We start from the raw sequence: 144,179 nt of genomic DNA, 5'->3' as shown, positions 1-144,179 counted from the left end.
TATTTTTTAGGACCTGATAAAAATATCATTTCAAAAAGTGTTATTTATCAGGACATAAGCATGTGATCAGAATGTATTTAAAAGTGGTTCTTTAAATGATGCATTATATTAATTAATGTTTTACTATCAACTCAATACTGTATTCTTCGTAGAAGAAACACTTGATCATATTTGGTTTTTAAGGAATTTTGTTTTTGATTAATATATGATTATATTAGTCCCCTTCTTTTTGTCCCTCCAACATCTTAAATTAGTGGCTTTTTTATAACATTTTCCCCACTTTTATTAAACATGGATTCTTTTCTGATCAGTATAATATGAATGCACTTCCCCTCCCTCTATTCCTCTCAGTTCTGTCCACCTCTGCTCTCATCTGGATTCCCTCCATTTCCATCTTTCATTATCAAGGAATAGGCTTCTAGGTGATAGCAAAACATAGTGAAACAAAACATAAGAAAATAAAGCAGTCCCATGTAATTTGGATAAACCAAGGCAACAGAAAATGTAATGAGCCACATGTGATTATTTAAGAATTCTTAGCCCAGAATCATTCCTGTCTAAAAGAAATACAGGGACAAAAATGTAGCAGAAACAGAAGGAAAGGCCAGCCATAGACTGGCCCAATTTGGGATCCATCCCATGTGCAGGACCAAACCCCAACACTTACAGATGCCATGTTGTGCTTACAGACAGGACCCTAGCATGGCTGTCCTCTGAGAGGCTCTACCAGTACCTGACTGAGAGAGATGCAGATATTCACAGCCAAAGATTGGGAAAGTTAGTGGAAGGACTGAAAGAGTATCAACTAACCTGTACCCCTCAGAGCTCCCAGAGGCTAAGTCACCAACCAAATTGTATACATGGGTTGGTCTGTGCCCCCCTGCTACATATGTAGCAGAGGAATTCCTTTTCAGGACTCAGTGGGAAATTATACTTTTAGTCTTGTAGAAATTTGATGGCTCAGGAAACAGTGATGCTAGTGGGGTGAGGTAGGAGTGGATGGGTGGGGGGGAGCACTGTCTCAGATTCGAAGGAAAGGGGGAACAGGATAAAGAACTCATGGAGGGGTGACCAGGAAGGAAGGTAACATTTGGAATATATACAAACATCATCATCATCATCATAAATTAGAAACCTACTTGTTCATATATTTAGGAATCTCAAAAAAGCACTAAACTGAAAGCTATAATATATATACTGAGGATCTAATACAGAACTTTGTAGGCCTTGTTTATGCTCCTCCGGTTCATGTGAATTCAACTTAGCTTTTCCTGCTTGTTTTAGAGGTCATTGTTACTTTGTTGTTGGTATTGACACTGTGTCTGCGTTTATGTGTTTGCTTGCCTTTCTTTGATTATTGATGGTCTAAATGTATTATTACATGTATTTTCATGGTCATTAAACCTCCTTAGGTTGCAGTTTTCTTTCTAGCACTGTCTATAGGGTGGTATTTGAGGATAAAATGTATTTAAATTTGGTTTTATTGTGAAATGACTTACTTTCTGCATGTATGGTGATTGAAAGTTTTGCTGGGTTGTTACCTGTGCTCTCCTATAGTCTGAAACACATCTGTTCAGGCATTTGTGTTTTAAGGTCTCCATTGTGAAGTCAGGCATAATTCTAATAGGTCTGCCTTTATATGCTACTTGGTCTTTTTTCCCTTGTAGCATGTAATATTCTTTCTTTGTTCAATACATTTAGTGTGTTGTTATTCTGTACTGAGGGAACTCTCTTTTCTGGTTTATCTATTTGGTTTTTTGGATGTTTCTTGTTTCTTTATAGGCATCTTCTCTTTTAGATTACAATTTTACTATGATGTTGTTGAAAATACTGACTGGAACTTTGAGTATAGTTTCTTCCCCTTTCTTTATTTCTTTTATTTGTATACTTGGTCCTTTCATAATCTCCTTGATTTCCTGGATGTTTTATGTTAAAATTTTTTTTTAATTACGGATTTTCCTCAATTACATTTCCAATGCTATCCCAAAAGTCCCCCACACCCCCCCCCACTCCCCTACCCACCCATTCCCATTTTTTGGCCCTGGCGTTCCCGTGTACTAGGGCATATAAAGTTTGCCTGACCAATGGGCCTCTCTTTCCAGTGATGGCCGACTAGGACATCTTTTGATACATATGCAGCTAGAGACACGAGCTCTGGGGTACTGGTTAGTTCATAATGTTGTTCCACCGATGATAGGGTTGCAGATCTCTTTAGCTCCTTGGATACTTTCTCTAGCTCCTCCATTGGGGGACCTGTGATCCATCCAATAGTTGACTGTGAGCATCCACTTCTGTGTTTGCTAGGCCCCGGCCTAGTCTCACAAGGGACAGCTATATCACGGTCCTTGCAACAAAGGCTTGCTAGTGTATGCAATGGTGTCATCGTTTGGAGGCTAATTATGGGATGGATCCCTGGATATGGCAGTCTCTAGATAGTCCATCCTTTTGTCTCAGCTCCAAACTTTGTCTCTGTAACTCCTTCCGTGGGTGATTGTTTCCAATTCTAAGAAGGAGCAAAGTGTCCACACTTTGGTCTTCGTTCTTCTTCAGTTTCATGTTTTGCATCTTGTACCTTATATCTCGCTATACTAAGTTTCTGGGCTAATATCCACTTCTCTGCTGAATGTGCACAGCTTTTTTTTTTATTTAAATTTAAATGCCTAAGATTCTTATACCTCTTGTATTCTGTAGGTGAAGCTTGCCTTTATAGGTCCTCTTTGCATTTCTAAATTTTTCATTTTCAAATTTTCTCAGCCTGTGTTTCCTTATTACTTCTATTGCCATTTTCTGGTCTTGAAGAGTTTTATTTATTTCCTACTATTGTGATTTTTTTCTTCATTTCCTCTTAAAGGGCCTCTATCATGTTCATATGAGCTACTTTAAGATCCTTTTCTTGGGCTCCCCTATGTTGGAATATACAATGCTTGCTCTGATAAGGTTGCTTGGCTCCAGTTGATATTTAATATCCTGGCTGTTATTGATCATAATTTTACACTGATGTCTGGGATTGAGATGTTTAAAGGTCTGAGTGATGTTATCTGTTTTCACCTGTATTGGGTGAGTGTTTTGCTCCTTGATTTTGCTTCCTCCCTAGACTGTAAGAGAGTTTAGTGACTGTGTGCTTCATAGTAGGTAATTCTCTGTGGACCTGTATCCTTTCTTTTCTCAGATGGTATGTTCCCAGTGTTAGAGGCTGGGATAATGGAATGACTCGTGGGAAGGGAGGTTTGAGAAGATTTTTTGTGATCCATTGAGGAAGATGTCTGAGAAGAAAGGGGGACCACAGCAGATTTTCTGCTTCAGACCTTAGGATGAGACTCAGAGAATTGGATCTAGAAGGGCAGAAGAAGTAGAGATCTGCAGTCAGTCTACCTGGTAGGAGCAGACCTTGGGTTACCAGGGAATATCTGCCTGGATTGTTTGAGAGTTAAAGTTGTGTCAATTGAAGTAACAATTCTCCTTCCCAAAATTCTTTCTCTCTCTATCTAACAAATAATTCAGTGCCATGTAAACATGGGAGATCTCCTTTTAAGTTATGGGTCAGCAGGTTAAAAGAGACCTCTAAAAGAGTGTGCAGCATTCCTTTTGTTCTTGGTGCCTTTTAGAAAAATAAAGTAGGAACCATTGAAAAGGTACCACATTCTTCAGACACATAGGATTTGGAAGAGTTATTCTGGATTCCTGAACTGGAAGCCTCTTCACTGAGGACTATATCTCATAGTTTCTAAAGGTTTCCTGCAACCTAACATTGGAGAAAAACAATAGTCCTCTCCAGCTGTAATGGATAAAAACAATGACAAGCATAGCAAGATATTCAGAAAAGTTCAATAGCAGTACTCAAACTCCACTTAGTTATACTTAAGGCCAAGTCAACATTGACGGCTTCATGCGTAACACTTTACGTTTAGCCGACTACTTCAGTTTGATGAGGTGATAAAAAGCTTAGAACTTGCTAATGACATTTTTCTAAACAAGAATAATCTCTAACTATATTCTAAATATTTATTCTTAAGTGTTGGTCTTACCATCATCCAAGAAGCTTCTTCATGAAGTAGACAGAGATCATTATTGAAATGCACAACTTGCCAAATTGCAGAGATGAACTCTTCTTGAGATATCTGCTCCCACTTACTACAATTACAATACAGGCTCTTTATCCAAGGCTCTAGGAACCTCATGGAAGATCAGTCAGAAAGGTTGAAAGAGGCTGAGGGCCAAGATGACTGCTGCAGTATTGTTTAAAAACAAATCTAAAAGGAAGATACCAAGAGGTGGGTAGATTTGTGAGAAATTAGAGGTGAGTATGATCAAGACATGTTGTACAAAATGAGATGGAAACTGATATTCAAAGTAAACATATACAACAACATTCATAGCATTTTAGATTTGTATGTAGAAATGAGTGCAATCAGCTTATCAAGGAATAAGTAAGAAGAATATACAGAAACATCCAAGGAATTGAGGGCTCTAACTTGAGGGTAAGGAAGTAAAGCCATCCTTTGTTGTGGCATATTCTAGAGACTATCCCATAAGTAGTATTCTTTTAATCTAAATATCCTGGCATCTCTCTCACTATATTTGCTCAGGTCAAATCCTACAGATTTTGTCTTTGTTTCCTCTTTAGAAAGTCCAAATTTTGCTGCTGAATAGAATTATATAATAGTTTTTTTCTGACATGCTAGTATTAAAATTCAAGCAGAAACGGTGAAATATTTATCAAAGAAGTGAGAGCTTTTTTGAAATTCTTATATTGACACATCTCTCCACACCCTTAAAAAAATTGGACACTATCCATTCTTTATTTGATGCTTTCTTGATTCAAATTCCAGAAAAATGAGTTCAGAAACTTTAACTAGTGAGTTTATAGTATCCTAACATTGTATAACTTAAGCTATATGAATTTCAGGTTAATTTTAATCCAACAGTGGTGGTTCTTAATAATAGAAGTCATAAACTGCAACTGGAATGAAAGGAGCTTAGAAACATGTGAGTTTCTTACAACACCAGCTATGTATAACTCTGAGTTTCCTCCTGATTTATGGCGCCAAGTGTTGAAGATTCATGGCCATTTGCATACTACCTTTTACAGAAACTTTGCTCTTCTGTACCTTTAAGGTGAAATTAAATAAATCAGCATCAATCATTTGATGGTGTGATTATACATCTCGCATTCAGTTAGGGGATGCCATGGAAAACTACAATAAAATAAAATCTGCTGATCACTTTTAATTCAAGCCATGTTAATCAATATATAAACTCATATTCTTTTCAGATCATAAAATTATATATTTTGACTTTTCCATATCCTTAATGAAAATTTGATTGTAAACTAAACTAGGACAATCTGCAACTACTACTACTACTACTACTACTACTACTACTACTAATAATAATAATAATAATAATAATAATAGAAAGAAAAATATTAGAAATAGCACTACATTTGTATAGGAAGAAAAAAATCTTCATATTTAACCTATACAAGACAGGATGCTCTTGACAAGCAATAAGGATGACATTCTAGCATTGTTGGTGAATATGTCTTATTTTGTCTTAAACATTGCTACTATATGCTTCTGTACTAATATGTAAAGTTTACCTGGCAAGACTGCAACTGGAAAACATTTCTCAAGTGATCCAAACTACTAAGGTTTTGAGCATCCTCTACAGTATTTTTCTCAATGCCTGCTCTAATCGATATTCCCAGCAACAATGCTCAAGAGCTTTTTTGTTTGTTTTTATGTTGTTGCCTATTTGCTTTGTTTGTTCATTTATTTTTCTGGAGCTGGGGATATAGCTAATTTTAAATCTTTGAATTGTAGTTTGTGCCTTAAGCAGCTCCAGATTCAGCTGTGCATAAGTGCTGCATTATAGTTTTCTTCATGCAGAGGCAGTCAAGAGCTTTCCTGAAATACAGCTTGTGTTCACAGGGATGCCAGTCTTAGTCCACCAGTGATTCATTACTAGCTGACAGAGTTTGTATATGTTCATGGTTGGTTATGTGAGGTAGACTATATAATTCTATTGACTATATCAAACATAGAAGCAACAATCTCTTCATCTAAAATATTTTAATTATCTTTGTTACTATACTTTTTGTGAAATTATAATAACAATATGATTGAGATATATAATTTTGAAACATTTCACTATAATACAGACTTGTATTGTTATCCAACATTAGTTATGACAATTATCAACCATCAGAATCTCTTTATAGAAACTGTTCGTCAAATTTACAATGATGCTTTATAATTATAATAATTATTTTAAGCTATAAAATTTTCTACATTGTGACTAGTCATATTTTATACCCTATTTTATTGTTCATACAGTGACTTGTGTGATTTGATCCTTGCTGTCATTCAGCCTATTATAAAATGTATGCAATTGTCTTATGCAAAGCAACTCAATTATAAACCAATGCTTTCAATGTAAAAAGATAAAAGTGAATTATCACTAATGGCAACTATGACAGTCACCATTTACAGTGAGGGCTTGAATGTTAAGAGGTATCTGGCTGGAAACGATTATTCTGGACTGGTGTTGTCCACTGTTATAGTGTATTTGAAGCTTAGACCTCACTGCTTAATATATTATTACAAGCAAAGATGTAGCAAGGACTCCCAGTAATGGAGGAGAGAAAGCTTTAACTGGCCACCTTCTGTAACCAAGCTAGGATTCCAATGACGGGCTGGGACATCAACCCAGCCATAACACCTTTGACCGACAACCTGTCCTGCCTGCAAGATGTGCTGGAACAATGGTGGCTCAGAGCTTGTGGAAGTGACCAAACAATAGAGGTTGTCTGAGTTGGAGAATCCCTAGGTGGCCAGGAACTGGAATCTGGATAACCCTGAGTACTAGGATAGATTCAAATATGACTAACTAAAAAGAAAAAAAAAATCAGTGAAATGATTTCTAGTAATACATACTCTGCTCTACTCATAGATTGGTGCTCAGCAAATCATTATCAGAAAGGCTTTCTCTGGCTGATGCTGAGAGTAGATTCAAAGACTCACAGACAAAGATAGGGCAGAGCTCAGGAACCATGGAAGAGGGAGAGGAGGGATTGTAGGAGGGTATGAGTTAAGGACACCAGGAGAACATAGCACACAGAATCAACTAAGCAGGTGCCATAAAACTGAAGAGGCAACCACATTGCCTGCATTGGTCTGCTCTAGGTCCTGTGCATGCATGATGTGGTTGTTTAGTATGTTTTTGTTGGTGTTGTTGCACTCCTAAGAATGAGAGTGGGGGTGTTGTTGACTCTTTTAACTGTTCTTGGGATCATTTCCTCCTATCTGTTTGTCTTACTCATCTTTGCAATGAGTGTCTTATTGCATACTCTAATGACATGTCTTATAGATATCTTTGGAAAGTCTGGTCTTTTCTAAAGGAAAACAGAAGAGCAGTGGATGTGAGAGGAGCTGGGAGCTGCTGGGAGGCGTGAAGGGAGGAGAGGCTATGGTAAAGATATATTGCATGAGAGAAGAACCTATAGTAAGAAAAGATCTATTAAAATACTAATGGTAAAGAAAGAATTTACTTCAATCACCCTGCTATTTGAGACTTGGACTAGCAAAATGTTATAGTTATGTAAGCTTCAAAGTTAAAAGGTTTGACAGCAGCTTTGAATTTTTTCATCCACAGATTTTGAGCATGGTTTAAGTATAAATAAACTAATCATAATGTAAACCATCAATACCCTTGATACCAGACCATCTGTCTTATTACTCATTGCAAACTGAATCAATGTCAACCTTGAAGACTGTCCATGAGTCCATAGAAAATAAGGTTAATTATATTTAAAATTAACTCTGGGCTTTGGACAAACTAATTCCTATTCTCTGACTGACTGAATTACGCATGCCAATGTTGTACTTGTCCTTATCTCCATCCATGTACTATTATTCATATTCAAAATTAGTCTTCTGATGCATTTATCATTACTAAATACTTTTTAGCATCACCCTCTACCCTTTTCTTGATATTTGCTAAAAATTCAAAAATTTAGATTTAGAAGGAAAAGTAATATGTGTGTGTGTAAATAAAACAAATCCCAGACTAAGTTGCCAGAAGAATAAGAAGGAACACGAATGGAAATGATTTAAAATATATAGCATGAGCCTGTCAAAACATTCTAAAACAGATTTCCCATAGAATCCTGCATGTTTAATGAGAACTAAATCTGTTCATTTATACATGAGAATCTTTATAATCATCTTAATAACCACCCTCATCATCTTACTTATGACTTATGAATCATAATATACTCATAATTGTGAGGCATTACCATGGCCTAGGAAATGCTCTGAGTACTTTACTATTAGTTTCTAGGGGATGAATAAAAGTTTAATCATCAACTCTCTGATTTAAAGCAGTAAGAATTGACTTTCTTTGATCTTTGTTCCATATGGTATCAGCAGTGTTACACTCCTTTTGGAGAATCTAGAGAAGATTGGGTGCTTTGCACTTTCCAGTTGGTGATTGGCAGCGTTGTGGGATTTATGTCATATCTTGTCATTTCCATCTGTCTTATTTGTGTCTCAGAACAGTTGTCATTAAATTTGAGACACACCTCAGTAATTTAAGTTAATATATCTTCAAGACTTAGAATTACATATGCAAAACATTTTTCTCTCAGTAAAGGGGCAATAATAAGTTTTTGAAATTAGGAACACATGGATTTGAACATCAGTATATAATTTAGTACACTGGCAATATCACAATAGCAATAAATATAAGGTAACAAGAGAATAAGTGAGGTCAGAAATTTTCCTAAATTGCCAGAGTATGCACAGTGAGGTGAGTCTCTTAAATATGAAAGCTCCTTTCATTGGTTTTATTTTTTTTTCAATGTAGTGAGGGAACTTAAACATGGAATATTGTGCACGTGGTAGGCAAAGTCTTAGACCCTATATCTAGTTACGTAGACCATCACTGAGTTTTAAATATTTGTTTACTCATCTTTATCTTACTTAGAGGTACATGTTACCTTGGAAGCTCATTTGAATTCTATAGCATGTTCCAGTGTCATATTTTAAAATTTGACTCACACTAGGCACATCAAATATTCACATATTAAATGAACAAATTCTTACTATCAAATCATGGACTGTTCTTTGCCATGGCTACCATCTATATCAAAGTTTTAATCCTATTTTTTATGTGTTTTACATTAAACCATTAAAATTCAATTGCAAATATTCATCTCTCTAGTAAAATTTAAGAAAGGAACTGCAATATTTGCTCAAGAATAATCATTGAGATACTACTAAAGAAATAAGAATTTACTGTTTCCTAACTCCTTGCTATCTCTTAGGTTAAAAATAAATAAGAGAAAATATAGCTAAATTGTGAACCTATTTTATGTTGAAGCAGAGCTCTGGTCACACATTTGATAATGTGCAACTTGTAGTGAGAACTTAGATGTGATTCATTGCCTAGCTATTGTTCGTACTCTATGTAAAGCCCTACATACTTACAGAGAAATTAATAATTAAGGATGGCCAAACACTGCACAAGAATCTGTCATCACCATAACAGCAATTACATTGTAAATAAACTCTTCAGCTCTCTTTTATCTCCTCATAGAAATTTACATCCATATCATCAATGTTGACTAAGTATTTGCTAATGTATTTAATTCTAAAGCTGAGGCTTATATGATAATATCAGGGCTTATTAATTTATTCTTTAAACACTGTAAAGATTGGCATGGAAACTTCTGGGATAACAAGGGAGATCAATCATAAATCAGTAGAAAAAAGTAGGTGAAAACTCCTATTTAAGGATGCCTTTGTTTAAAGAGGCAGAATAAAAAGATACTGAAGTAGTCAAATGAAGTGAACTAAAATGACAACATTGATGAGACTGTAAAATGTGTATATCAACCCACAATATATTTCTAATTTGTCTACTGTTTGTTTTCTTAGTTTATAATGTGGGTATAATGAGGGTATCAAAACTAACCTTTCAGCTAAGACTCATATAAAGCTTAAATAAGTAAGACTATTTTAGCATCTTACATAAAGCCAATGAGGTGCGCAAATATTAAATAAAATAAGTGGAGGTAGGATACACAATTTTGGGAAGATTTTCCTTTTTTGATGGAAATTTTATGATGTAGTTATTAATTAAACTTGTGTGAGCTGTCCAATTGCAACAATTTCTCTATAAACTAAACTTTGCAGATAAGTTTCTTATGGCAAAGTTGTACTAAACAAATATATATCACTGAAGTGGAAAATCAGAGTTCAAGTTTTCAAATTTAGTATCTGACACATAATTGTTAATCAGTATTTAAGATGTGAGATTTCATTATTTTGTCTCTTGAAAAACCACATAATCATTATAGTGCTATATGGATCTGAACAGGAATGAGAGATGAATGGAATTTTAATTACCCTCATGTTCATGTAGTTCAACAATGTGGATGGTGTTCTTATGAATGATGAGATATTTAAATTCCTCCATCTAACTTCCTTTTCTAAGGATGGTGGTTGAAATGATATCTTGCTAAGTTTCTAATATTGCTAATGTTGTATAACCAACTTCTAAGCATACTTATTTCTTTTGTTTATATGATTCCTTTTCTTTGTTTTTCTACATCACAGTATTGTTATGTATGCCTGTCTAGTCTGGCAACTACTAAATAGTTCAGATTGGCCTTAAATGTGAAATTACTCTATCTCAACCTCACAAATGCTATGATTCTAGACATGCAACATGATGCCTATTTCCTTCCTCAAACTTGATATTTTTATTGGAGTGGTTTCTTCCCATAGGGAATTTGCCCCAGTGTAAATCTCTATATTTAGTTCCCACAAATTGAAATAATATCTCATAAAGAAAAAGCAAAATAGAAAAAATAAGGAAATTGACACTTGAAACACCCCTTACAATACATACTTGTATCTTAGCTCTCATTCTGTTGATTTTAATGTAAGAAAGGTCAAAAGATAAATTCACTTCAATATTCCCACAATCCTTGGGTCACCTCTATAGGAGTTACTTTGACATGTCTGTAACCAACAGTGACATTTAAAGGGAAAACATCTATTTCAGGTAATCTTTCCAAAGATGTCAAACCTTCCTGGAAGGAGGAATCACAGCAGGGGGAACCTGGTTTGGGTTATATTTGAACATAGTAAAACAAAAAGGTGACTGCTGGGTTAGGAGATGGGGCTAGGTAAAATACTTAAAGACAATCTGTGGTGACCTACTTTCTTCAGCCAAACACCATTTTCTAAAGTGTCAGCAGCCTCCCAAACACAGCAAAAGAATCAGCATTCTCAGAACAGTAACCTGTGAGGTACACTTCGGCTTAAATCATAGCCACCTCCAGCAGAGGAAGGGACTTCATCTTGGACCTCATATTCATCGTTTAAAGATGGAGATAACACTGTCTTTCTATTTGGAAGGCAATAGTATTCTTTAGAGTCCTAACCATTTAACTGCGTAAGACATATGTAGTTAATGATTTTTAATAGCTACAATTTGCCAACATTTAGTACTAGTTTTCTATAATGATTAATAGAGAACTCTATCACAGCAAGAATTTTGTAATGGATACAAAGCATTCTATATATTGAATAAGACATACACAATCAAGGGTGTGGTGAAAGTCACCTTCAGTATGACCATCTCAAAAGGTTGATTAGTAATTTCTGTCCTGTATTTTGTTATGATACCTGAGGTTGGAGCATTAGATGTATATTTTGAAGAGGTATCAGGCTGACTATGATCACTTGTATTATTTGTCAACTTGACAGCATGTAGACCAGTGGATCTCAACCTTCCAGTTCCTCATGTTATGGTGACCACTAACCACAAACTTATGTTGCAAATATCTGTGTGTTCTTATGGTCTGAGGTGACCACTGTGAAAGGGTCATTCAACTTCCAAACCGTCGCAACCCACAGGTTAAGAATCACTGCTCTAGAGAATAACCTTGGTGGAAAATCTCTAGTCATGTCAGAGGAATTTTCTAGTTAGAGTTAATTGATGTGTGAAAATAAACTCTAAATGTAGGGAGTATCATTCCAGAAGTTGGAATAATGAACTGCATAAAGTGGAGAAAGCTAAGTAGGTGGGGATGGATATTCATCATTCTATGCTTCCTGATTATGAATGTAATATAAACAGTTGATCTCCCATGTTTGTTGCTATACCAACATTTCTTCCCTGTCATGGTGGACTATGTCCTCTTCATTCATTAACCAAAATAAGCCTTCCTTCCCTTAAGTCATTTCTTCTCAGTCACTGTGTCTCAGTGGGAAAAATACTCATAACATATAGGATAATGTTTATAAAAGATAGATTAAGATATATAATCCACTGGTTATAAATGGAATAATTATTATTTGTTTAGGGGGAATATTATAGCTTTCTAGAACACAGGGATTCTGAATAAGTCACACTGAGGCCTTTTGTTGCTTATGAAGGGATACATTCCATAGACTTTCATGTAGTCTCTCAGAGGATAAAAGTCTTGAGTGATTATTGCTTCTGCAGCAATGAAATTATCACAAGGCAATCTCACAACACAAGAAGACAGAGTGATCTGGTTGCTAATGCCTTAGGTGACATCTCTTGAAAAAGGATCTCCCTACAGAGATTAGAAAATGCCTTGTTCTTGCCTTACTATTTTCATATGCAGCAATAAGAAACTATAGACCAATGAATCAACAAGTTACTTACATAATCTCCTCTCAGGAGTGTTGCTTTAAATAATATCTTAGTTGAATTATTCAATAATTCCATTAGAACCAAGCAAAAATTATTAGGCAATCTTTCTTATACAAAGCCTATTTGGAAGGCTTAGTAGTTTAACTTAAAAATATTTCTTAGTTACGTAAATGCTTATGGTGAGCCATTTGTTTATGACATGCATCATGACATAGGAGAGGCCAAAACAAGACATGAGTTTAAAACAAGAAACTATTTATTATGAGAAGTAAGCAGCTATGGCTTTGTCAGTAGAGAGCTACCAGGGAAGTTAGTAAGATTCAAATAGAGAGGAAAGTGAAGAGCACGTGGAAAACTATAGAAAGCCATGCACTTCAGCCTATGTCTCAGCAGAAGTTCAAAGCAAAATATTTACCAGTTTTTGTTTTTTTTAATAATCTACTCTTAATGGACAGTTCTTATGTAGAAAATGAACACTCACTCATAGATCTTGAGAGTCTGTGATGGTAATGGCTATGTATTAGCCAGAAGATAAAATGTCACGGCCAACCAAACTGGTGATAATACATAGAATGGTTCATAGGAGAAAATCAAGAGTCAGGTATCTGGGAAAGGGACAGGATAGACAGTATGCCAGTGTGCTTATTTGTGTATCAAAAATGTAAATGAGAAAACAACTATTCAGACTTGGAAGAATGTGCTTCCAGCTCTCAATGCCAGTCTCAGTAGGTTTTTTTCAGGTCAGATATGCCATGCTTAGGGGCATTGTTGCCAGACAGGCATTCCCTCATTCTGGGCCTCTTAGCAAAGAAAACTAAAAATAAGAATTCACACAAAGACTATCAAAAGAAGCAAGATAATTTTATCAGAAGCAGAGATAATAGTGATTAAATACCAATACACTTAACACAGATAGTTGGCCCAGGGAGGGAAGCCACATTCAGATTTCTTTATACAGTCACAGAGAAAGAGAGTGTGTGTTGACTAATGAGCATAATTTAGTTGACTATCTATTTTGATTGATAGATTAAGTTGTGTAATTATTCCTTTATTTTGCATATGTCTTCTCATAACACATTTAATTTTAATAATATGCACGCCCAATTACATGCTGGCATGGAATTAAGTAGAAAGGAATCCTTAAAGAATTACTAGAGAACAAAGTTTTGTTTACTGATCATGCACCCAAACCTCATTCATGACAGATTGGCAATTCAATTCTTCATACCAGATACAAGATGAATATACATAAATAGAAACCATCTAAATCCCATTGCTATTAGATGCAGAGAAACTCATGCGTCTCTTCAAAGATAGGGATGTGGATAGCCTGATGCAGGAAGAGGTGGTGAGATTAATAGAAGCATTGTTTGAAGATGTGTGTGTGTGTGTGTGTGTGTGTGTGTGTGTGTGTGATGTATATGGGTCAAAGTACAAGGCTATCAATTCCCTTTCTATAATCGAGGGAGGGTATGGAGGAACCAAGTTACTAAACTCTTCTGATTTTCAAACTAAGTATCACTGGCAGAATTGCTTTGATCTAGACCTCAATCTTAAGTTACAGTGATCATCAACTACTTAATGTTGCTGATAGTATCGGGGTGGGCCAGAGCAAATGTTAGCAATTTATTTCTTCAAAGATTGAACTCTGTATTTTTCTCTGCTTTACAGCTTTAGTTGCTGTGAGTCATCTGGAGAGCTGATCTTTGTTATAATGGAATGATATCCCTCTGTTTCATTCAGACACAATATATCATGACCCTACAGTACAAGAAAGCAATCTTCATCTGCTTTCAGGTTAAAATGGTGAAAGAATAGGCAAAACATAGAAGTACTTACCAGATAATTGTGTGCAAGGTTAAAAAAAAAACCCAACAATTGAACTTCTTCTTAAGAGTATGCATTGTGTTTTACTGTAGAGTTTATTTCTAAGAAAATATTTACTAATCACCACAAAGAGGAACACTAGTAGACATCTGTAAAATATCCTCCAAAGCTGTTAAAGCATACTATATTGCTGTCAGGGGCTCAGTTAACTCTGCTAAGTATGGTTAAATTGAATAGCACAGTGGCATCTTATTTAACACCTTGCCTCATGCAGTATATAGACTAGGGGTTTACAACCTCGCTTATGATGAAATCCAAATAACAGGGGTCAGCTGCTTCTGTCCATTGGTTGGGTGAAAATATCTGTTTCTGACTCTTTCAGCTGCTTATTGAGTCTTCTGGAGTACGGTCATGCTAGGTCCCTTTTGGTGAGCTCTCGATAGCCTCAGTAATAGTGTCAGGCCTTCAGACATTCCCTTGAGCTGTATCTCACTTTGGGCCTGTCGTGGACCTTCTTTTCCCCAGGTTCCTCTCCATTTCCATACAATGAACCCACTAAGTGGCTCTGTAAAGAAATTAGAAAGTTCTCATACCAACAATTTAAAAGCATGCTTGAAAACTCTAGGAAGGAGGAGGAGCAAGAGGAGGAGGAGGAGGAAGAGGAGAAGCAGCAACAGCAACAGCAACAGCAGGCATAACAAAGCACAGTAGAATTCAGGACATAATCAAACTCAGGCTGATATCAATCAATTAGAAACAAAGAAAACAATACAAAGAATCAAAAAAATCAAGAGCTGGATTTTTTGAGGAAATCAACAAGAAAGACAAACCATTAGCCAAACTAAACAAAAGATGGAGAGAGAATATCTAAATACACAAAATCAGAAGTGAAAGGGATACATAATAACTGGCACTGAAGAAATTCAAAGAATTATTATGTCTTACTTCAAAAGAATGTACTTCACAGAATTGGAAACTCTTAAATTAATGTCATTCCCAATTTTCTAGACAGATACCATTTATGAAAATTAAATGAAGATTGAAGATCAAGTAAACCATTCAAACAGCCCTAAATAACCACAAAAAAAAAAAAGAAGCAATCATTAAAAGTCTCTCCCCAAAACCAAACCAAACCAAAAAACAATAACAAATAAACACACAAACAAAAACCCAAAAAACAAAGAAAACATTAGGGTCAGATGGTTTTAGTGCAGAATTCTACCAGGCATTTAAGTAAGATCTCATTGCAATATTTCTCAAACTATTCCACAAAATAGAAACAGAGGAAACACTGTCAAACTCATTCTATGAATCATAGCCACCCTGATAACTAAACTACACAAAGACTCAACAAAGAAAGAGACCTTCAGACCAATTTTGCTGACTAACATCAATGCAAACTCACTCAATAAAATAAATACTCACAAACTGCATCCAGGATCACAAAATCATCATCCATCATGATCAAGTAGGCTTCATCTCAGGGATCTAAGGATGGTCCAATATAATAAAATGCATGAATATAAAAAATAAACCTTATTTAAAAACTGAAAGGAAAATATCACATGATCATCTCATTAGATGCTGAAAAAGCCTTTGCAAAAATATAACACCCCTGCATGTTGAAAGTAATAAGAGAGAACAGTGACACAAGGCTCATACCTAAACATAAGCAAGGCAATACACAGCAAGCATATAGCCAATACCAAGCTAAATGTAGTGAAACTTAAGGCAATTACACTAAAATCAATGTGTCTAGTCAATATAGTATTTTAAGTTCTAGCCAGAGCAATAAAACTGATGAAGATCAAGAAGATACAAATTGGAAAAGAAGAATTCAAAGTATTGCTATTTGTAAATGATATGGTAGTATCTATAAGCAACCCCAAAATTAAAACAGAGAACACTCACAGCTGATAAACAGTTTCAGCAAAGTGGCAGGATACAAAATTAACTCAATGAAATCAGTAGCTCTCTTTTCCACAAATGATAAATTGGCCTGGAAAGAAATTAGGGAAACAACACCCTTTACAATAGTTATGAATACTATAAAATATCTTGTTGTAACTCTACCCAAGGAAGTGAAAGATCTGTATGACAATAATTTCAAGTCTCTGTGGAAAGAAATTGAAGAAGATATCAGAAAATGGAAAGATTTCCCCATGGTCATGAATAGACAAAATTAACATAGTAAAAATGACCATCTTGCCAAAATCAATCTACAGATTCAGTGTAATCCCCAGCAAAATTACAACACAATTTGTTACATACCATGAAAGAGCAATTCTCAACTTCATGTGGAAAAACAAAAATTCAGGATAGCCAAAACAATTCTGAACAATTAAAAAAGCTCAGGAGGAATCGCCATCCCTGATCTCAAGGTGTACTTCAGAGCAAGAACATCTCATTGATATCGAAACAGAAAGGATGATTAATGGAAACAAATCAAACACCCAGAAATAAACCCACATACCTAGGGACACCTGTTTTTTGATAAAGAATCAAAAACCATACAATGGAAAAAGGAAAGCATTTTCAACAAATGGAGTTTGTCTAACTGGATGTCTACAGTAAAAGAATGCAATTTGATCCTTATATATGACCCTGCACCAAAGTCAACTCTAAGTAGATCAAGGACCTCAGCATAAAACCCAGGTACACTAAATCTTATAGAAGAAAAAGTGGGAAATACCCTTGAACACATTGGTACAGGAGACAATTTCCTGGACAAAACACCAATGGCTCGGGCTCTAAGATCAACAATTGATAAATGGCACTGCAAACTTCTATAAGACAAAGGACACAGTAAGTAGGACAAAATGATAGTGTATAGATTGGGAAAAGATCTTCATCAACCCTACATCTGACAGAGCTCTAATATCCAAAATTCATAAAGAATTCTAGAAGTGAAATGCCAACAACCCAAACAACCCAATTAAATATGGGGTACAAAGTTAAACAGAGAACTCTCAACAGAGAAATCTTGAATGGCCAAGAAGCACTTAAAGAAATATTCATAGTCCTTAGTCATAAGGGAAATGCAATTTTAAACAATTCTGAGCATTTGTCTAACATGTGTCAGAATGGCTAAGTTCAAAAACTCAAATGGTGGCACATGTTGGTGATAATATCAAGCAAGGGTCCTCCATTGCTAGTGGAAGTGGAAATTTGTCCAACCACCTTGGAAATTAATTTGGAGGTTTCTCAGAAAAGTGGGAAGAGTTCTACCACAAGACCCAGCTATACCACTCCTGGGCATATACCCAAAAGATGGTACCATATCTCACAAAGACACTTGCTGAACTATGTTCACAGTAGCTTTATTAGTAATAGCCAGAAACTGGAAACAACCTAGATATCCCTCAGCTGACAAATGGATAAGGAAGGTGTAGTACATCTACATGATGGAATACTATTCAGCTATTAAAAACAGAGACATCACGCATTTTGCAGGTAAATGAGTAGATCTTGAGAATATCATCCTGAATGAGGTAGCCCAGTCCCAAATGTGTGGTATGTATTCGTTTATAAGTGGACATTAACCATAAAATACAGGATACCAGAGACTGCCCCACCCAGGGGTCCATCCCATAATCAACCACCAAATTCAGACACTATTGCATATGCCAGCAAGATTTTGCTGAAAGGACCCTGATATATCTGTCTCTTGTGAGGCTATGCCAGCACCTGGCAAATACAGAAGTGGATGCTCACAATCATCTATAGGATGGAACACAGGACCCCCAATGGAGGAGCTAGAGAAAGTACCCAAGGAGCTGAAGGGGTCGGCAACCTTATAGGAGGAACAAAAATATAAACTAACCAGCACCTCCAGAGCTTGTGTCTCTAGCTGCATATGTAGCAGAGGATGGCCTAGTCGGCCATCAATGGGAGGAGAGGCTCTGTGGTCTTGCAAACTTTTTATGTCCCAAGTCAGGGGAACGCCAGGGCCAAGAAATGAGAGTGGGTGGGTAGGGGAGCAGGGCGGGGGGGGGTGGTATAGGGAATTTTTGGGATAGCATTTGAAATGTAAATGAAGAAAATATCTAATAAAAAATTTAAAAAATACAGGATACTCATGCTACAATCCACAGACTCAGAGGCGTCCAGGAATGAAGACACAGCAATGATGATAGAGTCTCGCTTGAAAGAAAAATGGAATGGTCTTGGTAAGCAGATGAAATGTGGGAACTGGATGGAGGAGGGGATCAGGAGGGTAATTGGGAGGGAGTTGGGGTCAGATGTGGGGAAAGATGGTGAGATGGCTGCATGGTTATGAATAAATAGAAATTTGCTATGCAGGGGATGGGGAGTTAGAAGGCATCTCCAGGATCAGACAGAGACTTGGAATAAGGGTGGCACCCAAGAATGGGAGGTGTCCTTAGCTGTAACTCACAGCACTGGAGATATGGAACCTAAAGAACCCACCTCCTGTAGTCTCAGAGGAACTCCAACAAAGCTATAGGAACCCACTCACAAAACTTTTGACTCAAAATTTATCCTGTTTACAAGAAATGCAGGTACAGGGGGTGAAGCAGAGACTGAAAGAAGGGACAAACAATAACCAGTTCTACTTTGACCCATCCCAAGGGTAAGCACCAATCCATGACACCATTAATGATACTCTGTTTTGCTTGCAGACATGAGTATAGCATACTGTTCTCTGAGAGGATCCACCCAGCAGCTGACTCATACAGATGCAGAGACCAATAGCCAAACAGTGGATGGAGCTTGAGGACTCAAGGAAGAATAGGAGGAAATATTGTGGCCTCTAGGGAAGTAGGAACTCCATAGGAAGACCAACAGTATCAGCTGACCTGGACCCTTTTGCCTCTCAGATACTGAACCACCAACGGAAGAACATACACGGGCTGAACCTATGCCTCCCTGCTCATTCATAGCAAATTGGCAGCTTGGTTTTCATGTGGGTCCCAAACAACTGGAGCAAGGCCTAATCCAAATGCTCTTGTATGTCTGTAGAATACGTTTTTCTAGCTGGACTGCCTTGTTTAGCCTCTGTGGAGAAAATGCTTCTAGCTTCATGGAGACTTGAAGTGTGAGGTAGGGAATTACCTGGGGGTGGGGTGGGTAGGGGCTCCCACCTTCTCAGAGCAGAAGGTGAATAAGGATTGGGGGGAGGATTTTGGAAGGGAGTGACCAGAAATGGATGAGTGAGCAGGATGTAAAGTGAATATGTAAAAACAACAATAACAACAACAATAATAATGGAATTATAATACTTTAATTTAATACATATGCATGCATCTATTTGCTATGTTTCTTATGTTAAAACACAAGTTTGTTTCCTCAAAATAAAGTTTGTATGTATGTGTTTTTCTGCCTCTGTGCCTTTTTTCAAATCAACTGAGTTCTTTCAATAAAATCAATGAAAAAAATCTATGAGAGGTTCATTAGAACAGGTTCCCCATTTTCTGACTTTAAATGTCAGTTAGCTTTGTGATTGATTCTTGGGCATATTTTCTCTTTTTGAAACTACTATTTGACTGCTTACAAACTATAATAAAATTGTACCTATGTTAAGTGGCTGTTTTAAAGATTAAAGTTCTATATTTGAAATATAGAAATTACTTCCCAAGTTTGTTATTGTCTTAAACACATGTTAAAAGTAATAAATCTGATGTCATTATTTTGGTTTGGAAAGATTATTAAAATATATTAAGAAAAATAAGCTGTGAGGAAAAAGAGAATTAGCGTCTCCTAAGAATGGGACCTCTTATTGGTGGTTCAAGGCAGTGCTCAGCTGTTCAGCCTTGAAATCATATCCACAGCACCAACAAAAATGGACCCAGGAGGATATATGTTTAAATATAGCAGGATATATGTTCATATATCCTATCAATTTGAGAGTAGAGACATAGGAAGGGTTGTAAGGTGGACAGCTGGGAAGAATGAGGAGAAGAAAAGGGACAGGGGAATGAAAATATATTTAATGACTCATATCACATGCAATCTCAGTTAAATAAAAAGTCAATAATTTTGGTAAATACTGAAGATCTCTGAAAGACTATACCAGAAGTATGTAAGCTGCACTTGGTCAAATTATCTGTAAGAAATGCTAGTATAGTCTGATGAAGCAAAGAAAGAACTTAATGTATGTGTCATCACCATATTCCAGAACTCAGATATTTTTAAATTAATATACAGTAATAGTTTTATATTTATTTATAGTTTTTTATTTATTTATGTTTATTTATCAAAACAATCCTGAGAATCCACCTTACATCAATCAGAATAGCTAAGATAAAAAACTCAATTGACAGCGCATGCTGACAAGGTTTAGAGAAAGGGGAACACTCCTCCATTACTGGTGGGATTGCAAACTTGTACAACCTCTCTGGAAATCAATCTGATAGTTCCTTAGAAAATTGGAAATAGTTCTACCTGAAGAACTTGGGCTTATACCCCATCACAGGGACACATGCTCCACTATATTCACAGTGGCCTTATTCACACTAGCTAGATAGAAACTGAAGCTACCCAGATGTCCCTCAATTGAAGAACTGATACAGAAAACAAGGTTCACTTATACAATGAAATACTATTCAGGCTTTAAAAACAAAGACATCATGAATTTTTTCAGGCTAATGAGTGGACCTAGAAAATATCATCCTGAGTTAATTAACCCAGATCCAAAAGCACATGCATGACAGGATTTTAGCATGGCTGTCCTCTGAGAAGCTCTACTAGCAGGTGACTAAGACACATGCAGATACTCACAGCCAAACACTGGACAGAGATTGGGGATTGCTATGGAGAGTTAGGGAAGGACAAAAGAACTGAAGGGGAGGTAAGCCCAGAGAAGCACCAACAGTGTCAACTAACCTGGACCTCTGGGAGCTCTTAAAGACTGAGCCAGGACTCAGACCTTAACACTGGGCTCCAGTAGTGGCACAAACTTATGGATTTTCCCAGAACCTCTCCTGCCAGCAACATCCTAAACTTCTAGGCAAAGCTCCAGTGCCTAAGCCCCTGAATTGACTGGGCCTGATGAAAACACCACAAGATCTTGGCCAGTTCAGATTACTAGTACTAGCTAGAGCACACAGCTTCTGCATTTGCTCAACACAAGGCAAGCTAGAATCTCACATCAAATATAACCAATATAAGACTTCTACATGCCAAATTACATAGCCAAATATAAACAATATAAAAGGGAAGAAAAAATACCCCACAAAATTTCATGTCTTATGGAAATTTTCTCCAAGTGATAGTCCTAGGTGTTTACCCCAAACATAGAATTAAAAAAAAGAACATAAATCTGAGCAAATAACTCAAGAATGTTAAAGGAGACATAATCAAAAATCTTGACAAAGTTAAAGAGAATAAATACTCACAGACAACCATTGTACTGAGCTCAGGGACCCCACCAGAAGAGTTAGGGGTAGGGCTGAAAGAGCTGAAGGGGATTGGAACCCTACAGGAAGAACTACAGTATCAACTAATTGGACCCTTCAAGGCTCCAAATGACTAAACCACCAACCAAAAAGTATACATGGGCTGGTCCCTGGCTTTCAGTACATATGTAGAAGAGAATGGGGATAAACTCATGAATAAAGTCCAAGAAAAGATAAGTCTTAACAGAATTATAAAGACAATTTAGGATTTGAAAAGCTAAATTTAACGAAGAGATAAAAACACTAAAGAAAATTCTAGCTGAAATAAAAAATGTAACTGAAAACCACAATAAACTCATTAGAAAACTCAGTGTAAAGCTTACTAATAGAATGGGTCAGATAGAGCACAGAACATCAAGACTAAAATAGAGGAATCGAATCACTCAATTGGAGAATATGAAAATATTTCAAAAACACACAAAATGGACATGCAATAATTTTGGGATAGCATGGAAAGACCAAATGCATAAATTACAGGCAATCTATATGGAAATTTTAAAAAATGGTTTTCTGTACATGTTTTAGGATATTCGCTACCCCCTATAAAGCACCTGGAACATTGCAGAAGAGGGGTCAGGAAGGATAGGATATACAAACCAGAAGCTAGGATATAAGAGGCAAAATGTCATCTTCTAGATGTCATGCAGCCCCTGAAATCATGTACTCACAACTGTGTTTGCCTACACTGGACCCACATAACCCTTTCTGCAGCCAGTCCAGGAGGGGAATGTTCAGTTGTTTCAGTACCATGAGGAGTTGACTTTAATGTAGTTCTTTCTCTCTTGCTTTAGCTTTCATTGTTTGTCATTTGTAATTCTCAGGAATGAAATTTAACTCATTGAAAAACGAACTGTTTATTAGCTTCTATTTTCTATGTAATGACAACAAATATTATAATTTTCTAATGATAGCATTTATTTCTAGAAAGTTGTGGTTTAGTGGATAGAAACAAAGTTTGAAATGGTGGACATTGCCATTGATTTTCATTATAGCAATTATATTATGGCATTTTGGTGGAAATTAAATTTGGATAAAAAATAAATCAAAGGGCATTTATATTTTGGAGCAGAGGCTATCCACAGGTTCTGTCTTGATGTTTTTGTGATGTTGAATTATGCTGAATACAGAATTCATTAAATGCTCCCTTAAAAGTTGTCTTAAAGCAATAGCCATGAGACAAAAATCACAGTGTCTAAACGTGTTGCTTCATTTCCATTCCCATTATGCACATTGGTGATTTTCATCAATAGTTGAGAACAATCCAATGTCTTGATCATCAAATCATCAAATATGAAAGGGTCTCAGAAAACATTCACAAGCCATATGTTGATGACACACCTCTATTACTGTACTAAATAATTTTAACATGCCTCTTTCCCCTCCTTCTTCCATCTTCTTAGGTTGGATTTCAAATCAATCAGACATTGGTTCACTCTAAATTACTGGCTCTAACTTGTTTTACACAGTAAATTTTCTAATTGAATAGGATGCAGATCTGTGGTAATATGATTAAAGTGATCTTTAGTACAATGTTGCTATTCTGAACTGGAAAATAAGAAACTGAGATCACTGTTCTATTATATATATATATAATACACATATATGTGTGTGTGTGTGTGTGTGTGTGTGTGTGTATGTATGTATGTACATATATGTGTATATATATATGTGCATTTAAAACTCTTATTAGATCCTGTTGAAGTTTTAATTCTTGTTTATCAGAAAGTAGGTTTTAAAGGTGGTCTTTTAGTGACCCCTGTTAGTTTCCTGTTGCTCTCAGCACCAAAAGGAGCTTGTTTTATTTGCTTTAACTTATTTTTCAAATTTTAGTTTTTCTTCATCACACACAGCATATATATGCCTTTTACTCTGTGATATATTAGGCTTTAGTAAATCATCCAAATTTCTCTCTTGCCACACAACTACCACACAAGGTACAACAGCTTTCTGAGGAGCAGAGCCAGAGTCAAGAACAGAGACTAACACGGTAAAGACATCTAGACAAGAAACATAAATATTGCAATTTTTAAATCTTGGTTATGCACTGAAGAAAACAGAGAAATGGTCTCTGAAAGGACTATTTACACATAAGCAATGTTCTAAAGCTTGTTTATTTTATCAGTACAATAATTTGTTTTAAAGTTTATATTTGTAATTCAAAGTTATGGGTCTCTTTTAAATTCAAAATAAAGAACCAGTTTTTAAATATACTTCATTCAAGATTTATAAAGGTGAGTGAAAAGGAAAATCAAACATATGAGAAAAGATCCAAATTAAAGGGATTCATAGTTGTCAAGTGAAGAAAAACAGAAAGTTCTAATGTAGCTCAGCACAGAGAAGCAAGTTTTCAAACACATGAGCATTAATTCACTGAGAACAGTAAGATTTAGAGAATAATTTCTTTCCACTGACCTTTGAAATGTCAATTTTTCAAATATCAACAGTTCATCATAAGAATTAACCCTGAAAGTTTGAAGGGGGGATCTTTGCTTAGAAAACACAATACAACAAAGGAGAAAAAAAATCTGTCTTCTAGAGAGAATGTGTCTAGGAAATTTCAGTTGGTTCATCACATACTTCAAAACATTATATCTATTATATATGTATGCTGGTTAATATATGATATACATAAAGATGATAAACTCATACTATCAGGAGCAATTAACAAGCATCTTCCAAAGAACATTGAAAGTATGTAGGTTGCAAGAACGTAGAAGATCGGGTTATCTGTGTCTTTAAGTCAAGATGATAAAAGAATCTCTAGTTGTTGGACATGGGATGGTAAGAGTCATGTTTGCCTGACTGAATTTTAATATTTAATTGCATCCTTCCTTGTTATGCCTCTATTCTTTTTGGAAACATAGTTGTTTACTCTGTCATTTCATATTGTAAATTTACTACAGTTAAAAGGTTACATTGTGTCAGATTACAGCTGGATTTGGGGTTTTCAAACAATATTGAAATTTCTAAAGAGTATAAATACTTTTTTGTTTGTTTGTTTGTTTTGTTTGTTTGTTTGTTTGTTTGTTTGTTTGTTTGTTTTTTGAGACAGGGTTTCTCTGTATAGCCCTGGCTGTCCTGGAACTCACTTTGTAGAGCAGGCTGGCCTGGAACTCAGAAATCTGCCTGCCTCTGCCTCCTGAGTGCTGGGATTAAAGGCATGTGCCACCACGCCCAGCATGAATACTTTTTAAGTAACACTCAAAGTTATGAGATGACCATGAGTCTATACCAACAAGGAATATTTGGCTATGGCTTGTAAACGATGTGTTTTGGAGTCTAATAATTATTAGGTAGACATTATTGTGGATCATATGACAAAATAGGTAGATGGTTAAATGGAAATATATGTAGGTAGGTAGGTAGGTAGGTAGGTAGGTAGATAGTAGATAGATAGATAGATAGATAGATAGATAGATAGATAGATAGATAGATAGATGGTCTTATGGTATGTTGGTGATAGGTGATAGTTGTTGATAAATTAGTAAATATTTAGTTGATATTTATGTCTATATTTAATTGATTGATGTGGACAGTATTATTCATGTGAAGTAAGATCCTCATGTGTATATAAATAACTTGTTCATCAAACATATCTATAACTGTTGATAAGAGTTTTAAATGAAATAAAGATATCCAAGAATAAAAGAGGTGAATGAAGATAAACTCTGTCAATAAAATGAAAAGAAGTACTTACCTGTTTTGATAGTTAACAAGGTAGGTTTCAAACAAAAATGACATTGAACAATATCAAATATTCACTTTTTAATGCCAAGGTTACAACTTAATGTGAAAGTATAAAATTACAGAGTTATGAGTATTCATCCACTATGTAATAACTTCAAAAAGAACAAATTATACAGCAGAAAGGAATATTGTAAATATACTGACTTAAATAAATTTTAACAAATTCTTTTAGTTTAAAATGGGTCAATAAATGAATGAGCACATTGAAGACATCATAGCATCATACAGAACTAAGGTAGATGTCTATCTAAAAGTTTGCCCGAAGACACAGATGAAAAAAATGTTCGTATATCAAAATATCAACACTGGAGCATTACTATGCACAATTATTACATGCCAATCTTAAAATTAAATTTCACTTTAAAAGTGTACTTTATTTATTTTTTTATTAGATATTTTCTTCATTTACATTTCAAATGCTATCCCCAAAGTCCCCTATACCCTCCCCCTCCCTGCTCTCCAACTCACCCACTACCGCTTCCTGGCCCTGGCATTCCCCTGTACTGGGGCATATGATCTTACAGAAAATGTGTCACTTTCACAGGATCCATAGTGTTTTTGTTTTTTTTTTTTGTTTTTGTTTTTGTTTTTTTTTTAATTATAGAGAAGGTATTTTGCTATATATTGCTCCAGCTACCTTAGATTGTTGAATTTTCCTGTTTCAGCCTCCAAGAAGTCTTTAATTCCAGAGTGTATCACCATGCTTGTAAGAAATATTTACAGTAAGTCTGTGAAGATTGCACATTGGTTAAAGAACTTGCCTCACAAGGGTAAGGATCATTTTATAATCTCCAGCACTGTCACAGAAGCCAGGGGCAGTCTGCACTTTTAGCACTCCTACTGGGAGGTGGAGACAGTATTTCCTGGAACTTAGGGGCTACCTAGGTTGTCATATACATTGGCAAGCTGCACTGATAACCTGCCTCAAGTAAGCAGAAAGTGGGTAGTGACAAAGATTTTGTCCTTTGAGCTCCAAACACACACCTGTGCCATGCAAACTACCCACAAATACATACATGCACATTTACATGAGCAAACATTGTAAAATAAACAGTTAATTATAAAATAGTAATTTACTGGTTTAAGAAAATATCAATGAAACAAATGAATAACTAAAGAAAGACCTATGGTAATAAACACCAAAAATAAAAGCAAAGAGTAGTGTGTGTGTGTGTGTGTGTGTGAGTGTGTGTATACCCAATATAAAAGGTGATATCACACCAATTACTTTCAGATGAAAACAGCAATGCCTTCTTTGCCTTTCAGGAAAACATGCATTTCATTAACAGTTTAATGCTTTCTTATCAGAAGTATAATTAATCAGTTATGTATAATAAATTTTTAGGCTCCACTTCGATATTAAATATTGTGTTAGGCAAGAAAATAATCAGTAGATCTTTAAAAAGGTAAAATTCATATAGACAGGATCTTTGTGTATTTCCAAATATGGCTACTAGAATTACTTGATAATGATAATGTGAATTTTTTATTTTTGTAGTGGACAAATTTGGGAATTCAGTTCCTTAAACAAGTGCTCTAATGTAGCATAACTAATAGTAAAATAATTTCCCAATCTGACTCACATTACGTGATGGATGCAAACACTTTTTTAAAGTATTACTGACAAAATATTATTCTTTCTTATTTAAAATATCATAGCTTAGAAATTTTAATGATTGAGTTTAACAATATCCTGGTATTTTGTGAACTGAAGCCTTAAATGCAACATTGTATCAAATTTGCTCTTCTGCTCAATCAGTGCAGGAGAAGAAAACAAAAGGTGTTGCGTTTGCCTAGAGAGACATATTCTTTTTCAGAAGCCATAATGTGAGTGAAGATTACTGGAAATTTATACTTATTTCAAAAAATCCAAACTTGATTAGTACAAATTAAAATCCTTAATGGTGTCATTTGTTAAAGAGACTACAGTTCACTGACTGGTGTCAGCATTAATCCTATAGCAATAAAAATTTTAAATGAATCAATTTCCAGTCTCAGACAAAATTAAACTTTTGAAGGCCTTTCCTTCAGCTGATAAAAGCTGTAATTGTGATTCATTACTAATAAGTGGCGAATAGAGAAGAGAGGGCTGAATTTGATTTTATCTCTTCCCGACACTGTTTGCTAGGATAGAACCAGTAACCTGAGAGGGTGAATGAAATTATTGAAGCAGGGATTAGGCCAGAAAATATTTACCCTTTAGTTCTTGTGTAGAAGGGATTTATATGACCATGCTTTTTTGTTTATTTATTTTATGTTTTATATTTTATATTTTTGATTTTTGATTTTTTTTAATTTTTCAGAGACTAGAATTTGATCATTTGCAATAATAGAAGTGTTCATTACAGGATTACACATTACTACAATGTTTTTTTTTTAATTTTGTTATTAGGATATGTGTGTGTATCTGTGTGTGTGTGAGAGAGAGAGAGAGAGAGAGAGAAAGAGAGAGAGAGAGAGAGAGAAAGAGAGAAAACAGAGTATGAGAGTAAATGCATGTGTATGTGGAATCAATTCTATTTCTCCATCTTCCTGTGAAATTCTGAGACTGAACTCATGTGTCAAGTTTGTGCAGAAATACCTTATCTGAGGAGCCAACTTGACAGCCCAGGAATGATCATTGACTTCTGTTTCATCACCCATTGGTCATTTGTAACTTCTTTATCTTCTTCATTTTTATTCCTCTTGGAATTCTGTCACTGTGGTTCATGAATGCTACATTTAGTATAGAATTATTCTAGTAATTATGTATATGTTACCTACCAGTAGAGACAAGTTTAGAGTCACTCAGGAAACAAGCAGCTGAGTTTGTCTGTGATGGATTATCTAGATCAGCTTCAGGTAGAAAGAGTCACAGAGTCATATTGATCGTAGGCAACACCATTCCTTGGGCTGGGTTCCTGGACCTTATTAAGAGGAAGAGGAGAGTTGGCCATGAATGCTGACTATCTTTCTTCCTAGGCACAAATTCAGTTGACCTGCTACATCGTAACGTTCCTGTTAAGAGGATGAACTGTTTTTTCAAATTGTGAGCCAAAATTAATCCTTCTTTCTTTAATTTGTTTCTGATTGATTACTTTGCTGTACCAACCTGAAAATTAGCCACTTGGGGGAGGTTATATGTAAGCCAAGGACACTGGCCAGTGATGTGTATCTCATGTATCATTGAATGTTACGGGATCGCTGGCTCCCTACACTTCCACCATGTCAGAGCAGAGCAGGAGTTCTAAGCTCCATGTCAGTGCTTCTCAACCTTCCTCATGTAGCAATCCTTTAATACAGCTCCTCATATTTCAGGGAACTCCAAACATAAAATTATTGTTATTATTAATTCATAACTGTAACTTTGATACCGTAAGAATCATAATGTAAATATCTGATATTCAGGATCTCTGATATGTGACCCCAAAGATGTGACCCACAGTTTGGAAACAGCTGCTCTCGGTGCCGAGATACAGAAGTGATTTACTAACCATTAGAACACAGTGCATTCTGACTGACATACAGCATCCTTGAAGGCATTCTGTTGCCTGGCTATCGAAGGGCCCAGAACTCTGATCATATGATCTGTCAGGTCTGTGACACAAACTCTGAGAGATATCTGGCTACTATCTTTCATCTGATTTAACTTCACAAATTACACAAATTTTAGATCCAAACTCTATATTTTCCTGCAATCAATTTTTCATCACTTCTTAAGGAATAATACATCAATAACGTGTCTGATTGTCTCAGCTTAGCAAATTGTGAGCTACAAGCAGCAACAGCCTCATTTTGTCCTTCTGCCAATGGTGGCATTTGTTTTGTTTTGTTTTGTTTTGTTTTGTTTTGTTTTGTTTTGTTTTGTTTTCAGAGAAGTTGAGCATCCGTTAGGGAGATGTAGTTCTTTTTTGCTAAGATAGTTCCATTCCTCTTAAACATAATGGAGCCCACAGATTGCTCAGTGCATTGTTATATTTTTCAATTTTTCTTGGATTTCTGGAGTTACATTTTTCAGTTTCCCTTGGGTTTCTGGAGCAGATGTTCATGAAGGAATCCTTGTAGGTTTTTAAATATGTCATCTTCTGCAGTACAATCTATGAAAATGAAAGAGGAAAACATATCTCTCTCCCTCGTTTGGATAACCTTGTGTTTTACTTATATTTTACTTTGCTGTAGCCAAATGCCTAACATCGAGAACTCGAGCATGGAAGGGGTTATGTTTGCTCATAACTTCAAAACCATGGTCAGATCCTGAAAACCGAACAACTCGCAGAGAAGAGTCAGCATTCCAAGGAAGTGGGAATGGCTTCATTTATTTTAGATTTTTATTTTTCACAGTTATTTTTTATCTCAACTAGTCTCACTAAATTATGTTTAGGAGAGCACCGACCATTTGTAAGTTTCATGTTTAACAACTTAGGAATTGCTGTGTTTAATAAGCTCTACATTTTAACAGTATTTGCATCTTATCAGAGATCAAATGCTTTGATAAAGTTTCGTATTAATACAGCTCCCAAATATGCAAATTTAACATATTTATAAACATGTACAATACTCTAAATGTTTTGTCCTAGCTGTGGTTTAATTGACATGTGATAAATATGCATAATTATGACATATAGGATAATAATATATGCATGAGCATGGTGTCATTTTATTGGGAATCTAGGTATGTTGTTCAGCAGGAGGAGGTACTAGTCGACCCTGAGCAATTTCCAATGCTTTCAAAGAAAGGCATCCAATGCATATCTATCACCTTATATTTTTATTATATTTTTGTCATGGAAATATTCAAAATTCCCTCTTTTGGCTACTTTGAAATATTTATATAATACTGTTATTCATACTCATTGAGTTGAACAGTAAAACACCAGAGTGTATTTTTCATATGTGACTGAAATTTTTTACTTCTTCCACCAACCATCCTCTTTACCCACTTTACCGGCTCCTTCTATGAAATCACCTTTAGATTCCACGTGAGTGACATAGTGTGATACCTGCCTCTATGTCTGGTTTGTTTAACTTTACATACAGTCCTCTTGTTTCATTCATGTGGCCCCAAAGGACAAGATACAACATCCCTGTGCCAAACATCTACCATTTTTTCATTATACATCAATGGGTACAAAATAGTTTTCATTGCTTGGCTATTACAAACAGTACTGCCACATGGAAATGTCCTTGATTTTTTTTCTCACTTGGATACACAGCAGGCAGTGGGATGGTTGTATCATACCATTGTTGTCCTCTTTCATTTTTCATAAATTATTAATTTTGTACTGTACATTTATCTGGTATGTTGTTTTGCAGATAGTATCTTCCCAGTAAGCAGCAACTTCTGTATTGCATAGAGGCCCTCTCTGTTTACTCATGCTCTCTTTTTGTGAAAAGTCAAATTTCTTGTGGATTAAGGCACATATATATGTATCTTCATTCCATGATTATGTTTTTGTTTAAATATGATATTATACTCTAAAACAGTTCTGTGCGGAAAAAAATGTTGGTTTTTACCAATATCAAAGTTAGTTTTTTAAGCTTTCACTGGAGAGTTCTGTGCTAGTCAAGGTACGTTGCTTGTGTCTGTTTCCAGATCATCAGATAGTCTCTGTCCTAGAAAGGGGGTTGGCTTTACCCTCCAGTAGTACACTCATCAGCTCATTTGCTCCTTTGGTTTTGAGCATTCACCATGTGAGACAGTGCATACCCAAGCTAATGGGTCTGCTGAGGGCTAGGGATGGGCAGCTGTACCACAGTGCTTCAAGTAAACAGTCTATACACATTGCATGTTTCACACATTACATTTGCTGCCCTTTTCTCTTCTCCTCTTCATTCTCACAGGAAAGTTACCTTTTTGTTTCCTGACCGTCCAGCAGCTCCAGTTACTCGAGGGTCTCGAGGGGACCTTCTCCTAATAACCAAATGGGGGGTGGGTAGAGAGAGACGAGGGTCTTGTGCGAATAATGACACAGAAATGTTCTGGATTGCATCAAGACCCCAAATGTATTAGCCAGGCCTGAGGTTTAAATGCACAAGCAAAAGGGGAAGTGCCTTTCAGCAGGAGGAATGGGGCAGAGGAAATGCACCTCAGCAGGAGGGATGGGGCAGCGGAAAATTTTCTTTTGGTGACTACAAGGGGAAGCAGGAACTTGGCGGTATCAGGGTACATCTTGAGGTCAGGACATCTGGCGCTGACTTAGGGCTGGAACAATCTGTGGTTGTTCTCAGAGCGGTGCGTTGGTGGCCCGCTTTTGACCCCCTTTTCTTCTGGAGGGTGGAGGCCCAATTCAGATATCAGGATAATTGTGTTGTCTTAATAGCTCCCAACAGTTTCCCTCAAGGCCTTCATCACATGGGATCCTCCACGCTCTTGTTCTCCACTTGCTTCATGCATATCTCTATTTTCTTTTCATTATAATTTATGCTTAGCTTCTATGATGTTACTGATTTGTATTGTACTTTTTACTTCATTTTTATCTTAGCATCCAACACATCAGGTTTGATTATGGCATTTTCACACATACTTAATTTTGGTGGCTCTCCTTTTCCTCAAATGTCACAATCACACACCTAGTCCTATTTTATTATGTGAAAGAATATTTCAATTATTCCTTGTACTAAATGATCTATATTTCACTCTGGCAATGTGTCTCAGTGAGGAGAAGGGCTTGCATGTGGATCTGAAGATCTGAGTTTACTCTCTCTTATCTCAGGTGGCCAGAGAGGACCCATTCCTAAGACTTGTTTTTGACCTGCACATATGCACTTTAGCACATGTGTGCCTGCATGTGTGCACATGCACACACACATGCACACACACACAAACACACCCACATGAATATGTAAGTAATTTTAAAATCTGTACTTCTATATTTTTTTAAATATATAATCTAAAATGAGCTAATCCTCAATTTAAATTTTATAAGGTAGCATTTATGTTTTTAATTTCATATCTAATCTTCCCCATCTGAGTCTCAAATTCTTAAATTATCCTTTTGTGCTGTTAGAATTTCTTCAGTGGAAGTCCTTCTGTAAGATGATTATTTCTTTAGCACTTAACTCATGTTACTCCTCTGGTCTGCATACACTGTACATGTGGTTGATTGTTTAAGGTTTATAGAATTATTTATTTTATGTGTACATGTGTGTGCCTCCATGTGCACCATGTGTGCAGAAGCCTTGGTGCATGCAGGCCACTGGGTGAGAGCCAGAAGCTGAGCACGGCTTCTCACCATGAACAGTGAGCCCTTAACCACAAGGCTCTCTAGCCCAGAGTGGTGGTTTGAATGTAAATTTTCCCCATAGGCTTATTGTGGCAAAACTGTGGCTTTGTTGAAGTAGGTGTGTTATTTTTTTATTTTTTATTTTTTTAAGAATTATCACTGGGCTGGGTTTTGAAGTTCATATGCTCAAGCCAAGCCCAGTATAACTCTCTCTTTTTGCTGCCTGTTGTCCCATATGTAGCACCCTTTGCTATTGCTCCAGTACTATGTCTACCTGCTTGCCCCCATGCTTCCCTCCACGAAGAAAATGGACTAAACCTTTCAACTGTAAACAAGCTTGTAAATAAGCTTGTAAAAAAGCTCCAGTTTAATGTTTTCCTTTATAAAGGTTGCTATCTTCATGGTGTCTCTTTACAACAATGTAGATCCTAACTAATGAAGTGTGTGTTTGGTTGATTTTCATCACGGTTTTGTGTTTTCTTCTTTTTCTAGAGAGCACTGCTATAATATTGTGGTGTACTGGACTTTTTTTTTTTCCTGAAGGACTCTCAAATTAGAAATTTAAATGATACATCCTTCTTTCCTCTGTCAGTTAGCCTGCTATATAAAGTACATTTTGGCTGGATGTTCTGTCATTAGATTAAACCTGTGCAGCAGACCAATGTGTAGCTCCAATGACATTTAGCTCCCAAGGTTTCAAGAGATATGTCTGTGATTGGTCACTTATTTTGTAACTAGAAAACCCTTTATTGGCATATTAAAGCTATTATATTTATAAACTTTCCTCCTTAGGACTTAGAAATAATGGAATATGGCCAAGAACAATTTTAGCCACGCTTAAATCATTTTTCATAAGGCAGGAAAGTTAAAGAATGGATAATGAAAATGTGGTAAATTTACAGAGTAGAGTATTATTCTGCTGTTAAAAATAATGTTATCATGAATATAGCAATTAGTCAGCTAATAGATGGAACTAAGAAAAATTCTGAGTGAGGTTTCACAGACCCAGAAAGACCCAGTATGTCCTCACTTATAAGTGGATACTAGCTCTAAAGTAAAAGAGAAACCATGTTACAATCCACAGACCCAGAAAAGCTACATGATAAGGAGGGCTCAAGGTAGGACACATGAAGCTGACTAAAGATTTTTATGGAAATATTTTGTCATAGACTCATGAACGTCTCCTAGAAGTAGTTTTCAAAATGATCTTTCCGTTTTTTTGTAACTAATGATGCTTTTCCTACACTTTATTAAGGACTACTTTTTAAATTTTGGGTATGTGATGAGTGCTTAAAAAAAGAGTCAATTTCAGGTCAGTGGATTACCAAAGTTTCAGCTTTTAGTGAGGACTTTGGCAAGGGATGGGAGAGGCCGACCTGCAGAGAAACCATCCCTAGGCCCACTGGGGAATCATCAAAGCCTTGCCTTCCTTAATAAAACATCAAAGGCTGTGCATACTGTAGGGTGTTCCTAAGATTAAAACTAAGGTGAACTATAAGTTCTTCACAGTGGAACCAGGCCAGGAAATAGTTTGTGAATCTTTTGAAATCTTCTGGGCGAATCTCTCCTATTTACTAATTTAGTCCATATCCCCAGGGTTTGTATAGCTTGTAAAGACAATGCTGAACTTTAGAAGGTTTGATTTACTTACCAGTTCTTTACATATATGAGGTATATATTTACTTATGAGCTCAGCAGTACTGATACAATGCTTGTGGTAAATAAATGTTACAGGTGCCATGCTATCCTTTGAGTTAAAGTCAAGGCTGCCTTTAGTTGCTGGTAAGAAAAGACATGTTTAGCAAGTATAGAAGCAAATCCCATGCTAAGTGCTTAGGGTTGGTGCTAAGAAAACTTAACATAATGTTTGATGGCAGAAGTGGAACAAGAGCTGAGTGAATCTGCAGAGACATGGGGGTGGGGGTGGGGGTTGCTGAAGTCTGCTTCAGCACATAGCTGTTCAGTTGCTGATTAATCTGAGGCACCCCCCCTGCCCCATACACAATGCCCCTAGGCCTCTCCTGCAGCTTCTTTGAGTTTTTGGCAGAGTTCAAAGATGCTGCCTTCTTTCTTAGGTGATCCGCATTCTCACAGTGGGGAGCACTGAGAAACAGATGTTGATTTCAGTTTAGCCTCTGGCTTCCAGATCTTCCCATTCAGGTGTCCTTCCTAAGCATCTTTTCTGCAGGGGAGTTACCATTCCAAGCTCCTTCTCCTACAGATGCATCTCCTACTGACATTTTCTTTGCCTTCTACAATTATGGATGCCTTTATCTCCATTGTCAATAGCTTCTTTGTTTCATTGAATTCTGACATAATATATGAGTCCTTTTCTTTTTCTCATTCTCAATATGAATGAGAAGAGAGCATATTAAGAATATATTATATGAACAGACTCCTGATTAATGTAATATGCATTTTACCTTGACAGATCATTAAGTGAAAAAGAAAGAAAGAAAAAAAAACTATCATAAAAGTTCAAAAGTCTTCATTTCAAGAATTAAGCTAACCGTGCTTCAATCATGTTTAGATTTTTCAGAAATAGCTTGAAGAACAGATCTTTATGGCTCCTTTCTCCTCAATGAGCCTAACACCAAAGCTTTGTTCATAGTGAGGAATTGGGCAACAGTGACAGATTATTAATTTTCACTGGGTTATGAGCAAACCCTGTTTTTTCTCTAAGACTCCTGTCATTGTCTATTAAGGTTTTACTCCCAAAGCTTTGCTCCTGTACAGATTTCCACGCTCATTTAGCATGTGATACATTTGGATCTGCCAGGAGTGATCCACTTGGAAGAGCCCAGTAACCTTATGCTTGGACCTAGAAAGTTACAGAAATAGTCCTCTTTGTCTCTTTGATTCTCTCTGGGTCATTTCATAGGAACAAGTCCTCTTTATTCTTTCTCCTTTTTCACTGTTGCTTTGTGAGTCGGCGTTTCAATGTGTCTGTCAAGAACCTTCCACTTCAGAGGTTAAACTACAAGATCTAATGAGGCAAAATTATTTTTAGCTTAGCCTCTGGCTCTATCAATTCCAGGAAAAATTTGAATTAAGCTTTTTGACTTTGTTAAAAAAATGAGGCTGCCAAAGAATCCTTTTAATCCTCCCTCTCACCTTCTTTCTCTCCCTTCCTTCCTCCCCTCCTTCCTCCCCTCCTTCTCCCTTTCTTTCCATTTCTCTTTTGCAAATTAAAATGTAAAAAGCCTTTATGTCATCACGTATAAATTGTATGATGGTTTAATTAAATAAAATAAGACTCACATGTGTGTGCCTTTTTCTGTGTATGTGTGTGTGTGTATGTGTGTGTGTGTGTGTGTGTGTGTGTGTGTGTGTGTGTATTTATGTTTTAAATTGGACTTCCTTCTATGATGAATGCTATAGGATTACAAATGTATCCTTTCTACAACCACTGATTTATGAGCACAGAATCTACTATATGTTCTTCAGAGTAAAAAATAGCACTTACTTCTCAAGTATGATGTTGATGCTGAAGGGAAAAAGTGGCTACTACTTTATTTAATCTGTAGAAACATTTCTTCCATGGTAAATTCCCACCCCAATTCAGAGCCCAAGAACACAGAGAACCTTGCAGAAGAACTTAAATTCATTCATTAAAGTGAGTCTGATTCAAATATCTGTTTATTGCTGAACAGAATCTGAGTGACTCAACCAATGGGTCCAGAGCATCTCTGTAAAGTTTGGTAGATGACATTTCATAAGAAAGGGGGAACATAGAGTTTGAGTGAAGCCTTGAAAGCAAGTCAAATGAGACAAAGAACAAATGGTGTAAAATTTTACATGCCCCACAGTACACTTCAAGATCTGTAAGCCACTGGTCTTGGTGTTCTCAAAAGTCTTGTGTATTTGGGGCTGGAGAGATGATCCAGCAAATGAATACCACACTACCAAAATGGGGGACTTCCCATAAGTATACAGCATGTGCACATGTTCCGTAGACACTTGTAACGTCTGCTTCAGTGGAATAGCTGATTTGTGTTTCTGTACAACAACTACCATGAAAATATATATGCCATAGAGATAAAATGTGTTTCCCTAAATCACTTTGATTTTCAGTTGGTTATATCCATGCATACAGCATCCACAAATAGGAAGATTCTAGCATATATGAAAGATGAGAAATACTCAAATTGTTAAAAATATTTCCAAATGTGTCAAGAAGCAAATGTAAATCTTAGAAATATATTAAATGTAGTTATTAGGATTTCAAAAAGAACTAAGCAAATAAAACTCCAAACAAGAGTATATTTGATTGTAAATGTGTAAAGTCCATTAAAGATGGACTCTGATCCAAATGTGGTTTAATTTCTGCCATGTCTAGTTTCATTTTTGAACTTCCATTCTTTCTCATTATTGTTACTTCCCCTCCTCTCCATGTCCCTCCACTCTCCTCTCCTTTCTTCCCTCTCTTCTCTTCTCTCCTCCTTTTTGTAAATTTCCATGTCTCTCTTAGGCAGAAAATCACCTGTTTTCCTGTTTTAAGAGAGGCCACAAACACAGAAAGTTGCCTTGAGAAAAGAAAAATCTATAGGTGTTTTGGTGGTGCTACCTCTACTATGAGGTAGAACCAATGCCAGAAAACAAAACAAAGAAAACAAAAACTTCAGTAAAATATTCAGGATCATGTGCTGAAAATTGATGTTAAAGTTACTTGTCAGCATCAAAGGACACAGACATGAAAATAAATTAGAGGAAGTTTTTTATCATTAATAGTTTGATAAACTCCTCCATTTCCAAATACTCCATTGTTGAGACTATGATATAGGTAACAGTTCCTCATTTGCTTCCTCCCTCTAATCCTTCCCATATAGATTTGCTTTCTAACTTTCTATTAGCTTTTTGTGTACACTCAGTATCAATGTCACCTACTTTCTGGTTTCATTGGAGTTCTGATAAGGAATCATTCTAAAAGTATGTAGCATCAGTTCTTGGCAATTACAAAGGTGGCTTTAGAAAAATAATCTTTAACATTTTTCTGCATTTTGCCCATTGGCATCCATTTGTTTAAACTGATGCCACGATTGCTCCATGATATGGTTAAGGGGAAGGTTTTCATTGTAAATATGAGAGAACAGCCAGAGGCATCTGGAAGTCTCTTGACTCCAGTACACACACACACACACACACACAGAGAGAGAGAGGGGGGGAGGGTGGGTGTGTGTGTGTATGTGTGCTAAGCATAGCTAAGAGACTGGACAGGACCAGGGCTATCTAGGCGAGAAGAGAGAATAGCAAGTGATGGAGAATAGAGAAAGAACAGTGAGGATGTCAGAAGCAGGAATAGTAGAATAGCTAGGCTAAAAAGGATGAGTAGCTTGGGGCAAGACATATCCATGAGCTAGAGGAGGTTGTGGGTAGAGGAGGAGTTAAGCATAGGTAGGATGCTAACAGGGACTTTGAAACAATGACAAGCACAGGTATGTATTGATTAGAAAGCCAGATTTTCTTTTTGCTGGGAGGTAAGGTCTACTCCTTTTTGTAGAGCAGACCCAGCTTCACAAATTCTCCAGGAATGCTAGCTTTTGTCTAACAACCAGAAAGGAAATCCTTCTATAGTCCAGGTGGAGCTTGCCTAGATTCAACTGTGGGTAAGTCGTTGTTTATGCACTTTTTAGAGGAGTGCACCTCTCCTGAGATGTGTCAACCCTACCTCTAGAATCAAAGTCCCATTACATTGAGATTGTGTTACTTACCTTTTACATGCATATCAGGGTCTCAAGAAGATATAAGTGGCTTGACACAACTTTTCAAATAACTGAGATATGTGCTAGAAAGATAAGTGTCATGGCTTCCTCTATCCAAATGTTTTGGGAAACATTTTATTTGCATGCTGGATGAAACTAAATCAAGTAAAGGAAAACTAACCCTATATTTAAACATTTAGTAAGCATAGGCAAAATATGAAAAGATGAAGATAAGTATGTAATTGTTGATAATTTACAAAATAGTCTAAAGCTTTAGCAAATAGTTATTGTTAAATAAAGACCCTGCTTATTTACAGTTATTTTATGGCATAGAATTTGCCCTGAGGGAGACTATAAAGGAATCCATTTATTGTTTTATGAATATTACAACTATGAGGACTCTGGTGTTCTACAAAGCAAATAGGCCTTCAGACACATAGTCCTCTGAACACACAGCATGCTGTGACTTCAAAAGGAAAGTCGTGACTCAACCTTCCCTAAACTGTACAGTGTAATTATAAAAGGGTACCTCCAAAGACAGCATCCAAACAGCATGTATAATGAACTACCTTAAGAAGTATTTTGGAAACCTGCATTCTCTTACAGGTGCTATATCTTCCAACTGTACCATGCACTACCTGGATGCAGTAAAATGAAGAGAATTTAATTTTTAGAGCCATTCTGCTTTTAATACACCATTATCTAAGCCTTGGTCCCTGCTATTGCTGTCTTATATAAATAGTATCCCAAGAAAGGCAGTTATTAAGGGGGTTGGGTAGTTATCTCACCCTTCTCACACCCGACCTTGGTGTCTCTCTTTCACTTCTGGGTACCATATTTCAGTACTCACAGATGTTCAGTGAGTACAAACCTCCAGTTTCAGAAACCAAATATATAAATGTTTCTTGGAAAGATTTCAATTCTGTCTTAATTTATTTATGCTGTTTGAACAATTAATTTTCAAATAAACGTAATTTATTTAATTCTACAGCTCTTGCCTTTGTGAGACATTTACTTTATCATTGTTTTTGTGCATCCTTGCATATGATGCAGTTTTTACTGAACAAAATACCATTCATAATGACCCTCAACTATTAAACATAGTGCTTGTCTTTTGTAGTAACAAGAATACCAACTTGTATAACCACTGTATATTCATCTAAACAATCCAACCAGAAGTAGCAGAATCTGCTGTATAGCCAAATTTTATTGAGATTTAGCCAGACTTGATGTTCCAATTTATGATCAGATATGACTTGTTAAATTTGTGATGATTCCTATGCCATTAGGAGGCTGAAAATTACAGAATATTCATAAACTCTACATGTAAGAAATGCTTAATATTAAGAATATATAAACCACGGGACAAGATATTTTACCTAAAAGATATACAGTAAGCGAGTAAGTTCATGAAAAACCTAGGCAATTTCCGTAGTGATAAGAGAAGCACAAATCAGTCCACAATGAGCTAACACTCTCATCCCAGTGAGAACAGCTACGATAAAAGACAAATTATACTGGCAGAGGTGAAGAGAAAGAGGACCCTCGATGTGAATGCAAACATAACAGCCATTTTGGAGAGCAATATGGAGGCTTCTCAATGCGAGCAAAAGTACAACCGTGTAAGGAAGCTTACAGACCTCAGCCATGCACGATTGCAAGCTGACTTGCTTTTCTGAATTATTAGGGAAAGTGTCCCTTTCCCTTTACTTTTCTCTACCTATTTTATAAATAAGCTTTCAGTAGCTCTAACACTAATTGTGTTCCCCAAAAACTTTTTGCAGGAGATTGTCTGCAGGTAGCTTCTGGGGACCTGCCCCCAGTTGATTCTGATTGGTAAGTAAAGATGCCGAAAATCGATTGATAGCTGGAAAGGACAGAGAGAGGCGGTACTTTAGGATTCCCAGGCTTGAGACTGGGGAAGAAAGGGGGAGATCTGTCATGCCTGAAGAGAATGCAGGGCACGAAGGGATACCTGCCATTGAGGGAGCTATGAGAGCCCAGACAGAGGACCGCCCTGCTGGGTCCAGGGCAAACATGGAAGAATATAGAGTGTAGTAAGCAACAACTCGGGATTATTGGTGGGAGGTAGATTAGTCGACGTGGACGTTAGGCAGTGGCCCAGCTATTGATAAAGGCTCTGTGTGTGTGTGTGTGTGTGTGTGTGTGTGTGTGTGTGTGTGTGTGTTTCATTAGGGAATCTAAAGCACTGAGGAGGTAGCGAACCTGCCTCCAGGATTTATTAATTAATAATTATTTCAACTGTTTTCCTAATACTTTGGGCTTTCCTTCACACGAACATTTTGAGCTTTCTTATATTACTTTAAAGTCTCCCTCCACATCATGTGGGGACCTCTTTGTGTGCATGGCTTTAATATGCGAGGCTCTTTTCCTTCCCTCATTCATAAGTCTCTTCCAGGCAGCAGATGAGAATTGTCAGCTTGTCTGCCCTGTAGTGTTGTTTTATTTTTGTTTTCATTTTTTTCTTTTCTTTTCTTTTCTTTTCTTTTCTTTTCTTTTCTTTTCTTTTCTTTTCTTTTCTTTTCTTTTTTGTTTTTTTCCTTTAAAAATAATAAAACTTTCCTAGGGCAGCCATGCCAGGCTCCTGTCAGGAAGCACATCATTGTCTAGCAGTGTCAGGCCTTGGTGTCTCCCTCCCCCAGCCCATGAGATGGATCCCAAATTGGGCCAGTCACTGGACCTCCTTTCCCTAAGGCTCTTCTCCAATTTTTTTCCCTGCAGTTTATTTAGACAGGAACAATTCTGGGTCAGGAATTTTGACTGTGGGCTAGGAACCCAGTCCCTCCACTTGAGGCCCTGTCTATACTGGATTCTATGAGTTCCCTTTCCCCAATGTTGGGCATTTTGGCTAAGGTTACCCTCAATGATTCCTGAGTATATCTCACCTCCCAAGTCCCTGGTACTTTCTAGAGGGCACTCCCCCCACCCCCACCCCTGACACCTCTCACTCCCCAAGGATGCTTATTTTCATTTATTTTCCTGGGCCTCTGGGTTTCTCTACTGCCCACCCCCACGCCCCCACCATGTAATCTTGTTCTCTTTTTCCCCTCCCCCTCCCCTGTTCTACCCATTTCCCTCTCTCCCTTCACCTCCTGCAATTATTTCCTTTCCTCTTGTAAGTTGGGTTGAAGCATCTTTACTTGGGTATTTCTGCCTGTTGCACTTCTTATGATCTGTGGGTTGTATCCTAGGCATTCTGTACTTTTTTTGGCTAATATCCACTTATTAGTGAGTACATACCATGAATGTCCTTGGGGTCTGAGTTACCTTACTCAGCATGATATTTTCTAGTTCCATCCATTTCCTGCAAACATTATGATGTTTTCTACCAGCAGCTGACTGAGACAGAAGCAAGTACTTACACCCAAACCATTGGACTGAGGTCAGGGACCCCTGTTGTTGAATTAGTGGAAGGACTGAAGAAGCTGAAAGGGAGAAGATTAACAGGAAGTCTAGCAGTCTCAACTAAGCCAGACCTCAGGGAACTTCTACAGACTGAGCCACCAACCAGGTGCATACATGGGCTGGTCCAAGGGTCTCTGGTCTGGCCTCAGTGGGAGCAGATGCAATTAATCCTTGAGAGCCTTGAGACTTGAGGCCCCAGGAAAGGGGAGGCCTGGTGTATGTGTGTGGGAGAGCACTCTCTTGGAGGCAAGGGGGAGGAGGAATGGGATGAGGAATTATGAGAGGGGAGACTGAAGGGAGCAACAACTAGAATGTAAATAAATAATTCAAATATAAAAGGCAGAAAGCTATTAATGAAAGACAAAAAACCCAAAGCATAATAATAATAATAATAATAATAATAATAATAATAATAATAATAATAATAATAAATAAGCCCTTTGCTTGTGCTTGTTTTTGAGTCTATTTTTAATTTGTTTTGTTAATGAGACTAAAAAGCCCAAAAGAGAGCCTAAACTTCCTTGCATTAGCTGTGAACCTCCAAAGAGTTGAGCTTAGTAGAAGGCTAAGGGAGATATGGTCCTCAGAAAAGATGAAGCCAAGTTCTCATAATGGGAGTTGTGGAGCAGCAAGCTTGACCACTGAGTTTCCTGCTTGAGAATTCTGCCTGGACATGGTGATCTTGCACTACTTCTGCGATTCCACCCACGATGATAGGAATGCATCCAACAGGAATCAATAACAGATCACACTGACTAAGCATAAACATTGCAAAACCAAGCACAGAATATGCCTATTCCCTTGGGGAAAAAATGCTACCACTGCCACTCAATCCAATGATTCTTATGACATCTAGTAAAAACTACAAAATAAGTATTTTAAAGATACAACTGAGGAAGAATTGATTCTTTTATTTTACTGCCAGATAGGCATAATAAAATTATTACTAGTGTCCCATGTACATAAATATATATGCATATATATTACATATGTGTGTGTGTGTGTGTGTGTGTGTGTGTGTGTGTGTGTAGATTTTTAGTACACTTACCATAAAAACTGGTAAAATTTTATCCTAATTATCCTCAGTTGAGCCATATCCATTCTATATATATCAATCCAAGATTCACATTCTACTTTGTAAATATATGTGTGTGTATACATATACATTTATGCATGTATATGTATACACACATATAAATATATATACATATATGTGTATATATTCACACACACACACACACACACACACACATATATCAAAGAGAAATTAAACTTAAAGTAGTCTGTTCTTGTCCCTTTAGCTGGTATTTTACCATGTGCCTATACAGAATCAGCTTTGACAGATGTTGCAATACTTTGTTGATTGATCTATTTGAGAGGAAAATAATAGTAAAACATCAATTTATGCAAGAAGATAAAGAAATAAAGTTCTGTGTTTTGTTCCAAGGCTCAAAATGTAGGAAATCCACCTCTGTTTATTCATTGGTTATGTTTTAGATCTTGGAGAATAGTAATCATTTATTTAGTAGTCATGGCTCACATAGTCACTGAAGAAATACTCTCTTACTGATCAGTAAAATATTTGAACACGTACCGATTAATCTATGATAGTCATTATTAACTGGAAAAAAACTAGAAATTAGAGAGAGAACCAGAAGCTATAAAATTGCTCTTTTTCTGGGGAGTATTTTATTATGAGAGTGTCTCCTGTGTAGGGCTGCTGTTGAATTTTTTTTTTTTTTTACATTTTTAAAATTTTTTATTAGGTATTTTCCTCATTTACATTTCCAATGCTATCCCAAAAGTTCCCCATAACCTCCCCCCCCCGACTCCCCTACCCACCCACTCCCACATCTTGGCCCTGGCATTCCCCTGTACTGAGGCATATAAAGTTTGCGTGTCCAATGGGTCTCTCTTTCCACTGATGGCCAGCTAGGCCATCTTCTGATACATATGCAGCTAGAGACACGTGCTTCAGGGGGTACTGGTTAGTTCATATTGTTGTTCCAGCTATAGGGATACAGACCCTTTTAGCTCCTTGGGTACTTTCTCTAGTTCCTCTATTGGGGGCCCTGTGATCCATCCAATAGCTGACTGTGAGCATCCACTTCTGTGTTTGCTAGGCCCCGGCAAGTCTCAGAAGAGAGAGCTATATCAGGGTCCTTTCAGCAAAATCTTGCTAGTGTATGCAATGGTGTCTGCTTTTGGCGGCTAATTATGGAATGGATCCCCGGATATGGTAGTCTCTAGATGGTCCATACATTTGTCTCAGTTCCAAACTTTGTTTCTGTAACTCGTTCAATAGGTGTTTTGTTACCAATTCTAAGAAGGGGCAAAGTGTCCACACTTTGGTCTTTGTTCTTCTTGGGTTTCATGTGCTTTGTATATTGTATCTTGGGTATTCTAATTTTCTGGGCTAATATCCACTTATCAGTGAGTGTATATCATGTGAGTTCTTTTGTGATTGGGTTACATCACTCAGGATGATGCCCTCCAGGTCCATCCATTTGGCTAGGAATTTCATAAATTCATTCTTTTTAATAGCTGAGTAGTACTCCATAGTGTAAATGTACCACATTTTCTGTATCCATTCCTCTGTTGAGGGGCATCTAGGTTCTTTCCAGCTTCTGGCTATTATAAATAAGGCTGCTATGAACATAGTGGAGCATGTGTCTTTCTTACCAGTTGGAACATCTTCTGGATATATGCCCAGGAGAGGTATTGCGGGATCCTCCAGTAGTACTATGTACAATATTCTGAGGAACCGCCAGACTGATTTCCAGAGTGGTTGTACAAGCTTGCAATCCCACCAGCAATGGAGGAGTATTCCTCTTTCTCCACATCCTTGCCAGCATCTGCTGTCACCTGAATTTTTGATCTTAGCCATTCTGACTGGCGTGAGATGGAATCTCAGGGCTGTTTTGATTTGCATTTCCCTGATGATTAAGGATGTTGAACATTTTTTCAGGTGCTTCTCTGCCACTCGGTATTCCTCAGGTGAGAATTCTTTGTTAAGCTCTGAGCCCCATTTTTTAATGGGGTTATCTGATTTTCTGGAGTCCAACTTCTTCAGTTCTTTATATATATATTAGATATCAGTTCCCTATCTGATTTAGGATAGGTAAAGATCCTTTCCCAGTCTGTTGGTGGCCTTTTTGTCTTATTGATGGTGTTCTTTGCCTTACAGAAGCTTTGCAATTTTATGAGGTCCCATTTGTCAATTCTCAATTTTGCAGCACAAGCCATTGCTGTTCTATTCAGGAATTTTTCCCCTGTGCCCATATCTTTGAGGCTTTTCCCCACTTTCTCCTCTATAGGTTTCACTGTCTCTGGTTTTATGTGGAGTTCCTTGATCCACTAAGATTTGTCCTTAGTACAAGGATATAGGAATGGATCAATTCCCATTCTTCGACATGTTAACAACCAGTTGTGTCAGCACCATTTGTTGAAAATGCTGTCTTTTTTCCACTGGATGGTTTTTGCTCCCTTGTCAAAGAAAAAGTGACCAAAGGTGTGTGGGTTCATTTCTGGGTCTTCAATTCTATTCTACTGGTCTACTTGTCTGTCGCTATATCAGTACCATGCAGTTTTTTTTATCACAATTGCTCTGTAGTACAGCTTTAGGTCAGACATGGTGATTCTACCAGAGATACTTTTATCCTTGAGAAGACTTTTTGCTATCATAGGTTTTTTGTTATTCCAGATGAAATTGCAGATTGCTTTTTCTTATTCGTTGAAGAATTGAGTTGGAATTTGATGGGGCTTGCATTGAATCTGTAGATTGCTTTTGGCAAGATAGACATTTTTACTATATTGATCTTGCCAATCCATGAGCATGGGAGATCTTTCCACCTTCTGAGATCTTCTTTAATTTCTTTCTTCAGAGACTTGAAGTTCTTTTCATACAGATCATTCACTTCCTTAGTTAGAGTCACGCCAAGGTATTTTATATTATTTATGACTATTGAGAAGGGTGTTGTTTCCCTAATTTCTTTCTCAGCCTGTTTATTCTTTGTTTAGAGAAAGGCCATTGACTTGTTAATTTTATATCAAGCCACTTCACCTAAGCTGTTTATCAGGTTTAGGAGTTCTCTGGTGGAATTTTTAGGGTCACTTATATATACTATCATATGATCTGCAAAATGTGATATTTTATATTCTTCCTTTCCAATTTGTATCCCCTTGAACTCCTTTTGTTGTTAATTGCTCTGGCTAGGACTGCAAGTACAATGTTGAATAGGTAGGAAGAAAGTGGGCAGCCTTGTCTAGTCCCTGATTTTAGGGGAATTGCTTCCAGCTTCTCACCATTTACTTTGATGTTGGCTACTGCTTTGCTATAGATTTCTTTTATCATGTTTAGGTATGGGCCTTGAATTCCTGATCTTTCTAAGACTTTTATCATGAATGGGTGTTGTATTTTGTCAAATGCTTTCTCCAAGACTAAGGAGATGATCATGTGGTTTTTGTCTTTGAGTTTGTTTATATAATGGATTACTTTGATGAATTTCTGTATACTAAACCATTCCTGCATCCCTGGAATAAAACCTACTGGGTCAGGATGGATGATTGTTTTAATGTGTTCTTGGATTCAGTTAGCAAGAATTTTATTGAGTATTTTTTCATTGATATTCATAAGGGAAATTGGTCTGAAGTTCTCTATCTTTGTTGGATCTTTCTGTGGTTTAGGTATCAGAGTAATTGTGGCTTCATAGAATGAATTGGGTAGAGTACCTTCTGCTTCTATTTTGTGGAATGGTTTGTGCAGAACTGGAATTAGATCTTCTTTGAAGGTCTGATATAACTGCACTAAACCCATCTGGTCCTGGGCTTTTTATTTGGTTGGGAGACTATTAATGACTGCTTCTATTTCTTTAGGGGATATGGGACTTTTTAGATCATTAACTTGATCCTGATTTAACTTTGGTACCTGGTATTTGTCTAGAAATTTGTCCATTTCATCCAGGTTTTCCAGTTTTATTGAGTATAGCCTTTTATAGAAGGATCTGATGGTGTTTTAGGTTTCTTCAGGATCTGTCGTTCTGTCTCCCTTTTCATTTCTGATTTTGTTAATTAGGATGCTTTCCCTGTGCCCTCCAGTGAGTCTGGCTAAGGGTTTATCTATCTTCTCGATTTTCTCAAAGAACCAGCTCCTCCTTTGGTTGATTCTTTGAATAGTTCTTGTTTCCACTTGGTTGATTTCGCTCCTGAGTTTGATTACTTCTTGCCGTCTACTCCTCTTGGGTGAATTTGCTTCCTTTTGTTCTAGAGCATTTCGGTGTGTTGTCAAGCTGCTAGTGTGTGCTCTCTGTGGATTCTCTTTGGAGGCACTCAGAGCTATGAGTTTTCCTCTTAGAAATGCTTTCCCAATTCTAAGAAGGGGCACAGTGTCTACACTTTGGTCTTCATTCTTCTTGAGTTTCATGCGTTTAGCAAATTGTATCTTATATCTTGGGTATCCTAAGTTTTGGGCTAATATCCACTTATCAGTGAGTACATATTGTGTGAGTTTCTTTGTGATTGTGTTACCTCACTCAGGATGATGCCCTTCAGGTCTATCCATTTGACTAGCAATTTCATAAATTCATTCTTTTTAATAGCTGAGTAGTACTCCATTGTGTAAATGTACCACATTTTCTGTATCCATTCCTTTGTTGAGGGGCATCTGGGTTCTTTCCAGCTTCTGGCTATTATAAATAAGGCTGCTATGAACATAGTGGAGCATGTATCTTTCTTACCAGTTGGAACATCTTCTGGATATATGCCCAGGAGAGGTATTGCTGTATCCTCCGGTAGTACTATGTAAACACCCATAGAAGGAATTACAGCAACAAAGTTTGGAGCTGTTATGAAAGGATGGACCATCTATAGAGTGCCACATCCAGGGATCCACCCCATAATCACCTTCCAAACGCTCACACCATTGCATACACTCTGAAAGGACCCAGATATAGCTGTCTCTTGTGAGACTATGCTGGGGCCTAGCAAACACATAAGTGTATGCTCACAGTCAGCTATTGGATGGATCACAGGGCCCCCAATGGAGGAGCTAGAGAAAATACCCAAGGAGCTAAAGGGATCTGAAATCCTATATGTGGAACAACGTTATGAACTCACCAGTACCCCGGAGCTCTTGACTCTAGCTGCATATGTATCAAAAGATGACCTAGTCGGCCATCACTGGAAAGAGAGGTCCATTGGACTTGCAAACTTTATATGCCCCAGTACAGGGGAATGCCAAGGCCAAAAAAAAAATGGGAATGGGTGGGTAGGGAAGTGGGGGGAGCACGGGGGACTTTTATGATAACATTGGAAATGTAATTGAGGAAAATACGTAATAAAAAAAATTTAAAAACAAAGAAAAAAAAAAGAAATGATTTCATTGTGTCCCATTAGTTTGTCTTCATTTTCATTAAACTCTAAAAAGTCTTTAATTTCTTTCTTTATTCCTTCCTTGACCAAGGTATCATTGAGAATAGTCTTGTTCAGTTTCCATGTGAATGTTGGTTTTATATTATTTATGTTGTTATTGAAGATCAGCCTTAGTCCATGGTGGTCTGATAGGATAATTGGGACACTTTCAATATTTTTGTATCTGTTGAGGCCTGTTTTGTGACCAATTATATGGTCAATTTTGGAGAAGGTACCATGAGGTGCTGAGAAGAAGGTATATCCTTTTGTTTTAGGATAAAATGTTCTGGAGATATCTGTTAAATTCATTTGTTTCATAACTTCTATTAGTTTCACTGTGTCCCTGTTTAGTTTCTGTTTCCAAGATCTGTCCATTGATGAAAGTGGTGTGTTGAAGTCTCCCACTATTATCGTGTGAGTTGCAATGTGTGCTTTGAGCTTTACAAAGTTTCTTTAATGAATGTGGCTGCCCTTGCATTTGGAGCGTAGATATTCAGAATTGAGAGTTCCTCTTGGAGGATTTTACTGTTGTTGATTATGAAGTGTCCGTCCTTGTCCTTGTCTTTTGATAACTTTCGGTTGGAAGTCGATTTTATTAGATATTAGAATGGCTATTCCAGCTTGTTTCTTCAGACCATTTGCTTGGAAAATTGTTTTCCAGCCTTTCACTCTGAGGTAGTGTCTGTCTTTTTCCCTGAGATGGGTTTCCTGTAAGCAGCAAAATGTTGGGTCCTGTTTGTGTAGCCAGTCTGTTAGTCTATGTCTTTTTATTGGGGAATTGTGTCCATTGATATTAAGAGATATTAAGGAAAAGTAATTGCTGCTTCCTATTATTTTTGTTGTTAGATTTGGCATTCTGTTCTTGTGGCTGTCTTCTTTTTGGTTTGCTGAAGGGTTACTTTCTTGTTTTTTCTAGGGCGTGATTTCCGTCCTTGTATTGTTTATTTTTTCTGTTATTATCCTTTGAAGGGCTGGATTCGTGGAAAGATAATGTATGACTTTGGTTTTGTCATGGAATACTTTGGTTTCTCCATCTATGGTAATTGAGAGTTTGGCTGAGTATAGTAGCCTGGGCTGGCATTTGTGTTCTCTTAGTGTCTGTACAACATCTGTCCAGGATCTTTTGTCTTTCATAGTCTCTGGTGAAAGTATGGTGTAATTCTGATAGACCTGCCTTTTTATGTTATTTGACCTTTTTCCCTTACTGCTTTTAATATTCTATCTTTATTTAGTGCATTTGTTGTTCTCATTATTATGTGTCGAGAGGAATTTCTTTTCTGGTCCAGTCTATTTGGAGTTCTGTAGGCTTCTTGTATGTTCATGGGCATCTCTTTCTTTAGGTTTGGGAAGTTTTCTTCTGTAATTTTGTTGAAGATGTTTGATGGCCCTTTAAGTTGAAAATCTTCATTCTCATCTACTCCTATTATCCGTAGGTTTGGTCTTCTCATTGTGTCCTGGATTTCCTGGATGTTTTGAGTTAGGATCTTTTTGCGTTCTGTATTTTCTTTGATTGTTGTGCCGATGTTCTCTATGGAATCTTCTGCACCTGAGATTCTCTCTTCCATCTTTTGTATTCTGTTGCTGATGCTTGCATCTATGGTTCCAGATTTCTTTCCTAGGGTTTCTATCTCTAGTGTCGCCTCATTTTGGGTTTTCTTTATTGTGTCTACTTTGCTTTTTAGGTCTAGTATGGTTTTGTTCATTTCCATCACTTCTTTGGATGTGTTTTCCTGTTTTTCTTTAAGGACTTCTACCTGTCTGGTTGTGTTTTCTTGTTTTTCTTTAAGGATTTGTAACACTTTATCAGTGTTCTCCTGAATTTCTTAAGTGAGTTATTAAAGTCCTTCTTGATGTCCTCTACCATCATCATGAGATATGCTTTTAAATCCTTGTCTAGCTTTTCAGGTGTGTTGGGGTTGCCCAGGACTGGGTGAGGTGGGAGTGCTACGTTCTGATGATGGTGAGTAGTCTTAGCTTCTGTCAGTAAGATTCTTATGTTTGCCTCTCGCCATCTGGTAATCTCTGGAATCAGTTGTTGTAGTTGTCTCTGGTTAGAGCTTGTTCCTCTTGTAATTCTGTTAGTCTCTATCAGCAAACCTGGGAGAGTAGATTTCTCCTGAGTTTCACTGGTCAGAGCACTCTCTGCAGGCAAGCTCTCCTCTTGCAGGGAAGGTGCCCAGATATCTGGAGTTCGAACCTGTCTCCTGGCAGAAGTTGTGTTCCACTCACCAGAGGTCCTAAGATCCCATGGAGAGTGCTCTGGGGACCTTAGGAGTGTCCGAAGACTCTGGGCCTAAGGTGACCCGGCTTGCTGTTGTCTTAAGAAGATGAAAGCTTGACTTACAGTTTTGTTTATATATTGTCAAGGACAAAGGTATGAAAGGCCATTCCAAGCATATAACAGCTGCAGAAAGTCATACAACAAAATGATTGTGGCTGACGAACTGAACTAGTAAGGATAGGAGCCAGATCCACAGGTGTTGATAGGAAAAAGTTCAACAGAAATGGGAGTAAATGAAAGCTATAGATGTGGGTAGAATGTAAATTCTTATTAAAAACAATGACAGCAGTATATCTGAGTGTGCCTTTATTTGCTGTATAGTGTCAACAGTTCTCAGACTGATCCCACAAAATGCTGATGTTCTCCTGTGAATGCAAAACAAAAATGTTAAGCTTCTGTGTTGTATACCACGACAATTAGGTTGTGTGTGTGTGTGTGTGTGTGTGTGTGTGTGTGTGTGTGTGTGTGTGTGTTTATGTTAACATACAGGTGAAGGACCTAAGGTTTGGAGGTGACATAGCATAAGCAAATACGATGCCAGCCAGAGGAGGAGAAGTCCAACTGAATGAGCTCCAAACTCAATGTTTTTTGTCATGCTTTATTACATTTATAAATACTCATGTATATTGAACCATGAGTCAGCAAGTAGAAAAGAAGGTTGTAGATCCTAAAAATCAACAATAAAATGATAATACTCAAAGCTATTGTAACAACTGGTAATAAAGGCCACATGGCTTATCCATGCTTACTATTTTGTAAATGCTAATGGAGAATTTTCTTTCTAGTGCTTGGATGTGCTGTAATAATATAATAAATATTACTAATTAAATCAAGTGATCCCATATGCTTGTTGTTAAACCTGAATGAATGAATGAATGAATGAATGAATGGATAGATGAATGAATGAATGAATGTAATATAGGACAGGCACCAGACACATTTGGAAACTACATCAACAACAAAAAATCTCACAACACTGTAAACTTGGTCTTAGATTGAATGGGCAGCACATAGCTCTGCAGTACATCATATTCAATGCTATGTTCTTCTGGATTATGTCCAAGAGAGGCCATTAGAAACTTAAGCATGTTTCAGTATCTTCAGATTTCCTGAGATAATTAGTTACTTCTGAAATTAGAAGTAATCAGTCTTAATTTTTCCATTGTACTGGTTAGAGTTTTTGTCAACTTTCCACAATATAGTGTAGTACCAAGGAAGTGTCCATGAACCCTGAAAGACCAATTAGGAGCCAATCCAATGCAATCAGACCAGGGTCTGTACTCATAAACTCTGGCTTGGGCTTAACTCACTGCCGAACCATAGGTCCATTCCAATAGAGAAAAGCCATGAAAACTCCTTGAGACAAGGTTTTATAGAAAATGCTAAGCAAAGGGTGAATGTTCCTAGCCTGGCAAGCATCTAATTGGAGTGCTACTGTGGCCTTTAGCATAATTGGCTGGTGCTGGGAGCCAAACCATAAACTTAACTTCTGCTTTCCTCCTAATTGGTGGTTGTTAGGCTGGCATGGGCTTTTAACCTGAAGGCTCAGATTTGTTGGAGATTAGCCTGAAAAGTGGTGCTCACTGCTGGATTTGTTGGGGGAGAATAACCTGAAGATGCAGGTCATGTTGGAGTAGCCTGGAAACTGGAGCGAGGTTCATGTTTTGTTGGGGGGGGGGGGTAACAGAAGCTAGGTACCTGCCTGTTACTTTGCTTGAGTTTAAACTTAGGTCAGGGTTTCTAAGATGGAGTCTAGCAACAAAAATTTGGTCATTCAATAGGTTATCTGTGAAGAGGGAATTACAATTGAGAAATTTTGCACAGTAAAATGGTCATCTTACCAAAAGAAATCAGCAGATTTTAAGCAATTCCTACCATTTTGTTTGTTTGTTTGTTTGTTTGAGACAGGGTTTCTCTGTGTAGCCCTAGTTTTCCTGGAACTCATTCTGTAGACCAGGCTGGCCTTGAACTCAGAAATCTGCCTGCTTCTGACTCCCAAGTGCTGGGATTAAAGGTGTGTGTCATCACTGCCTGGCTACCACCATAATTTCAACACAATTCTTTACAGACATAAAAAGAGCAAGTCTCAACTTCACATGGAAATACGAAAACCCAGGAGAGCTAAAACAATCCTGTATAAATAAAAAAAACCCAAACATTTGGAGGTATTACCATTCCTGATTTCAAGCTGTGCTACAGAGATATCATAAGAAAAACTACATGGTATTTGTATGTAAACAGACAGGTTAATCAATAGAATTGAATTGAAGACCCATAAATCCACAGACCTATGGAACTTGACTTTTGACAAAGAAGCCAAAACCATACAGTGGAGAAAATAGAGGACCTTCAAAAAATTGTGCAGTTTAACTAAATGTCTGCATATAGAAGAATGCAAGTCTAAGTGGATCAAGGACCTCCACATAAAACCAGATATGCTGAGTGTAATACAAGAGTTAGTGGGAAAGAACCTAGAACACATTGGCACAGGAGAAAATTTCCTGAACACCAATATCTCATGCTCTACGATCAACAATTGACAAATGGGACTTCATAAAATTGCAAAACTTCTGTATGGCAAAGGACACTGTCAATAGGACAAAATAGCAACCTACAGATTGGGAAAGACCTTCACCAACCCTACATCCCATAGAGGGCTAATATCCAAAATATACAAAGAACTCAATTGGACTCCAAGGAATGAAATAACACTATTAAAAATGGGGTATAGACGGGGCCTAGCAAACACATAAGTGGATGCTCACAGTCAGCTATTGGATGGATCACAGGGCCCCCAATAAAGGAGCTAGAGAAAATACCCAAGGAGCTAAAGGGATCTGCAACCCTATAGATGGAACAACATTATGAACTAACCAGTACCCCAGAGCTCTTGACTCTAGCTGCATATGTATCAAAAGATGGCCTAGTCGGCCATCACTGGAAAGAGAGGCCCATTGGACTTGCAAACTTTATATGCCCCAGTACAGGGGCATATAAAGGATCTGTTGTTATGTCTTCCTTTTCATTTCTGATTGTGTTAATTAGGGTGGTGTCCCTGTGCCCTCTAGTGAGTCTGGCTAAGGGTTTATCTATCTTGTTGATTTTCTCAAAGAACCAGCTCCTCGTTTTGTTGATTCTTTGAATAGTTCTTCTTGTTTCCACTTGGTTGATTTCACCCCTGAGTTTGATTATTTCCTGCAGTCTACTCCTCTTGGGTGTATTCTAGAGCTTTTAGGTGTGTTGTCAAGCTGCTAGTATATGTTCTCTCTGGTTTCTTTTTGGAGACACTCAGAGCTATGAGTTTTCCTCTTAGAAATGCTTTCATTGTGTCCCATAAGTTTGGGTATGTTGTGGCTTCATTTTCATTAAACTCTAAAAAGTCTTTAATTTCTTTCTTTATTCCTTCCTTGACCAAGGTATCTTTCAACAGAGTGTTGTTCAGTTTCCACATGAATTTTGGTTTCTATTATTTATGCTGTTATTGAAGATCAGCATTAGTCCATGTGCACCCCCTTTTTAAAAATAGGGTTATTTGATTTTTCTGGAGTCAGCTTCCTGATTTCTTTGTATATATTGGATATTAGTCCCCTATCAGGTTATCCGTACCCCCCAGAGCTTCTGTCTCTAGTTGTATATGTAGCAGAGCATGGCCTAGTAGGCTATCAATGGGAGGAGCGGCCCCTGGTTTTGCAAAGATTATATGCCCCAGTACAGGGGAATGTCAGGGCCAGGAAGCAGGGGTGGATTGGTTGGGGAGCAGGCCCAGGGGGGGGGGATAGGGGACATTGGTGATAGCATTTGAAATGTAAATGAAGAAAATATCTAATAAAAATGAAAAAAAAAAAGGAAAAATATCCACTAACTGGACCACCCAGAACTCCCAGGGACTAAAATACCAACCAAAAGTACACATAGAGGGAGCCAAGACTTCACATACATATGTAGTAGAGGGTAGTTTTATCTATGCCCCAGCATAGGGGGATGCTAGAGGGGTGAGGCAGGAGTGGGCAAATGGGCAGTGTAGCATCATCATAAAGCAAAAGAAAGAGTGGTGAAGTGAGATGGGATGGGGGGTTGTGGAGGGGCAATTGGGAAGAGGGATATCATTTGAAATGTAAACAAATGAAATTACTAATATAAAAAGAAGTAAAAAAAAAGAAAGATGCAAATAGATCTGTACATATCATTCTGCACAAAACTCAAGTCCAAGTGGACTAAAAACCTCAACATAAAACCAGATACACTAAACTCCATAGACAATAAAGTGCGATTAACTAATCCAGTTAATCTTGAACAAACTGGTACAAGAGACAACTTCCTGAACAGAACACTAATAGCACAGTCACTAAGATCAAAAATTAATAAATGGGACCTCATGAAATGAAAAACCTTCTGTAAGGCAAAGATCACTATCAATAAGTCAAAAGTGCAGATTACAGAATGGGAAAAGATCTTCATCAACCCTATATGTGACAGAAGACTAACACCCAAAATATATAAAAAACTCAAGAATTGGACTCCAATAAACCAACACATTAAAAGAGGGGCACAGAACTAAAAAGAGAATTACCAGCTAAGAGTCTCTAATGGCAGAGAAGCACATAAAGAAAATTTCGATGTCCTTAGTTATCAATGAAGTGAAAATTACAGTGGTACTGAGATTCTATCTTATACCAATCAGATGGCTAAGATCAAAACCTCAAGTGACAGGATATGGTTCATTGTTGGTCAGATTGGAAACTTGTACAACCATTTCGGAAATCAATAAGGCAGTTTCATAAAAAAAAATTGGAAATAGTTCTATCTCAAGATCCAACTATACCACTCTTGGCATATATCCAAAAGATGCTTCACCATACCCAAGGACACTTGCTTAACTATGCTCATAGCAACTCTATTCCTATTAGCTAGAAACTGGAAATAGCTCATAGATGTACATTTACACAATGGGATGCAACTCAGCTATTAAAAAGAAGGAGGCGGTATTTATAAGCAACAGATGGAACTAGAAAATATTGTCCTGAATGAGGAAACCTCTACTGGAAAGACATGCATGGTATGTACTCACTCATAAGTGGATATTAACTATTAAGTGTAGGATAACCATACTACAATCCACAGACACAAAGAAGCTAATAGGAGAGCTGAAAGGATGATTCAGAAGGGGAAATAAAATAGACATTAGAAGTGGATGGAGAGATGGAACTGGGTGGCAGAGATAGTATTGAGAGGAACTGGGGTGGCAGTTAGCTATGTGGAGAGCAGAGGTAGGGGTTGAGAGAGCTGGGAGAGATAAAGAAAATCTGTGTGTGTGTGGGGGGGAGCAACTCTGGGACAAGATGCAGATCTCTGGAGGCATCTGGGAGGATATAGGGATGACCTTAGCTAAGACTCCTAGCAGTGGAGGATATGGGTCCTCAAATGGCCACCTTCTGTGGCCAGGCAGGACTTCTGGTGAAGGGATAAAGACAGTAACCCAAACCCTTTGACCCCAAAAGTTCCTTGCCTCCAAGATGTTCCTGTGACGTTATTAACGATACTCTGCTCTGCTTTCTGAAAGGAGCCTAGCACAACTGTCATCTGAGAGGTTTCATTAAACAGCTGATAGAAACATGAAGAAACCCACAGCCAAACATTAGACAAAGTTCATGGTGTATATGGGAGTGTCGGGAGAAGGATCGAGAGAGTTGGAGGAGTAACAGACAACATAAAATGACCTACAGAGCCAACCTAGGCCCATGGGGGCTCAGAGGGACTGAACCATCAACCAAAGAGCATTCACGTAGGTCCTCTACACATATGTAGCACATGAACAGCTTGGTTTTCATGTGGATCTCCCAAAAGTTGGAGTAGGATTTGTATCAGGCTGTGACTAAGTTGCCTGCCTTTGTATCTCCTTCCTCTTGCTGGTTTGACTCATGTGGCCTCAGTGGGAGAGGAGGAGCTTAGTCCTGCTGAGATTTGGTGTTCAAGGATCAGGTGCTGCCCAAGGAAGGCATCCTTTTCTCTGAACAATAGGGAAGGGCGTAGTGAGAGGAGGGATTTGTAAAAGTGGGACTAGGAAGAGAGGATGGAGATGGGGCTGGGATCTAGATGAAAATTATCTAAATAAATTACTGGCAAAAAGAAAAGAAAAGCTAAGCAAGCTATGGGGAATGACCACTAAGCAACTCTCCTTGATATTTGTCTCAGTTTCTGCCTCCAGGTTTATGTTCTTCATGAGTTCCTGCCTTGGCTTTTCTCAAGGATTTATAAGCTAATAAGCCTTTTCCTCTCCTACTTGCTTTTGGGTAATATGATTATCACAATGATAGGAAGAAAATAAAGAAGCCACTTGAATGCAAAATGCCAGTGCCACCTGCACACCTTCAACTGAACTTGTTGAATTTCTAGAAAATATGCCTGGTAGGAAGAATCAGAAAGACAAATATGATTTTTGTTATAATTGAGCTTGCCTTTTATGGAAGGCATTCTTTTTTTTTTAAAATAACATTTTGTAGTTTTAGAGACAGAAAGTTTCAGAAAGTATTGAGTAATTAAAAAAAATAAATAAAACTGCTCAAATAACAAATTTCTTTCTGACTGCTTCAGATTGTGTTTGAGCTGTAGAAAAAGCAAAGAGGGAATTAAAGTTTGCATTTGTTGTTTTAAATACTGTTTTGAGGCAAATTTCAGGCATAACACTTATTGACTGTATAATGAACTGAGGAATTCTTCTCAGCTGTATTTAGCGTATTACAAGAGGCAACCTGACAGCCTTGCCTTCTACTGAGATGGTTCAACTTTTGATCTTAAAATAATAGGAAGGTTCTATTTTCCCAAGAGTCAGTTATTTTGAGCATCGAAGAGTTCAGTGGCAGTTCAAAATGCCAACCAATTACATTTTGACAGAAAAACATGACAAAGAATAATTTCCAAAAGTTAATTGTATCTTCTAAGATACAAAACAGCTGGTTTCATTAGTATATAAATCACATTTCATAGAATCCATACAACTCAGGAGTTAAGAAACCAGATTATATTGAATAAGGACATCAAGTGCACATATATTTAATGCAAAGAGAAGGTACCTAGTATTTCATAGGACAGTCAAAGAACTTGGAGATAACATTAAAAAATCTTAACCAAATAGCTTTGTCTCTTTAAAAGTCATAGTTTTTTTTTTACTTAATTAATTAATTAATTAATTGTCTGTCTCTCTCTCTCTCTCTCTCTGTGTGTGTGTGTGTGTGTGTGTGTGTGTGTGTGTGTGTATGCATGTGTGTATGTGTGTGTGTGCGTGCACATAACAAAGTTCACATGGTAGGCGTTCACAACTTTCAGGGGTTGGCTTTCTTCTTCCAGATTTTTGTGGGTTCTGAGTATTAAACTCAGGTAATTAGACTCCTGTGGCATGCACCTTATTCTCTGAACCATCTTGTAGACCCCCAAATTATATGTCTTCTTTGAAGACATTGTACATAATTTCTATTGGGAGCAAATATTTCTTACTGACTTCGGATTATTTCCTATAAAAAAAATAGAAGGAACAGTCTTGGATTTTTCTACCCGCTTTCCCTTCAGTGTCTCAAGATAAATTACAGTTTCATGAGATTCCTAAATTGATAGACAATAGCCTGAATGTGACCTGTTCAACTCTTTTCTTTGTTCATTAGAAAAGATGCTGCAAAACCTTCTAGGTACTCTGTGGCAAAGCCTTGCTGAAGAGCTAATTGGTTGCTGGTAAAGCCTGTCAGGAATAAGTACCTTTTGGGTATTCTTCAATTAGGAGATAAATTCAGAATGTGCTCATCTGCTTATAATTTTATTTTAATTTTCAATTATTTTAGACTACAGTGAATCTTATTTAAATCTTCAAGAATAGTATTCTATGACTTATAGTTCAATTATGAGACTCAAATATCCTGATGAATATAAAGCATGCATAAATTCAAATCTCCATAGAATCATGTGCCTCTTTATTTCTAGCTATACACTTTATTACTAAAAGTCAATTATCAAAAGCAGAAGTATTGGCAATAGGATCAGACTGACTCTTTAAAATTCTGAAGCATCCATGGTGTATTTTCAAATTGTCTCAGACTCTGAGGAAATGTGCTATTGTCTGTCCATAGATCCCCAAAGGGCTCATTTAGATTTCTCAGAAATTTTCACATTTAGATTGTGGTCATTTAAAAGTTTTGTTGGCATTTTATTTACTAGTGCTTGAAAATATGATAATTTGGGAAGGAAATCTTTATTAAGATATATGAGACAAAAATCTTTGTAGAAGAGCCCGTTGAATCTTTTCTTGCAAAAGAGAAGAGACAGAGAGAGTAGGTCACAGAAGAAAATGAAAAGAGAGGCACAGGTTGCTGGGATGCATCTGCAAACCCAAAGAACAATAGGACTAATGACAAATATCAGAAGGTGGCAAGAGGCAGCAAAGGATTCTGCTTTCAGTTTTCAGAGGGAGTGATGAATGTAGTCCAAATTTCACTAACACCTGGGAAGGCTTATTGCCTTCCAAACAGTGAGAAAATTAATTGCTTTCCCTTAAAAAGCCATCTAGTTTGAAATACTTTATGACCAATGTTCTACAGAATAAGGCTCACACATCCAGGGCTGGAAAACTTAGGCAAAGCTTTCCATGGTCCACTAAAGAGACAATTGATTATTCTTACCATAGTTCATTGTCTAACCTGGTACTATGTGCATACATCAGTTACACAACAACACTATCCTTTTCTGTCTCATGTTCTCCAATACTGCTAAGCTCAGTGTTTCAATATTTGAACTAGGATCAAATGTTAGCAGTGTTATGCCCTGTGTTAGTCTTTCTTTCAAGAAGAAGAATCATAGGACTAAGAGTGGATATCTAAATGAAGCGTATATGTAGGCTGACTTTAAACCTCAGGAATAAATCAAAGTGAGTTGAAGTAATCTAGATCATTACTCAGTATGACATCACTTTGCTTGTGTGTATTATTAAATTCATCATATTATTTAAGGACCATATCTGAAGTTCTATTGCTTACAAAGCCAGGGTGGCAGACCCTGGAAGAATGGAGGGCAGGAGAGCTGTAGTTGGGACATATTATATGAGAGAAGAATCAATGAAAAAAATTAAAAAGCCCATAGCATGTAAAGGCTGAAAGAGCTATATTTCTCTGAGTAGAGCCTTAACCATTTAACTTAACCTTCAGGGTTTAATCTCATCAAATTCATTGACTAGATATATCTTAGGCATAAGTTTTGGTCACCTTTAATCAGCTCAGTGTCTATACATCTATTACTCATGGATTTTGTCCATATCTCTAGATGATGTCACTTTTTTTTTCGATCTAGAAATCTCCCAGACCTTTGTACATAAATACAACCTTCAGTGCCACAGTCATCAATCCTGTCCTTCATGCAAACCCTGCTAATTATTGTAATCAATACCAAGCATTTGACATATTCTGATTGTGCAGCTCTTATTCCTCAACCATCTTCATAAGGAGAGCAAGCAGATGGCAAAAAATAGCCTTATACTGCAACAATATTCTTAGCTCCTTGAGGTTAGGTATCTATTATGTGAATTCAAAGGGTTGTTATTTTCTTCAGTGCATAGGAGAGTGAAATGTACAGTAGATGACAGATAAAACTTGAACTTGACTTGGTGACAAAGAAATTCAATAAATGTACTCATCCAGTTTTCAAATCCATGATCTGTATAAATCATGGGATTCAGTTATTCTAGAAGATATGTACAAATCTCAAGCAGTCCTTGAAAACAGAAAAAATAGAGAGGAGTTAATATCACTAAAATATTGACTCGTGTTGTGAATAAATATGGAGCCATTTACATCTAATCATTTTAATTCTCAGAGTAGCTTTGAGATCATTATTCTCAATTTCAAAACCAGGAAAAAAAGAAAACAGGGAGCATCTTGCAGTAACCAGATTTGGCAAAGATCATTATGTAATATTATTCTTCATCTTCCAGAAAATCATGTATGATGGAGGAGAGCAGAATATCTTGAGGATCAGACCTAGACGACACTATTGATTTCTCCGTGGAGGTTAAAGTTAGCAATAAAAAGTAAATTATGAACAGCCAACCATCACATGCCTATGATAGAGCAATAAAAATCATCTTATGTTGAACAGTGCTTTCCCAAAGCATGAAAAGCAAGCAGTAAGGTTGCTTCTTGCAAAATATTAAGGGGTAGGAGTGGAGAAGAAGCACACAAAAAAAGATTTTCTATAAAAGAATAACATACATTCTTCTATTAAAGAAAGAGTAATGTCTCCTTGAATGAGCTTTATTTCCTATGGTAAGTATGCTCTGTAAAATAAAACTACTTAGTGGTTAGCCTACAAACTAACCTTTGAACATTGATTATAAAAAAGCAAGTCTGTTCATTTCATTTATTTCATTTACTTTACATTTTTAATTCCATGGCTTTTATGAGAAGACTTCAGAAAAGATCTTATTTTGATTATAAGTGCTTTAGGGAATACAAGATATGAATTCCCCAAATTCTTGCTGAAGGATGATCTTAAAAAGTTTAAGAATGTTAAGGACCCTAAAGACATATGGTAAAAAAAATATCATCCATGTCCTGGCTTAAGAAGCTTATACAAATTATTATGGAGAATTTTATACATGGATATAGTATATTTAAATAAATTCAACCGCTCATTTCCTTCCCTCCAATTCTTTCCCTAGATACCCTAACACTTTTCCATACCAACTTCACTTTCTTGTTCTCTCTCTCTCTCTCTCTCTCTCTCTCTCTCTCTCTCTCTGTCTCTCTCTCTCTCTCTGTCTCTCTCTCTCTCTCTGTCTCTCCGTGTGTGTGTGTGTGTGTGTGTGTGTGTGTGTGTGTGTGTGTGCGATCCAATTAGTTCTATCTCTACATGTGCATGTATGTAGGGTCATCTGCTGGGTAACTTCTTAGGAGATGCATTCTTGGTGAACACTGACATTTCCTCTCCAAGCAGCCATTCATTGTCACTGGCTATGACTTTTAAATGTTATACCCTTATCCACTGTTCAATAAACAATAAAGCTCACTGAATGGGCATTAACAGCTGAGGAACATGAATCTTACTTTCAGAGGTGCTGATTGCCTAGGTTTGGGATGGTTTTTTGTACTTGTAAGGAAGAATATGTAACGAACTGATTAGCAATGTTTTTTGGTTCAGCACAATAATAGGTTCCTTCTGAATGCAAATCTATCCACCAAATGGGTTAAAACCCAAATACTTTAAATAAAGTCAACTACAATTTTTTAAAAGATGTAGGGATAATGAAAATAGGTTATATTTAACTCTTGGCCATACTTCTCTAGACATTAGTTGTTCACTCAAAATATGAAAATATATAAATGCTGACTTTATGATACTGTTATGAAAAATTAAAACATTCATATTATGTATTTCTTTGTAGTTCTAGATATTGAACCCAAGGACTTGCCAGACAATTTTATCACTTATGTTCACCCCAGGTCCAGACTTTGTATTTATAAGTTCTTACTATCTGACAATGGAAAAAACAAGTAGAGGTCACACAGTGAAACATGATCAGAGTAAACCCTGATTCTTGCAAGTCAAAAGCTGTCCCATGTCTTTTCCTAATCCACATCATATTCCTCAACTTTTGCCAGCCATGGAACACACCAACTTTCTTGTGTGGAAACCCAGACAGAAAACTGATGAGCAGTTTATTTCAGTTTTAAAACTCTCCAAGTTTCAGATTTTAAAGGGAGATAAAGGGTGATTTCTGGAGCCTTTGATTTAAGGCATTATTGGTAATCAAAATGTGAATTATCTACTACATAGACATCATAAATGAATCTGCTTTCCATGAACATTTAACTACAAAATAACTCATCTGAAAAGAAAATGTCTTGCTGAAACATGTGAAATAAAGGTAGATAATCATGAGAGGAGATTTCAGCAAAGACCAATGGTAGTAAGTGACAAAAGGTTTGCGTTTGTAGAGTGTATGTGAGACTTAAAAGCCAATCTAAAGGGGAAGACAAAGGCTGCCTTGATGTAATTGAAATGGCTTTTTAAATTTTCAGATACAGTTAAATAAAACAAGAGTAACATAGAGGAAAATGGAGAGAGAGTGAGTGAGGGAGAAGGAGTTGGAGATGGAGAAGAAGAGGGGAGAGTGAGATTTTAGATGAATTAGAAGAATGAAAACAGTACTGTAGCCAATAATTACTAATGCATTATGTAGGTACTGCTTTGATATTCCTTTATGATAACACAACAAGGTAGGTTTTTGTGCCTCATTTGCAAAGGGGAATTGATATATATGTATATATGTTTTAATGTGCTTATTTATCTAGTAATTGACAGAGCTGGAACTAAAATATGAGGTCATTTGGTAGAGTCAAATTCTACCAGAATGCCTCACTCCCTCCGTTTTGTAATAACCTCTTTTATTTTCTCCCACTTGCTGACCCTTAATAAAATAGATTCTCACTATGGAACATTTTTTTTTCTTAACCATTCTCACTGCCAAAAACCCATCACCTTGTATTAGAAGGTACTTCACTGCATGTCAGAAAAAGAAATTGCTCTTCTTTAGTTAACTATTTTTAGCACAAACTGACTACCGGGTTTATCTTAAAAGATGCTGGCACTGTTCATGGGGCCTGGATGGCTTTGCAAATATAATATAAATGCTAATTGTGCTGACAGCCCTCAACAAAGCTTTGGCTTTCAGTGTGGTCTAATTGGAAGGCTGACTGGAAGGCCCTGTTTCATGTAAATGTGCAAAGGAGGATTCTTAATAGCGGTCCTAACATCATTCTTCTTGCTAAATTTAACAGGTTTGTTTCTTTAAATAGCTGAGTTGCCTGAAAATTAATTTCCATCATGTTTACTGAAAGCAGAGAACGAGGTTATTAAATATGAAATTCAAATGGACTTTGGATGCTCAGCTATACTGAAATAATTTCTGTAGAAGTGAATTGAAAATTGCATGGAAATTGCTCATGAAAGAGTGACCTCTCAAATTGTAAGAATTTCATAAAACTCAAATAAGCCCAAACAAAAGAGGAATGTTAATATTGAGGTATATGGCATAAAGTGAACACATCTTAGCTGTAATTTTAGCTCATGAAGTAAAAACAGGGCACACAAATAAGGAGAGGAGTGCACTCACCACCATACTCCCTTGCACATTCACAAGCTGGATAAATGGACTAATTAAATATGAGTGGTCTTGTCTTAGTGAGAGATCCCAATTCTTCAAATAAAGTAGAGACTGCTATCAACCTATGGCCTCCACAAGTACATGTGATGCACACATGTTAGCACTCATATGGACATACACATGTGAACACAAATACACACATGTATCACACAGCATATTCACAAAATTAATGACAAATGTTCATTACCTATTAAAATTTTCATAATTGAGAATTTTATACATAAATACAATGAAATGTTATATCTTACCTTCAAGTTGTCCCTATACAACTTCCTCATATCCTCTCAGCAGGCTTCCCCTCTCAATTTCATGTCCTTTTAACTTACTTATTAAGTCTAGTTATTGATGTCCATATGTATATGAACATGAGGCAGTCCACTCAAGCTAATGGTCTCATACTTAAACAAGAATGTTCCTCCTGTCTCCTAGCAACTATTTACTGCCAAAAGCTTTCAGTAAAATGTAGGACATAAAGACCATCCACCTCATCTTTGCTGGAATTTTGGCTGAATTGGGTGTATGCAGGCCTTGTGTAAGTAACCACACTCACTATGAAGTTGTGAGAATGATGACCATCTTATGTGCAGAAGACAGCATTGAACACCACTCTTCTCCATCTTCCAGGTCTCACATTTTTTCTGCCTCTTCTGTGAAGTTCCCTTAGTCTGGGTCCTGGAAGGTTTAATACTGCAGTCAATTTTAGTACCGAGCATCCAGCATTTTATTCTCAGCACACTGAGCATTGAAGCATCACCCCATTAACCATTTCTTACTGCAGAAAGAGGCTTGTCTGAACTGGATTGCAAACAGCAAAGTATATAAAAATAAACATAAATAAGTAGAAAGAAATTTGACAGCATGACCATTTATCAAATTAACAATTGTAGATTTTACCTTAGGGACTATGAAGCCCTGAGCCATGAGCTTTGACCCTATTATGCAGAAAACCTCAAATCCAACCAGAAAGTGAATAGTTATACCAAAAAAGAATTATTATTTTATTTTACTTTAATTTACCTAATATATTAAAACATATAAATGCTGTGTACATTCAAGGATACATTACATTCTTTGAATATTAAACGCCTACAGTATATAATTATGAATCAGGATAAACATGTCAGTCTTTGCAAATTGAATAAGGGTAAAGCTTTCAACATTCTGTTCTTTTGATTTTTTTTATTAGATATTTTCTTTATTTACATTTCAAATGTTATCCCCTTTCCTTATTTCCCCTCGAAAAACCTCCTATTTCATCCCCCCATCCCTGCTCACCAACCCACCCACTCTCGATTCCCTGTCCTGGCATTTCCCTACATTGGGGCATCGAGCATTCACGGGACCAAGATCCTCTCCTTCCATTGATGTCCAAGTCCATCATCTGCTTCATATGTGGCTGGAGCCATGAGTCCCACCATGTGTACTCTTTGGTTGGTGGTTTAGCCCCGGGGGCTCAGGGGGTACTAGTTGGTTCATATTGTTCCTCCTATGGGGCTGCAAACCCCTTCAGCTCCTTAGGTCCTTTCTCTGGCTCCTCAATTGGGGACCCTGTGCTCAGTCCAATGGCTGGCTCTGAGCATCCACCTGTGTCAGGCACTGGCAGAGTCTCTCAAGAGTCAGTTATATCAACATTCTTTCTTCTGGTTTTAAAGAAGTGTACACTGTAGTGTTGTCATCTATATTCTGGTCCTAACTGACTGATACTTTCAAAAGACAAATTTTCTGTATTTCTATCAGCTTAATTAACTACCATTCTACCCTCAATCTTACCAGGTCATTGTGTCAGTTTTAGGTCTGAGATACAGTTTTCATATTCAACATATGAACAAAATCATGTGATACCTATATTTCTGCTTTTTACTTATTCGCTTGGTTAGTACCATGATTGCCAACCATGTTGCTGCAAAGGACAAATTTCACAATTCAATACAATATTGAACATAAAACTCAATAGCATTTTGCTGTTTGTGAAACAGTTTTTAATCCTCTCAGGAGTGGATGGTCACTTATTATTTCTATATGTGGCTATTCTGATCACTGCTTCAATGAATGTGGAGTGTAAATATCTCTTTGGCATACTGATTTTAAAGTGAACATGTCCTTCATCTGCAGATGATGGTGAAAAGCAATTTTGTCACAGTTTTTAACATAGCTATGGAAGTTTTCTTGAGCATTCAGCAACTACCAGTTGCTTTTGTTAATATTAGTTATAGGTCCTTAAAATTACATGTCCTTGAAAATAATGTCTTGCTTGTTTTGAATAATATTCTATCCTTAGACAATTCTTTTATTCTTATTGAATCAGAAAAAATATTATTTATAAATTGACAGCTACTAGTGATGAATATATTTAGCTTACCATGAAGGATATAAGACCAAAAAAAAAAAAAAAAAAACCAACCTCACAAAAATAAAGAAAAAATTCAAGAGAACTCTTCAATATATGAGCCTGCATATTAGTTCTTGTTCTGTCATTTGCTAGCAAATTAATGGCTTTCAGCAAGTGAGCAAGTGAATTATCTCTATAAGCAGTAATTTTCTTAACTCACAAGAAAATAAATAAAAAGAATAGAATATACTAGCAGTCCATTTATAAAGAAGGTTTGTAAGAACATGTGTGATGGCATTCATTTTTTTTTAAAACACAGGAGGGTTTGATAAAGCTGTTTTCTATACACTGTGTATATTTAAATACTTATCTCATTTACTACTTATTATCCTGCTTTCCATTTTTAGTATTTTGTCATTATTACTTTACATATTAAAATTTGCTTTGTTCTATGCTGCATTCAGTAAAATGAATATAACTTTACATTTCAGTCAGCAGATATGGTAAATAAGTTATAAACTTTAAAGCTCTTAGTCCCTCATTCCTTGCCCCAAACTGAGTTCTACTCTCAGTGTTTCTCCTTGGACTTTGCTTCCATGTTCCTCATAGAAAATGCATTTATCTCCTTCATATTCATTCCTAAAAAGCAACAGCTGCTATACCAATTCTCACACAGCAGACCTAGTCCCCTATATGCAATCACACTTCACCTTGAAACAAAATTAATATCTTGCATGCTTGAATTCTCTGTTTCTTAATGCATTTTTCATTTTAGAATCTAGAAAAATGCACCCAAAGCCATGGATCTCAAGGAAAACAGGATCAGTGTCCCGTGGCACTTACAAAAACTTCTAAAAGTGTGTTATTTTCTATGCATAATATCTAAATAAAAGTAAGTACACTTCTGCATCTAATCCTATTTTTTGAAATGAGAATAAATTAAATTAAAGTTTATATAGAAAAGTAAAGAGCCTTAAATCCAAAAACAGTATAAAGACAAAAGAATATTAAAGATAGGCATCCCTTTTGGTAATAATGAAGTAATGTATTTAAATTTAAATTTGCGATAATGGTTCATTAATGGTTTGAAAGTTATATCCCCCCAAGATATAGTAATTATAAATAAAATAGAAAAGTATGCTTAAAATATTGATATATATATCAATATATATATATATATATATATATCATAATATATATATACTAACTACGGGCAATAAATCATACGGGTTAAAATTCACTGGTAAAATTTGTTACAAAAATGCACAGTTAGGAAATAATGATTTTCTTCACATAAGAAGCATAAAAGCACAAATGTGAATTATTCAATATGAAAATATATGTTCAGACCATCAAAAGCCTTATACTTAAGAAACAAATGCTTTATAGTACGTATATGCAAAAGACATGGGCTCTATCAGTACACCTAGAACCTAATCATAAGAAGAGGGTTTTGAAGATACTGTTACTGAGTGAATTGACACATCATAAAATTTAAAGGAAATATTTTTACAGTTAAGTTTATGGTAGATATGATAACTTTTAAAACTTATTTGGAATATTTTCCCCTAATAATCCAGAATCAACAAGTATCCCCCTACAATTGTTATTGGATGGCAATAAGCAATTCAGAGAGGAATAATTCAGCAGAGTGCTGGGGTGGTGAGTATATATCAAACTCATATAGACCAGACCAGGTCATGACAGAAATTTCAAGGAATGCATGGAACACCTACAAAGAAGGAAGGTGGTCTTTAAGATAAATGAAGAAGAGAGAGAGAAAGAAAGATTATTATTTTCAACTGTGAACAAATAAAATTATACGATGGTTCAAAGTCAGTGAATAAAGAAAATGTTTTCTGTAAGACAGATCTGAAGATGATATCTTCAGTCCAGCACAGAGTATAAGAGGAAATGACTGAAAATACTCCTGAGGAACCTGAGGAACAGCATGAGACTGAAGAAATACTGCTGCATGCACTAAAGGAACCCTTGGTGACAGAGAGACAAACTAGACTTTTCTGTAACTGACTAGTCAAATGAACATTATAAAATAAACATATCTCACTAGAAATTAACAAAGAATTTAATAATAATAGTAATAATCTGAGATATCTCTCAATGAAATTTCAGAATCCCAAACCAAATAAGTTATTCTTGAAAGGCCAGAAGATTATCAGCAATGCAAACTCAAAGTGATTACTAGACCTTAAAATGAAAAATAAATTATACAATTTGTTCTTGGAAAAAAATAATTTTCCACCTAGACATTCAATCCAAACCTACTTTTCAAAGTATAGAATGAATAAACACATTTAAAATGAAATCTGAGGGTCTGAGAGTAAACAGAGCAGAGGTGACACAAAAGAAAGAAAATATTTGAGAAGCAATTAGGATGAAGACAGCCAAGAATCAAAACATGTTGGGCTTCTGAGGAAAATCTATATAAATGTTTGCTTAAGGAACTGACACTTTAATAATAGTATTAGTATATTAATATACTATTTAGTTCAATACCTAGAACCCCTTCATTATGGGCACTGATGCAGGGGAATCCCATATTCCAGGCTGGACTGAGTTACATAGCAAGTTGGATACCATTCTTTGCTATTATAAAAATCTTTTTCAAAGAGATAAGAATTATTTCATTAACAGATTAATCGATTCACAATTTCTGTGAAAAGGTAAAGGAAAATATGGTTGACGTCTTTGAAATGCATTTCTTGTTAAAAGGATTATTATTTATGTTTTATTAAGCTAAACATGCACAGAATACTCCTGTGTGTTTGTTATATGTGCATTGCAACTGTTTTGGTTTGCTTCTCTGTTGCCATGATAAAATACTCTTCAAGAGCAGGATGGGAAAGAAAAAAATATCCTTGGCTTATGGTTACAGTTCATCACGGAGGGTAGCTAAGGCAGGAACCAAGAGTCAGTAAATAAAGCAGAGACTGTAGAGGGATATGACTTAGTGAATTCCTCCAAGTGGCTTTCTCACAATGTCATCCCATATAACCCAGGACAACCTGCCAGCACTACCACCCACACTGATGAAAAATCATGAAATTGCTTTGCAGACATATCAATAGGCCAATCTAATGGAGGATTTTGATTGACTGAGCTCTCATTTACATAGGCAAATCCTTCTTTCATCAACTAGATAAAAACTAAGCAGCACAATTTCTAGCCTGCCATAGAAGAAAAACAAAACTTATCAACCACTAATAAATCACAAACAATGAATATGAACCACAAAGTAAATTGGTAATAAATAAGTTCAAATGTGCTTATAAATGGAATAATGTAAATTGAACAATTTTGTTCAATACGAAGATGAATAGATCAGTTGGACTCTAAACAACTATTCTTTGCTATTTTAAAAGTCTCAGTTAAAACAAAAGACTATGAAAAGATTTTTTCAATAATACATTCTGAAAGAAATACAGAATAGCATCATTTTACATGTGTTAGACCCCTTAGCTAATGGGTCTCATAGATCACACCAAACATTATAAGTTACTTTCAAAGTTCTATTTTATTAACTCCCCAAACTTTAAGATCCTATTGCTAAACTTATTTTTGTATATCTACATAAAATAACATGAAGAAATTTGTACTAACCTGCAAATTTTTTCTTTTCTTTTATTGTATATTTTCTTTATTTTCATTTCAAGTGTTATCCCATTTCCCAGTCTCCCCCCACCTCTGCGCCCAAAACACCCTATCCCACCACCCTTCCCCCTGCTTCTGTGAGGGTGCTTCCCCACCCATCCACCCACTCCCACCTCCCTGCCCTGGCATTCCCCTCCACTGAGGCATCGAGCCTTCACAGGACCAAGGGCCTCTCCTCACATTGATGCCCAACAAGGCCATCCTGTGAGACTGGAGCCATCGCCTGCAAATTTAACCAAGCACCTTTTGTTATTTTTAATGCCTGCTTCATAAAAATTCGGGCTCGGCAAGCTCTACTGGAGAAATCACTATTTTGATGAGGCTAAATGAAAATGGTATTACACCAACTCTCAATGACTTATTGTCATAACAATAGATCAGCTCATCTCCAGCTATCATCAGAAAAGTTTCTGTTTTCAATTGATTATGATCGATCCACTAAGTCACAACTCATCCAAAGGCAGAGAACACTAGCCTGTGGAATGTGCAGTTCTAAATGGGAGAACTGTATTATATTCTTTCCTCCTGACAGTCAAGCTTCATTGCAAAATGGGAATAGAAATAAGAGGCAGAGGCAGTGGGTGACTATAGGGAAAAACTGACCTTTTGGATGTAACAGGCCTGGTGCACATATGAAGTCAAAGCAGCTGTGAGTCAGTACACAAGACCAGTACACAAGTTCAAGCCAGAAAATAATCCACTAGCAAAAGAAGGTGGGTATGAAGTAGCAATCTGAAAATCCAACTCAAGTAACTGATAATAGGCCAAAAGTGAATTCAGAAAATCTTACATGAAACAATAAATTCCTAGCTTATACCAGGAAGACAAAAAGTGAATTATAAGGAACAGTATACTACTTTTGACTAAGAATAAGAATACTTTTGATAAGAATATTAAGAAGCATATTCTAAATAATAAAAGTTCTTGCTTGTATACCGTTTAGGATAATAGTTTTTTTCAGGGAGGGGTCACAGGTGTGCCTTGCACACTACTAACAATTCCATGCTTAAAAGGTATGTACACACATGATCTAAGAGACACGGAAGGGGGTGCAAAAGTCTTTCATACTTGCTCTTCAAATATGTGGCAGAATTGATATATGGTCCATGATGTGCAATATATATTTAAATTACAAAATAAAATACATAATAATATAAAATACACCATACTTGTGTTTACACATTAGATGCTAAAAACTGCCCTGTGACAGAGGTAGAAAGGATGAGAAAAGATGGGGGCATAGAGTGATTATTCACCTATGCTTATTTACAATATTTTTCAGCTAACAAATGCACACTCACCTTTAAAATACAGTGAGGGAATGTTATTTTTGTCATTGAATTCTAATATAGAAAAGTAAAATATGCTGGTTATGTGACAGTGCAATTTATTACTTTGATTAAATAAAGAATAAATTACCTGCATTCTCTAAACATTCATATGATATGCTCCTTGTATTTCACATAAATTTGAAAGTAAAAGCTACAAACTCAAATTGATATCCAATCATCATTAGCAAATATTAAATACACTATCTATGTGAGTCTTTCAATAGAAGAAAGAAACTATGTTCTGTGTAGATCAAGGTGAGAATATCAGATACCAGTGAGAACTATCATAGCGCTATATTTCACACTGTAGATAATCTGTCTACCATCTAGGTACATGCTCATCTTCTGAACCTATCCTTCCCTCCTCCTCAGTGCTCTTTCTATGGAGTTGCCCTCCCTTTCAGCTTCTTCAGCCTTTCCCCTAATTAGACCATAGGGGTCCTCAACTTCTGTCCAATGGTTGGGTGTAAGTATATGCCTCTGTAAGTTGCTGATTGGGCCTCTCAGAGGACAGCCATTATAGGTTCCTGTCTGAAAGCACTTCATAGCATCAGGAATAGGGTCAGGTCTTGGTCGCCCCTCCCCCCACATTGGATGGATCCCAAGCTGGGCCAGTCACTAGGCTGCCTTTCCTTCAGTCTCTTCTCTATTTTTGTCCCTGCAGTTCTTTTAGACAGGAACCATTCTGGGTCACAAATTTTGACTGTGGGTTAGTAACCCCACCCCACCCCCACTTGAGGCCCTGCCTATTTACTAGAGGTGGACTCTTCGAGTTCCCTCTACCCACTGCTGGGCATTTAGGCCAGGGTCACCCAGTCACCCCAAAGAGTCTTGAGAATCTCTCACTTCCCAGGTCTCTGGTATTTTCTAGATGGTTCCCCAGCATCTGCTCCCTGCCCCCACCCCCCGCCCCCGGCAGGATATTTCCTTTCATTCTTCTGCTCCTCTGGGCTTTTCTCCTGTCCTCCACCCCATACCTGATCCCCTCTCCTATTCCCCTCCCCCTCTGATCCACCACCCAGGTTCCCCTCTCCCTCTGCCTCCTGTGACTGTGATTATTTTCTTCCCCCTTTCTGCCTGTGATTGAATCATCCTCACTTGGGCCTGTCTGCCTGTTAAACTTCTTGCAGTCTGCCCTAGATATACTGTACTTTTTGGCTAATATCCACTTATTAGTGAGTAAATACCATGCATATCTTTGGGGTCTGGGTTATCTCACTCAGGATGATATTTTCTAGTTCCGTCTATTTGCCTGAAAAATTCATGATGTCCTTATTTTTAATAGCAGAATAGTATTCTATTGTGTAAATGAACCACATTTTCTGCATCCATTCTTCAGTTGGGGGACATTTAGGTTGTTTCTAGCTTCTGGCAATTAAATATAAGGCTGCTATGAACATAATGGAACATGTGTCCTTCTGATATCATGGGGCATCTTTTGGGGTATATGTCCAAGAGTAGTATAGCTGGGTCTTCAGGTAGATCTATTTGCAATTTTCTGAGGAACAATCAGATTGATTTCCAGAGTGGTTAGACCAATTTGCAATCCCACCAGCAATGGAGGAGTATTTCTCTTTCTCACATCCTCATCAGCATGTGCTGTCACTTGAGTTTTTTATATTAGCCATTCTGGCTGGTATAAGGTGAAATCTTGGGGTCATTTTTATTTGCATTTCTCTGATCACTAAGGACTTTGAACATTTCTTTAAGTTCTTCTTGACCATTCAAGATTCTTCTGTTGTGAATTCTGTTTCACTCTGTACAACATTTTTGAATTAGGTTATTTGGTGTTTGGAAGTCAATTTCTTGAGTTCTTTATCTCTATCACATGTGAGGTTAGTGAAAATTATTCTCCCAATGTGTAGGTTACCAATTTGTCCTATTGACAGTGCTTTTTGCCTTCTAGATGCTTTTCAGTTTCAAGAGATAACATTTGTCAGTTGTTGAACTTAGAGCCTGAGCCATTGGCCTTCTGTTCAACAAATTTCTCCCTGTGCCAATGAGTTCTAGGCTCTTTCCTAGTTTCTATTATATTCCTTTCAGTGTATTTGGTTTTATGTTGAGGTCCTTGATACACTTGGACTTGAGCTTTGTGCAAGGTGATAAATATGGATTTATTTTCATTTTTCAACATACAGACTGCTATTTAGACCAACCCCATTTATTGAAGGTGCTTTCATTTATCAACTGTGTGTTTAAGGCTTATTTGTCAAAGATCAGATTAGGTGACCATAAGTGTGCGGGTTTATTTCCGGGTCTTCAATTCTATTCTATTGAATGACCTGTCTGTCTTTGTACCAATACCATGTGGTTTTAATTACTATTGCTCTGTAGTACAGCTTGAAGTCAGGGATGGTGATTCCTCCAGAAGTTCTTTTATTGTTGAGAATTGTTTTGGTTGCCCTGGGGATTTTGTTTTTCAAAATGAAATTGAGAATTTCTCTTTTCATGTCTGAGAAGAAATGTGTTGGAATTTTGATTAGAATTGTGTTAAATCTATAGATTGCTTTCGATAGGATGGTCATTTTTACTATGTTAATCTTTGCATCTTCTGATGTCTTTGATTTCTTTCTGCAGAAACGAAGTTCTTGTCATACAGATCTTTCACTTATTTGGTTAGTGTTCCTCCAAGATATTTCATATTACTTGTAACTATTGTGAAGGTTGTTATTTCCCTATTTTCTTTCTCAGCCTGTTTATCATTTGTATAAAGGAAGGCTACCAATTTGTAAGTTAATTTTTATATCCAGCCATTTTCCTGAAGTTGTTTATCAGCTGTAGAAGTTCTCTGGTAGAATTTTTAGAATTTTTAAGGTTGCTTATGAAGTATATCAGCACAATTAGTGATACCTTGACTTCTTTTCCAGTTTCATATCTTTGGTCTCCATTTGTTTTTGTATTGCTCTTGCTAGAACTTTGATTACTATACTGAATAGATAAGGATACAGTGAGAAACCTTGTCTTGTCCCTGATTTTAGTGGAATTGCTTCAAGTATCACTCCATTTAATTTTGTAATGGCTATTGGTTTGTTGTCTATAGCTTTTATTATATTTACTTATGGGCCTTGAATTTGTGATCTTTCCAATACATTGAACATGAAGAGGTGTTGTCAAATGATTTTTCAGCATCTAGTAAGATGATCATGTGATTTTCCCCTTTGAGTTTGTTTATGTAATGGATTATATGAATAGATATTCTTATATTCAACCATCCCAGCATCCCTGGGATGAAGTCTATTTGATTGTGTTGAATGATAGTTTTGATGTGCTCTTGGATTCAGTTTGTGGGAATTTTATTGTGTACTTTTGCATCAATATTCATAAACAAAATAAGTCTGAAGTTCTGTTTCTTTGTTGGATCTTTGTGTGGTTAAGTATTAGACTCAACAAAGACCCAGGTTAAGTATTTGTGGCTTCACAGAATGAATTAGGTTACTTGTGTTTCTATTTTATGGAATAGTTTGAGGAGTATTGGTATTAGCTTTTCTTTGAAGGTCTACTTGAATTCTGCACTGAAACCCTGGGCCTTTTTAATTAATTAATTAATTAATTAATTAATTAATTAATTTTTGGTAGGAGGTTTTTAATGACTGCTTCCATTTCTTTAGGAGATATGGGATCATTTACCTGCTCTTGATTTAACACTGATATGTGGCATATGTCTAGAAAATCATCCCTTTTATCTAGATTTTCCAGTTTTATTGACTATAGGCTTTTGTAGTAGAATCTGATTTTTTTAATTTCCTCAGTGTCTGTTGTTATGTCTCCCCTTCCATTTCTGATTTTGTTAAATTGGATAATGTCTCTGTGCCCTTTAGTTAGTTTGGATAGGGATTTATCTATCTTGTGAATTTTCTCAAAGAAACAGCTTTTGGTTTTGTTGATTCTTTGTATCATTCTCTATGTTTCTAATTGGTTTATATCCTCCCTGAGTTTATTTCATGTTGTCTACTCCTCTTGGTGTGTTTCTTTTTGTTCTAGAGCTTTCAGGTATGCTGTTAAGTTGCTAGTGTAGAATCTCTCCAATTTCTTTGCCAGGGCACTTAATGCTATGAATTTTCGTGTTAGCACTGCTTTTATTGTGTTGTAATTGTTTGGGTATGCTGTATCTTCATTTTCATTGATTTATAGAAAGTCTTTAATTTCTTTCTTTATTTTTTTCCCTGACTAGGTTATCATTTATTAGAGAGTTGTTCAGTTTCCATGGTCATGTAGAATTTCTGTTGTTTCTCTTTTTATTGAAGCCTAGCCTTAGTCTGTGGTCATCTGATAGGATGCAGGGGATTACTTCAATCTTCTTGTATCTGTTGAGGCTTGTTTTGTGACCAGCTATATGGTCAATTATGGAAAATGTAATATGAGAGTCTGAGAAGAAGGTGTATTCACTTGTTTTAGGATAAAATGTTCTGTATATATCTGTTAAATCTATTTGGTTCATAACTTTTATTAGTTTCACTGTGCTTTTGTTTATTTTCTGTTTCAGTGACTTGTCCATTGGTGAGAGTGGGGAGTTGAAGTCTCCCACTATTACTGTATGAGCTTCAGTGTGTGGTTTGAGAGTTAGTTAGGTTTCTTTAATGAATTTGGGTGCCCTTGCCTTTGGGGCATAGATGTTCAGAATTGAGACTTCAATTTGGTGGATTTTCTTTTGATGAATTTGAATATCCTTCCCCACATCTTTTGATCACTTTTGGTTGAAAATACTTTTCTTATTTTGTAATTGTTATATTTGTATATATTTTGTATAATGTTATATATTCAACAAATGTATGTCTAGTTCCTTTGTCAATGTTTTACAAGTGAGCTATGCTTTGTGTCTTCAGTAAGGTCTTACTTTCAATCACTGCATCCTTGATATTACTTTATCAATCACCAGGTTAGTGTATATGCTGATGTGTGCAGACTGAATGTACGTGAGACAGATAAGCAATCATTCACTGATTTATCAGTTCATCAGAACGTTGTTGAATATATACTCCCCTAGATGTTGAAAGTTTTGTGTAAAAACATTCAAAGATTAGAAGAAATAGTTAAATTCCCATTATAAACTTCATCATAAAAATTGTATCAAGGAAAAGAAAATTAAACCATTAAAAAGCTATAAGTAAAACTATTTACACAGAACATACCAACTATATATTCTTCATTTCCTGCAAATGCTTAAGAAGTTTTTACTACTATCAAATATATCTGACAAAAATATTACAAAATGTTTATGAAACACACTATCTTACTTCATCCATTATGTTGGAGTTAACTGCTGGATATAAACGGTATACTCAATTGTATAATAAATTTTAAATGCAACGAATCATATTGTATAGCTTTTTCTACAGAAAACCTAGAATGTGTTTTAAATAAAACAAAATTAACTTAAAACTTTTGAAAATGTATCATCAATTTCAAGGAATTAATTTTGCATGCCCTGCATAAAGTTTATGTTAAACACTGTGCTTGGATTTTATTAAAACTAGAAGAAATTTTTAATTAAAAATATTCACAGACAAAATACTGGGGCTTTATTTATGGCTGAAGGAGAAAAGTAGGAACTCCCAAAGCATTTTAATGTTATGTATAAAAGCCAGGCCACTGAAATCATTGAATGTCCCTTTGTAACTAGTGATCAGTCTTAAAAGGGGTGGGGTGGGGGTGGGGCTCATGCTCAGAAAAGCACTTGTAGTCTAGTGACCTGGGAAGCTTTTGTCTTTTCTTTTTCTTTTTCTTTTTCTTTTTCTTTTTCTTTTTCTTTTTCTCTTTCTTTTTCTTTTTCTTTTTCTTTTTCTTTTTCTTTTTCTTTCTTTTTTCTTTTTTTTTTGGGGGGGGGCATGGAAGAGAAAAGAACTTGGTTGCTAGACATTCCACATAGGGTAGTTAGCTACTCCCGGTTCCTTGATATTCATATCTCGTCTATCTACACCCTTTCCCCTCTTGATATGAAATTTCCTTCAGCAAATTTTGATTGATCTGTGACAGAAGGAACATATGAAATAAAAGTGACTTCCTAGGAATTAATTATCTTGCAACATCTAAACTTTGTACTGCTTTAAAACCAACCCCTCCCCTCAGTCCTTCACCTGACTACTGCCATTTATCATTCTACTCATCATTGAGTTTTATCATTTGAATCTAGGCTAAAGTATGTAGCATTTCTTTTGTGTGGCAGGTTTATTTAACTTAGCATAATATCCTCAAGGCTTCTACATGTTGTTCCATGTAACTGTATTTTCACCCCATTTAAAGGCTGAATGGGGTTAGATATATATCAGAGTGCAGCCAGTCATCAGTTGATGAATTATAGGGTTGTCGTCTTAAGAAATAGGTTATTTTTAATTTTTTAATGAGCTCTATACTGTTTAGAAATATTGAAGGGAAAAGGCTTTGGCACAACTTTGCCTTTTCACCAACAATATAAAAGAGTTCTAACTTTCCACAAGTGTGTCAACATTTATAAGCCTTTACTTTGTTACTAATAAGTGCTAGGTGATAACTCATTGTAGATTTGATTTTCATTTCTAGAAAAAATATGACTATGGGGTTTCTGTTCTTAATATTAAGAACATTTCTATTTATTTTGCACTTTGCCCTTTTTACTTTTTCTAATATTAACTTATAAGAGTTCCTTTATTATGAACTCTTATCATATGTGCATTTGAGAATATTTTTCTCATTCTATATGTTGTCTTTTTAATCACCCAGTTCCATTGCTGGGCATATACCTTTTTGATTAACATAGTCACATTTTCCTATCTTTAATTTGACTGTGGTTTTATTGCCATATTCAAAGAATTATGACAAAGACTAATGACATGAAACTTTTCCTTTTCCTTTTAGAAGTTTAATAGTTTTTATCATTCCTATCTTATTCCAATCTTGCCACAAGAAATGAACTAGTTTTAATCTGAGTGATTTATATATGACACAAGTGTATGGGTTATTACTGGTGAGCTGTGAAGTCAAAAATTAAAATGAATAAAGAATCTGAGTTAGGGAAGCCTTATGCTACCTTTCAGTGTTGGTGCCCTTTGCTATACTTTAATATAGCAGAAGTGGCAAAAGTGCTTTCCTTCTTCCATTACAAAGCCACTAATCCTATTCAAGAAACCTCATCATCATGAAGTCTAACATGTGCCTGCTATTCATCTCTTCACTTTATCAAATTAATGATAAAACTCTACCATAAAATTTCAGGGGGCATATCTTGATCATCATTCATATCTAAGCCACTCAAAATTTAGAGATTTCAGAATAGAAAGTACTTTGAACATACTTCTACATTTAATAATTTATTATTCACTTTGAAGACTTCAAAGATTTGAAGAAAGATTTTTAAAAGAGTCTCTTAGTGCCTGCAAAAATCTAAATAAAAGTAAGTCTTACAAAAGAGGTTAAGTTATAGATAAAATATTAAATTTAAGGAAATGTTTTGAATTTTTTCAAGGATTTTAGATTTGAGACATGGAAGTGTCATAACTATCAAATATACAGCTATAGAAATCAGATTGTTATTTAAAAGTACAACTTGTTTATAATAATATATATATATATATATATATATATATATATATATATATATATATATTCCTGTGTGCTGCATGTCTCTGATATGAATATGTACATTTTCTATGTTGTTTCTTGTCTAATCTAAATCCAAACCCATCTGCTTCATTCTGTGTTGCTTTTAAGCCCTGGGAACCATTATTTGGGAATACTTACTTCTCTCTTTCCTGGCAATGTTTACAGATAGAGATGTAGTCTCCAGGAAGCCATTTTTCCTACTGAGATGCAGAGGTACATGTGAACCACTCAAACACATAACACATAGGTGCCTACATGAGAATTTTAGGAAGCAAGAAATGTTAATATAGTCCTCAACTTCAAGTATCAACTGCTATCAACTTTCCCATCAATTGAACTTATTTCTCTCTCCCGTATACCTGTGCCTGTTTGAGCTTTATCTGTAATGCATCACCTTTTCTAAATTATGCAACTTTAAAATGAAAATTTATTTTTCCATAGAAGTATAACATCACAAGAAAAAGAAGAAGCACAGGTGATTTTTATCTTAGAGTACCAGTGTCTGACACATTTTAACAATCTGTTTCTAATTATCTAAGCACAATTTTATAAAACTGGAAATGTGAAGTTTGAAGTGAGTCATTTTCTATATAAAAAAAATCTTCCAGAGTTCTTTTGAGTCCGTTTTATTTTTTAAGTGTATATCTGATTTTGTTTTGTTTAACTTATTGAATAGCATTTGTCAAAGAAATATCAAAAATTCTCCAAAGGCTATCAGGGTCTAGCTGTCTTTTCTAGACAAATTTAGGCATTAGTAATATAAAGTTGTTAATTTTGGCCAGGATTGCAATCTCTGTCAAGCATCATGCTGGCCCCTCCTCTGGGCTGAAATATCAGGGTTTTGGGGCTTTACACTGGACATTCTTTATATGAGACTTGAAAAGAGTCTTGAATAATCTTGAAGAGTAAGGTGTCAATTTTGTCATAGTAAAAGATGTTTAGGGATAAACTGTTGTTATTATACTGAGTATCATATCCACTGTAACACTGTCTTGTATATAATTAGGCTATACTTTTATATCAGGAATGATGGTGAGGAAGAGGACTGGTGTAAAGTCTTACATGCCTTTCTTGTAAATAAAGGCAGATAAAATGATTCATCAGGACAACACAGAGGATTTTACAAGAAAGACATAACATTTCTGGTACTGCTGCCACTGAAGAGGCACCAGACAGGTAGGGTTTCTGCGTGGAGTAAGGTCAAAGACTCTCTGTCTGTGACAAGCTTAGCCCATTCTTCCTTCCTTGTACAAGATAACTTTTCTTAGTGGATCCAGAAACTCTACATGCTTTCTGAGGCACAGTCTCCTTATTAGACCATTGGCAGCCTGGCATCACTTTTTTTAATACACAAGTGCTCTATCTGCATATATGTCTCCATGCCAGAAAGTTCCATTACAGATGGTTGTGAGCCTCCATGTGGTTTCTGGGAATTGAACTCAGGACCTCTAGAAGAGCAGACAGTGTTCTTAACCACTGAGCCATCTCTCCAGCCCCGCATCACTTTTTGTAATGACTCAAGACATACGTTTTCTCCTGACCATGGACCTATCACAGAAACAGTCAGCAAATTTAGAGTAGTTTAATCTCCTCTTTTGATTATATTTCTTTGCAACTTTTATCATTGGTTTATGTGTTTTTTTATAAGCAATACTTCTATAAGAATCATGACTTCTTTTTTAAAATCATTTATTTATTATTATTTCACAGGTACACAGTAGCTGTCTTCAGACACACACCAGAAGTGTGCATCAGATCCCATTACAGATGGTTGTGAACCACCATGTGGTTTCTGGGAATTGAACTCAGGACCTCTGGGAGAGCAGTCAGTGTTCTTAACCGCTGAGCCATCTCTCCAACCTGAATCATGATTTCTTTTAATTGCCTTTTCCTATGCTAAAAAACCCTGTTTCTGCCCAAGGATTTACAATTCATTTGAGCCTCTATTACTATGCTCTCTAATAGACAAAGTCTACCTGCCTCAGGCCAAGAGTACTGCAGGCTCTGATTGTAGTCTATGGCTATTAACATCTGTGATTCCCTCTGTCTCTCTGTCTGTCTTTGTCTCTGTGTCTCTGTTTCTCTATCTCTGTCTCTGTCTCTCTGTCTGTCTATCTCTGTCTTTGTATCTCTGTTTCTCTTTTTCTCTCTGTCTCTTTGTCTCTCTCTCTCTCTCTCTCTCTGTCTGTCTCTCTTTTTCTCTCTCTGTCTCTCTGTCTCTCTCTCCTGATCTATGGAACATGTTTTTCATTTGTTTTATCCCAGCCTTTTACTCATTCTCTAAAATACTCTTTCATTCCTTGTTTGCAGTTGGTGGGAAAGCCCAAATGTAAATTTGATGTCATCCTAATCCCTGGTCTCAACTGCTAGGCTTCTCATTATGTAGTTTTCAAACTGTACTTAGATATTTTAAACTTGAACAACCAAGTAGATAAACAAGTTAGTGTATTCTTTCTACAGCCCTTCTGATCTAAGTAAAAAAAAAATTAAATTGAACTTTGTTCCATGATATTTTCTTTGTTCCAGAGATGCAAAGAAACAAACACTGAAAGCTGTTGTTCATGGTGGAGACTTTGCTAAGCAATAAAACAGAACAAAATCTCCAGAAGGGTTTGGATTGAATTACCTTAAAGAATCTTTCCAGGCATGAACTCGCCTCAATAGTTTGCTGTTGTATCTAATTGTATTTGCAGGCAAGAGAGCAGAAGTAAGGTGTTTGGGAGGAGGAGAGGGATGGAGAGCAAGAAGAGATAGGAGAAAGGACAGAGGGAAGTAGGTGAATAAATACAATACACAGTGACATTTATGTATGGAAGTCACATAGGGAAACCCACGTTTTCTGGGTGCTGAGTACTTTTGACATAAAAAGAAACAGAAAAATGGGGATGGTTATAGAAATATTCACATTGGCAGAAAAATCATTGAGATACCAATGGAAAAACAGGATTATAAAATACATTAGTGAAAGATATGAATGAAAGTGAAAAATCACATTATGTGTATGAAAAATTACCATGGTAAGGATATGCTGCTATACACGTTACATCCCCAGAAATTTTAATGTTTGTAAAATATGTAACATGAAAATCTAATTTAGTTGCTCTCCACTAGAACACTGAAACTACCTCAAAGTAATGTCCTCACCTTAGCAGACATTAAAAGCTTAAGTAACAATAATTATCATATTATAATATTAGTGCAGTCATATACAAATTTTCTTAGTAAATTGAGGTATGGTCTCAAAGGTAGTGGCTCAACTATGTATAATGGTTTTTTGTGTTGTTAAATCAACACATATAAAAACCCACCATTCTGTGAAGATATATATTATATTCTGTATTAAAATGGCACAACTCTAATGGTACAAGACTAATATATTGTTTACCACATGTGTGTTTCCTGTGTAGAGACAACAGTTGTAAAATCAAATATCTGTAAATATTCCTCAAGTTTCTTTGTAGTTATTTCACAAACCCCTGCTTTCTAGAGAGGCATGGATCTTCTTCCTATCAATGATGCTTCATTTGCATCTTCAAGCATTGTGTACAGTTGAAGGGGGTGCTTCTTCATTCTGGCTTATTTCACTCAGCACAAGAAATTCGTTAAGAGTGCTGTTTGAATAATTGGGTTTTTCTTTTCTAAGCAATATCAGGTTGCTTCAACACACTGAAGTTTGTCCATGTCTAGAGAGGCATTTGAGTTGTTTTCTGGTTTTTGAACGTTAAAGAAAAGTTTTATTGAAGAGTTCTGAAAGTCTTTGTATGCTTTCATTTCTCGATGCAGGACCAGTTTCTTTAAAACTACGAGGGGAAAAACTGGAGTATAGCTTGGTGTAACACAGGTATTTAAGACTTGAAAGCTAATAAGATCTCATGAAATTAAAAGGCTACACAGCCAAGAACCTATCAATCAAGCCCACATAATGGCAGAAAATCTTTGTCAAGACACAAGTCACAGAAGAAGATACAATGCTAACCTCTGGACTTGACATGACCATTATACACAAAAATTAATAAAAGCAATAGTTACCAATGTAAGACCTCCACAGGATGAAAGTGTTTAAAATTTTCAGCATGAATGGGGGAGGGATTCTCATTACTCCATTACTTCATCACTAACTGAGGAGACATCACTAACATAGAAAACTATGATTGTTAAGGACAGAAAGTCATGTTAGTTTTTGGGCAGCATTGGTAGGCTGTCAATGCCCTAGTGAATAACCCCATATGTGCAGCACTAATTGGACCCCTAGTGTTTTATAAAAAAAGATGGGCAAGAAATTGGGAGGGAGATGGCTTGGAAGAAGCAAGACTAGTTAGACATATGCTTGGGGGTGGATATGACCAAGACACATATATGAAATTCTCAAAGACTAATCAGATTAAATAAGTAAAGACAAAATATTTTCCCAATGTTTATTGAAAAAATTGATAAAAGCTATTTTTAAAAAGCAGAAAAAAATATGTAGTCCAAAAAGAGATTGGAAAGGCAGAAATATATATATGGTGAAAATTGTTGAAAAACCTTGTCAACTATTGCATTTCATAAACTGATATTCATTAGTATAGTCATAAAAAATAAAATGCTCCTTGGGTGCTTTCTCTAGCTTCTCCATTGGGGGCCCTGTATTCTATCCTATAGAAGACTGAGGATCCACTTCTGTATTTGCCAGGCACTGGCATAGCCTCACAAGAGAACTACATCAGGGTCCCTTCAGCAAAATCTTCCTGGCATATGCAATAGTATCTGAGTTTGGTGGCTGATTATGGGATGGATTCCTGGGTGGGGTAGTTTCTGGATAGTCCATCTATTCGTATTAGCTCCAAACTTTGTCTCTGTAAATCCTTTTATGGGTATTTTGTTCCCTATTCTAAGGAGAAATGAAGTATCCACACGTTGGTCTTCCCTCTTCTTGATTTTCTTGTGTTTTGCAAATTGTATCTTGGCTATTCTAATTTTCTAGACTAATATCCACATATCAGTGAGTGCATATCTAATGACTTCTTTTGTGATTAGGTTACCTCACTAAGGATGATATCCTCCAGATACATCCATTTGCCAAAGAATTTCATAAATTCATTGTTTTTAATAGCTGAGTAGTACTCCATTATGTAGGTGGAACAACAATATGAACTAACCAGTACCCCCAGAGCTCATGTCTCTAGTTGCATATATAGAAGATGGCTTAGTCAGTCATCATTGGGAAGAGAGGCCCTTTGGTATTGCAAACTTATATGTCCCAGTACAGGGGAACGCCAGGGCCAAGAAGTGGGAGTGGGTGGGTAGGGGAGCAGGGCATGGGGAGGATATAGGGAACTTTTGGGATAGCATTTGAAATGTAAATAAAGAAAATATCTAAGGAAAAAAAAGGAAAGTTGTTTAAGTATACACCTGGATGACAAATATGTTGATAGAAATTTTCATAAATATGACACTTTGACACAGGCACTGCTGAGATTAGAGGGAGAGGAACATTGTGGAAGGAAACAAAGTCAGAAGCATTCTTTTACACTTTTGTTTTCTTTTAAAAATTTTTGGCTATGTAAAAAATGAAGGCAGGAGCTTTGTAAAATTGAATAAGGACATATTGTGTAGTTCAATATTGTCCAAAGGTGGTAAACTGTAAATGTTGGTAATTGGAGAAATGTAGACAAAAATAATGAATTCTTGTTTTAAGAATTTTGTGTGAATCTCCTAAAGTATCAGAAGCTATAACCACAATGTCATGCAACCATAATTGTCAAACATGTGCTGATCAAGGATAACAACAATAAACATTTCCAAGTGGATGGGGCAAGGACCATAAGACTTCTCTCTCTCTCTCTCTCTCTCTCTCTCTCTCTCTCTCTCTCTCTCACACACACACACACACACACACACACACACACACACAGAGTGTTTCCCAGAAAAGAGCACACCAATTGGTAGTCAACACCAAATGTCAGTGTTGAAAAAAATATACAAACAAGTAACATTGTACAGACTGAGCAGGTTGTATGTAGGAATGCATATACATTATACATACGTGCAAATAACAATAATTAATTTTTAAAAGGCCATGGATTTTATTTCCTTTTTTCTTTTTAGTTTTTAAATCATTAAAAAGTTTAATACAGAGATCTGGCTCCTCTTTTTTTGAAAAGATAATTGTTCATTCTTATCCTGCTTCTCTAAACTTATTTCTCACAGAACTTTGAACATTTATATAGATAATATTTATTTAATTTTATTTTTTCTTGGTTATTTTATTTATTTACATTTCAAATGTTAGCCCCCTCCCAGGTTCCCCTCCACATATCCCTTGTTCCTTCCCCTCTCCCCCTGCCTCTATGAGGATGCACCCCAACCCACTGGGTCATCAAGCCTCCACAGGACGAAGGGGCTCGTCTCCCATTGATAAGGCAGTCGTCTGCTACATATGGCAATTGGAGCCATGAGTCCCTCCATGTGTACTCTTTGGTTGGCCATTTAATCCCTGGGAGCTTTGTGGGGGGTCTGGTTGGTTGATATTGTTGTTCTTCCTATGGAGTTGCAAAGCCCTTCAGCTCCTTCGGTCCTTTCTGTAACTCCTTCATTAGGGTCCCTGTGCTCAGTCTGACTGGTTGTCTACGTGCATCCATGTCTGTATTGGTCAGGCTATGGAAGAGTCTCTCAGGGGACAGCTATAACCTATGGAGGTAAAAGGAGGGAGGGGATGAGGGAGGGATCTAGAAGGGAGAGAGGAGGGAGAGGGAAAATTGGGGGCAGGATCAGATGCTGGAGAAGACTGGAACGGGAGATGTACAGTGTGTCAGGAATTTGAATGGGGGTATGTAGCAGTAGGGGGCAGGGAACTGGGGGTAGCCACTAGAAAGTACCAGATGCCAGGGACCCATGAGGTTCCCAAGATCCAACATGGATGACATTAGCTGAAATACCCAACAAAAGGGAGATAGAACCTGTAGAGACCATATTCCATAGATAGGCATGGCCCCTGGTTGAAGGATGGGGCCACCCAGCCATCTCAAAAATATTCATTCAGAATTGCTCATGTCAAAAGGAAATGCAGGGACTAAGAGTGGAGCAGAGACTGAAGGAAAGGCCATCCAAAGACTGCTCCACCTAAGGATCCATCCTACCTGCTCTGCGGACACCAAAACCAGACACTATTGCTGATGCCAAGAAACACTTTGCTGACAGGAGGCCATGTATTTTAAAAGGAGTAAGAAGAGTTATAAGGGTAGATGAAATGGAAGGAAAAATAATATTATAATATCAAATACAAAATGAAAATAAATTAAGAAACAAGACATATTTTTGAACTCACATTTCCACTGACCTGTTATTCATACTTCTACCCAAAGTATGCATGTTTTTGTTTTATTTACCTTACTATTGTTTTCCTGAAAAAGATTGTTTTAACAGTCACTGCTCATTCTGGTTGTTTTTTTCCAACTTGGTAAGATGAGATTTCTCTAGGATGAGAAACTTTAGTTGAGAAAATGTAGATACCCTGCAGGTTGAGTCTATGAGGCATTTTCTTGCTTAATGATCATGGTGGGAGGGTCTGCCCACTGTGAACAGTACTGCCCCTGGCCAGGTGGTCCTCAGTTGTTTAAGAATAGATGCCTAAAAGCCATGTGGAAAAACTCCATGTGTAATGTTTTTCCCATGGTCTCTGCTTCAATTCCTACCTCTAGGTCCCTGCATAGAATTTCTACACTGCTTTTCTTTGAAGATGGAAGAAAGAAGATTGCTGTTAAATTTCTTCCCAAATGACATTGTCCACGGTCTTTATCACAGCATAGAAACTTAACTGTAGCACTAACTCTTAAGGAAGGTATATAGGAAAAAATAAAACCTAAGCCAAATGGTTAAATGGAAAAACAAAACTATAATTTTAGTGACATTTTTAAAATTTACATATTATTTCCATTTCATGTGTATAAGTGTTTCTGTGAGTGTATGTTTGTGAAGTATGTATATACCCGATGCTGGAGATTTCCAGAAAAGGGCATTAGATACTTTAGGATAATTGTGAGCATTCAGAAGTTCTCTGCAAAAGACATGAGTGCTTTTTTTTTTTTTTTCCTTTTCTTTTTGGGTTTTCGAGGCAGGGTTTCTCTGTATAGCCCTGACTGAAACTCACTTTGTAGACCAGGCTAGCCTCGAACTCAGAAATTCACCTGCCTCTACCTCCCGAGTTCTGGGATTAAAGGGATGCGCCCCCACGCCTGGCGACATGAGTGCTTTTAAACACTGATATCTCTCTTCAACCCCCAAATTTCAGTGACTTTTAGATAAGAAGTATATTTTTCTGAACCATATTTTAATATTCAATAATACCAAGATAGGTAAGTACCATTACTGCAACTGGCTATCAGTAATGAAATCATTTATAAAATTTTCAATGGATAACATAGAAGTAAATAGATTTTGAAGCTTTGAGTCATTTTGAGTTGGAGATTTAAGTGAAGGAAAACCCACCATATACTTCCAAGTTATATCACAGTACAGACCACTAAGCACATGGACTATGTATTTTTGCTTTACTTTTTCTTTCTTTACAAGAATGTACAAAGAAGTTTTAAAGATCAATTTAGAAATGAAGCTAAATTGATATGACTTAATTTTTCCAATTATTTTTTTTTTTACCTAAATTCAACATTTAATATTTTTAACAATGGTTATGTAGAAATCAATGAATGCATATGATGATTATTTCTGAACAGGAATTGCAAACCTGACAGCATAAATGATCCATGAATCAGGAGAATATAACCTCAAAGTCAAAGTCTGACATCAGTTTTCCTGGACATGTCAGAGAAATGATGATAAAGTCTGAAATCTGGAAAAGAGGGGTTTCTTGCTGTTGGCCAGTGGTCAGAGACTGAAATGTACAAAATAATTTCAGAATTGTTGTAAAGTACTGAGTAATTTCAACTTGTCACTTTTCTCTATTTGCCTTCAACAGTGAGCAGAGTGACAAGAGTAAAACAGCTGCATGTAGTGGAGAATTTGAGCCTGACCCAAGGGCAAAGGCAGGAATTACACCACACACTGAATAGGCAGCCTGAGGCAGAGGAAGGTCTGAGTGTACAGGAAAGTTGCCTGTGAAGTAGCAGATCTCTCTCTCTCTCTCTCTCTCTCTCTCTGTTATGTATATGTATGAGTGTATATGTTGAGTATGTGTGCTTGTTTGTAAGTCTTTGTGTGAGTGTGGTGTGTGTGTAGTGTATGTATGTGTATGTGTGCTTGTGCATATGTATGTTTGTGTATGTACATATGTTAAGAGTGTGTATGATGTGTATGTGTGTATGCCTGTGTGTAGGTTCGTCTGTGCATGTTCTGTGTGTGCATGTATGTGTGTGTGTGTGTGTGTGTGTGTGTGTGTGTGTGTGTGTGTGTGTGTACGTGTTTGTTTCTTCTTTCACACTGCTTCAGTGTTACTCTGAGGACAGTTTTTCTGACACCCCTGACATTCTCAAATATCACGTAAAGCTTTCCTGTACTGGGTCTCTATTAGTTATCTTATGGCATAAACATTTCATTTTAGATCTCCTTTGTCATTATGCAAAAGTAAATCAAATCCTCAAAAATGTTTAGAGAAACATACAAAGGTAGTATTCAGTGTGTGTGTGTGTGTACATTTCTGAATATGATTTTATTCGATATCCTGTTAATTCCAAATTATGGAATTTGAAATTTTAAATAGTTTAGAAGTTTTTCTCTGAAATTCACAGAAGTTACTTTTGTACTTATCATTTTTAAACATCAGTAAGATAGGTCATTTTGTCCTTATGTTCCCCCACTGAAATGATACTTGACACATTTATTAATACAGGTCTTAGGAAAGGCCTTAAATTATTTCAAAGTTTCTACTCTACAAATCTGTAGTTCTTGTGTTCATTCTTATTTCCCTATCTTTGCAATGCTTTCTGTACATTTCTGTCCTTATTTATAATGTTTTCTCAGATTTCTTTTCTGATTTCTCTAATTTTCAGAAGTAATTTTTCAAATACCACATTTTAAAATTCCTAAAGATAATATCCCTAAATATATATCTTTTCAAGCATTTTATTATATTTATTAGATATTATCTTATTTACATTTCAAATGCTATCCTGAAAGTTCCCTATACACTCCCCCTGCTCTGCTCCCCTACCTAACTACTCCCACTTCTTGGCCCTGGCGTTCCCCTGTACTGGAGCATGTAAAGTTTGCAATACCAAGGGGCCTCTCTTCCCAGTGATGGCCGATTAGGCCATCTTCTGCTACATATGTAGCTAGAAACACAAGCTCTGGAGGTACTGGTTAGTTGATATTGTTGTTCCACCTATAAGGTTGCAGACCCCTTCAGCTTCTTGGGTGCTTTCTCTAGCTTCTCCATTGGGGGCCCTGTGTTCCATCCTATAGATGACTGTGAGCATCCACTTCTGTGTATGCCATGCATTGGCATATCCTCATATGAGACAGCTATATCAGGGTCCCTTCAGTAAATCTTGCTGGCATATGCAATAGTGTCTGGATTTGGTAGCTAATTATGGGATGGATCCTTGGGTGGGGTAGTCTCTGGATGGTCCATCCTTTTGTCTTAGCTCCAAACTTTGTCTCTGTAACTCCTTTCATGGGTATTTTGCTCCCTATTCTAAGGAGAAATGAAGTATCCACATGTTGGTCTTCCCTCTTCTTGTTTGTTGTGTTTTGCAAATTTTATCTTGGGTATTCTAAGTTTCTGGGCTAATATCTTCTTATCAGTGAGGGCATATCTAATGATTTCTTTGTGATTGGGTTACCTCACTAAGGATGATATCCTCCAGGTACATCCATTTGCCCAAGAATTTCATAAATTCATTGTTTTTAATAGCTGAGTAGTACTCCATTATATAAATGTACCACATTTTCTTTTTTTGGTTGTGAGCCTAGCCTTTAACGGCTGAGCCATCTCTCCAGCCCCATATTTTCTTTTTTTAAAATATTTTTTATTACATATTTTCCTCAATTACATTTCCAATGCTATCCCAAAAGTCCCCCATACCTTCCCCCCCCTCTACTTCCCTACCCATCCATTCCCATATTTTTGGCCCTGGCTTTCCCCTGTACTGGGGCATATAAAGTTTGCGTATCCAATGGGCCCCTCTTTCCAGTGATGGCCGACTAGGCCATCTTTTGATACATATGCAGCTAGAGTCAAGAGCTCTGGGGTACTGGTTAGTTCATAATGTTGTTTCACCTATAGGGTGGCAGATCCCTTTAGCTCCTTGGGTACTTTCTCTAGCTCCTCCATTGGGAGCCCTGTGATCCATCCACTAGCTGACTGTGAGCATCCACTTTGGTGTTTGCTAGGCCCCGGCATAGTCTCACAAGAGAAAGCTATATCTGGGTCCTTTCAGCGAAATCTTGCTAGTGTATGCAATGGTGTCAGCGTTTGGATGATGATTATGGGGTGGATCCCTGGATATGGCAGTCTCTAGATGGTCCATCCTTTCGTCACAGCTCCAAACTTTGTCTCTGTAACTCCTTCCATGGGTGTTTTGTTCCCAATTCTAAGGAGGGGCATAGTGTCCACACTTCAGTCTTCATTATTCTTGAGTTTTATGTGTGTAGCAAATTGTATCTTATATCTTGAGTATCCTAAGTTTTGGCTAATATCCACTTATCAGTGAGTACATATGGCGTGAGTTCCTTTGTGAATGTGTTACCTCACTCAGGATGATGCCCTCCAGGTCCATCCATTTGGCTAGGAATTTCATAAATTCATTCTTTTTAATAGCTGAGTAGTACTCCATTGTGTAGATGTACCACATTTTCTGTATCCATTCCTCTGTTGAGGGGCATCTGGGTTCTTTCCAGCTTCTGGCTATTATAAATAAGGCTGCTATGAACATAGTGGAGCATGTGTCCTTCTTACCAGTTGGGACATCTTCTGGATATATGCCCAGGAGAGGTATTGCTGGATCCTCCGGTAGTACTATGTCCAATTTTCTGAGGAACCACCAGACTGATGTCCAGAGTGGTTATACAAGCCTGCAATCCCACCAACAATGGAGGAGTGTTCCTCTTTCTCCACATCCTTGCCAGCATCTGCTCTCACCTGAATTTTTGATCTTAGCCATTCTTACTGGTGTGAGGTGGAATCTCAGGGTTGTTTTGATTTGCATTTCCCTGATGATTAAGGATGTTAAACATTTTTTCAGGTGCTTCTCTGGCATTTGGTATTCCTCAGGTGAGAATTCTTTGTTCAGTTCTGAGAAAGAAATTAGGGAAACAACACCCTTCTCAATAGTCACAAACAATATAAAATATCTTGGTGGAACTCTAACTAAGGAAGTGAAAGATCTGTATAATAAAAACTTCAAGTCTATGAAGAAAGAAATTAAAGAAGATCTCAGAAGATGGAAAGATCTCCCATGCTCATGGATTGGCAGGATCAACATTGTAAAAATGGCTATCTTGCCAAAAGCAATCTACAGATTCAATGCAATCCCCATCAAAAGTCCAACTCAATTCTTCAAGGAATTAGAAAGAGCAATCTGCAAATTTATCTGGAATAACAAAAAACCTAGGATAGCAAAAGCTCTTCTCAAGGATAAAAGAACCTCTGGTGGAAACACCATGCCTGACCTAAAGCTTTACTACAGAGCAATTGTGATAAAAACTGCATGGTACTGGTATACTGACTGACAAGTAGACCAATGGAATAGAATTGAAGACCCAGAAATGAACCCACACACCTATGGTCACTTGATCTTCGACAAGGGAGCTAAAACCATCCAGTGGAAGAAAGACAGCATTTTCAAGAAATGGTGCTGGCACAACTGGTTGTTATCATGGAGAAGAATTCGAATAGATCCATTCCTATCTCCTTGTACTAAGGTCAAATCTAAGTGGATCAAGGAACTCCACATAAAACCAGAGACACTGAAACTTGTAGAGGAGAAAGTGGGGAAAAGCCTCGAAGATATGGGCACAGGGGGAAAATTTCTGAGTAGAACAGCAATGGCCTGTGCTGTAAGATCGAAAATTGACAAATGGGGCCTCATGAAACTGCAAAGCTTCTGCAAGGCAAAAGACACCATCAATAAGACAAAAAGACCACCAACAGATTGGGAAAGGATCTTTACCTATCCTAAATCAGATAGGGGACTAATATCCAATATATATAAAGAACTCAAGAAGGTGGGTACCACATTTTCTGTATCAATTCCTCTGTTGAGGGACATCTGGGTTCTTTTCAGCTTCTTGGTATTATAAATAAGGCTGCCATGAACATAGGGGAGCATGTGACCACTTGGAACATCTTCTGGGTATATGCCCAGGAGAGGTATTACTGGAACTTCCAGTAATACTATGTCCAATTTTCTGAGGAACTGCCAGACTGATTTTCAGAGTGGTTGTACAAGCTTGCAATCCTACCAGCAATGGAGGAGTGATCCTCTTTCTCCACATCCACGCCAGCATCTGCTGTCACCTGAATTTTTGTTCTTAGCCATTTGGACTGGTGTGAGGTGGAATCTCAAGGTAGTTTTGATTTGCATTTCCCTTATGATTAAGGAAATAGAATATTTTTTCAGGTGCTTTTCAACCATTCCATATTCCTCAGTTGAGAATTCTTTGTTTAGCTCTGTACCCCATTTTTAATGGGGTTAACTTTCTTTATCTAATAACTTCTTCCTTAACTATTGGGAATTTTTGAATGGCATGGTAATTTCCCCCAAGAATTAGATCTCTTTTATGTCTGTACATGGTTACCTTATTTTTGTTTTGAACTAATTTTAGTGAAATAATTATAAGTGTACCATTGTCATATTTCCACCAAAAGACTATTCATAACCTAATCATGTAAGTTACTAAGGGTGCAATGTCAGTTCAGCAAAGGATTCTGTGTGACAAATGGCTGTGTAGTTACCTATTAGCTAGATGAGAATGTAACATCTGCCAGTACCTATTAATAGCAATATCTATATCTCTGTTGCTAAAATGTTAAGTAAATGATCTGAAATAAAAAATAAACAGTTCAGTGTAATTTATGAGAGCACACCACATAGAGAGGCTTGATTATGCCAGACTTTACCACAAATCCTTCCTCTTCATAGAACTATGTAAAAGGCAAAAGAAAGTCTTGGTAATTTAATTAGTTCCTTTTTTTTAAACAATTATAGAGAATGGAGCTATCTTCATAAAGCTCACCGGGGTAAAATGGCATCCCCATCTTTGTTCTGCTAACTTTTGCATTCGCTCACGACTACTTATAATGTTAAAACTTTCAATAAGAGGGGTGTTTCTGAACTTTTCCACTCACAACTGCTTCTTAGTTTTGTCATAATCATCTAATATTTAAGGAGCCATTTCAGTGTACTGTGCAAGTACTTGCAAAGTTGTGGAATATTTAACTCTCTGAACTCAGGGCTTAGTTTCAAGGAGCATTTTGAGAAGCTTACACAAACACATATACAGAAACATGCACACACAAAAACACACCAAAATAATAATTTGAAATACAAGGGAAATAGCTGATATTCTGAATTCAGGACTTATTACTATAATATATAGAAATTTCAGAAACTAAGTTAAACAAATTTTTAAATAGTAATGTAAGTAGTTTGTATTGGTAATGGTTTTAATACTGTGTTTTCTCATCTCTAGAAGATCAAAAATAGACAAATGGGATCTAACAAAATTGCAAAGCTTCTTTCTATAAGGCAAAGGACACTATCAATAGGACAAAACGGCAACCAACAGATTGGGAAAAGATCTTTACCAATCCTATATCAGATAGAGAGCTAATATCCAATATATACAAAGAACTCAAGAAGTTAAACTCCAGAGAATCAAATAACCTTATTAAAAATGGGATACAGAGCTAAACAAAGAATTCTTAACTGCGGATTATTGAAAGGCCAAGAAGCGCCTAAAGAAAAATGTTCAACATCCTTAATCATCAGGGAAATGCAAATCAAAACAACCCTGAGATTCCACTTCACAGCAGTCAGAATGGCTAAGATCAAAAATTCAGGTGACAGCAGATGCTGGTAAGGATGTGGAGAAAGAGGAACACTCGTCCATTGCTGGTGGGATTGCAAGCTGGTACAACCACTCTGGAAACCAGTCTAGTGGTTCCTCAGAAAATTGGACATAGTACTACCAGAGGATCCAGAAATACCTCTCCTGGGCATATATCCAGAAGATGTCCCAACTGGTAAGAAGGACACATGCTCCACTATGTTCATAGCAGCCTTATTTACAATAGCCAGAAGCTGGAAAGAACCCAGATGCCCTTCAACAGAGGAATGGATACAGAAAATGTGGTACATTTACACAATGGAGTACTACTCAGCTATTAAAAAGAATGAATTTATGAAATCACTAGGCAAATTGATGGACCTGGACGGCATCATCCTGAGTGAGGTACCCCAATCACAAAAGAACTCACACAATATGTACTCACTGATAAGTGGATATTACCCCAGAAACTTAGAATACCCAAGATATAAGATACAATTTGCTAAACACATGAAACTCAAGAAGAACGAAGACCAAAGTGTGGACACTTTGCCCCTTTTTAGAATTGGGAACAAAACACCCATGGAAGGAGTTACAGAGACACAATTTGGAGCTGAGGCAAAAGGATGGACCATCTAAAGACTACCCTATCCGGGGATCCATCCCATAATCAGCCTCCAAACGCTCACACCATTGCATACACTAGCAAAATTTTGCTGAAAGGACACAGATATAGCTGTCTCTTGTGAGACTCTGCCGGGGCTAGCAAACACAGAACTGGATGCCCACAGTCAGCTATTGGAAGGATCACAGGGCCCCCAATGGAGGAGCTAGAGAAAGTAACCAAGGAGCTAAAGGGATCTGCAACCCTATAGGTGGAACAACAATATGAACTACCCAGTACCCTCTGGTTCTCGTGTTTCTAGCTGTATGTGTATCAGAAGATGGCCTAGTCGGCCATCAGTGGAAAGAGAGGCCCATTGGTCGTGCAAACTTTATCTGCCTCAGTACAGGGGAACGCTAGGGCCAAGAAGTGGGAGGGGGGAGTGGGGCAGCCGGTGGGGGAGCGGGTGGGGGACTTTTGGAATAGCATTGGAAATGTAAATGAAATAAATACCTAATAAAAAAATAAAATTAAAAAAAGAAAAAAGAAATGTTCAACATCCTTGATCATTGGGGAAATGCAAATCAAAACAACCCTGAGATCCCACCTCACAACACTCAGAAGGGCTAAAATGAAAAACTCAGGTGAGAGCAGATGAGGACTAGGATGTGGAGAAAGAGGAACACTGTTCCATTGCTGGTAGGACTGCAAGCTGGTACAACCACTCTGAAAATCATTTTGGCGGTTTCTCAGAAAAATGCACATAGTATTATCTGAGTACCCATTAATACCACTCCTGGGCATATACCCAAAAGATGCTCCAACATATCAGAAGGACACATGTTCTACTATGTTCATAACAGCCTTATTTATAATAGTCAGAAGCTGGAAAGAACCCAGATGTTCCTCAACAGAAGAATGGATACAGAAAATGTGGTACATTTACACAATGGAGTACTACTCAGCTATTAAAAACAACAAATTCATGACATTCTTAGGCAAATGGATGGAACTAGAAAATATCATCCTGAGTGAGATAACCCAATCACAAAAGAACATACATGGTATGCACTCACTGATAAGTGGATATTAGCCCAAAAGCTCAGAATACAAGATTCAATTCACACACCACCTGAAGTTCAAGAATTAAGACCAAAGTGTGGAGTCCTTATTAGAAGGGGAAACAAAATACTCACGGGACAAAATAAAAGACAAAGTGTGGAACAGAGACTGAAGGAAAGGCCATCCAGAGACTGCCCCAACTGGAGATCTATCCCATATACAGTTACCAAACACAGACACTATTGTGGATGCCACAATGTGCATGCTGACAGGAGCCTGATATTGCTGTCTCCTGAGAGAGGCTCTGCCAGAGCCTGATAAATACAAATGTGTATTCTCCCAGCCAAGCATTGGACTGATCATGGGTCCCCAAAGGAGGAGTTAGAAAAAGGACTGAAGGAGCTGAAGGGGTTTGTAACCCCATAGGTAGAACAATATTAACCAACCAACTAAACCAACAACTAACACATGGAGGGACCCATGGCTCCAGCCGCATATGTAGCATAGGATGACCTTGTTGGACATCAATGGGAGAAGAGGCCCTTGGTCCTGTGAAGGCTGGATACCCCAATGTAGGGGAATGCACGGGTGGGGAGGCAGGAGTGGGTGGGTGACGGGACACCCTGATAGAAGCGGGGGGAGGGGATAGAGTACTTCTAGGGGGTAAACCAGGAAAGGGGGTAATATTTTAAAAGTTAATAAAGAAAATATCCTATAAAACAAGAAGAAAAAAGAAAAGTATAAAGAATATTTGACTCTTCCTGACTTCTCAATTCAGATATTTTTTCCCAAGTCATAGGTTTTTGTTCTCTCTTTCGCTCACTTTCTCTTTTAATCACTTTTAACTTTTTAATCTTTTAAAAATATGCATTTATTATTATGTTATTATTGCTATCTGTTTGTGTGTGTTTGTATGTGATTGGTGTTATGTGTGTGTGTCTGAGTGGGGTATCTGTGTGTGTGTCTGTGTGTGTAGTGTTTTTATATGTTTGTGTGTGTGCATGAGCGATGTGTCTGTGCATTTTCTCATGTAGTCTGGCTATGTGTGTATCTCTCTGTGTGTGCGGCATGTTCTTATATAGTTCTAGCTATGTGGGGAGCATGGTATCATGTACTCTGCCTATCTGTGTATGTGTGTGCATGTGCGTGTGCGTGTGCGTGTGCGTGTGTGTGTGTGTGTGTGTGTGTGTGTGGTGTATGTGAGCATTCATGAGGATAACATTCTAGAATCAGTTTCTCCTTCCACATTGAAGCAGAGCTTTGTTTCTGTTAGACTGTATACTCCAGGCTAGGAGTATCATGAAGAGCTTCCTAGGAATTCTCCCTTTTTCTGTAGGAATGCTTGGATTGTAAGTATACATAACTACCTCATCTTCCTCTACATGAGCTGTAATGATAGAATTCAAGTCATCAGACTTGTGTGTCAAGTAATTTTACGTTCTATATCATCTCACATGCCTCTTTTCCTTTTTATAAAAGTCTGTTATCTATCTTCTGAGTATTTATCCTATTTTTAATATTTTGCATTTTCTCTTTTAATCTCATTTTTCTGTTTTCTATATTAATCTTTATCCTAAATTATGAATAGGAAGTCTTTAAACTAATTTCCTTTGATCCCACTTCTTGGTCAGGATATGCTTACATAATTCTATTCCATGAATTATGGTCTGGACATAGTGCCTTGCTTCTGATAACAATAATACACAATTATACACATGCACATAGATACACACATAGTAACCATATTAACTCCAAGTTAATATGGATTGATTTTTCTGGAATTAATTTATAAAGACCTTTCTGACTCTCCTTTCCCGTCCTTGTCCCTTTCAGAGTTCACTTGTGAGACACATACATCCCCATGTTTCCTGTCAAAACAGCACAATTCTTAGGTCCTGCAATAGTTGTATTATGTTAATAAGCTTAGAAGTCGAGATTTCTGCTTCAGTATAACATTTCCTCATCCATGGGACTCCTGGATGCTGGTTTTTCGAGGTTTCCTTAGCACCTAATTAAACTGCACACTTGTGTCCTGGAGGTCTCATGAGAAAGACTATATTTTGCTAGACATGCTGCACTATGGAAGATTTTATTTGGGCATCAATACTAAATCCCATTGTTATTCTTGCCTTTATTCAATATTGTACTTTTTATTTACTTTTAAGGACCTATTTTGTATTTTTAGTTAGTGCTTGTGTATCTGTGTGAGGCTTTAAGCACATGAGTTCAATACCTGAAGAGGTCAGAAGATGGTAGTTGATTCCCTGGAGTTGGGATTACAGATGATTGTGAACTACCCAATATGGATGCTCAGACCCAAACTCAAGTGCTCTACAAGAGCACTATGTCTTCTTAACCATTGACCTATATCTCCAGCCCCCAGAGCATTGTAACATTGGTATTTATCTTTGAAATTATTTTACCCTTTATATTTGGGTGTTTTTCTGTAATGTGAGTAAGTTAGGGCCATGCTTTTAAATGTGTTTTATATTTTGTTTGCGGGGTCTTCATTATCCTCATTTCAGTTCCTTTATTGCTTTCATGAAGGTTATAGGTTTAATCTGGTTTGTAGTCATACATGTATGTGTGCTACTTCTTAAGATATTTGTATTTTATTGTCTATTACTTTAAAAATCAAATTATATAAGATTGAGTGTTGAAACTTATAACAGGTTCCTTTTTATATAAAATTAGATTTTTCTGAAAATTTGAAAACTAGTTTGTTTTTGTTTTTGTTTTTCTTGTTTGTTTGTTTGTTTGTTTGTTTGAGACAGGGTTTCTCGGTATAGCCCTGGCTGTACTGAAACTCACTCTGTAGACCAGGCTGGCCTCAAACTCAGAAATCTGCCTGCCTCTGCCTCCCGAGTGCTAGGATTAAAGGCGTGCGCCACCACACCTGGCTCAAGTTCTTCTTATAATATATATATAATATATAAATTTTATTAAATATTTTCTTTATTTACATTTCAAATGATATACCCTTTCCTGGTTTCCCACTTGAAAACTCCCTGTCCCACCCCTCCTTCTCCTGCTCACCAACTCACCCACTACTGCTTCCTGGAATTCCTCTACACTGGATCATAGAGCCTTCATAGGACCAAGAGCCTCTTCTCCTATTGATGACCAACAAGGCCATCCTCTGCTACATATGGCAGATGGAGCCATGAGTCCCTCCAAGTGTATTCTTTGGTTGGTGGTTTAGTCCCTGGGAGCTCTGGGTGTACTGGTTGGTTCATATTGATGTTTCTTCTATGGGTTTGCAAACCCCTTCAGCTCCTTGGGTCCTTTCTCCAGCTGGGATTAAAGGTGTGCGCCACCATGTCCAGCTAAGGTAAATCTTCTAATCCATGAGATACTACATTCATCTCTACATGTTCGAGAAGTCCACCAGCTTGCTTGCGTTCTTGAGCTTTCCTGCCTCTCTTCTCTTCACGTATATATAGTTTTTGCTTCTGTGTTATGCAAACTATTTGATATTTTTTCCTTTTATAACAGCATGCCATTTAGGGAGCGAGGTTGGTTAAATTTGAGAAATTGTAAATTACAAATAAATTCTGCTCCTTCCATTCTTGCTGAAGATTCACTACAAGATTGACTAAAGCCTCTTAGTTGTGACTTTCATTCTCAAGTTAGTGGGCCAACCATCCCAGCAAGTTTATCTTGTTACTTTAAGTGTCTTTAAGTGTTTTTGCAGGGTTATATATAATACTCCTGCTCTGAACTTACTTGCCTGCTTTCTTAAACCAAATAAGTTTTGTAACTGCTGCTGACTTTGAGTTGCCACTTTTGATTGAGTTTTCTGGAGTTTTGCTTACATAATTTTTTTAAAATTCATGTAGGAGACCCAGACGTTCAGAAATTATGCACCACAGCCATGGTCATTGTTCTACAGTTTGCATATATGGAGCTTAATAAGCTCATCTCTTTTTTTCTCATTATATATATATATATAATATAAGATATCCTAATATCTTACATTTAACAGTCCACAATGCTTATACTCTCCCCAGACTTACCACTCCTCACTGAACAGGTTCTAGCCTCCAAATTATTCTGCTGAGAATAGAGAGTTCATTTGATAGGTCACACATATTTATAGAATGCCATAAGTACTAACAATGCATCTCAACACTGTTTTATTAGAGAATATTCCATTCACAATCCCAATAGATAAATCTAGTTTTCCTTGTTACTTATATTATTAGTAGAAGGGACATAAATTGCCCTTTCAGAAAAAACAATACGAGCACACAAAAGAGGTTACATTTCTCCTTTGATGTTTCTCTGATGCTTTTATTCCTAGATTTAAAAAAAACTATTTAAAATAATTAGTAATGTATACAACAAACATAGCTCCTTAGATATACTTTTGATAGTAAAGTGGCAAGGAAGTGGATACTCTATTCAGATATCAAAGTCACAGTGATTAAATGTATACTAGGTATTTGACTCATTTTTGAAGTGACCTTCACTCCACCAACTTCCTTCTCTCCGTGTATTTACCGTTTTCTGTTCAGAATACAGAAACACAATTTGTGCATCTTTGAGGAGCTGACAGGAATAAGAATGGGAGAATTTCTCTAGGAATGAGAATAGAGAAATCTCTTCAGTGCAAATGAAGGGAGTCTGCTTTAGGTGAAGGGCTGACTTTTTAGCTGTGAATAAAGAATAAGGCTTAGAGCAACACAAGGATGAGAGTTGAAATAGGAACTTAGACTCTCATCAAAATCATTCCTCAGCAACCATGCCTGTGCTACAAATGTGTGGATGCATGTTCACCTCCTCAGACATAAGCTTCTTTGTCCTTAAAATAATGCAAGGGAAATAAATAAATGAAAATCTTTCTTGAGTGTATTTGAGATTCAGTTGCTAAAATATTCACTTTGATATCTCTAAATGAAATGAAAGAGCTCAAACTTCATTCCCTCTGGCAAGTGTGGTTCTTCAGACATCAAGGAAGAGATTGCATCCAGAAAGATTTAATTTGAATTAAGGCAGAAGAAAAGGGAGGCACAGTAATGTATAATTGAAAATTCTACCAGTAGTAATATGTTCATGTCAACTTAGGATTTGAATTTAAACAAATTTAACGTGGCTATGTTTGGCCAATAACAACATTAATGATCCGACCTCAGTACTATAGTAAATCTATTTATAAAACCAACAGCAGTGGCTGTATTAATAGACTATTGCTCTTTAAGTAAGCCGAGAATTGAAAATTCAGAGTGGTCAACCTTGAAATACAGAAAGAACAAATTCGAGATTAACTGATTATATTTATGTATTTGTGTATATATTTATAGATATGGTGTGTATGTCTGCATGTGTGTGTCACAATAACACTCAAAGAACAATCGTCTATCAATTTCAGGATGCTGTTCCATGGGAGGATTTGCAGTTATGGAGCATTAGGTAAGACTGGAGAGAGAAACAAAAGGGGGAAAACTGATTGTGTGTGTGTGTATTCAAAAAAAGTGCAAGCTGGGGCACAAGTCCCTTCCGCTCGACTCGAGACTCGAGCCCCGGGCTACCTTGCCAGCAGAGTCTTGCCCAACACCCGCAAGGGTCCACACAGGACTCCCCACGGGACCCTAAGACCTCTGGTGAGTGGATCACAGTGCCTGCCCCAATCCAATCGCGCGGAACTTGAGACTGCGGTACATAGGGAAGCAGGCTACCCGGGCCTGATCTGGGGCACAAGTCCCTTCCGCTCGACTCGAGACTCGAGCCCCGGGCTACCTTGACAGCAGAGTCTTGCCCAACACCCGCAAGGGCCCACACGGGACTCCCCACGGGACCCTAAGACCTCTGGTGAGTGGAACACAGCGCCTACCCCAATCCAATCGCGTGGAACTTGAGACTGCGGTACATAGGGAAGCAGGCTACCCGGGCTTGATCTGGGGCACAAACCCCTTCCACTCCACTCGAGCCCCGGCTACCTTGCCAGCTGAGTCGCCTGACACCCGCAAGGGCCCACACAGGATTCCACACGTGATCCTAAGACCTCTAGTGAGTGGAACACAACTTCTGCCAGGAGTCTGGTTCGAACACCAGATATCTGGGTACCTGCCTTGCAAGAAGTGAGCTTGCCTGCAGAGAATACTCTGCCCACTGAAACTAAGGAGAGTGCTACCCTCCAGGTCTGCTCATAGAGGCTAACAGAGTCACCTGAAGAACAAGCTCTTAACAGTGACAACTAAAACAGCTAGCTTCAGAGATTACCAGATGGCGAAAGGCAAACGTAAGAATCCTACTAACAGAAATCAAGACCACTCACCATCATCAGAACGCAGCACTCCCACCCCACCTAGTCCTGGGCACCCCAACACAACCGAAAATCTAGACCCAGATTTAAAAACATTTCTCATGATGATGATAGAGGACATCAAGAAGGACTTTCATAAGTCACTTAAAGATTTACAGGAGAGCACTGCTAAAGAGTTACAGGCTCTTAAAGAAAAGCAGGAAAACACAGCCAAACAGGTGATGGAAATGAACAAAACCATACTAGAACTAAAAGGGGAAGTAGACATAATAAAGAAAACCCAAAGCGAGGCAACGCTGGAGATAGAAACCCTAGGAAAGAGATCTGGAACCATAGATGCAAGCATCAGCAACAGAATACAAGAAATGGAAGAGAGAATCTCAGGTGCAGAAGATTCCATAGAGAACATCGACACAACAGTCAAAGAAAATACAAAATGCAAAAGGATCCTAACTCAAAACATCCAGGTAATCCAGGACACAATGAGAAGACCAAACCTACGGATAATAGGAATTGATGAGAATGAAGATTTTCAACTTAAAGGGCCAGCTAATATCTTCAACAAAATAATAGAAGAAAACTTCCCAAACATAAAAAAAGAGATGCCCATGATCATACAAGAAGCATACAGAACTCCAAATAGACTGGACCAGAAAAGAAATTCCTCCCGACACATAATAATCAGAACAACAAATACACTAAATAAAGATAGAATATTAAAAGCAGTAAGGGAGAAAGGTCAAGTAACATATAAAGGAAGGCCTATCAGAATTACACCAGACTTTTCACCAGAGACTATGAAAGCCAGAAGAGCCTGGACAGATGTTATACAGACACTAAGAGAACACAAATGCCAGCCCAGGCTATTATACCCGGCCAAACTCTCAATTACCATAGATGGAGAAACCAAAGTATTCCACGACAAAACCAAGTTCACACAATATCTTTCCACGAATCCAGCCCTTCAAAGGATAATAACAGAAAAGAAGCAATACAAGGACGGAAATCACGCCCTAGAACAACCAAGAAAGTAATCATTCAACAAACCAAAAAGAAGACAGCCACAAGAACAGAATGCCAACTCTAACAACAAAAATAAAAGGGAGCAACAATTACTTTTCCTTAATATCTCTTAATATCAATGGACTCAATTCCCCAATAAAAAGACATAGACTAACAGACTGGCTACACAAACAGGACCCAACATTCTGCTGCTTACAGGAAACCCATCTCAGGGAAAAAGACAGACACTACCTCAGAGTGAAAGGCTGGAAAACAATTTTCCAAGCAAATGGACTGAAGAAACAAGCTGGAGTAGCCATTTTAATATCGGATAAAATCGACTTCCAACCCAAAGTTATCAAAAAAGACAAGGAGGGACACTTCATACTCATCAAAGGTAAAATCCTCCAAGAGGAACTCTCAATTCTGAATATCTACGCACCAAATGCAAGGGCAGCCACATTCATTAGAGACACTTTAGTAAAGATCAAAGCATACATTGCACCTCACACAATAATAGTGGGAGACTTCAACACACCACTTTCTTCAAAGGACAGATCGTGGAAACAGAAACTAAACAGGGACACAGTGAAACTAACAGAAGTTATGAAACAAATGGACCTGACAGATATCTACAGAACATTTTATCCTAAAACAAAAGGATATACCTTCTTCTCAGCACCTCACGGGACCTTCTCCAAAATTGACCATATAATTGGTCACAAAACAGGCCTCAATAGATACAAAAATATTGAAATTGTCCCATGTATCCTATCAGACCACCATGGCCTAAGACTGATCTTCAATAACAACATAAATAATGGAAAGCCAACATTCACGTGGAAACTGAATAACACTCTTCTCAATGATACCTTGGTCAAGGAAGGAATAAAGAAAGAAATTAAAGACTTTTTAGAGTTTAATGAAAATGAAGCCACAACGTACCCAAACCTATGGGACACAATGAAAGCATTTCTAAGAGGGAAACTCATAGCGCTGAGTGCCTCCAAGAAGAAACGGGAGACAGCACATACTAGCAGCTTGACAACACATCTAAAAGCCCTAGAAAAAAAGGAAGCAAATTCACCCAAGAGGAGTAGACGGCAGGAAATAATCAAACTCAGGGGTGAAATCAACCAAGTGGAAACAAGAAGAACTATTCAAAGAATTAACCAAACGAGGAGTTGGTTCTTTGAGAAAATCAACAAGATAGATAAACCCTTAGCTAGACTCACTAAAGGGCACAGGGACAAAATCCTAATTAACAAAATCAGAAATGAAAAGGGAGACATAACAACAGATCCTGAAGAAATCCAAAACACCATCAGATCCTTCTACAAAAGGCTATACTCAACAAAACTGGAAAACCTGGACGAAATGGACAAATTTCTGGACAGATACCAGGTACCAAAGTTGAATCAGGATCAAGTTGACCATCTAAACAGTCCCATATCACCTAAAGAAATAGAAGCAGTTATTAATAGTCTCCCAACCAAAAAAAGCCCAGGACCAGATGGGTTTAGTGCAGAGTTCTATCAGACCTTCAAAGAAGATCTAATTCCAATTCTGCACAAACTATTTCACAAAATAGAAGTAGAAGGTACTCTACCCAACTCATTTTATGAAGCCACTATTACTCTGATACCTAAACCACAGAAAGATCCAACAAAGATAGAGAACTTCAGACCAATTTCTCTTATGAATATTGATGCAAAAATCCTCAATAAAATTCTCGCTAACCGAATCCAAGAACACATTAAAGCAATCATCCATCCTGACCAAGTAGGTTTTATTCCAGGGATGCAGGGATGGTTTAATATACGAAAATCCATCAATGTAATCCATTATATAAACAAACTCAAAGACAAAAACCACATGATCATCTCTTTAGATGCAGAAAAAGCATTTGACAAGATCCAACACCCATTCATGATAAAAGTTTTGGAAAGATCAGGAATTCAAGGCCCATACCTAAACATGATAAAAGCAATCTACAGCAAACCAGTAGCCAACATCAAAGTAAATGGAGAGAAGCTGGAAGCAATCCCACTAAAATCAGGGACTAGACAAGGCTGCCCACTTTCTCCCTACCTTTTCAACATAGTACTTGAAGTATTAGCCAGAGCAATTCGACAACAAAAGGAGATCAAGGGGATACAAATTGGAAAAGAGGAAGTCAAAATATCACTTTTTGCAGATGATATGATAGTATATATAAGTGACCCTAAAAATTCTACCAGAGAACTCCTAAACCTGATAAACAGCTTCGGTGAAGTAGCTGGATATAAAATAAACTCAAACAAGTCAATGGCCTTTCTCTATACAAAGAATAAACAGGCTGAGAAAGAAATTAGGGAAACAACTTCCTTCTCAATAGTCACAAATAATATAAAATATCTTGGCGTGACTCTAACTAAGGAGGTGAAAGATCTGTATGATAAAAACTTCAAATCTCTGAAGAAAGAAATTAAAGAAGATCTCAGAAGATGGAAAGATCTCCCATGCTCATGGATTGGCAGGATCAACATTGTAAAAATGGCTATCTTGCCAAAAGCAATCTACAGATTCAATGCAATCCCCATCAAAATTCCAACTCAATTCTTCAACGAATTGGAAGGAGCAATTTGCAAATTTGTCTGGAATAACAAAAAACCTAGGATAGCAAAAAGTCTTCTCAAGGATAAAAGAACTTCTGGCGGAATCACCATGCCAGACCTAAAGCTTTACTACAGAGCAATTGTGATAAAAACTGCATGGTACTGGTATAGAGACAGACAAGTAGACCAATGGAATAGAATTGGAGATCCAGAAATGAACCCACACACCTATGGTCACTTGATCTTCGACAAGGGAGCTAAAACCATCCAGTGGAAGAAAGACAGCATTTTCAACAATTGGTGCTGGCACAACTGGTTGTTATCGTGTAGAAGAATGCGAATCGATCCATACTTATCTCCTTGTACTAAGGTCAAATCTAAGTGGATCAAGGAACTTCACATAAAACCAGAGACACTGAAACTTATAGAGGAGAAAGTGGGGAAAAGCCTTGAAGATATGGGCACAGGGGAAAAATTCCTGAACAGAACAGCAATGGCTTGTGCTGTAAGATCGAGAATCGACAAATGGGACCTAATGAAACTCCAAAGTTTCTGCAAGGCAAAAGACACCGTCAATAAGACAAAAAGACCACCAACAGATTGGGAAAGGATCTTTACCTATCCTAAATCAGATAGGGGACTAATATCCAACATATACAAAGAACTCAAGAAGGTGGACTTCAGAAAATCAAATAACCCCATTAAAAAATGGGGCTCAGAACTGAACAAAGAATTCTCACCTGAGGAATACCGAATGGCAGAGAAGCACTTGAAAAAATGTTCAACATCCTTAATCATCAGGGAAATGCAAATCAAAACAACCCTGAGATTCCACCTCACACCAGTCAGAATGGCTAAGATAAAAAATTCAGGTGACAGCAGATGCTGGCGAGGATGTGGAGAAAGAGGAACACTCCTCCATTGTTGGTGGGAGTGCAGGCTTGTACAACCACTCTGGAAATCAGTCTGGCGGTTCCTCAGAAAACTGGACATAGTACTACCGGAGGATCCAGCAATACCTCTCCTAGGCATATATCCAGAAGATGCCCCAACAGGTAAGAAGGACACATGCTCCACTATGTTCATAGCAGCCTTATTTATAATAGCCAGAAGCTGGAAAGAACCTAGATGCCCCTCAACAGAGGAATGGATACAGAAAATGTGGTACATCTACACAATGGAGTACTACTCAGCTATTAAAAAGAATGAATTTATGAAATTCCTAGCCAAATGGATGGACCTGGAGGGCATCATCCTGAGTGAGGTAACACATTCACAAAGAAACTCACACAATATGTATTCACTGATAAGTGGATATTAGCCCCAAACCTAGGATACCCAAGATATAAGATATAATTTGCTAAACACATGAAACTCAAGGAGAATGAAGACTGAAGTGTGGACACTATGCCCCTCCTTAGATTTGGGAACAAAACACCCATGGAAGGAGTTACAGAGACGGAGTTTGGAGCTGAGATGAAAGGATGGACCATGTAGAGACTGCCATAGCCAGGGATCCACCCCATAATCAGCATCCAAACGCTGACACCATTGCATACACTAGCAAGATTTTATTGAAAGGACGCAGATGTAGCTGTCTCTTGTGAGACTATGCCGGGGCCCAGCAAACACAGAAGTGGATGCTCACAGTCAGCTAATGGATGGATCATAGGGCTCCCAATGGAGGAGCTAGAGAAAGTAGCCAAGGAGCTAAAGGGATCTGCAACCCTATAGGTGGAACAACATTATGAGCTAACCAGTACCCCGGAGCTCTTGACTCTAGCTGCATATATATCAAAAGATGGCCTAGTCAGCCATCACTGGAAAGAGAGGCCCATTGGACTTGCAAACTTTATATGCCCCAGTACAGGGGAATACCAGGGCCAAAAAGGGGGAGTGGGTGGGCAGGGGAGTGGGGGTGGGTGGATATGGGGGACTTTTGGTATAGCATTGGAAATGTAAATGAGTTAAATACCTAATAAAAAATGGAAAAAAAAAAGTGCAAACATTGTTATATACCAAAATTCATCTTTGTTTTCAAAGTTTGTCATAGTAAGAAGGTTCTATTTTAATAGTCATTTGTATATATGAAAAAGTCTTTGCTAAAATATTTACACATAAATATCTGTCAGTATATATGTCATACAAATTGGAGAAACACAATTAATATTTGTGAAATTATTTCATTTATAACAAATATATACTTAATAAAACCATTATTAACCAAAAGACCTCAAATATTTTAGTAACAATAAAGTATGTGGGAAAAAATGTTGTACATGAAAATACTCACTTATAAATAACCACTTATAAAAATTAGCGTCTATTTGTATATTTTACCAACCTAATAATAGATCCAATCTCCCATTTGAAACACTGTATCTTTAGTTCTCTCTCTTCTACAATGTTAGTGGATATCTGTACAGTGTAAATGTGGTACAAATTAATTAAAGTAAAATGGCAAATTTTAATAAGATTAAAAAAAAATCATGAAATCACCAAGTAGGATGTTGAATGTACTCATTATATTTATTTAATTGCAGAGCCCATGGAAAAGCCAAATGAGGTAGAATTCTATGTTAACAAATCATTTTAAAAAATGTTATTGACATTAATGCTGATCTTGTAGGTAATTCAAAGAGAAGTTGACAAAACCTTTGAATATTTTAAGAAAAAGTGATTCATTTTAATGTTTTTACGGTAAAACAACTTTTCATTATTTTTATTCATACTAAAAATTAGATTATGGCTACATTTAAAACTGACCTTTAAATGAAATGTTGGCATACTGAATTTTGATATTTATTTTTACATTAAATATACAATCAAATGATTTTATCAAGGTCACTGAATTCTACTGTTGTATGTTTTACTGGGATCATGATAGGAAGTCTTTTCTCTAGCAAGCGTTTGCTGAAAGGACCCTGATATAGCTGTCTCTTGTGAGACTAGGCAGGGACCTAGCAAACACATAAGTGGATGCTCACAGTCAGCTATTGGATGGATCACAGGGCCCCTAATGGAGGAGCTAGAGAAAGTATCCAAAGAGCTAAAGAGACCTGCAACCCTGTAGGTGCAACATTATGAACTAACCAGTACCCCGGAGCTCTTGACTCTAGCTGCATATGTATCAAAAGATGGCCTAGTCGGCCATCACTGGAAAGAGAGGCCCATTGGACAAGCAAACTTTATATGCCCCAGTACAGGGGAACGCCAGGGCCAAATAAATGGGAATGGGTGGGTAGGGAAGTGGGGGAGGGGAGGGTATGGGGGACTTTTGGGATAGCATTGGAAATGTAACTGAGGAAAATACGTAATTAAAAAAAAATCTAATAAAAAAACCCTACACTTTGAAAAAAAAAAAGAACTATTCTTTGATCCTAAGGATTTCTCATATTCTTCCCAGGGTCTGTTCATAAGCCTCTGTCTTTATCTTGGCAATCATCTCATTATTGCTATTTTTAAGAAATTGAACCCAATAATACCTAGTTTCTTTTAAAATATATCCTTTATGATATAAAATACCAGCAATTATTTTACTCTGCCTTCTCTTACATATGGTATTTCTTTAAGTTCCTTCATCTACTTTCTGTTCATACTTAAACCACATATTTAATTAGCATGACAAAAATACCACCTCCTTGCACATGATCCTGTTGAGAAATAAGCACTTGCTAATTTTAAGTAACCATTTCTACTTTCATAAGGAACTCTCAACATAAGGTGTGCTTAACTCACTGAAAAGTTCAGAGAATCATTTTGCTGTGATCATTGAGAGTGTGAACATTGGAGCTTGAGAGGACTCAGTACCAAGCCCCATTTATACTAATTAAATGCTTTTTGGTCTAGTTATTGACTCTATTTAAGCTCTATTTTCCTGTTCTAAAGCCTCAGAATACAATTTTAAAACAGGGGTTGAATGAAAATTTAAATTAGTTAAACATCAATTACCTTATACATAGAAATAAGCCGTTAGGTACAATGGGTTTCATATTATGTCTATGTTTCTTTCTCTTCTTCCTCATCGAAGTCACACACAGTATAATTGTCAAGGGATGAATTCTTGCAGATGGACATGAAACCAATGTGAGTCCTGTTGAACTGAACACAATAAGCTTCAAACTTAGTCTGAAGTGCACTCAAACACTGAAACACAATGCATTTAAAGACAACCAGTGAATTTAAACTTTAGCATACAATGTCATCAATTTTGATGTGGAAAATTCTGTTTACCAGGTGATCAGTTTATTCAATAAACAGCCTTAAATAACTAGAGTGATATTCTAAATCTTTATACATACACATTCCTGGTCAGTTGGATTGGGAACCACTTAGAATCAACTACGTGGCTTGCCTTAGGTTGAGTCATCCAAATATCAACTCTAAATGGTATTCATACATTTTCTCATCTCTCACTAGGGCTCATCACAGTTATTGTCTATCAAGTATTAAAATCAAAGTTTGTGACTTGTGGGTATCTAGGCATAAACTATTTCCCTCTTTCCTCTCAAATCTAAAGGAATAAAAACACAGGCATTACATCCATTGTAAGGTATAGTGCTAATTAACACTAGATAAACTTTTAGAGAACCAACACAAGACGGTATACTCATAGTCACAAGAATCTGACAAGAGCTAGTATATAGGCATGAGAGTGGTAACTGAAGAATTGACATTTCTCCAGACCAGAAGACAAAAGAAAAGGAGAACATATGCATCTCATTGATGCATATGAATCCTGAAGAGAAGACAGAGCAGGGCTTTTTTTTTTTTTTTAAATGTTAAAAGGCAGTTAGTTTAAAGCAAGCATCTAGAATGGGAGATAATGACTACAGGATATTAACTGACTAATCTGTCTCTCTGATATTGTACCATAAAATCTTATTGGCCAAGCTCTTCCAGAAACCAAAAAGCAAAGAGATTTTCTTCATGTAGTTCATAAATCTCAGATCTTCAAAAGAAAAACCGTAATACGGAGTTGAGAGTGGATCCGGAAGAATAGAAAATAAAGTGTCACGTGTGGCTCACCTCTACTATCCCATTCCTGAATAAATATTTAATTCTTGACTACAAATGAGCTTAAAGATGCCTTAGGTATGATTGCACTTTGGAGTAAACTCTTACCAAAAGACAAGTTTTTTGGGACTGGATTAATAAGATCTGTCGTCAGACTCTCCTATCTTAATTATATCTTTAATGTTAGTTTTTTTAATTACAATATTTTTAATTTTTAAAAATTTAAAATTTTAAACTTTTATATTTGAATTTTACTACATTTAACTTAAATTTTAAATTTTCATACTTTTAAAAGTTTACAATTCTAACATTTGAGCGATGTAGACAACATTTAAAGTTGATCATCGAACTCTTTACAAAAAATGTGTTTTCTTCAAATCAGGTGAACTTGGGAAAGGTTGTACAGGCAAATAACCCTAGGACTTGGGAACCTAAGCCAAGGAGGAATGTTATTAGGTTGAGGCCAGTCTGATACACAAAGCATTAGATTCTGTATCACATACACTCACATAAAATGACTGGTCATTGAATCAGAGTGACACCTAAAGATTCATTGAGTAACTGGCTCTGACTCTAATGCCTAGTGGCTCTTGGGAATTTTAATAACACATCATTTCCAATTGAGACTATCCAATGCACTACAGTTATTTAAAACCAGTCACGAATGCCATATTATGCTCAGCAATAAATAGTGCCATATTGCAAAAATAAATAAACACATAGATAAAGTTTCAAAATCCAAATAGAGTAATTAATAGCAAAGAAGATAGTGTCATAATTTGTGAGTACAGTGACTGTCTCTGTGGAACAGGCAATCCATATGTTATCTGGGAAGGCACACAGTGCTGGGCTCAGGAATGGATGTTCAGAATTTATGCTGCCAAATCTGGTCTCCCTGTAGGAACACAAGAGACTCATCAATGAGAGAGTGACATCACTCAGAACTAGGATACTTCCACAGGGACATCATTATTTCAACATATTTAAGGCACATACAATCAGACAAAAATGGTTACTGTAGGTAGGTGACCATCCCTGAGTTTTCACAGCTGCTTTCTCTTCTTGTCGTATTCAATGGTGTGAGATGATGATCATGCAGGACAGAATATTAGGGCAAGCAACAGACTCAACCTTCCTCTCAAACTCATAGCTGCTACAGAAAATAAAAGGGAGCTGTTAGTTTCTAAGAACCTATGTTTGATACATATGCAGCTAGAGTCAAGAGCTCCGGGGTACTGGTTAGTTCATAATGTTGATCCACCTATAGGGTTGCAGATCCCTTTAGCTCCTTGGGTACTTTCTCTAGCTGCATATGTATCAAAAGATGGCCTAGTCGGCCATCACTGGAAAGAGAGGCCCATTGGACACACAAACTTTATATGCCCCAGAACAGGGGAACGCCAGGGCCAAAAAGGGGGAGTGGGCGGGTAGGGGAGTGGGGGTGGGTGGGTATGGGGGACTTTTGGTATAGCATTGGAAATGTAAATGAGCTAAATACCTAATAAAAAATGGAAAGAAAAAAAAAAAAGAACCTATGTTTGTAAAATTTTGTCTCCTGAGAGACTTAATGCTGAGAATTTTATTTATATAAAAGAATACTTCAGAAATTTAATGAGACCAATTCTGAATATAAAAATTACATAATCAAGTTTAAATGTGAGCATATTTTGTATGGATTTTTGTATGAATCTCCTTTTTGAAGTCATAGCAGACATGAGGGAAAGAGGCAGGATGAAGACAAACAGACAGATGCAGACATGTACCTTAATAAAATCCCTAATAGAACTGGAGATATCCAGCCTTAAGCATCCTGTGAAATACTGCTACTGTGCAGAGAAATTATACTGAGCAAAGTAAAAGACTCCGCTTGAGTGAAAGTGATCTTTAGACACATGGAAATCTATCTTAAATTTTGAAATCCTGTATAACAGGACAGGAAATAGTAAAAAGTTGTCAAATCATAATTGAGCACCACTAACAAGGTGACAATGTTGTCCAAGCTTACTTGTACTCAATTATAATTAAGATATTATTTGAAAAGATAGAGGTGACAATATTTTATAGCAGAGTAGAATTTCTGTGCTTGAATATGATTTGTCGGAAGCATAATGGTAATGGCTTTCAATTGCCACTGTGAATCAAAATCAACTTAAAAAAATAAAATCAATAAAATACAAAAAAAATGAAATCAGAAAAATCAAACTGAAATTTCTTAAAGTTTTGCCTCCATTGCTCTGGGGGCAGAGCTAGTTAGTTGTATTCTATGATTGTTGTTTTTCTTATTTGTCTTCCTAAGGCAAATTTGTTTCTCCATTGTGGCTTGCTGATACTAACGGTGTAATTGAACTTGAATTGTTCTTTCCTGGATAAGAGGATATGAGCATGCATTATGGCTCTCTTACTAAGTGATAGTGTGAAATTGTACTAGTGACATTCGCTGAGAAGATGAATAATGTACATACTTGATCTGTTTCTCTTTGCTGTTAAAGATCAAGTGTCATAAATTATGTAAAGCCATTTGTAAAATGCAAAGTACTACTTATATACTTTGACTAATTTTTGTTGTTTGTAGTAGAGACATAACTAGAGCACATGTCTTCACAGATTTCCGATCTTTTACTAATATTTTCAAAACTACTTGGTTGCATTTCTGACTGAAATAAACAATCTTATGGGGCACTTAATAAATTGCATATAGTTTTAAGTACACTGAGGAAGTGGTCAATAATTTACATAGTTATATCCCTGTCTTAGTCAGGGTTTGTATTCCTGAACAAAACATCATGACAAGAAGGAAGTTAGGGAGGAAAGGGCTTATTCAGCTTACACTTCCACATCGCTGTTCATCACCAAAGGAAGGCAGGACAGGAACTCACACAGGGCAGGAACTTGAAGGCAGGAGCTGATGCAGAGGCCATGGAGGGGTGCTGCTTACTGGGTTGCTTCCCCTGGCTTGCTCAGCTTGCTTTCTTATAGAACCCAGGACCATCAGCCCAGGATGGCACCACCCACAAGAGGCCTGCCCCTTTTGACCACTAACTTCGAAAATGTCTTACAGCTTGATATCATGGAGGTATTTCCTCAAGGGAGGCTTCTTAATCTGTGATAACTTAAGACTCAAGTTGACACACAAAACCAGCCAGTTCAATCCCCAATGTTCTCAATTCTTACCATTCAAAATGTGGCTAGACCAAGAACTGAAAATATTGGGCTCATTAGAAATCATATGTGAATTGTGATCTCTTGAATCTCACATCAAATCTACTGCTTACAAATCTATAGTTTAACCGGATACCCAGGTGAACAGGAGGTACACAGGGATTTGAGTAATACTCTCACACATGTCTAGATGACTTCATGATGGAACTAAGATCAGTATTATCTGGACAACTCTATAGATCTGAGCTCAAGGTCCAGGACCTACAATAGTAGAATGAGAGACCAATGTCTGTACATTTTCCTCTGACAGCCACAGGTTCGCCATGACATGAATGCACTTAATACGTGAGTGCACACCTAAATAAATAAACTAATTTTAAAAATAGAAATAAATTTATAAAAGACAATTATGATCCTGTCAAAACTACAGGATTCAGTAAATCATCTCTTCCTCATAATACTGTTATTATGCTGAATAATAACATTCACTGCATTAATTTTCTCAAATACTCTTTAGATTTTTTCCCATAATAATCAATTCTTAACAGTAATTTTGATTTATTTAATTAATCACTATTAGATCCCATGGAAACATAGGAATTTAATATCCTCATTCCAGATGAGATGTTTTGAACAGAAGCAATTAGACTCTATGTGATCAAAGTTCCCCACTGACTATACAATATGTCTTTTGTTCTTTATTTTTTAAAGCCACAAACTCATTTTACTCAGTCTGGGCTCAAAATAATTTGCATTCTTAGGGGTGGCTAATACACACAGCTTAATGTTTGGATAATGTCTATCTAGTTATAAAAGATACATCCTTGTAGACTTTCATTTGATGAGAAACTTATAATTTAGAAGGAGTTAAAAGAGCAGAGCATAGTTTCATTATACAGACATGAAATAACGAAAAGAAGTAAACAGCTTTATCTTTAGTTTTTCTCTAGAAAAATCTGTGCTCCAATTAATTATCCTGTCTTAAGCCATTCCCTAGGCTCTACACAAATTAGGAGTGTTTGAGTGCAAATTAAATAAGGTGAAATCTTAACGAACGACCAAGACATCAGTCATTCTGGCACCAACAGACCCTGCATACTGAGTGAGGAAAATTCTTGCAGCCTCAGATTTCCATCCACATCTAATTGGATATAAATTGCAGTCTATTTATGCCAGATCTAGCAAGAGATGACTGTGGACAGTGTCATGGACCTCAGGTATACTGCAATCAGCTTCTGATTAATTTGTTTCCATGGGAGGTAATGACTTTTGAAAACTGTGGCAACACAATGTGAACAGGGCAACAATATGTGGCAGGAAAGATGTTGCTTTCAAACCTCTGCATGAAAAGAGGCAGAATTAAGGGTATTCAGTGATCTACCTGTCTTTGGAGGAAGGAGAGTACAACTGCCGCTAGGGGCAACTGCCAATTTCACTTTAGACAATATAAGAATGAAGAGAAAAAGTAAGCTCCAGATACTTATCAACAATGGAGGTATGGCAGATTTTACTCAAATACATCTCTACAGCATCACACCTTTAGTCTCTGGAATGGTACCATGTAATGAATAAACGCACTTGCAAAATGCCAACCTTAGTGCCAGAGATAATAAACTGAGCTATTTACAGGGCCAGACCTGCTTTACATCAATTCATACCAGTATTTATCATGTCCTATGTCTCTCTTCATTTAATTCTACATGATTGTTGATTGATTCCTCACTTTCTACAGGAATACTCCATGTTACAGGCAAAGCAAAATATGCATTTCTACATTGATTATGGCAATGTGAGATTGGTAACTTTGGCTATGTTCTTATTGTCATTCTCCATAGAAACAGTTCTTTTGATTGCCTAAGATTGGAGTCATGACTCATTTCAGTTAAGGATAAATAGGCTATGTGCAGGAATGGATTCTTTATGGCCATACACATAAGCATATATATCTACTCCCTTTAGAGACAAAGGGATAGCCTTGGTATAAGTGTCTGGAGATAACAGTATGAACATTTACAATTAATGATAAAACATGAGGCCTAAAAATTTCTGAAAGGTTCCACTTTTCACATCCTGCATATTATGGAGCAGTTGAAGCATTCTAGGTCAAGTTCACTCTAATTAGCTTTGTTTCATAGGCCATAAAAACACTGAAATGTTTTTGCCTCTGGCAGAAATTAGCAGAAAAAAATTAGATCAGTAGATGTCAACTTTACTTCAGTCTACATCTTTACAGAGTACTCTCAATTTCTTCAATATTTTCACCTTGAAAATGCCTATCTCAGCTTGTTACCACAATGATAAAAAATACTACACATGTAGATTATAGAATATCACCCAGTACAGAACAAAATTTTCAATGATGCCACTTCCTTCTTTATTTATCTGTATTTGAAAAGGAAATCTCTGTATTTGAAAATGGTCAAAAAAGACTTAACATGTGGGTATACAAATACTACAGTTTACACATTGGCTGCTATAATATGACAATGGTGCAATATGGATATTCAAATGCTAATTTTGATGGGTAACTCTGAAACCCTATAATAGCTGATGTGTGTTTCTAAATATAATTGAAAAGTGAAGTATTTTTCAAACTCAGCATATGTTTTTACATTTGTTATACATCCCTGTTCTATATGTTCATGTATCTAGTGTTGCATACATATTGGGAACTGTTCTGGAGAATTAAATTCTATTTTTATCTGGAATAAATTTAATCAAATTGTTCTTTTGCTCATCTTCAGTGACCATTTTCTGAAATAGATAGATATAATAATATAGTCACCCCATTACAGTACTGTATACTCCTAAACATAGCACATTCTGGTCCAATACCACATGCATATCTGTGGTTCTCTAATGATCTTCCTGTACATGTATGTATAAATACATAATGGTAATCATCACACATGTTGAAATGCTGATACAGCTTGTGACAGGAAGCTAGCTGCTATTTGAGAATTTTCAAGGGCTCCTTTTCTTTATCTTACTTCTCTCACACCTTCCATATGTGTCCACAATCCAGTAGATGGCCAGTTTGTGCTTTGGCACTCGTGTTTGGGTCTGTTCTGCCTTGTTGTATGCAGTTCAGAACCTTTTCCTCTCTTATCTCTGCCTATATTCTTGTCAGTATATGCTTGTAAACATAGCAAAGAATCATCCTAAAAAGAAAACCACCAACAACTCATTTCTAAGCTGCTTGGAGCCTTGCTGATCCTGCTCCCACTTGCACCTCACTGGTCTTTGAACACTATGGTATTAGCACAGCCTGGGGGCGGGGGGAAAACCCTTCATCAGCCACTAGTTTATGATTCTGTCACTTTCAATCCTCCCCAAACACAGTGAAATTTTAGACCCATATTGCCTTTTAATAACATTTATATTGCTCCAGCGACCTCTCCTTACTTTTCCATCAATTTATTTCAAGTGAATATTCTGATTTCAGTCTACTGTAAGCAACATTATACCTACATCTATAAAAAAGAGCACAAAAAGAGAGGTTATTTTTAGTGTAATAAGAGTCACTTCCCCCTTCAGAGTATTGCTTTTAAGAAAAAGGACAAACTGGTTAAAAAAAAAAAAAAAGACAAACATGTTGATTCTATCTCAGTCCCTTCCAGAATATGCAATGTAGAGCTGTAGAGGTCACAGCTATGTCGCTGAATCAAAGAGTGGCTGTTCAGAAGGGGGCAGCTTACTATTTTTCTCTTTGGAAAGTAGATGAGGAAGTTCTGTAGGGGAGTAAGAATAACTGAGACTAGTAAAAGACCAAATGCCTTCCCTCCCTCTCTTAATCTTATATCTACCTGACTCATCAGCTAAGAGTGAGTTGTCTCAGTCTGTGTGAGCATTTTCCCGTACCTTCTTTTGGAATCCCTTTTTGTCTTCAAAGCTGGTTTTCCACTTACCATGGAAAGTTATTCTAATATTTCTAATATTCTAATAGTTCTAATTATTTTATGCCAACTTTTCAAATTTGATGATTAACACTGTTTCTCTAGTGTGATTCATTCTCCCCAACTTTTGATGATACACAGCCATGTGTTCTTTGTGACTCTGTCCAATTTCTGTGGTGCTTGAACATTATGTGGTCCTCTTCGGTTTTCCCTGTACCCATCCTGTTTCTATCCAACTGAAACACAACAAAAAACTTTCCCAAATTTATTTTGTTTCCTGTGTATTTGTCCAAATGTTAAAATTCATGTTAACTAATCTTCCTTATGATTATATATTTTGTACCTATTATTTAATGTTATGAGAAAAGTCTGCCAAATGTTGTTTTCTAAGCATGCTTATGAATCAGTCCACTAAGCATTGCTGGAAAGATGATCTGTCCTTTTCCCCTGTGACTAGACTGCCATCCCAAATCAGTTTCTGTATGAGACATCTTTATACAGCATTGTCCAGAGCTTCCATCTACAATCTTATGTAAAGCACAGATACCTCAATAAACATTAAACAGGTAAGCAACATTCAACTATGGGAACACAGAGTTCTTAGGACATTTGTGAGGATCTAGTTTTCTATGATTTGTTCCATTTTTACCCTTCCTATGGTATTACATATAAAGTAATTAATCTTAATATATTGGCTCTAAACTATGATTAGATGAACTTGGCAGTATAATGACCCTATCTAGATGGTAGAATTTTGTATTTATACATATTATGTACTCATGGTAGTAAAATGTTGTTGCCAGAGGTGAGACTGGGACAATCTCTCACAGCTTTTAGGTTGTTTTGCCTCAGTTTTTCCTCCTGATATATTGTCAAGTGAGTCCAAATGCAATCATACTATTGATATGGGTGGATGTCAGGTATTGCATAGGTAGTTTCTTTCTGTGTGATGGAGTTGTAGCATATTGGTACAGCATAGTTTACCACATGTGAGGGTTTCCATCCAATTCCCAACCCTGACAGAAATTAAGCTTTTCTATCACTTGCCTCTATGGTGAGTTAAACGATATTCTGTATATTTAGTCAAAGAAATGTCAAAATGGGTTCTTAATACAAAAACCTTAAATGGATTTCCCTTTTTGTCTCGATACTTATCTGGAAATTTGCTGGTAATCGGAAACATGCTTCTGAGTCTCATGCACAAAAACTTAGATGTGGCTTTAGCTAGTAATCTCAGTCCAGAGATCCACAGTTCTCGTAAATACCTGGTGAATGCTGAAACAAACTCTGCATTGAGCCAGTACCTCCAGGGGTGGCAGGCCGGCTAGGAACAGATGCTGGTGATGTCCTGACTCTTCAGCAGATGCTGCCAAATACCTTAAACATGCTTCAGTTATTTTATCAGAAAGAAAGATGAAAAAAGCATAATAGGATTTCCAGAAATAGATCAAAGGACATATGGCAATTTGGTATTCTAAGGGTGGCACCTCAAATTTAGGAGGAGGGAGGAAGAGAACATTTTTAAGGAATTATATTAGGGTAAACAGTCATTTGAGAAAAATGATAAATTTGGATTTATACCTAACACATTATATCAAGCACAAGATGAATGCAAATTGATCAAAATCTAAATATAAAAATAAAACAGTATTCATAGTAAAAACATCGGTGCACGGGAGGCTTAGATTTGATTGAGAAGCAATTACAAGAAAGACTTGTTCATTTTTACTACATATTCTTCTGTTAATTGAAATTAATTTTCCAGGATTAAAAAATTAAAAACAAAAAAGATTAATGTGACTTCACATAAAGAGCTTTTGCAACCTTAAAATAAAAACTTTCTTAAATATATAGATATATCACAGAAAAGGAAACTTCAGAACCCCTTGAACATTATAAAGTACTTACAGAGGGATCATGTTGCTGACTTGGTAGTGAATTCCAAAGGAAAAGCATGTCTGGTTAGAGAAGAAGACGGTGTACTGGTTTCATATGCTAAAGCAAACTGCGCAAGGGAAGGAGCAGTTAACAAAGGAAGGCTTGTCTGATCAGGGCAGATGCATGCTTTAGCCATGTCTTTCCTCTAAGCAAAGTGAGAAGCCGCATGGCTTCTGAGCAGCGGAGACTGAGAAAGGGCAAACCATATTTTTGCTATTATTACAGTCTTCTTTTTCTTAAGGAAAAAAGACAAGCCTGTAACTGGTCTCTCTCTCTCTCTCTCTCTCTCTCTCTCTCTCTCTCTCTCTCACACACACACACACACACACACACACACACACACACACACACACAAACAAAAAACGTTTTTGCTTTTTTTAACTAGCAGAGAGACCTAGATCACAGTCTGTCACATAATTATGTGACCATAAACAGCACACGTGATCTAAATGCCAGCACTCTCCTCTGATGGCCACTGGAAGCAATAATCATGCTAAGCTTTCTGGAGTCCTGCTATAATTAAAAAGGCTTTGTGCAGAAACTCACAACTTTAGACACCCATTGATGGCTTCTTTTCTTTGCTCCTCTATCCTCTCAGGCTTATCTTAAAGGCTTTGCTCCCTCTACTTGGAGTTGTTTTAGGCATGGTTGACAGAGTTGATTTAGGTGACAATTTTCTACTTTCTAAGATTGTGTGATGTTCTTTTCTCAGGATCCATGCTATTCACACAGCTGTTCTCTGACCATGTTTCATCCGTTAAACTCACCACGTAGTGCTCAGAGTCTTTCCTCCCTCTTGTATTGGAGAAGCTGAATGTGGATGAGGTCTTCCTTACTTTAGTCTTCTTCTGTAAAACCATTCTTGTACATTTAACTGTCATTTGCAGTATATTCTTTTTGACAATAGCTACCAACGTACCAAGGGGTAATCACTCCTTGAGTCCCATGATTCAGACTGAAAGTCTAAAGATAAAATTAAAAGTCATGCACTATCTAAAATAAAACCTATGATATTTGTATAGTAACACTAGGTACTAAGCCATGGGATGAAGAACTTAGAAAGAAATTTATTCAGGAGAAAGAGTTTGCTTTACCAGGATTTTTCACTGACCAGTGCTTCATATTTGAAAACCAAACAAGTAAACATAAACAGAATGACTGCTTATAGATAAGTATGGCTTCTGTGTTCTAATATTCCCAGTAGGGTTCCCATGGTTTCTATCTTTTCATAGCCCCTCTCATAGGGGCTGATATAGCACATCAATGGTACACAAGCATACTGGAGGAACAACTGGTTGTGGGCCTCTTGTTCACAGTCTTTCTTTGATATTAGCACTAAGCCAAAAGATCCCAGATGCCAAAAAACATTTATAGACAGAAGGTACCCCTAGTTGTCATTTGCATATCTTTGTTCTCATCATCAAAGGCAGCAGTTTAACACTTGCCATAAAGGATTCTTCCACGGGCTTATTTTGTGCTTCTTCCCAGGGTAGCATCATAGCTGACATTTCCCTTGCTAGCTGCAAATGTTCTGATTAATGCACTGCCCTAGGCAAGTCATTTATACAGCCTCTGGTGAAATGTGGCTTTTGGGTATCTTCACATGCTTTGCATGATGGGGTCTTGTAGTCAGTTCTCAGCATATGTAAGGAATGCACGGTAGATAGAATAGTGAAGCTTCCTAATCAAGCCTGGCATGGTCTTTGATTACAACTACTTTCCCACAAGAAAACGTCACTGTGTCCATGTTTATCTGATGACTGGTTAAGAAATTAGAGTGATAAACTCTTGTCTAGTAGTATACTGCTCAAAGTGGGTAGGATTAGAAATCAGTGACAATGTTGAAGGTCAGAAGTAGGCAGACAATTTTGTTTTCAACTTAGGGGAGACAATATCAGAGAGTACGTGAAGAAAGATATCCTGTGCTAGGAGCCAAGGTGACTATCAGGGGAGTAAATGAATAAGAAATCTACAAATAGTCTTACTATTTCTGAAGCTATTTGATATTTTATCTAAAACATAAATTCCTCAAACTAAACAGAAGCCATAGCTTGTTACTGGCACTCTCACTGGACTTTGGGAAGAATTCTCTGTAACACGTTAAAAATGGGATTTGTAAAAATAAATGTTCAATATTTTTAAAGGGGTTCTATCAAGTTATGTTTCCATAGCAGAATGAGAGATGCCTGCTGTTCTCCAAAGGGAAACTGACAGTGGAAGATGATTTAACCTCTTCCAATTTGAGTAGATGTGTAGACTTTAGTCTTCATTACTTTGATGGTGTATTAGTGAATAGAATTTCCATATGTAAGAGGCAGTTATAGAAGGCAACAGATATTCACACCACACTTAGTTTCTCCAAATGCAATCTTCCAGACTCATTCTTATCCCTGCAGGAGATGACCTGCTGCATCCTTCTTCTCCTCTTCTCTGTCCACATCTCCAATGGACCACACAGATCTTTTCCAATATTCCTCCCACTCAGCTCATCCTGTTATTCCAATCCTCAGCTCCAGCAACCTTTCTCTGGAAACACACCAGCCAATCCTACCAGAAAAGCAAGTATGACAGGAAAGCAGGTAGGTGAGCTCAGATCTTCATTCTCTCTTTCATTTCCTAAGTATCCAATTCTGCAATCTCATCTCTAGTTCTGTAGCTGCCCACCTCTTGTGGCATCACCTCACTCGCTGATTTCATTCTCAGGACTAAGTAGATCCTAGTGGAACATCCTAGTTTTCTCCCTGCCATGGATGCCTTCAGCTATACCCTTCTTAGTCCACCATACCCAGTACCATTCCTAAGTGACAACTCCCAATATGTACAAGACATATTTTACCTGGAACTCCAGTGGTCACTCCTATTCTGATTATAGAAGGATTTCCTACCTGGTGACACATAGCCACAACACTCTTCTGTGACATAGAGAACACAAGAGAAACCAAGGAACAAAACATCCACACATCCAGAAGAACACCACATATCAGCACCTGTAATTACAATTCTTCCAAACCCACATGCCTTGATTCCTACATAAAAACAAACAATAAAATGAACTGTGTTCGTATGTGTCTTCAATCTCAGAGCTTGGGAGGCATAGGCAGACAGATCTCTAAGTTTAAGGCCAGCCTAGACTATAAAGCAAGCTACACACACACACACACACACACACACACACACACACACACACCGAACAATCACAGTCAATATAATATGTCTCCACCAGATCCCAGCATCATTACCATAGCAGGCATTGGATATTGCAACATATTTGAAGCATAAGACCTTATAATAGCTTTTATGAATATGATAGAGGTCAATAAAGGTGCAACAAACAGTGGCAGAAATGAAAAAAAACTGTTCAATTCTGATAATATGATAGCATGCACATGTGATGCACAAAAATCCACTGAGAAACTCCTATATCTAAGAAGCACTTTCAGCAAAGTAACTGGATACAAAATTGACTCACAAAGATCAGTATCTCTCATGTATACTAATGACAAACAGACTGAGGAAAAAAAATCATGGAACCAGAACTTTTTACAATAGCCTCAAATAATATAAAATATCTTTGGATATTTCTAATTAAGCAAGTGAAAGTCTTCTTGAATAAAAATTTTAAGAAATTAAAGACAGAAATTGGAAAAAATTTCAAAAGATGGAAAAGTCTCTCCTGCTTCTGGATCTGTAAGAGTAACATAATTAAAATGTGCATCCTCCTGAAAAGCAATCTACAGATGAGATGCTGTTCTCATCAAAAATCACAACACAAATAGATAAAACAATCCTGAGTAATAAAAGAGCTTCTGGAGGTATCACCATCCCCAGTTTCAGGTTGTACTGAAGAGTAATAATAATAATAATAATAATAATAATAATAATAATAATAATAGGATGGCTTTAACACAAAAACATGACACCTCATCAGTGTCTCAAAAGGAAGACACAGACATAAATCCATACACCTATGGACACCTGGTTTTTGACAAAGAGGTCAAAAGTACACACTGGTAATACGACATCATCTTAAACAAGTGGTACTGGTAAAACTGCACAGAAGCATCCTAGTAGACCCATAACTTACAAACCTACACAAACCCAAATCCAAATGGAACAAAGACCTCAATATAAAACCACATACACTAAACATGATAGAAGAAAAAATAAGGAAGAACCTTGAATTCATTGGCATGCAGAAGTCTTTCTGAACAGAACACTGTTAGCACAAGTCCTAAGATCAACAATTAATATATGAGACCTCATAAAACCTCAGATAAAATGGCAACCAACCGAATGGGAAATGATTTTTATAAGCTACATACCAGGTAGAGGACTAATATTTAAAATATATAGAACTAAACAACAGAAAAAAAACCTGGATATCAAGAAAAACTTCAGTAAAAATATGGATTACTGATTTAAACAGAATTCTCAAAAGAGAAAAAACTCAAATGACTAAGAAATACTTAAAAATGTTAAATCTCTTAGTCATCAGGGAAATGCAAATCAAAACTACTTTGAGATGTCATGTTATACCTGTCAGAATGGCTAAGTTCAAGAAAACAAATGACAGCTCATGCTGACAATGCTGTGGAGTAAGAACACTCATCCTTTGCTTGTGGGAGTGGAAACCTGTACAGCTAGTATGGAAGTCGGTGGCTGTTCCTCCGGAAGAGGAGAATCTATCTACCTGAAGATCCAGCTCTTGGCCATATAACCAAAGGAGACTTTATCTTACCACACAGGGACACTTGCTCAGTTAGACTTATTGCTGTTTTATGATGATGGCTAAGCAAGGCACTGATCTATGAAGATAGAAAAATGTTATCAGAAGACTCAGTTCACAAGATAGAATCTATACTTTATACTACTTGAGTGGCCAACAATCTGAGATCAGATAGCTCGGTGACCTAGGGTAAATACAAACACTACTGTTTAAATAAAATAAAATAAAATAAAATAAAATAAAATAAAATAAAATAAATAAAATAAAACTATAGTAATGTAGCAATATGATGACTCCTAATGATATTCTGCTATACTCATAGATCTGTGCCTTGTTCATCTGTCATCAGAGAAGCTTCCTCCTGCAGCAGATGGGAACAAATACAAAGACCCACAGCTAGACATTTTACAGAGTGACAGTGACCTGGTATCAGGGAATAGCTGGGTGGCTGTCAGCCTAGTTCAATGAGAGACTTTGTCTCGAAGGAAAAATAAACTAAGTGACAGCTAGACACTAGATATTCTCTTTGGAATTGTTCTGGTTTATTTTCTGTTGCTGTGCAATTCTGACGAAAAGCAATGTGTGAAGGAAAGGTTTATTTGTCTTATAACCTATAGTCCATTATTGGGAGAAGCCTGAGCAGGAGCCCAAGATAGCAGCCCTATGGCAAGGAATGGAAACCATGGCGAAATGCTGCTTACTGCTTGCTCAGTTTGATTTTTTTTTAAATTTAACCTGTCTAGAAATAGCATAGCCTGTAGAGGGCTGGGCCTTCTCATATCTTCTGTGCATCAAGAAAATACCTCACAACTTGACTACAGGTCAATATGAAAGCTATAATTTTACTAATTGAGTTTTCCTCTCCCCATTGAGCTTTGCTTGTCTCAGTTGGAAAAAAAAACCTAACCAGTCCAGGTCTTTCAGTATGCACACACACACACAAACACACACACACATACACACATGAACATACATACACACCTACACACACTTTGGCTGTCTTCTTAGCATTTTATGTTTCATGTTTAAATATTGAATTCACTTAAGTATGAACTGAGAATCCAATTTTATGATATTTCTAGGTGACTGCCCAAACACCTCCATGCCATTACTTGACAAGACAATGCATGAATTCTTCGCCAATGTGAAATGCTTCGTTTAATTTCAAATCTCATATTTCCTTGGTTCTATTTCTGGGATTTCCATGACATCCAATCAATTAGACTGTTTTCTAACACCATACCATTTTGATTTTTTAGCTTTATGTTTAAATACTACCATCTTTAATCCCAAATTAAATCCCCTGAATATTATCTCATGTAAATTGATTCAGTATGAAAACAATGAACTAAATTGATATTAATGTATTTGACTTGTCAGATTAATAACTAAATAGGAGTTGTTGACATTATCCTGTGAGTCCTTTTAATGCTATAAATCCCTCTTCATTTCTTTCTGCTTCAGCTCTCTTTGTAGTCCTTTTGTCATTTCCTCGGGTGGACTGAACTGTTCTCACATCATTCCAATCATACCCTGCTCTAATTTACTCAGCATGACCTTATAGGAGGCTTCGGGTTTCTGATGGGGTTGAACAACATTATCTTTCACTTTTAAGTACAACACTTTCATATTCTGTACACCAGGCATCTAGCTGATGTTAAGGTATCTGTTTTTACTTACTTGGTTTATGACAATAATTCCAGTGTCTTTGGCAGCTATTTTTTTTCTCTCCTGATTCTCCAGTATGAGATCTGATGAAATGCCCTGAGTCTGGAAAAGCTCAAACAAAAAAGCCACACTAGGGTTTGGGGGTCTTGCACAAATGCTGAATTTGGCTTTGATTCCGTTTTTAATGGAACAAAAGCAATCCTTGCTAACTTTACATGCTAATTTGGTCAGTCAGAATCCATGTGCTTCTGCTGCAGTAACCTTTTCATTGTCCTCAAACTAAGTCTTAAACTTCAATGGCAGGTAATCAGAATAGTGCATCTTTAGAAATTCACTCTCTATAAGGCGTACAATAGGGATACTCTAAAAGAGAAAGCTTGAAAACAGCAAAACTGTTATTCATTCATAGATTTATAAATCCTCTTCATGCTCACCACTATCAGAATAATGCACACACATGTGCATACATGCATGCATGCATACATGCATACATACATACATACCCTCTCCCCCCACATCATTCTTATGGTGCTCATTCTGTTTAAATATCTGCTGGAAATAGGATTTCCCCTTCAATTGGGCTTTTTAAGGCACAGCATGAAGATCAGATAAATGATGTTCCTATTTCACATATTTCAGATACTCTGATAGACACATGTGACAGCATATGATCTCATGGTATTGCTAATGTTCTGTGAATTTGGAACTGTTATTGGTGTTTGAAAATGGCAAATTGAGATTGAGGGAGGCTGAAATTATTACTCTTCCTCTCTCCCTCATTAGTAACCTTTGTAACAATGATTAAAATCATCAAGAGTTAATTATTTAACTCAATTTTTTTTCACTTTTCTATAAGCTTAAAGGAAGAACTGTTTCCAACGAATATTTGAACTGACCCTTCTGTAGAAGGCACATGTCTAAAAGATTATAGCTATATGCTGAGATCCCTCCCACCCCTGTATGATAAAATCCCAACTTCAAATGTGATAGTATTAGAAGGTAGGATAAATTTTGGGATGAATCCATTTTGAGATTTTTAACCTGTATGAAGTGTCTCTAAGCAAACCAAAGACAGCAGAATCCCTTTCTTCAACCATCCTCCATGTGAGAATATGACACAGACATTGCTAGATCAAATGAGAATGGCTCCCTCCAGTCAGACCTCCTCCGAACTCTTATTTCTGACTTGTAGCCTTGGGAACTGGGGGATATATGTAACTTTGTGCTTTTTGTGAACCAAGGGTTTCTATTCTACTGGCACAAACACTAGCCAGCTTTGGCGACTCCCCTTTGATGGTAGTTTTGTAATAGTTACATCTTGTGAGATACACAGAGTAAACTGACAAGATAATGAGAAAACTGTCTTTAAAAATGCATATGGCTCCAGATGCATATGTAGCAAAGGATGGTCTTGTATGAGGAGAGGACCTTGTTTCTGTGAAGGCTTAATGCCCTAGTGTAGGGGAATGCCAGGGTAGTAAGGCAGGAGTGGGTAGGTGAGTGGGGGAATAGAAACAGGGGAAGAGGGGGATAGGATAGGGAGTTTCTGGGGGTGAAACTGGGAAAGGGGATAGCATTTGAAATGTAAATAAAGAAAATATCCAAGAAAAAAAGACTCATGAACTCCAAAAACAAAATAAAACAAAACAAACAAACAAACAGAAACCCATAGAACTCCTCAGAAAGAAATTTGCACAAAGGAGGTGCTGCATATAAAGAATTTTCCACTTTTCTCACTTCTATTAGCCCCATTTGTTCTTTTTCTTTCCACTAAATAATTTTAACTTCCTTCCCTCTTTAACATTGTTTATGGTCATTTATCATCTTGCCTAATATATTATGAAAGCACTCCAGAGACAGAAAGTCTTTTCATCTTTAGAATGTCATCGATTTTACACTTGACAGGTACTTAATAAATAGTCTGATTTTGTTCATTACTTACCCACAGTATTACTTATGAAGTAATATTATTCTGTACAAGTTATTTGCTACTCTCTGGTCCCCGAGAGAAAGGCCAGCTCCCTAGTTGCAGTGACCACAACTTGTTAGTCTTAACATCTCCCTCCATAAAGAGTTCAAAGTTGTATAAAATGTCTATCAGTTGGATTCTGAGAAATAATTGTAATATATACTATTTTACTCTCATATTTACTTGACCACTTAGATACTCCCCTGTTCTTAGAAGAAACTGGCTGAGAAATAGCCAAGAAAGTACAAGGGAAAGGTTGGTTCTTACGTTCAGAGATCATAAAACATGACTATGAAACACATCAAGCACTAAATCTCATAAATCTAAAACATTCTCTAAAAGGCTTTTTTTCCCCCTGGGTAAATAATAAAATAAAACAACAAAAAGTAGCTATTCAATGAGAGGCTGGGAGCACAAACAGATGAATATTGAGCACAAAGCCCAATGCTTATACACAGTAGGTTCACAGTAACCCATGAATAACTTTTAAATATTACATCTTTAATGAAGACTTCTTAGACTTATTCAGCTGAGACTGTGCACAGAAAACAGTTGTAATTTTATCAGTTGTCATATGTAGAAAATGTCTTAGGTTTTTACAGTAGTAATGGATTATGTGATCTTCTAGATTGCATATTCCTAAGCTAGAATTCAGCTTAGACATGGTACAAAGTCTTTAAAAATATAGGTGAATACTTCTGTATCTTTGTTATACATTTATGTCTCTAAGTGCTCACTCTAGCAATTATATACATTAAATGCAATTGCTAATATTGTCTCAATTTGGGCACTGGAGAATTTTTATTAGGGATTCCATTTATCGCTATGGATATTTCACTGGATTCAATCTACCACTATGTTTATGCTCTTTAGTAAACAGATTTGGGACATCTTTTGTACCACATAACTGTCTGTGTGTCAATTCATCTGTCTATCTATCTATCTATCTATCTATCTATCTATCTATCTATCTATCTATCTATCTATGTATTTGTCTCTCTATGTCTCTGTCTTCAAATTGCAAAATCTCTTCTGTCCTGGGTGGTGCTTATGGTATATTTGAATCCTCTCCTCTCCTCTCCTCTCCTCTCCTCTCCTCTCCTCTCCTCTCCTCTCCTCTCCTCTCCTCCCTCCTCTCTCCCTCCATCCCTCCCTCATTCTTTCCCTTCCTCCTTTTCTCCCTCCTTCTCTTCCCTCCATTTCTTTTCTTTTTAGTTTTTAATTGGATATTTTATTTATTTACATTTTACCTGTTATCCCCTTTCCCATTTTTCCCTCTGCAAATCCTCTATCCTATCCCCACTTACCCTGCTCTATGAGGTGCTACCCACCTACCTACTTCTACCTCACCACCCTAGCATTCCTCTATATTAGAACATAAAACCTTCACAGGACCAAGGGCCTCCCCTACCATTGATGCCAGATAAGGCCCCTTCAGCTCCTTCAGTCCTTCCCCTAACTTCTCCATTGGGGTTCCTGTACTCAGTCCTAAGGTTGGCAGTGAGCATTTGCATCTGTATTGGTCAGAATCTGGCAAAGACTCAGGAGACAGCTGTATCAGGCTCCCAAGCACTCCTGGGTATCAGCACTAGTGTCTCAGTTTGGCTGCATGTGGGATGGATCCCCGAAGTTGGGCAATCTCTGGATGGCCTTTCCTTCAGTCTCTGCTCCACTCTTTGTTTCTATATTTCTTTAGGCAGGAGAAATTCTGGGTTAAAATTTTGGAAATGGGTGTATGGTTCTGTCCCTCAACTGGGACCATGCCGAACCTCTGAATATAGTCTCAACAGGTTCTCCCTCCCCTTTGTTGGGTATTTTAGCTAATGTTATCCCCCCCCCCCCCCCCCCCCCCCCCCCCGTGGAGTCCTAGGAGGCTCTTGCTTTCCTGGCATCTGGGACTTTCTGGTTGCTACCCCCAGTTTCCCATCTTCCATTGCTACACATATCTTTTCAATTTCCTGACCCTCTGTACATCTCCTCCATCTCCTTCCAAACCTAATCCTTGCCTTCTTTTTCCCCTCCCCCTCATCTCTCCCCCCAAGTCCTTCCCATCTCCTACTTCTTTGGTTATTTTATTCCCCCTTCTGAGTAGGATTGCAGTATCCAGTCTTTGGTCTTTCTTCCTCTTGAGGTTCATGTGGTCAGTGAGTTGTATCGTGGATATTCCATGTTCTTTGCCTAATATCCACTTATCAGTGAGTACATACCGAGTGTGTTCTTTTGTGACTGACTTACCTCACTCAGGATGATATTAATAGTTGAGTAGTGTTCCACTGTGTAAATATACCACATTTTCTGTATCCATTCCTCTGTTGAGGTACACCTGAGTTGTTTCCAGCTTTTGGCTATTCTCTTTGAAATTATTCTGAAATATATTTCATCCCTTTCCATAGCTGACCTTTTTCCTTTTTTTCTTGGAGATGCAGAAATGGGGAAATACACGTTTCTTTAATTTCTCTTAACCTATGTGAAATACACAGAAGCAAAAAGATGGAAGACAACATCTGGCTACATCGTCATTCCTGGAAGAAATGATAATATAAAAACCCATTCCTTGAATATTTAGTGTTCGGTAGCAGCAATGCTAGTGGCTAGCATGCTCTGTACCCCTCATGAGCTCTTCTAATGATGATGTGTGCACCAATTCACAGATCCTCAAAACAATGCAGAGAAATCAGGGCTGTTGTTAGGGTTGTAAAACCATCTCACTCATAATCAACCAGCAGACAGCCCATAAACCTGAGATTAAAACTGAGACAATTTGGCTTTAGAAAAACACAGCTCTAATTGTGTGATTTTTGTAGTAAACCATTGCTTTCCTAATGCTTAGTTATGTATTAAATACAAAATTAGACTTTTACAATACACTCTGCAACTGTGTCACTGACACAGTTGGTGGCATAATATAATGAATCGCCAGTATGATAAAACATGGGTTGCTGAGCAGGTTAACTGTGATGGCAATCAGGTTGGGAGAGGTAGGGAGGAAGAGGGCTGGAATTGAGATTGGCAACCAGCAGGAGTGCATCTCTGGTGGCTAGCTGGAGGTCTGGGACTGGGAAGGATACAGGGTGTCTACAATGTGACTCTAGCTAAGAGTCCTACCTGAGGGGGATATGTAGACTAAAATAGCCACTTCCCATAGCCAGGAAGGATTTCCAGAGGAGCAAGGGGGTTATCAATCTACCCACAAAAGCTTCAACCCAAAATTTGTCTTGCCTGCATGTTCAGGGAAAAGATAGAGCAAAGACTAAGTAAATAGTCAACAAATGACTACCCAAACTCAAGACACATCTCATGTCAGAGAGCCAGCCCCTGATTCTACTAATGATACTCTGCTATGCTTGCAGACAGGAACCTAGCATAACTGTCTCCTGAGAGCTTCATCTAGGAGTAGATGGAGGCAGGATCAGAGATCCACAGCCAAACATCAGGAAGAGCTAGGGAGTTTTGTGGAAGCTTAGGGTATGGAAGTAAGCAAGCTGACAGGGTCAAGGATACAATACAAAGACCTACAGAGTCAACTATCCTGGGATTATGATAGCTCACAGAGTCTGGGCAACTAAACTGGAAGCATGACAGAGCTGGATCTAACCTCCCTAGGTCCACATTTGTGGCAAATGTGCAACTTGGTGTTCATATGGTTCCCCTAAAAAGTTGAGCTACAACTGTCTAGGTCTCTGCTCCCTGCCATTGGATTGCCTCCTCCGCTCCCTAGACTACCTGGTTGGGCCTCAGTGGGCGAGGATGTGCCTAATCCTGCTGTGACTAGATGTCCCAGAGTAGGATGGTACCCAAGGTGGGTTCCACATCTCTGAGGAAAATGGGAGGGTTGCATGTGGGATTTGCAAGCATGGGACTGGAAAGAGAGGAGGGAAGGGAGCTATGATCTGCATGTAAAGTGAATAAAAAACAAATTATTGGAAGAAAATAAAAGAAACACATAAGTGCTTGTTAAAGAACTGAATATGAGTACATTATATGAAAATGAAAATCATTACACAAATCAATTCTATTTGGGTTATACTAAACTGATACCTATGGACTGACAACAATCGAGTTTAGAAACAGTTTTTTTTGAGGGAAGTAAATGTGTGTGTGTGTGTGTGTTTGTGTGTGTGTGCCATTTGCCATTTACACTGGTTCTGACTCAATGTGCATTCACCTATCAACACACCCATTTTCTCCATCTGTGAATCAGGATTGATTTCTGTGTCAAGCCACAGAGTGTTGCTTTTCTAAAGGAACTTGTTGTCTTGTGTTCAAATGCCAAACACCCCAAACACGCAGCATTTCCTAGCCATTTCATGAACAAACTTCAAAAGTCAATTCATTTAATTAAACTGTCAAAGAAGATCAGACCAAAAGGGTGGATAGTGTATATAAATTGCTCAGTGTTGGTCAGTTCCTAAGACCTAGTCACTAGGTTCTATTTTTATCAAAATTGATGTTATTAATATCCTCACAAAATAAATTGGCTTTATTTAAATTCAAGAGTGTAAATAATCAGGGGAAGTGCAAATAGAGAATTTGTAAGCACAATCCTGTGCTTTCCCAGAATTCCAAAGGTAAGCAAATCAATTCTGGCTGTCTTATTTCTTTATATGGAAAAAAAACAATTAGAAATCTTGGCATTTAGTAGGATTTTACTCCAATTCTAGTGTAACACAAACTTAGAAGAAAGCAAAATATTTGTGACTTTTTCCGTTGTATATCTGACTCATGATTTTCTCAATTCAACACTTTCTCTCCAGCAAAAGTTGCAAGTCTTCCTCAGTCCACTAGTTTATCTCCTTGGTGCTAAAATATTGTCAAAATCTCTGTGTGCCTCTTTGAGAGCAACCAATGCTCATAACCACTGAACTATCTCCTCAGCACCCTATGCAAACTTTTGAAATTTTTTCTTGGTGGAAAATATGCCTTTAGTTTTCCATGTGACTCACCTCAATTGTAGTACCAATAATGGTAAAGCAATGTATCCCACTTCCTGATCAATGCTGGGTGCTGAGCTGAAAATATCACCATTATGTATAAACACTAGCTTATCCTGTCTGGGTAGCCTAAGCTCTCTATAAACTTGTAAAGCCTTCTTTTCAATAATGAATGCATACCAAGTTACAAGGCTGAATCTGTAGTTCAATAACAATACTGCAAAATGAAATGAAGAAAGGGAAAGTTTTCTTTAGTTTGCTTGAAACAGCACCACCGTGTTCATTTTCTCACAAACCAAACACCCTGCAGAAACATTGACCAACGCAAAGGTCATTCTGCCCTAGATGTTCTAAAAATGGCTTGAAGACTTCCAAGTTAAGCAGCCAGTGTCTTTATTGAATTAGACAGATAACCACAGAGCAAAGACAGCAGAGGTCATCTCAGAGAAATCCAGTATCCATGGGAAGTTCTGCTGGCAGATTGCTAAAGACTGAATTAGAGGCTGAGAGCCTGTACAAAGCTGTTACACTTTCTTTCTTCTTTCTTTTCTTTCTTTCTCTCTCTCTCTCTCTCTCTCTCTCTCTCTCTCTCTCTCTCTCTCTCTCTCTCTCTCCCTCCCTCCCTCCCTCCCTTCCTTCCTTGACTTTACATCCTACTTATTGCCCCATTCCTGGTCACCCCCCTCTGACAATCCTTTCTCTCTCCACTTCCCCCCTCTCCTTTGAGCTGGGGGACCTGGCTATCACACCCCAACCCCCCCCCCCCCCCCGCACATCAATTCTCTGTGGGGCTAGGTCCATGCTCTCCCACTGAGGCTGGAACAAGCAGCCTAGCTAGACCATATCCCACAGATAGACAACAGCTTTAGGAATAGCCCTGCTCTAGTTGTTTGGAATCCACATGAAGACAAATACACTCACTTTCTTACCATATGTTGGCAGTATGAATTGGATGAGCCTTATAAGGACTAGAAGAACAGCAATGAGTGGTAAGAAGAAACTGAGCAGAGGCAAGAATCTACAAAACCCATTTCTACGCATCAAAAAGTTCTACCTGATAGCTGAATGTGGGGTGTTTTTGTTATATTTTTTGAGAAGCGTTAGACTCTTGCTTTGACTAGAAGAGTATATTCTGCACTTCTTTTCACCACAAGGGATTCTAAAAACAAAAGTATGGTCAGAAATCAGTGACTTTGAAGCTGGTTGGCAGAGCATATGAGTGGGAGGTTTGAAGTAAGGCTTCAAATATTTTCAAATAGATGACCTTTTTATTTTTAAGAAAAATGGGAAAAGATGAAAGTAGAAAAAAGATACTTATATATCTTTACTACTATGAAATACATATACATATATATACACACATGTTTATATATAATGCATACACAAACAAACATATATATACATATATGTATATGTGTGTATGTGTGTATATATATATACATATACATATATATGTATGTGTGTGTGTATATATACGGTGTTAGTATTTACTGTCAAACTATGAAAGAAGACAGTGTCCTTTACTTTCATTGAATTTGCAGTTTGACAGGGCAAACAAAGTTTTGGAGAATTAGTTATAAGAATGGCATGTCATGAAGACAAGCAGAGACTATTACAGCATTTGGCAAGTTAAAATTTAAGATTTCTGAGTATAGGGATAGAGAGATGCCTCAGCAGTTAACAGCTATGCTCAAATCTAAAATATAAGGTTTCTGAGTATAAAATCCAGAAATTGAAAAAAAAAAACCAAAACAAAACAAAACAACTACAACAAACAAAACAAAACAAAACAAACAAACAAACAAAAAAAACAAAGCCAGCAAGCAAACAAACAAAAACCCAGAAACTGGCTTGGAGAGATGGACTAGGGGTTAAGAGCCCTTGTTTGTTAATTTCCATGGAACAGGATTTAAGCTTATAGCCACTGTGTCAAGTAGATCATAGCTTCCTATAATTCTAGGTTCAGAGGATCTGATATCCTTTTTTGGTCTCCATGGTAACATGCATGCATCTGTATATATACATACATATACATACAAACATACACATACCCAATACAAAAATAATTAAAACCATAGAAAAAATTTTGGAGTGACGTTTGAAATTGAATGAATATTTTCATTGGTTATAGCATCCAGGATCCAGGTCTCTTTAAGAACAAGGTGACCACACTTTGATTCTGAAATCTCCTAAGTAAGACATCACAGATATACCTGGGGAGCTTGCCATCATGTAAGTCTGCCACAATCATTAACACCTTTTTTTTTTGTCTCTCCACATAAGAGTAGTGCAGTGAAAGTTGTCTGCAAGTTTTATTTTTAGAAATGTGGTTCAGGTGTAGCACCTGTGAACACAAAGGAGAGAAGCAGCTGTGTTCTTCAGACAAAAAACAGAAATGTCATAAAGATTTTACTGAAACTATGGAACAGAGTGTCAGTCAAAATGTGAGCCATGAAATAGGTAGAACTGTCTCCATTTTTAAAAGATGAATAGCTCAAGACCCATAAAGGCATAATGAGACATTCATGCTCACATTGCTCTTGGTATAGTCATTCAGATGCCTGAGTTGTGAGTCATCAAAATATTCTAATTATAGAATTCCTGGTCATTCTCACTATGTCATATCCCCCAAGTCATTAGGTACAATTAAAAGATGCACTTATAAGGATACTTATAAGGATACCATGGGCTACTTTTTTCATTGTTTGTTTGTTTAATGGCTTATGTCTTTGGGGTATTCAGGAGAAACAAAAGAACATATTTTATTACTCACAACTGAAGTAGTTTCACAAACTTTATTAAAATTGTATCAAAGTCAACTTTGGCAATATAATAATTAAAGAAATATAATTGCAACTGTGCTGGCTAGTTTTTATATTGGATCTTTTTTTTCAAAACAGGGTTTCTCTGTATAACTCTGGCTGTCCTGGAACTTTGTAGACCAGGCAGGTCTGGAACTCAGAAATCTGCCTGCCTCTGTCTTCCAAGTGCTGGGATTAAATGCATGTGTCACCGAGCCAGGCTTGATATTTTCTTTATTTACATTTCAAATGTTATCGCCTTTCCCAGTTTCCCCTCTGGAAAATCTCTAACTATCCCCCCTCACCCTGCTTCTGTGAGGGTGCTCTCCAACCCATCCATTCCCACCTCCCCACCCTGAAATCCCCCTTCACTGGGTCAAAGAGCCTTTACAGAACCAAAACCCTCTCCTCCCATTGATGCCCAACTAGGCCATCTGGAGCCATTAGAACATCTAGAATCCCTCCATGTTTGCCTTTGTTTGGCTGTTTAGTCCCTGGGAGCTCTGGGAGATCTGGTTGGTTGATATTACTGTTCCTCATATGGGGCTGAAAACCCTTCAGCTCCTTCAGTTCTTTCTCTAACTCCTCCATTTGGGACCCCATGCTCAGTCCAATGGTTGGCTGTGAACATCTACCTCTGTATTTGTCAGGCTCTATCAGAACCTCTAGGGAGACAGCTATATCAGGTTCCTGTCAGCAAGCATTTCTTGGCATCCACAATAGTGTCTCGGTTTGATGACTGTATAAGAAATGGATCCCCAGTTTGGGTAGTCTCTGGATGGCCTTTCCTTCAGTCTCTGCTCCACACTTTGTCTCAGTATTTCCTCCTGTATTTTGTTCCCCCTTCTAAGAAGGACTGGAGCATCCACACATTAGTCTTCCTTCTTCTTGAGCTTCAGGTGGTCTGTGAATTGTATCTTGGGTATTCTGAACTTTTGGGTTAATATCCACTTCTGAGTGAGTGCATATCATGTGTGTCCTTTTGTGATTGGGTTATCTCACTCAGGATGATATTTTCTAAGAGCTGTCTAGCTTTATGTCAGTGTGCCACAAGCTAGAATCAGAAGTGACTAGAGTGAGGTGAGAAAATGCCTCCATAAGATCAGCCAACAGTCAAGCCTGTGGGGATTTTCCTTTTTTAAATTTTCTTTTTTTTCCATTTTTTCTTAGGTATTTCACTCATTTACATTTCCAATGCTATACCAAAAGTCCCCTATACCCACCCACCACCACCCCCCTACCCACCCACTCCCCCTTTTTGGCCCTGGCGTTCCCCTATACTGGGGCATATAAAGTTTGCAAGTCCAATGGGCCTCTCTTTCCAGTGATGGCCGACTAGGCCATCTTTTGATACATATGCAGCTAGAGTCAAGAGCTCCGGGGTACTGGTTAGTTCATAATGTTGTTCCACCTATAGGGTTGCAGATCCCTTTAGCTCCTTGGCTACTTTCTCTAGCTCCTCCATTGGGAGCCCTGTGATCCATCCATTAGCTGACTGTGAGCATCCACTTCTGTGTTTGCTAGGCCCCGGCATAGTCTCACAAGAGACAGCTACATCTGGGTCCTTTCAATAAAATCTTGCTAGTGTATGCAATTGTGTCAGCGTTTGGATGCTGATTATGGGGTGGATCCCTGGATATGGCAGTCTCTACATGGTCCATCCTTTCATCTCAGCTCCAAACTTTGTCTCTGTAACTCCTTCCATGGGTGTTTTGTTCCCAATTCTAAAGAGGAGCATAGTGTCCACACTTCAGTCTTCATTCTTTTGAGTTTCATGTGTTTAGCAAATTGTATCTTATATCTTGGGTATCCTAGGTTTTGGGCTAATATCCACTTACCAGTGAGTACATATTGTGTGAGTTCCTTTGTGAATGTGTTACCTCACTCAGGATGATGCCCTTCAGGTCCATCCATTTGGCTAGGAATTTCATAAATTCATTCTTTTTAATAGCTGAGTAGTACTCTATTGTGTAAATGTACCACATTTTCTGTATCCATTCCTCTGTTGAGGGGCATCTGGGTTCTTTCCAGCTTCTGGCTATTATAAATAGGGCTGCTATGAACATAGTTGAGCATGTGTCCTTCTTACCGGTTGGGACATCTTCTGGATATATGCCCAGGAGAGGTGTATTGCTGGATCCTCTGGTAGTACTATGTCCAATTTTCTGAGGAACCGCCAGACTGATTTCCAGAGTGGTTGTACAAGCTTGCAATCCCACCAACAATGGAGGAGTGTTCCTCTTTCTCCACATCCTCGCCAGCATCTGCTGTCACCTGAATTTTTGATCTTAGCCATTCTGACTGGTGTGAGATGGAATCTCAGGGTTGTTTTGATTTGCATTTCCCTGATGATTAAGGATGTTGAACATTTTTTCAGGTGCTTCTCTGCCATTCGGTATTCCTCAGGTGAGAATTCTTTGTTCAGTTCTGAGCCCCATGTTTTAATGGGGTTATTTGATTTTCTGAAGTCCACCTTCTTGAGTTCTTTATATATGTTGGATATTAGTCCCCTATCTGATTTAGGATAGGTAAAGATCCTTTCCCAATCTGTTGGTGGTCTTTTTGTCTTATTGATGGTGTCTTTTGCCTTGCAGAAACTTTGGAGTTTCATTAGGTCCCATTTGTCAATTCTCGATCTTACAGTACAAGCCATTGCTGTTCTATTCAGGAATTTTTCCCCTGTGCCCATATCTTCAAGGCTTTTCCCCACTTTCTCCTCTATAAGTTTCAGTGTCTCTGGTTTTATGTGAAGTTCCTTGATCCACTTAGATTTGACCTTAGTACAAGGAGATAAGTATGGATCGATTTGCATTCTTCTACATGATACCAACCAGTTGTGCCAGCACCAACTGTTGAAAATGCTGTCTTTCTTCCACTGGATGGTTTTAGCTCCCTTGTCGAAGATCAAGTGACCATAGGTGTGTGGGTTCATTTCTGGGTCTTCAATTCTATTCCATTGGTCTACTTGTCTGTCAGTATACCAGTACCATGCAGTTTTTATCACAATTGCTCTGTAGTAAAGCTTTAGGTCAGGCATGGTGTTTCCACCAGAGGTTCTTTTATCCTTGAGAAGAGTTTTTGCTATCCTAGGTTTTTTGTTATTCCAGATAAATTTGCAGATTGCTCTTTCTAATTCGTTGAAGAATTGAGTTGGACTTTTGATGGGGATTGCATTGAATTTGTAGATTGCTTTTGGCAAGATAGCCATTTTTACAATGTTGATCCTGCCAATCCATGAGCATGGGAGATCTTTCCATCTTCTGAGATCTTCTTTAATTTCTTTCTTCAGAAATTTGAAGTTTTTATCATACAGATCTTTCACGTCCTTAGTTAGAGTCACGCCAAGATATTTTATATTATTTGTGACTATTGAGAAGGGTGTTGTTTCCCTAATTTCTTTCTCAGCCTGTTTATTTTTTGTATAGAGAAAGGCCATTGACTTGCTTGATTTTGTTTTATATCCAGCTACTTCACCGAAGCTGTTTATCAGGTTTAGGAGTTCTCTGGTAGAATTTTTAGGGTCACTTATATATACTATCATATCATCTGCAAAAAGTGATATTTTGACTTCCTCTTTTCCAATTTGTATCCCCTTGATTTCCTTTTATTGTCGAATTGCTCTGGCTAATACTTCAAGTACTACATTGAAAAGGTAGGGAGAAAGTGGGCAGCCTTGTCTAGTCCCTGATTTTAGTGGGATTGCTTCTAGCTTCTCTCCATTTACTTTGATGTTGGCTACTGGTTTGCTGTAGATTGCTTTTATCATGTTTAGGTATGGGCCTTGAATTCCTGATCTTTCCAAGACTTTTATCATGAATGGGTGTTGAATCTTGTCAAATGCTTTTTCTGCATCTAACGAGATGATCATGTGGTTTTTGTCTTTGAGTTTGTTTATATAATGGATTACATTGATGGATTTTCGTATATTAAACCATCCCTGCATCCCTGGAATAAAACCTACTTCGTCAGGATGGATGATTGCTTTAATATGTTCTTGGATTCGGTTAGCGAGAATTTTATTGAGGATTTTTGCATCGATATTCATAAGAGAAATTGGTCTGAAGTTCTCTATCTTTGTTGGGTCTTTCTGTGGTTTAGGTATCAGAGTAATTGTGGACTCATAGAATGAATTGGTTAGAGCACCTTCTGCTTCTATTTTGTGGAATAGTTTGTGCAGAACTGGAATTAGATCTTCTTTGAAGGTCTGATAGAACTCTTCACTAAACCCGTCTGGTCCTGGGCTGTTTTTGGCTGGGAGACTATTAATAACTGCTTCTATTTCTTTAGGTGATATGGGACTGTTTAGGTGGTCAACAGGATCCTGATTCAACTTTGGTACCTGGTATCTGTCCAGAAATTTGTCCATTTCGTCCAGGTCTTCCAGTTTTGTTGAGTATAGCCTTTTGTAGAAGGATCTGATGGTGTTTTGGATTTCTTCAGGATATGTTGTTATGTCTCCCTTTTCATTTCTGATTTTGTTAATTAGGATTTTGTCCCTGTGCTTTTTAGTGAGTCTAGCTAAGGGTTTATTTATCTTGTTGATTTTCACAAAGAACCAACTCCTCGTTTGGTTAATTCTTTGAATAGTTCTTCTTGTTTCCATTTGGTTGATTTCACCCCTGAGTTTGATTATTTCCTGCAGTCTACTCCTCTTGGGTGAATTTGTTTCCTTTTTTCTAGAGCTTTTAGATGTGTTGTCAAGCTGCTAGTATGTGCTCTCTCCCGTTTCTTCTTGGAGGCACTCAGAGCTATGAGTTTCCCTCTTAGAAATGCTTTCATTGTGTCCCATAGTTTTGGGTACTTTGTGGCTTCATTTTCATTGAACTCTAAAAAGTCTTTAATTTCTTTCTTTATTCCTTCCTTGACCAAGGTATCATTGAGAAGAGTATTGTACAGTTTCCACGTGAATGTTGGCTTTCCATTATTTATGTTGTTATTGAAGATCAGTCTTAGGCCATGGTGGTCTGATAGGATACATGGGACAATATCAATATTTTTGTATCTGTTGAGGCCTGTTTTGTGACCAATTATATGGTCAATTTTGGAGAAGGTCCCGTGAGGTGTTGAGAAGAAGGTATATCCTTTTGTTTTAGGATAAAATGTTCTGTAGATATCTGTCAGGTCCATTTGTTTCATAACTTCTGTTAGTTTCAATGTGTCCCTGTTTAGTTTCTGTTTCCATGATCTGTCCATTTATGAAACTGGTGTGTTGAAGTCTCCCAATATTATTGTGTGAGGTGCAATGTGTGCTTTGAGCTTAATAAAGTGTCTTTAATGAATGTGGCTGCCCTTGCATTTGGAGCGTAGATATTCAGAATTGTGAGTTCCTCTTGGAGGATTTTACCTTTGATGAATATGAAGTGTCCCTCCTTGTCTTTTTTGATAACTTTGGGTTGGAAGTCAATCTTATCAGATATTAGGATGGCTACTCCAGCTTGTTTCTTCATACCATTTGCTTGGAAAATTGTTTTCCAGCCTTTCATTCTGAGGTAGTGTCTATCTTTTTCTCTGAGATGAGTTTCCTGTAAGCAGCAAAATGTTGGGTCTTGTTTGTGTAGCCAGTTTGTTAGTCTATATCTTTTTATTGGGGAGTTGAGACCATTGATATTAAGAGATATTAAGGAAAAGTAATTGTTGCTTCCTGTTATTTTTGTTGTTAAAGTTGGCCTTCTGTTCTTGTGGCTGTCTTCTTTTAGTTTTGTTGAGGGATTATCTTCTTGTTTTTTCTAGGGCGTGGTTCCTGTCCTTGTATTGGTTTTTTTCTGTTATTATCCTTTGAAGGGCTGGATTCGTGGAGAGATAAAGGGTGAATTTAGTTTTGTCATGGAATACTTTTGGTTTCTCCATCTATGGTAATTGAGAGTTTGGCTGGTATTACTATTCCTGTTTTTTTCTGGGCTGGAATTTGTGTTCTCTTAGTGTCTGTATAACATCTGTCCAGGATCTTTTGTCTTTCATAGTCTCTGGTGAAAAATTTGGTGTAATTCTGATAGGCTTGCCTTTATATGTTACTTGACCTTTTTCCCTTACTGCTTTTAGTATTCTATCTTTATTTAGTGCATTTGATATTCTGATTATTATGTGTCGGGAGGAATTTATTTTCTGGTCCAGTCTATTTGGAGTTCTGTAGGCTTCTTGTATGTTCATGGGCATCTCTTTCTTTAGATTTGGGAAGTTTTCTTCAATAATTTTGTTGAAGATGTTTGCTCGTCCTTTGAGTTGAAAATCTTCATTCTCATCCACTTCTATTATGTGTAGGTTTGGCCTTCTCATTGTGTCCTGGATTTCCTGGATGTTTTGAGTTAGGATATTTTTGCATTTTCCATTTTCTTTGATTGTTGTCCCGATGTTCTCTATGGAATCTTCTGCACCTGAGAGTCTCTCTTCCATCTCTTGTATTCTGTTGCTGATGCTGGCATCTATGGTTCCAGATTTCTTTCCTAGGGTTTCTATCTCCAGCATTGCCTCACTTTGGGTTTTCTTTATTGTGTCTACTTCCCTTTTTAGGTCTAGTATGGTTTTGTTCATTTCTATCACCTGTTTGGATGTGTTTTCCTGTTTTTCTATAAGGACTTCTACCTGTTTGGTTGTGTTTTCCTGTTTTTCTTTAAGGACTTGTAACTCTTTAGCAGTGTTCTCCTGTATTTCTTTATGTGAATTATTAAATTCCTTCTTTATGTCCTCTACCATCATCATGAGAAATGCTTTTAAATCCAGGTCTACCTTTTCAGGTGTGTTAGGATGCCCTGGACTGGGCGAAGTGGGAGTGCTGGGTTCTGATGATGGTGAGTGGCCTTGGTTCCTGTTAGTAGGATTCTTATGTTTACCTTTCGCCATCTGGCAATCTCTGGAGTTAGTTGTTATAGTTGTCTTTGTTAGAGATTGTTCCTCTGTTGATTTTGTTACCCTCTATCAGCAGACGTGGGAGACTAGCTCTCTCCTCTGAGTTTCAGTGGTCAGAGCAGTCTCTGCAGGCAAGCTCTCCTCTTTCAGGGAAGGTGAACAGTTATCTGGTGTTTGGACCTCCTCCTGGCTGAAGATGAAGGCCCAAAACAGGATCTTTCCCAGAAGCTGTGTTGCTTTGGTCAGGAAGGTGGCCGGTTCTCTGGAGCCGAAGATGGTGCCGCCTCAGAAGCTCTCTGGCTCTCGCCTGACCCAGAAATGGCTGGCCTCTGTATTCCACACCGTCACCCTTGCAGCCTGCCCTCTGCGGAGTCCCGGAGCCAAGGAGGCTCCCGCCGGGGCCTGAGGCACAAACCTCTCGGGCTGGCGGACCCCTGTGCACTCACCAGGAAGGTGGCCGGTTGTCTGGAGCCGAAGATGGCGCCGCCCTTAAATTTTCTTAATTAGTAGAAGGGACTAGACAATTGTGGGAGGAGCAACCCCTTGGAGGGTTGTCTTAGTTTCTACTGCAAAGCAGGCTGAGAAAATCATGGGAGCAATCTAGTAAGCAGCACTCATCCATGGCCTTTGCATAGGCTTCTGCCTCGAGGTTTCTGTCTTATTTGTGTTCCTACCCTCTCTGCTTTTGATCATGAACTATACATATGCATTAGTGAAATAAACCTGTTTATCCTCAAATTGATTTTTCTCATGCTATTTCACTACAGCAATATTATCCATAACTAAGACAGTAAAACTCAAGTGAAATCAGATTTATAAAAAAATATTCAAGGCGGTTTTGACTGCTGCTATTTACTGCCAGTATGGCCAGCATCAAGGGTGCCAGTTGGAAATGTAGTTAACAGATGGGGTCTTTTTCCTGCAATTTGGCCTTTCAACATCTCAAAATGTTAGTGATTTAATCATTTCCCAATATAGTACTATTAAAAAAATACAGTTTTGCAAACAATAGAGGAATGGTAGACATGGTAGTCACTGGGTTATCCTCTGGAGCAGTCTAATAAAATTCTCACATTGTTAGTTCTAAACTAGTTTCAGCACTGTCTGTAACATGATGACATTTCCTTTCACTAAAGAAAGTATAATAGAGCACTGTGAGAAAAGTTGGCATAACAGGAATAATTTGGAAATGATTCTAAGACAGGTACACTTAAGGTATTCCACTTTGTAATATGAGGAGAGAACATACCCATTTATGCATCGATTATAAGATAAAGCATATCATGGCAGCATTGCTGCAAAGGCATTCACTACTCTGAAGCTCAGTGTCCATTTTATTTTCTGTATATAATATATATATGTACATATATAATACATATATATGTGTACATATATGTATATATATATTATATACAGGAATAAAATATATATTCATATATATATAATTAGATATTCTATTTGTTTATATTTCACATGGTATCCTCTTTCACTGTTCCTTCCACAGAAACCCCATATTCCATCTCCTCTTCCCCTGCTTCTAGCAGGGTGTTACCCTATCCACCTACCTACTCCCCCCTCCCTGCCCTGGCATTCCTCTACACTGGGGCATCGAGCCTTTATAGGACCAAGGGCCTCTCTTCCCATTGATGCCCAACAAGGTCATCCTCTGCTACATATGCAGCTGGAGCCATGGGTCCCTCCATGTGTACTCTTTGGTTTGTTGTTTGATCCCTCAGAGCTAAGGGAGATATTGGCTGATATTGTTGTTTTTCATATAGTATTACAAAGCCCTTCAGTTCCTTTATCTAATTCCTTCATTGGGGACTCCATACTCAGTCCAATAGTTGGCTATGAACATCTCCATCTGTGTTTTTCAGTCTCTGTCAGAACCTCAGGTGACAGCTATATCAGGCT

At 37.3% G+C, this 144,179-nt stretch overlaps 1 long non-coding RNA gene across 1 annotated transcript; it reads right to left on the bottom strand.

The window, feature by feature from the left end:
• Positions 1 to 49,763: 49,763 nt before the first annotated feature.
• Positions 49,764 to 119,560, bottom strand: Gm39903. Its single transcript, XR_866637.2, has 4 exons — positions 119,298 to 119,560; positions 109,270 to 109,419; positions 64,450 to 64,571; positions 49,764 to 51,066 (listed from the first exon to the last, which is right to left on the bottom strand). It is a non-coding gene; the product is annotated as a predicted gene, 39903 (long non-coding RNA).
• Positions 119,561 to 144,179: the final 24,619 nt, after the last annotated feature.

The sequence above is a fragment of the Mus musculus genome, chromosome 2 (genome assembly GCF_000001635.26).
Source record: "Mus musculus strain C57BL/6J chromosome 2, GRCm38.p6 C57BL/6J".
Lineage (NCBI taxonomy): Eukaryota > Metazoa > Chordata > Mammalia > Rodentia > Muridae > Mus > Mus musculus.
Note: the sequence above shows the minus strand (reverse complement) of the source record. Positions and strands in the feature narration are given on the sequence as shown.